The sequence below is a fragment of the Glycine max genome, chromosome 15, assembly GCF_000004515.6.
Source record: "Glycine max cultivar Williams 82 chromosome 15, Glycine_max_v4.0, whole genome shotgun sequence".
In the NCBI taxonomy this organism is placed as follows: domain Eukaryota; kingdom Viridiplantae; phylum Streptophyta; class Magnoliopsida; order Fabales; family Fabaceae; genus Glycine; species Glycine max.
The window spans coordinates 7,450,217-7,552,268 of NC_038251.2; the positions used below are offsets into that span (position 1 = coordinate 7,450,217).

The 102,052-nt window shown below is 32.2% G+C and overlaps 12 protein-coding genes, 1 long non-coding RNA gene and 2 pseudogenes across 33 annotated transcripts; 8 read left to right on the plus strand and 7 right to left on the minus strand.

Annotated features, from left to right (window-relative positions):
* Positions 1–1,832: 1,832 nt before the first annotated feature.
* Positions 1,833–5,906, minus strand: LOC100813508 (GTP-binding protein OBGC, chloroplastic-like; annotated as a pseudogene).
* LOC102663105 (transcription termination factor 1, mitochondrial) lies at positions 5,905–7,050 on the plus strand. The gene has a single exon (XM_006597468.2). It carries the CDS (start codon positions 5,905–5,907, stop codon positions 7,048–7,050), a length of 1,146 nt encoding a protein of 381 aa, XP_006597531.1.
* Positions 7,051–7,741: 691 nt separating this feature from the next.
* LOC106796299 (heat shock 70 kDa protein 4-like) lies at positions 7,742–9,865 on the minus strand (annotated as a pseudogene).
* A 3,917-nt stretch (positions 9,866–13,782) lies between these two features.
* LOC100808673 (anaphase-promoting complex subunit 7) lies at positions 13,783–21,183 on the plus strand. Its single transcript, XM_003546041.4, has 18 exons — positions 13,783–13,985; positions 14,104–14,172; positions 14,302–14,352; positions 14,529–14,663; positions 14,748–14,810; positions 15,112–15,227; positions 15,894–15,978; positions 16,615–16,674; positions 17,746–17,791; positions 18,134–18,207; positions 18,745–18,795; positions 18,929–19,129; positions 19,216–19,260; positions 19,382–19,475; positions 19,626–19,771; positions 19,851–20,080; positions 20,175–20,235; positions 20,472–21,183. The coding sequence occupies exons 1-18, from the start codon at positions 13,917–13,919 to the stop codon at positions 20,556–20,558; spliced, it is 1,683 nt and encodes a 560-aa protein (XP_003546089.1). The 5' UTR covers positions 13,783–13,916; the 3' UTR covers positions 20,559–21,183.
* Positions 21,184–22,082: 899 nt separating this feature from the next.
* LOC100809210 (acyl-CoA-binding domain-containing protein 4) lies at positions 22,083–29,509 on the minus strand. 4 transcript variants are annotated; one of them, XM_041009959.1, is made up of 16 exons: positions 28,862–29,509; positions 28,419–28,488; positions 28,169–28,321; positions 27,974–28,051; positions 27,720–27,824; positions 27,350–27,416; positions 27,201–27,262; positions 26,409–26,548; positions 26,100–26,226; positions 25,889–26,003; positions 25,304–25,392; positions 24,559–24,642; positions 24,130–24,480; positions 23,002–23,529; positions 22,862–22,921; positions 22,083–22,445 (listed from the first exon to the last, which is right to left on the minus strand). In XM_041009959.1, the coding sequence occupies exons 1-16, from the start codon at positions 28,897–28,899 to the stop codon at positions 22,365–22,367; spliced, it is 2,148 nt and encodes a 715-aa protein (XP_040865893.1). In that variant the 5' UTR covers positions 28,900–29,509; the 3' UTR covers positions 22,083–22,364. The 4 variants fall into 4 exon arrangements, 3 of the variants coding, with proteins under 3 accessions (XP_040865893.1, XP_014623795.1, XP_040865894.1); XM_014768309.3 differs by having other exon boundaries at positions 28,407–28,488; positions 28,862–29,430; XM_041009960.1 differs by having other exon boundaries at positions 28,419–28,485; positions 28,862–29,429.
* Positions 29,510–31,385: 1,876 nt separating this feature from the next.
* On the plus strand, positions 31,386–33,409 carry LOC102663638 (uncharacterized). Its single transcript, XR_418313.4, has 2 exons — positions 31,386–31,906; positions 32,730–33,409. It is a non-coding gene; the product is annotated as an uncharacterized lncRNA (long non-coding RNA).
* A 1,061-nt stretch (positions 33,410–34,470) lies between these two features.
* Positions 34,471–37,820, minus strand: LOC102663723 (uncharacterized). Of its 11 annotated transcripts, none has more exons than XR_005888797.1 (4): positions 37,523–37,820; positions 36,360–36,515; positions 35,097–35,980; positions 34,471–34,998 (listed from the first exon to the last, which is right to left on the minus strand). XR_005888797.1 is itself a non-coding variant. In XM_014768236.3 (4 exons), the coding sequence occupies exons 2-4, from the start codon at positions 35,985–35,987 to the stop codon at positions 34,670–34,672; spliced, it is 354 nt and encodes a 117-aa protein (XP_014623722.1). In that variant the 5' UTR covers positions 35,988–36,515; positions 37,523–37,820; the 3' UTR covers positions 34,471–34,669. The 11 variants fall into 11 exon arrangements, 3 of the variants coding, with proteins under 3 accessions (XP_014623722.1, XP_006597535.1, XP_006597534.1); XM_014768236.3 differs by having other exon boundaries at positions 34,471–34,813; positions 34,929–34,998; positions 35,848–36,515; XM_006597472.4 differs by lacking the exon at positions 37,523–37,820 and adding an exon at positions 36,647–37,512 and having other exon boundaries at positions 34,471–34,813; positions 34,929–34,998; positions 35,848–36,515.
* A 1,796-nt stretch (positions 37,821–39,616) lies between these two features.
* LOC100810642 (monothiol glutaredoxin-S2) lies at positions 39,617–40,531 on the plus strand. Its single transcript, XM_003546044.4, has one exon. The coding sequence runs from the start codon at positions 39,915–39,917 to the stop codon at positions 40,221–40,223; it is 309 nt and encodes a 102-aa protein (XP_003546092.1). The 5' UTR covers positions 39,617–39,914; the 3' UTR covers positions 40,224–40,531.
* Positions 40,532–43,681: 3,150 nt separating this feature from the next.
* On the plus strand, positions 43,682–44,745 carry LOC100811183 (monothiol glutaredoxin-S10). The gene has a single exon (XM_003546045.5). It carries the CDS (start codon positions 44,226–44,228, stop codon positions 44,532–44,534), a length of 309 nt encoding a protein of 102 aa, XP_003546093.1. The 5' UTR covers positions 43,682–44,225; the 3' UTR covers positions 44,535–44,745.
* A 14,497-nt stretch (positions 44,746–59,242) lies between these two features.
* LOC100814575 (serine/threonine-protein kinase PBL27) lies at positions 59,243–65,201 on the plus strand. Its single transcript, XM_006597473.4, has 5 exons — positions 59,243–59,823; positions 60,629–60,828; positions 61,044–61,233; positions 63,384–63,775; positions 64,092–65,201. The coding sequence occupies exons 1-5, from the start codon at positions 59,673–59,675 to the stop codon at positions 64,701–64,703; spliced, it is 1,545 nt and encodes a 514-aa protein (XP_006597536.1). The 5' UTR covers positions 59,243–59,672; the 3' UTR covers positions 64,704–65,201.
* A 1,987-nt stretch (positions 65,202–67,188) lies between these two features.
* On the minus strand, positions 67,189–75,052 carry LOC100809750 (ISWI chromatin-remodeling complex ATPase CHR11). The gene is made up of 25 exons (XM_003546042.5): positions 74,699–75,052; positions 74,281–74,409; positions 74,085–74,191; positions 73,615–73,718; positions 72,954–73,051; positions 72,595–72,774; positions 72,278–72,499; positions 71,427–71,561; positions 71,055–71,337; positions 70,884–70,957; positions 70,526–70,746; positions 70,350–70,437; positions 70,161–70,254; positions 69,885–70,073; positions 69,740–69,771; positions 69,536–69,612; positions 69,347–69,436; positions 69,186–69,255; positions 69,017–69,071; positions 68,873–68,931; positions 68,629–68,794; positions 68,082–68,260; positions 67,771–67,986; positions 67,588–67,686; positions 67,189–67,496 (listed from the first exon to the last, which is right to left on the minus strand). The coding sequence occupies exons 1-25, from the start codon at positions 74,930–74,932 to the stop codon at positions 67,479–67,481; spliced, it is 3,219 nt and encodes a 1,072-aa protein (XP_003546090.1). The 5' UTR covers positions 74,933–75,052; the 3' UTR covers positions 67,189–67,478.
* Positions 75,053–79,133: 4,081 nt separating this feature from the next.
* Positions 79,134–83,983, plus strand: LOC100811709 (lipase). 6 transcript variants are annotated; one of them, XM_041009961.1, is made up of 11 exons: positions 79,134–79,291; positions 79,447–79,521; positions 79,687–79,766; positions 80,410–80,486; positions 80,596–80,662; positions 80,747–80,814; positions 81,597–81,669; positions 81,752–81,913; positions 82,409–82,603; positions 83,266–83,378; positions 83,528–83,983. In XM_041009961.1, exons 2-11 carry the CDS (start codon positions 79,452–79,454, stop codon positions 83,748–83,750), a joined length of 1,128 nt encoding a protein of 375 aa, XP_040865895.1. In that variant the 5' UTR covers positions 79,134–79,291; positions 79,447–79,451; the 3' UTR covers positions 83,751–83,983. The 6 variants fall into 6 exon arrangements, with proteins under 6 accessions (XP_040865895.1, XP_040865896.1, XP_003546094.1 ...); XM_041009962.1 differs by having other exon boundaries at positions 80,410–80,475; positions 80,615–80,662; XM_003546046.5 differs by having other exon boundaries at positions 79,135–79,291; positions 80,410–80,475; positions 80,615–80,662; positions 83,290–83,378.
* A 1,984-nt stretch (positions 83,984–85,967) lies between these two features.
* On the minus strand, positions 85,968–87,384 carry LOC102661704 (microfibrillar-associated protein 1). Of its 2 annotated transcripts, none has more exons than XM_014767823.3 (3): positions 86,839–87,384; positions 86,278–86,366; positions 85,968–86,185 (listed from the first exon to the last, which is right to left on the minus strand). In XM_014767823.3, exons 1-3 carry the CDS (start codon positions 87,212–87,214, stop codon positions 86,177–86,179), a joined length of 474 nt encoding a protein of 157 aa, XP_014623309.1. In that variant the 5' UTR covers positions 87,215–87,384; the 3' UTR covers positions 85,968–86,176. The 2 variants fall into 2 exon arrangements, with proteins under 2 accessions (XP_014623309.1, XP_014623308.1); XM_014767822.3 differs by having other exon boundaries at positions 85,968–86,188.
* Positions 87,385–91,050: 3,666 nt separating this feature from the next.
* Positions 91,051–94,822, plus strand: LOC100812246 (E3 ubiquitin-protein ligase MIEL1). Of its 2 annotated transcripts, XM_003546047.5 has the most exons (12): positions 91,051–91,380; positions 91,678–91,765; positions 91,859–91,915; positions 92,029–92,061; positions 92,141–92,218; positions 92,420–92,463; positions 92,561–92,601; positions 93,327–93,409; positions 93,528–93,619; positions 93,695–93,764; positions 93,902–93,943; positions 94,360–94,822. In XM_003546047.5, the coding sequence occupies exons 1-12, from the start codon at positions 91,331–91,333 to the stop codon at positions 94,483–94,485; spliced, it is 804 nt and encodes a 267-aa protein (XP_003546095.1). In that variant the 5' UTR covers positions 91,051–91,330; the 3' UTR covers positions 94,486–94,822. The 2 variants fall into 2 exon arrangements, with proteins under 2 accessions (XP_003546095.1, XP_040865899.1); XM_041009965.1 differs by having other exon boundaries at positions 91,073–91,380; positions 91,678–91,915.
* A 1,819-nt stretch (positions 94,823–96,641) lies between these two features.
* Positions 96,642–100,037, minus strand: LOC100812789 (CASP-like protein 1E1). The gene is made up of 2 exons (XM_003546048.5): positions 99,682–100,037; positions 96,642–97,210 (listed from the first exon to the last, which is right to left on the minus strand). Exons 1-2 carry the CDS (start codon positions 99,945–99,947, stop codon positions 96,868–96,870), a joined length of 609 nt encoding a protein of 202 aa, XP_003546096.2. The 5' UTR covers positions 99,948–100,037; the 3' UTR covers positions 96,642–96,867.
* Between the last annotated feature and the right edge of the window lie 2,015 nt (positions 100,038–102,052).

A 102,052-nucleotide genomic window follows, 5' to 3' on the forward strand; every position in this document is an offset into this window, starting at 1 on the left:
ACAAAGTTGATGCACACTTGACCCGCTTCCTTACCAGTTACCACCTTTCGTAACTCCTTACTTTCACCTCAGTGATCGATCTTTCCAAATATTCTATATTTATAACGGAAAAAAAATTATTCGACATGAGAATGTAAGGATTTTTATGTGCACATATCACTTCCTTAATTGTTGCACTGCCAATCAACAAGAGTTTCATGAGAATGAAGGCAGGGGAGTTAAGATTGAGAAACTGGTCCTTCTCAGTATTTCATTCCAAACTCAACTCGGGAAAAATCACCAACTTAATTTTGGTTCCAATTTTATTGTGATTTACACATCCCTATTTGGAAGTTAAGGTAACATACAACTATAGCTCTTCGGATTTACAAACCACACTAGTCAGGAAAATCAAAACATAGAGTCGGTGTAGACAAGGATAATTATGGGAAGGATGTCGTCTAACTCTGATGCAGGAAAGCAAGGAAGGGGAAGTAGCAGAATGTCTTCACAGTTTTTCCCTACGATCATTAACATCTTTCTTCTTTGTAGAATCAGGATCATATCTCAAGCATATTTATAGTTAACAAGCCAGTAAAACGAGCTACAAACATGTTAATTAAGAGATAAAATAGAACAATCTCAATCCAGTCGCTTATATGATGACTTCACACAAAACTTGAAATTTGATGTTTTCTTTAATTTCATCGAAATATCCAACCAACATAAAAGCAATCTGTCAAGAGTAAGGATGCAATCATATTGATATTAGGCAGGTTACATCCTATACAAAATAATAAATAATACATCATTATACAATTACATGAGTAATCACGTTCTTCTGTTTGCTAGTTGTCTGATTTAAATGTGTATCACAACAACTGCTTCGTACCTGAATTACTCATGAGCAGTTGAAGACCTCAGCTTCAAGTCAAATATAAGAAACTTGAAATTGTAAATACAGCCAGCATCATGCCATCACAGGACAACCATGTAATGGTTTGCATTAACTTTATGTTCTTCGATGCAACTTTTCATGACTTTTATCCTCTTCTATATTAGTATCATGTAATGGTTAGCATTAACTTTATGTTCTTCGATGCAACTTTTCATGACTTTTATCCTCTTCTATATTAGTATCAACGCATTGTGATTGAATTTGCTTCCTACCTGAACAGCTGATCATCAACGAGTAGTAAACATAATTTCAAGATGGGGGTACCCTAATTGATAATCTTGATTTCACAAAATCACAAAAAGCTAAAGTACAAATGTTTGAAAATATTGTCAACTAAACTACTATAACAACGGTGTTGATGATGATATCCAAAATAGACACATAAATAAAAATGAAAGCATGATGATATCCTTATCAGGGAAGGTTAAAGAACCAATGGATAGGTTGTCACCTCTCCATTTGGCTGTCATTGGTGTCCATATGCACAAATAAAAAAAATAAAAAAAATAAAAAAAACTTCGTACCCCATTGCCCGGAGGCTCTTCGCTATGCGAAGGTATGGGGGAGGGATATTGTACGCAGCCTTACCCTTGCATATGCAAAGAGGCTGTTTCCGGATTCGAACCCATGACCAACAAGTCACCAAGGCACAACTTTACCGCTGCACCAGGGCTCGCCCTCGTCCATATGCACAAATGTTCCAGGAAAATATTATATAGGGGAAAGGGAAACCAAACCATGGTAAGAGCCACTATTATATTCAAACTAGATTGTTGCCAAGTTTCATAGGGATAACAAAGAATAAAAGTATAAAACCATTACAAGAACAATGTTCTCCTTACCTATGACATACTTGCAGCATACACGAATCTAGCAACACCAAAATTGAGTGGCATTACTTCCATTCAGCCCATTTAAATGAATCCGTGGACATTTTCTTCATCCTAGATACACCAGAATTGTCAGACGAGTCATGCCATACCTTCTTCATCTGATAAGCAGCAGAATAAATGGTCATTGAGTGCATATTATGGAAATGCAACAAAATATTATAGAAAAGCTTCATGTAGGACTGCATTAGAATATATTGAGAAGATTTTCTCCAGCTGCTAGATGAACCCCAGGTTGTCCTTGATGTCATAGAAGAGTAGGGGTCAATAATGTTCCACATTTAAGAACAACACGTCATTTAAGGAAATTAAAGGACAGCTAAATTTCATTTACTAAACCATATGCTAACATCATTGTTCACTGTGCTAGCAAGGATTGCAGTGAATAGAAATGCTGAAGAGAAACAAAAGACACACCTCTCCAACAATTACTGTGTCCCCTTCCTTTACACCAAGTTTCATGAGAGACTTGTACACACCACAAGCCTCAAGAACACGTTGGAATCTTCTCTCCAAATCAATGTACCCGTTAAAGATCCACAAATCTCAATGAAACTAGACATGAATGGGTAGGGTGTTACAATTTCAAGCATAATGCTTATCCTAATACACATTTTTTCTAACACAGTATCAATTATTAAGGATGGAATTTCAAATCTTAACGTTTTCTCACACTATTCAAAAAAGGTCTTCCATGAAATTTCCTATTATTATTGTAATACTCCCTCCATTCCAAAATAATTTGTCGTCCTAGGTTATTTTACACAGACCAAGAAAAAGCAATAAATAGATGAAAGAGAGTAATAGTTTTACAAAATTAACCTTATATCATCATTAATTCATTTATAGATTTTGTTTCCATCATTAATATTATAAGGGATATAAGTGAAAAAAGGTAATTAATGTTACATTAAAAAACTAAAATGACAATTATTTTGGGACAAATTTTTTTCTCTCATGGCAATTATAATGGGATAGAGGGAGTAGTATTTTTTGTTAGACATCTTCACATTAAAGTTGAAAATCTATGCAAGAAGCTTCATATCAGTGATCATAAATGGCTTTGCAAACAAATACAAAATGAATGCAGGATAATGATGTCAATACTATTTGTTAAATGTGATTTAGAAGTTACGCCTCAATATGTATGTTCAAGATGCAAGAAAAGTAACACATTGGTGGAAAAAAAATATATTAAGGAATTGTACTCCTGGTCACGTTTTTGCTGTTTAACCTACCGCCAATTCATCATCTGTATAAATCTTGCAATCCAGATCCAACTACATGCCAAATATTTGAATCACTGTCATGACAAATCTCAAAATCACTAATGGATGCATTCCGCAGCTTCTTTACTGCAACAGCGACATGGTTCAAGTTTACCATATCTCCTCCATCTGAAACAGGTCAAATTTATCCAAACGCAATAACTTTAATAGAGAAAAAAGAGTATTCAGGTGATGTGACAATAATACATAGAATAAGTTTAAAACATATTATTACCTTCATATTCCACCTTGTCTTGTTACTTTTACGCAAAAGCTCATAAGCAGCACAGATAACTTCATGAGTACCTTCCCTTTTGACAGCACTCATACAAAAAGGTGTGATCCCATGAGATTGCAACTTTTCTTTGAAGGATTTCCAGTTTTCATATGCTTCTGGAAGATCCATTTTGTTAAAAGCAACTACATAAGGCTTCTCAGCAAGTTTAGGATTAAAAAGCTTCAGCTCTAGACAAACTGCATCAAACTCAAGATCTGGCAGCGGTGACGAAACGTCAACAACATGTACCTGAAACCCAATATAGGCTTGATTTAAAGTTTAAACCACAAATATCAGGGTGCGAGAAAGAAGCAGGCAAAAAATATCAAATTAGCTTTACTTTGAAATAGCATGGTTAGATGGTAGCCAAATGTTGACAGGAAAAAAGTAAGATACTGGATAGTAAAAAGATTCTATGAGCTCAGAAAAAGCAAACAAGTTGAAATTTTACTCAATCTAATTTAGACAGAACTGACACGGGCAGAGGTGGGATCAAAAGGTTGAAGTGGCCAAAATAGAGATGGCTTAAGGGTCTCTAAAAGAATTACTTTTTCAGAAAAAAAACCACTGATGTCTCAAATTCATTTTTAGAAGAAAAAAAAGAAAGCAAAGAAAATACTTATAATTTACTCTTCTGAAACCCTAGGAGCAGTGTGGTAAGCTGGTAACTCTAGAATCAAACACAGCTGTATCAGAATTGAGATTTTCAAATGTAGCTATATCTAACTATATAAAGCAGAATAAAGCATCTCCGTTCAAAAGTACCAACCAGGGAAGCACACCTTTCAGTGTGTCGTAGAAACTCATGGCCTAAACCAAAACCTCGATGTGCCCCTTCAAGCAGACCTGGAAGGTCTGCCACTACCATGGTTGAATCATAGTCAAAGGAAACAACACCAAGATTGGGAAGCAGAGTTGTAAAAGGATAATTAGCCACAGCCGGCTTGGCAGCACAAACAACACTCAAAAGTGTACTTTTCCCCGCATTTGGAGCACCAACTATACCAACATCCACAACCAGCTTGAGTTCTAACTCCAACCACCTGATCAAAAGAAACCACCATTCTATGAACTCAAATGATTCCAACAAACTCAAAACAAACTTTTTTTTTCTTTCTTTCAGTATGCAATACACAAATGGTAGTTCTTATGTTACCAAAACAAATTGCATCCTTCATATGTAGACGACTAAGGAACCCTTTTTTGGTCTGAAAAAATGGCTTCTGTTTTCATTTTCAATTACAAAGATGCCAGTCTAACACATTATTTTCATTTCATTTCTTGTTCTCAAAACTTTGTAAGGTAAAAGCATAAAATGAATACAGAAAATACTTTTCTCAAGCCAAACAACCACAAACCAAGCGTGTGAATCAATTGATACAGAATTTATTATAGATCAACTAGTGATCTCAAGTTCGTGACCTGGTATGTAGCTGCATTAATTATTCTAATGGAGACTTTAGTTGACCATAACAATTCTACCATTCTGTAGAGAATATTTGTGGCTTCTATCCAAAATCTAAAAGATCCTAGCTATGTATTGTAGGGTAAAAAGAACTCACATTTCAGGACCCTCTTCGCCATTCTCGGCAATCTTGGGGACCTTATAGTCCCTGACTTGAACGAAGCATTCCCTCTTCCCCCTCTACCGCCTGGCAACAGCAACCCTTTATGTCCCGGATACACCAACAACACATTATTCTTGCCACTCATTCGAACAACCGTTCCAGGGGGCACCTTCACCACCACATCTTCCCCTTTTGCCCCACTCTGCATGCTCCCATGCCCGTGGCCCCCTCTCTCTGCCCGGAAATGCACGCTGTTCCGAAACGGCAGAAGCGAGTTCATCGCCCCGTCGACCTCCACGTACACGTCGCCACCCCTACCTCCGTCGCCCCCCGACGGCCCCCCCACCGCCACGTACTTCTCCCGCCGGAACGCTACCACGCCGTTCCCCTCGTCCCCTGCCTTCACATATATCTTCGCCCGGTCGAAAGACCGCATCACCGCCGGCACAGACTTCTCCTTCACACTCGGAGTCTCTTCCTCGCCTTTGACCACATTCTCGTCTCCCGAAAACTCGTACTCGCCGTCGCTTTCAGGTTCGGTTGGGTCGTTTTCGATTGCGGAGGAAGCGGGTGACCGGTGGCGCCGTTTCGGAGAGCTTGATTTCGGGAGAGGAGAGAGGGGAGGGAGCAGGAGGCGAGTGTAGGTGGTGGATTCGCCACCGGGGACGGGGAGGACTGGTTTCTGAAACTTAGGGTTTGGGATTTTGCTGCTGCGGTTCCCATTGCGACGAGCGAAGGCTGAGATTGAAGATGTAGCAGACTCAACATCTCAAATCAAGTGGAAGTAATACAAAACTCAAAAATATCAATTGGATAAGGCCACGGGGTTACAAACTCAAATTAATTTGATTAGAACTAAGTAAGGAATAGAAAATAAGTGGGAATGCTCTTTGCTCGGAAAACAAATACTTTGATGGACTAAATTTGCATTTTCCTAACTTTGAAACCTATTAAGCGCATTCCCATGTTCGGTCACTATCGCAGGGCATTGCTCTGCTTCAAGCACAACCCAAACTCCATCACTGCAATCTCCACACCCTTCTCTATTCTTCTCCGATCATTCTCCACTTCCTCTTCCGACCATAAACAGCAACACTCATTCACCTTAAACTACCTCCTCAACACCTTCGGCTTCTCCCCAGAAACCGCCTCAAAACTCTCCACCCGAATCCGCCTCGAAACCTCCCACGACCCCGACTCAATCCTCTCCCTCTTCAAATCCCATGGCTTCTCCGACGCCCAAATCCGCCGCATCATCCAAACATACCCTTACTTCCTCTCCTACAACGCCCGCAAAACCATCCTCCCCAAACTCACCTTCCTCCTCTCCAAAGGCGCCTCCACCTCCGACCTCGTTCGCATCGTCACCAAAAACCCTAGAATCCTCCACTTCGATCTCCACAACGCCATCACCCCGCGCTACGACTTCATCAAAAAATTCATGCTTTCCGATGATTCCACCCTCCGCTCCATCAAATCATGCCCCAGCATCATCTTTTCGAACACCCCCCTCCTCAACATTCAATTTCTCCTCCACAACGATGTCCCGGAATCCAAGGTTGTTATGTTGCTTCGCTACTGGGCCTGCTCGCTCGTTGCCAATGCCCCCACGTTTCAGGATGCGGTTCGGGAGGTTATGGAATTGGGCTTCAGGCCCAACAAAACGTTGTTCTTGGTGGCACTTCGTGCTAAGCTTGTGAGGAAATCGTTGTGGGAGAGGAAGGTTGAGGTGTATAGGAAATGGGGCTGGTCTGAGGAGATTCTGCTTTCCACGTTTCTGAGGAACCCCTGGTGTATGCTGGTCTCTGAGAAGAAAATTGAGGCCATGATGGAGTTTTTTATTACTCATTTGGGTTTGGATTCTTTGTGTTTTGCTAAGCATCCCGTGCTTATTGCGTTGAGCTTGGAGAAAAGGGTTGTTCCCAGGGCTTCTGTGTTGCAGTTTCTTTTGGCGAAAGGTTTGCTTAAGGATGTTAATTGGGCGTCCGCGTTTATAGTTACTGATAAGATTTTCTTGCAGAAATTTGTGGTTTCCTATGAGAAGGAAGCCGATCAGCTGTTGAAGCTCTATGAAGAGAAGAGAGATGTTCCTAGAGAAGAGAGATGTTGAAGCTCTCTGAAGCCGATCAGCTGTCAAAGGGAACTTTGTAACTGGAATGGAACCATATGGATTGGTGTGATCATAGAGACTTGTTCATGATCATGACTCTTCTACCATGTTTTGTCAGGATTCCTGACTTTAGTGGTAGACTGGTAGTAGAAGGTTTCTCTCTATCATTAGCTGAAATTATATGGTGAAACTTGAGGTATATTATATCTTGCCTTTTCAGTTACTATTGCTGAAATAATTGGTATTTCAGTTTAAACTTAATAAATTCTGTTACTTGATTCAGTAGAATTCCCTTAATTGTTTAAATCCAGGGTTGTGGAAACCACTATTTTCATTTTACAATTAAAGCTATTTCTGGCTGTGATGCCATCATCAATAGTTTGTTCTCAACCAGTTGATGTATATGCTATACCTATGTCCATCTACGACACGTGCCTTGTGCCATTTATGTGTATATTAGCAAGTGTACAGGGGAATGGAACTAACAAATGGGAAACAATCTAAAGCATACATTTCTATCAACACGAACAACATTTTCCATTTGTATAGTTTTATTCTTTCACATCTGTTTAAGATGAACTTTCTTATCAATATAATTGAGTGCTTGTTTTAAGGAGAAAATAAAAGGAGAAGATAAAGTTCAAAAATAACTAGGCAAAACCAAACACACTGTAACAATCAATCAGAAATATGTTGAATGCTCAAGTCAGCCATAGCAACAATTCAACTTAACTATACTCAATACAAAGTTACCATCAAACTTCAACTATATTTTGTCCTTGATATAGGATAATATCAATAAGTTTTCATTTTTCACATACAAAATGACAGCACCACAAAAAAAATCTCCACCGGGAAGCAACTAACCAATCTTGCTCGCGATGGATTCAAAGAAGCTGGCAAGCTCCTTGTGATGATCCTCAAACACCTCCACTTCATACTGGTATTTACTATCATCTAGCAAATTTGTGGCCTTAGTAATGGCATAATCGATCTTCTCCCTTTCTTTTGAGCAAAGCGAACTAATATCCTTCTTTAAAACATTCCTCATCTTGTAAACATAATAACCCAAAGAATTCATAGCATTGGCCTTCCTAAGAAACTTCTTATCTTCAGCCCTGTACTTCTCAGCTTCTTGAATCAATCTTCCAATTTCTTCAGTTGACAGTCTATCTTTGTCATTGATTATGGTAATCTCATTCTTATTGCCACTAGTTTTCTCCTCGGTGGAAACAGATAGGATACCATTTACATCTATAGCAAAACTTACATCTAAAGGATGACCACGAGGAGAAGGGGGCAAACCAGAAAGAACAAAAGAACCCAACAAATTATTATCATTGGCTCTCGCCCTTTCACCCTCGTAAACACTAAAAGGAACACGTTTTTGGTTATCTAAATTACAGCATACTTGCGTCTTCCTTACAGGAATCCTAGTATTCCTTGGAATCACCACACTCATGACATCTCCCTTGGTCAATATACCAAGTGACAGTGGTGTAACACCCAATAGAACCAAGTCTGGAACATTCTTAATGCCTTCACTCAACATAGCAGCCTGCACAGATGCGCCATAAGGAACAGCCTCGTCAGGGTTGATGCTCTTGCACAAATCCTTTCCATCGAAGAGGTCCTGCAATAGCTCTTGCACTTTGGAAATCCTAGAAGAACCACCAACAAGGACAACATCACGGACACTGCCCTTGCCCATCTTAGAATCAGTAAGACACTTATCTACTGTCTCCATGCATTCTTCAAACAGCTCCATATCGATTTCCTCAAACTTTCCTCGAGTTATTGAAGAGCAAAAGTCAATGCCCTTAAAATAAAGCATCTAACTCAATGTTGGTAGTATTCTTTTGGCCCTCTCACATGAAGTCCTCAACCTCCTTAGTGCTCTTGGGTTCCCACTAATGTCCACTTTGTTCTTCTTTTTGAAGTCGTCTACAAAGTAATTCACCATTCTGTTGTCAAAGTCCGACTTTTTCCGGCAGTAGCCTTAACTTCGTAGACGTCCTTAATCGTGAGGAGAGCAGCGTCTAAAGTACCACCACCAAGGTCAAAAATGAAAATGTTTCGCTCTCCAACACAATTAGTTCTCTTGTTAAGACCATATGCTATATCTGTTGCAGTAGGTTCATTAATTATACTCATAACATTTAGGCCAGCAATAGCACCAGCATCTTTTGTACGGTAACAACAACATTCTTCAGAGGTGTTTCCAAATAAACCTCTGAAATCTCCCGCATCTTTATGAGGCCATAGATGATATTTCCTCAGCACAAATTTGCTTCTCCTGACCCTTGTACTTAACAACAATCATGGGTTTGTCATTGATACCGGCAACAACCTTGAATGACCACAACGTTTTCTCTTTTTGAATAATGGGATCACTGTATTTCCTGCCAATTAATCTCTTTGCATCTGCAAAAGTTATAAGAAATCTGGACATAAAAGTATAGAAAAATCATAAAAAGGAAGGCAGTACTAACTAAATAGAAAAAATACCAAAAACAGTGTTTTCTGGGTTGGTGACAGCTTGATTCTTAGCAGCATCACCAATCAATCTCTGATTGTCTGTGAAAGCAACAAAAGAAGGTGTGGTTTTGTGGCCTTGTTGGTTGTGAATTATTTCTACTCTATTGTGTTGCTCCAGCCACACTCCAACACATGACTACGTTGTACCAAGATCGATTCCTATGACAAATTTCTGATCTTCTTTGGCCATTCTATTTTAAGTGAATGTATAGTTAAATACAGAAAAAGTGAAGCTTGTAAGTATGAAATATAAAAAATACTAGCTGAAATATATACATGTATGCATATTTTATTTTTTGGTTTAACCAAATGTATATGAGGTTTCTTATTTGGCACACAACTAATCTCCTACCGGAGGCTATTTTGAAGTAAAGTAGTACCTTCAGCAGTAACTCCATACTATACATGTATGCATCTTGATTTCGTAAAATGAATGCACATATATCTGCCTAGCCATCGGTAATCATGACTTAATTATTCCCATTAAAAAGGTCTCTTCGTGCACAGTGCATCTGTATCTGCAGGATATGGAAAGTGGAAAACTAGAAAACGGAAAGCCTTTTAGTGATAGTGTGATATACTACTATACGTAAGTTACATTCATTCACCAACAAAAAAAAACGTAAGTTACATGCATTAGTTTTCCTTCTTTAAGGGATAAAGTGATCTTTGAGGTAACGATGGCCCAATCAAATGAGGTAACGATTGAGCTAAAATGCAAATGACACAAATGCAAATAGTAGTAATTGCTTGAGATTTAGGGGATTAGTTTAGCAAGCATAGTGATCATCATTTTATAAAATTAATAATGATATATTGAGGGACTTTTTAAAATCATAAAACGTTTTAAATTCCAACAGAAATGGATAGCAAGTCAATTTCATGCCTTGTGATAGAAAAAGAAAAGTCGTAGTAAATTATATTTTGCTTTGTATATGCTCAAATCACATTTTTTATTTTCTTTTCTTTTAAAAATTTAAAATTTAAAATATACTGTGTAATAGTATGCTACACATTCATCATTTTAGAAAAGTCAAATGAATTATTTGATTTTTTATTATATTTTTTTATTCAATTTGATTATTTATCTTTTAAAAAGTTTAATTTGATTTTTTATCTTATTTTTTGGTTTAATTTAATTCTTTATCTTTTAAAAAAATTAGTTATTTATCTTTTTTTAAAGTTTTATCATTCGATATTTAAGATTGACGTCATTAATCATTTAAGAATGAACTTTTTCAGTTAAAAATGAAGTGGAAAGGAGAGAAAAAATGAACAAAAAAAATTTATTTGTTAACGATGTCAATTTTAAATAGATTAAAAGATAAAAAAAATCAAATAAATCATTTAGTCTTTTAGAAATGAATGAGTTATATTCAAATTTTTTAATATAGATGAACAAATGAATGAGTTATACTTAAATTTTTTAATATAAAAGAACATTTTTAAGGCAGATGAAACTTAGGCCCTTTTCTGAAAACAGTTTATTAACCCTTTTCTGAAAACATTCTTCACATTCACTAAGTACATCTTCATGTCCTGCAGGGAGGATTGGAAATTTTGCAAGAACGCTAGAGTTCCTTTGTACCGTGAAATCTGGTTAGTTATTTTTTATTCTTCAAACTGCATTTCCTGATCTTCCTTTGGTTTTTGAACCTGAATGTATTCATAAAGTCGAGCTCTTAGTCATCCAAACATAAACATGACTGACACATCAATTTAGTCATAAAGATGATAGACATATATCAACTTAATTATAAGTTGCAGCATATATGAGATCAGATTTGTTGACTCATATCAGCTTGCTACAGGCAGAAGGGGAATTGATAAGTAAATTTACATACTGTTCCTTGAGGACTGAATCAAATTTGTATTGTCATGTTCAACTTGTTCCTTAGTTTACATATACGGTGATTGTATATAATCCCCTTATAGATTACTTTTGCTGTCTTCGGAGCACTATACTTCCAGAGAATGTATGGTCGGTTAATCATATGGTCCATATTCCATACTCCATATGGTTAGATAGGAATCATGTTATGATTTATGGCAAGTTCAACACACTTGATGAGGTGATGGACATGGTAAAATTAAGATTGTATCTGGTTGAGATCAAAAGTACCATAATTTCAATTATTCTTTTCTGTGCTGGTGGCACACGTGGAAAGGCGAAGACCTCAAAGAAGTACAAATCCGATTCAAACGTGGCTCTATTTTGCATTTATGGGGACTTCCAAGTCATGCTTGCTTCATGTGTCCTTCACATACATTAGTGTGGTGATTGTGAATATTTTGTCACTCCACGCTAAAGGTGTCAGTGCATGAAAATTAATAACAGAAGTAGAGGTTCAAGTGTTGGTGTGCATTGTCAAAGGCTCAGATCGAATCATATCAAAATGAAAGAGGATTTAGAAATTGTATAAGTATAAGATTATGTAGTTGATGATGACTTAAAAAAATAAATTGATATTATTTATACCGACAAAATGCATTTGTTTTTCGGTAATCCATGGCTTAACTTCATAGTTAAACGTGTTTGATTTGAAATGAAGTAGTTATGAGATGAATGATCTTCTAGAAGTTTCCTGAAACACGTCGATAAAGACAAAGCATACTGAAATTTTTTTTGTTAGTTTGTAGAGTTAGTCATTGAGCTTGGAGGCGGGTAGAGCTGATTTTTGAAGTTTCGGCAAGGACTACTTATGGAAGTTTCTGACCAATAAGAATGTTAAATGAAGTACCATAATATGAGAGTTGTCGAGAAGTCGACAATAAAAAAATGTTAGACAATATGTTATACATATGGTTATTAGGTTTGGATTGAGTTAAATTTTGTAGTTGTTGTGGATGATACTTTAACTTATTTTGTTAGGGATCGATGAAAGTATTTTAGTTAGACATGATGCATTGATCTATAGGAAATGGGATTCCATTCCATTATATAAGCAAAATAATTAAAACAAGTTCAAGTGCACAAACAGCACAATGCTATATCAATCGTTAATTTTTTTTTTACTTTATTTATTTAATTTTTTTAAAGTTTAATGTATTAACTTTTTATAATTTTATGATTTTCTATGTTATATAACTCATTTTTTATTTTAGATAATTCATGACTTATAATTCCAATCCATCCAATAGAATCTTGAGTGAATTTACCAACCTTGTGAGTATCTTAATTAAAAGTTTGTATAAAATGCTATAAATAAGTAAATATGGAAATCACAATGTAAAATACATGTTTTGATTATAATTTATAAACACAAATATTTAAAAAAATTCATGTAAAGTTCATATAAAAGATACAAAAAGTTAGTTATTTTAACTTCAGTCCCTCAAATTAAATATATTGAGAATCAATATTATATCATTTCGGTCATACATGATTGAGTTACGAGTTTCCTCTAATTTCTTTGTAATATCACATTTGCGTCATATGTTAATCATAAATGTTAGGTCATCGCCTGACCCATAATCCAAATGTCACCCAACCTCATCAAGGTAGCAAGAGTCAAATACCTTAATCCAAAACCAAGTCAACGTTACTTTTGTTCAACCACCCACATGCACATCTAAGGATTTTGAGATAACAATTACATTGATTATGAAAAATAATCCCGAGAATATCAATATCACATTAAATACGATCGAAGATATATGATTTAACACTTGACAAAGAGACATATTACACTTTTTTACTTGAATACTTCTAGAATAAATATCCTAAATCCTAATTACAATCTAGCAACTTGAATAATTATTAAAATGTTCTCTTTTTCTCTTTAATTGCAAATTCAAAAACATTCAACAGAAAAAAAAAACAAGTATCAAATTATTGCCTAGAAGTTCTTCATGTAGCATCATTGCATCTTGCAATTAATGTCACTGAAAATTAAAAATTTCAAATTTATATAAGTATTGATTATACAATCTACAATAACTTCTCCATACACTTTATCTTTTTTTACAACATTTTATTTATAGCTGAATATTTATTTTAGAAGTATTGAGGAAAACCGGTACCATAATATTTTGTTAATTTTAAAAAAATCTATTAGTCTCCAAAATTTTAGGGTAACATTAATCAAATCAAATTTCAAACATATTTGAAATAAAAAAATCCCACATTAAAAAGCATATTCTAAATTCCAAATAAATTTTTTGAATATATTGTGCATATATAGAGTGAGAGATACAAATTCCTCATAACGTTGTTACTGTTTGCATTGAATCAAGTTGAAGCCCTTTGAGAAGAGAGAGAAAGAGTATTTCAAAAAGAAGAGCTTAGAGCGCGTTGAAGCGCACACACAAACACAACCCATCCAACCATGGAAGTTCCGAAGGATCAAATCGCCACTCTTCTCGAACATGGCCTATACAACTCCGCTCAGATGCTTGTAACTTTTATTTTGTTCAATCCGCATTTGAAAATTTGATTCCGCACCAAAAATGGTTGCCTTTTGATGTTTTGACTTCTGGGTCGGAGCTCTAATCCGAAGTTTCTGTGTTGAACAGGGTTGTTTTCTTGTTTCTTCACCTGCTGTTAATGCTGAATCTGCCGCACACCTCAAAACTGAGAGCTTGGTCTCTGCAAATTTTCATTCTTTTTTTCTTTCAAATTTTAATTCTATAAATTCCATGTGTTGGAATTTTCCATATTTTAAGAGTTCGTTGAAGTTTTTATCTGGGTTATTTAGTAATTTATTTGTGCAGGTGCTACTTGGTGATTCTTTCTTCCGTGAAAGGGAGTATCGTAGAGCCATTGTAAGTGGCTGTGCTATCTCTTTCTCCCTTTTGCATATGCACTTGGAAACCATTGCTTATTTGTGATTGTATTATTTTAAAGCTTTTTGTGAAATGGGTAATTCAAAAGTTGTATTTTTGGGGGGAGAGGTGAAAACTACCTCTTATTAATTATTATTTATTCTGTTGATGATCAGCACACCTACAAACAAGCTTTGCAATGCTACAAGATGATCCCAAAACAGAACATGACATCTTCTCGGAGTTCATTGTCATCAAACCGGTCTTCGTCACCGAATTCCTGCAATGGATCAGTGATCAATGAGAATGAGGTACACTGGTGTGTGTGTTTCTTTGATTCATGATTGTTGGATTGGATTGACTTGTTGCGCTTTTCTTTTGGATCTCTTTAACAGGTGAAGTTCAAAATTGCATCATGTCACTGTTTTCTGAACGAGAATAAAGCAGCTCTAGTTGAGGTTTGTTTGTTCTCTTCTTTCCTTTCTATAGACCAGACTCATGAGGGTGCATGCTCATTGACGGGTTTTTTAAAATATTTAAAAAATTCCTGTTGGTATAGTTTAAGGTGAAAAAATGCCAATTCTCTATTTATGGAGGGATTAACAATGGAGATAACGAGCCTTAAATGGCTATATTTTATCAGTTATGAATGTGACATTTTTTAATGAGAAACAAAGGTTATGATATTTTGTATTACATTCTTGGGTTGTTTTCAATTTTGTCATTCCTTATGAGTTATGTGTCACTTTCTCATTACAGATGGAAGGCATTCCAAGTAAAGCTAGAAATTTACCGATGAATTTGTTATTAGGGAAGCTATATCGAATTTCTAGACATAGCCGAGCTGCTGTTGCTATTTACAAAGAATGTCTAAGGTTTGTAAATATCTCATACACAAGTTGAACCTATGATATGTCATCAATAGGTTATCTTTGAATGCTTTTATGAATCTATTTTATCAGTTTTAATTTATTTGTTACAACTCCATTGTATATTGACCTTCAGCCTTCAGGCATGATGTCCGCCATAATCCTTATGTCTGAACTGATAGTGTTTGCTCTTCTCAAACACATCTGTAATGTTTGTTCATCCAGTGACATATTTGTTTTTTGTTGTACTAGACATAGTTAGTAAATCTCTAATGCACCTGCCAAAATTGGAGAGGGTGAGAGGGCAAAAAACTTGCTTTCAGATGTCCTGTGCAGCCATGCAGATAACCTCAATTTAAGATTTTTTTTTTTTGTGTGTGTGTGTGTATTGGGGAGGGTGTCAAAGAAAAAGCCACATATATATATGTTTGAGACTTGAAGTTTCTCTCTCTGTTCTTTCATATTCTCTTGAAGCTCATATATCATTTGCATTTTATTATGAAGTTCATTTCCATTGTTTGCTTTCTCTTTGGGCTATATTGATTGTGTTATGGACTTATGCAATTGGCTATTTGCTCTAAGCTTTGCGCATTTGCATCTTTTATATGATTGATATATTATTATTTATTAATTTGCTACTTGAGATGAAATTCTTTGATGTCTTTTTGCCAGACATTGTCCTTTTGTACTTGAGGCTATCACAGCTTTAGCAGAACTTGGATCCACTGCAAAGGACATCATTACATTGATTCCTCAGGTTTGTTGATAACAAGCTGAAAGAAATTTATTTGACTGAAGCTTTCAAGATGATCCTTTGATTTGCAATGGAACACATCTACTGCAAAGGACATTATGCCATTTCTTCCTCTTCTTTGGGGAATTAGGAACTCAGCAACAAAGAATAAACTTTACCCTGTAGGCTGATGTGTTCTATAATGTTGAGAAAGGAAAATGGGGTATTTATAAGACTCAGCCCTCTGGGTTAACAAAAGCACTCTCCTTAGATGGATTTTGATTCCTTTCCTTCTATTAATTAGATCTATTAGGTGAAAAGAAGATGGATCAACTGTTAACCTAAATTTGAGCATGCTTTGGGTCTTATATTTCTTCTATTTCAACTTGTGCTTTAACCTAATTGGAATACTTTATTTATTTCGTGCCTGAAAACCTTTAATAGTATGACGATTCTATGCACGGAGTTACTGGCTGATAATTACTTGATGATCAGGCTCATTAGAATACCTTAACTAGTATTGTGAAATTCCTTCTTTATATAGTTGATTTATTAATAACTCATTACCTTTTATCATGAAATATTTTCAATTTTTTTAAGTTGATCAATTTGCAAAATTTGAGTTTAATTGTGATATATAATTGGTCTGCCTACTTTCAGACCCCGAATAGAAGTGGTAGAGCTTCATTTGATCATACTGATTCAAGTCGTTGGCTTCAAGTAAGTTATACATAGTACTAAAATCCTTGTTTGTCTATGTGTTTTAAAGTACTTGCTACTGTTTATCCCTTTAGAGACTTTTCCTTTTATGTTATGCCTCTATAGATGCATCGTTATTAAACTGCACTGTGTATATGCTACATCAAATCCTTGAGCAGCAACAAAAGATGACAGTTAGTCTAATAATGAATAAATAAAGATTGATATTTACAGACTATTTTGATGGTTTGGTGGTATATCTAGAATATATTGAGCTTGGCTATATTCATATCTCAAAATAACAATTGGTTGCAATGTAAAATCCAGTCATTCCAAATGGATTGTCTTTTTGTGTATATTTATCAATTGTCTTGCTAGATACTGAGTCTTGCTACAAGATGATGTTCTTGGTTTTCTATGCATGATAATGATTTAGGAAGGATCATGCATTTTTAATTGCTATTTTTCTTTTCTTGCTTAATGTTGTTTTTAGTGATGAAACTTTATGAGTGCATACCTAACTTAAGCTTTTGGGAGAGTTGGCTCTTAATATGGTATCAAAGCCTCTATAACCTGGTGATCAATAATTTGATCCTTGTTTACCCCATTTTCTTTGTTAAATTGAATTTCAATCTGCTTGAAGTTTTCAAGTTAAAAGGGCTGCAGCTAACAACTTTAGTTTTCAGGATAGTTGGTTCTGGATGGAGCTGGTAGTTGATTCTGATTTAATTCCCCTTCTATGTTGCCTGGTTCAAAATAATATCTGCTGAGGTGTGAGGATATTAGTTAATATAGTTTACCTATTTTAATAATTAATGTCATCTGTCAATATATTTTTCTGTTGACCTGTAAGATTTAAGCATACACCAAGACTGTCAAGGAAGGGTGTATTCTATATCACATGATTTTATATCCTAAAGAAAATGACCCTAAATATAGGCATGGGAAATTTGGAAAATTAGTTTGTTCCTGATTCTGGTTGAATTTCCTTTTAAATTTGGTGTCATCTGTTACGTTGATTGTGTTTGTATATGGGCAAGCAAACTATTGGAAATTTCAATTACTGATTAATTTTTCCTCTTTTATTTGCAGCGCTATGTTGAAGCTCAATGTTGCATGGCTTCAAATGATTACAAAGGTGAGATATTGTATTTTACATGGAGTCATATTGGTTCCATTCTTGTGTGTTGGATGCTTGGATATAATTCAAATATGTGTTTTGTGGCATAGCCCTTTGACCAATTTCTGATACTCAAAATTTACAAAATGATATATTCTACTGTAAACTGTTATAGTGTTTATGTGGCTGATTTTTCTGCATTAGTTTCTTGTCCTCTTGTTTTGACAAAACTTACACAATATTTTAATGAGAGAAGAGGTTTATTTTTGGATTTTCTTATACTCTGTAGTTTCTACTATCTTCAGTGATGTGTGTTTGACACTGACACATCCAATTTTACTTTATTTCAAATGTTGGCAGGTGGATTGGAACTCTTTGCAGATCTTTTACAGCGTTTCCCTAATAATATACACTTACTACTTGAGATGGCAAAGGTTAGGCTTGCTGCAGTGATTTAGAACTAGTGTTAATATTACCTTCCAACCAGGCTGATTATGCATCTATTTCTAACTTTTCCCTTTGGACTCTCAGGAAAGGTTTGCTTTCTAAAGCTAGTGTTGTAAATTGTAATAGATGTATTTTGTTCCTCTAAAGCAAGTAGTTTCGTTTAGAGAGAAAAGTAAATCATCTCAACCCTTAAAGAAAAAGTTGAGAGTAGATTTTATCAAATCCATTATTTGTTATGCATGTTTAAGTAATATTAACTATTAATTTTTCATTAATGATTGAGATTTCTTTTTCCCACTGAAGGGAGGACATACTTTAGATGAGCCAAATTTGTGTCTGACAATCAATGCTATTCCTAAGAGTTGACTTGATTGCCTGAATTTTTTTTACCAAGTGATGCCCCTGTTAAAGAATTGTGGCATATCCCTACCATGTTAAAGGATTGCAGCATTTCCCTACTTTATATGAAATTTCCTTGAATTGATCACTTGACATCTAAATTCTGTTGTGTATTGTAAATGAAGGTTGAAGCTATTATTGGAAAGAATGAAGAGGCCATTATGAATTTTGAAAAGGTATTACAGAATTATTGCTTATTATGTTAATATTTATTTTAATTTAATTTAATTACTTATCCCTGCTTTCCAACCTGCTTATTTACACGTGCTTATTGAGCTTATAATTATATTGATAATTTGGTGATCACAGGCCCGTTCAATTGATCCATACATCATAACATATATGGATGAGTATGCAATGCTTCTAAAGCTAAAGTCTGATTATCCAAAGCTGAACAAGTTAGTGCATGATTTATTGAATATTGATCCTGCAAGGCCTGAGGTTTTTGTAGCTTTGTCTGTTTTGTGGGAAAGGAAAGATGAGAAAAAAGCATTACAATATGCTGAGCAGGTGCGTATTTTATTTGATGCAGATTGGGCTGAATTACTTTATTTATTATACTATTGCTTACAACTGTCTGATTATTTTGCTATTAGAGTATTCGGATCGATGAGAGGCACATACCAGGGTATATAATGAAGGTAAATAATATAATTTTGCATCATATGGGGCATGGCCCATGCCGCATGGAGGTCTATTTACTCTATATATGTTTGTAGAGGATGATAAATAAGCCTTTTCTGACATGTTGAGTTTATTCAGGGAAATTTATTATTGACGATGAAACGGGCAGAAGCAGCTGTGCCTGCCTTCAGAGCAGCTCAAGAATTGAGACCTGATATTCGCTCATATCAAGGTTTATTTTTTACTTGGAAAAATATATTGCATAAGTTGCATCTCTTTCCTGCAATGATATTCGTGTATTCTGGTGTCAATATCTACTACAAAATGCTGATAGTAGAAATTAAAAAATTTATAGATTTTGACATGAATCTGAATATTTCAGGTTTGGTCCATACATATTTGGCTCTCTCTAAAATCAAAGAGGCTCTGTATGCTTCAAGAGAAGCTATGAAAGCAATGCCTCAGTCGGCAAAGGCTTTAAAATTAGTAGGTGATGTGCATGCCAGTAATTCTAGTGGCAGAGAAAAGGTAACTTGTCAGCTCTTTGAAATTAGTATCTATAGACTACTATTTTACCTTGTTTTCTTATTTGTGAAATATAGTGTAGGCTAAAAAATTCTACGAGTCTGCACTAAGACTGGAACCTGGTTACCTTGGAGCTGCACTAGCTTTGGCTGAGCTCCATGTTATTGAGGGCCGAAATGGAGATGCTGTGTCTCTGCTTGAGCGATATCTTAAAGACTGGGCTGATGATTCGCTTCATGTAAAACTTGCACAAGTTTTTGCAGCCACTAACATGCTGCAGGAGGCTTTGTCACATTATCAGGCTGCATTAAGGTTGATCTCCTACCCTTATTGTTGAGGATATCCGTGTGATGTATGCCTGTGTTCATGATTTTACTATGCCTCTAATATTTTGCTTAAATGGCAGGTTAAACCCCCAGAATGAAGCAGCAAAACGGGGTTTAGAGCGATTAGAGAAGCAAATGAAGGTTTACTTTATTTATTTATTATTTAATATATATTTTCCTAAATAATTCTGATACTTGATTATATCTCTCTCAACTAATCACACACATTATTCACTCTTCATTCCTGCTGGATTATGTTATCTGAAATAGATGCATGGTCTAGTCCAAAATTATAATTTGATTGATGAGTAGTATTAGAGGATATAGCCTTGAAAAGTTGACTGAAGTTAAAATTTGTGATTTTGCATCCTTTGTAGGGAGTGGATCCTGATGCACCTGAAGAAGATGAAGACAATGATGTTGAAGATGCAGACGGAGATCAAGACGAGACTGAACTTCTGTGAGTACCAGTGTCCAGAGCAAGTCTATTGTGATGAAAACAGTAACGTGGGAATAGTTTAATGTTGAGATGGCATTAGAAGTAGGGTTGGTGCTCTACAATCTGGGCTCAGGTTTGGATTAACTACTGCTAGAGTTCACATCAGAAAGCAAAGCATTTAATACTGTTGCATCTGGTGGTCAAACCCTGAGGCTGTATAAAATATGGAATGTATGGATTGGATGGTGAAATTTCCTCTCCAGGTTGGGGTGGATTGGACTTTGGCCAGGTGGTTGTGTTCCTCTTTGTAAGGCCAAAGATGTCTCAGCTGGAAGCTTGTGTTATCTTCATTATAAAAAAATTTGTTCTTGGTTGTAAAAGCTATGATGATGATGAGTCATGTTAAAACTGTAGAGTCGTCTTTCATTCTCTGTAACCCTGTAAAACAACTGCCTATTTAATTTTCTTCACATGTCAAAAGGTGAGATTTCATGTAAGCTTTTCTCTTTATTCTTTATTGGCTAGCCAGGTGAAAGAGTAATATGTTCTACAACTCAAACGAGTGGCAACAAGACAACTTTATCACTGCATATTAAAGAGTTGTTTAATCTCTTTTTCACTTCTAATTTATATACGTGGGTTCCTTTTAATCTCTTAAAGCAACTTTTTTTTTTTGTGTAATCCTTTTTTCTACATTTACAATTCTAGCCGCTTAACGTGAGTGTAACTGTTGCTTATTTTTATGTAATTTGCACTAGAGTTGATCTTAGAGCCAAATTTTATGCTCACCAAATAAAATGTTTGGTGTCATATTGTTGCTATTGAGCATGTGTTTTAACTTGAGTTTTAGTCTTGAGTTTGCAGTTATGTTTAAATATTTAGATAGAAATTTACTAATCAAATTAATTTTATCCAACTTAAGTAGGATTATTTCCTATAGAGAATTCCCAAGATATGTAAAAAATAACTTTTAGGTTTCATATTGATTTACTGTTACATGCAATTTTTATTCAATAATATATTATTGTATTATTAATTTTTTAAAAGTTTTAACATAAAAATATAAAATTTCATTTAGTTAATTCAAAAGAGAATCTGTTCATTAACTATTTCATTTATTTCTTGTCTTTGATAACCACCAATATCGATTAATCATTTTATTTTTTTTCCTAATTATTTTGAGCATCTTTTAAATTTTAAATTAATGAATTGTTAGGGTGAATGCTTAATAATAAGTTAGAAGTATTTACAAATTAAATTGAATTTATTGGAAGAAGTCAAACAATTCAATTCAATAGGTTTTCTCACAAATATTATTGGTGGGGTATTTACAAATTGAACTGAATTCAGTGGAACAAGCCGAACAATCCACATGTAGATAAAGTGATATTTTGAGGTATTGGTTCACATTATTTTTCTTACAATATCATTGGTTTATTACTGTTCAATCTAAATCTAGATAGAGTTATATTTTATTTAATTTCTTACTAGTAACACTTTATTTTACTTAATGTATAATGTTATATTTTTTATGTTAATTTAATATTCATTTTGAGGAAATGTTAATTTATTATTTAATAAACTAATTACATAATGACAATGGTGGAGCCGTGGAGGTCAGTGATTAAAACATATGTACAGATCCAATTTTCTCAGCCAAAGGGCAGTTCCATTAATTGTGCTTCTTTTTCTTTGGAGCTGGTCCATCCAAGTCTTCAACGCCACATTAACTTTCCCTTCCCTTAATAGATTGTGTCCTCATAATATAGGAGTATTGTCTCATCATTTATGCTGAAATTCATAGGCATGACATCATTGGCCTTTCAAAACACTACACTTGAAAAGGTTTCCTGGGAGTAGGGGCTCGTTTTTCCATTGATTGAAGTCTCTGTTTGAGATGAAAAACTTCAACCTATGCACCCAAAAAACATGGCAACATGTAAGAGTAAGAACATTAAAACCATTATCAGTTTATCACATAACGAACGGGACACACAGAGTGGAAACATATTTAAGAATTGAATTGAATGGCACTGAAACTCCAACACAAACAGAACCTCAATTTTAACAAAGTAACTGGACATACAAAATATAAAATTACGAGTTTAATGGTGATGCGCTAAGTTTTACACTGTCATCCAATTACAAATCACTATTGGTATGACTTTTAAGATAATTTTTTAAAAATCAACAAATTTATCATAAATGTTGATTTCATAACAGTATAAAATTATTTTACATTGTCAGTGCATATCTTTATTTCTCTAAAATTATACCTATAATTGGAAAGTCAAAAAATAAAAACTAAAGATTTGTAATCAATCCTACCTGTAATTGGAATGCCCTAGTTCTTTCTGCTGCAAGAACCCCTCTGGTTGAGTGCAATTCCTACTAAAAGTTTTTACTTAAGTCAATGCAGTCTTTATAAAGGTATGCAAGTACTTCCATCAAATGAAAGGTTTATATACCTTTTGAGTATCATCTAAAACAGCCTTGAGGAAAGCCACGTCATGCTCAAGCCTTACATTGTCAGCATGGACCATGTTGGATAGGTTGTTAGCTTCTTCTTGAACTAACTCTGCACTCACCAGCTTCTCTCTCAGTAATTCCATCTCCTTCAGTGTGTCAGCCAATTTTCTCTCCATCTCCTGCCTGCTTTTAAAGGCAGATGCTAAGCTTTTCTCAGAAGCTTCTCTGCTTGCTAATGCAACTGCCAATTGTCCCTCCAGAATGCCAAATTTTCTCATTAGGGAAGCCACTTTAGTTTCATAGTAATGATGGATGTCTGAAGCAGCGGACAGTGATCCTGATTTACTGTTTTCAGGGAATGACACATCATCACTTTCTAGCACGGGGTTTCCAAAACCGAGGTTTTTCTGATTTGAACTTCTAGATACTGACACCTGTTCCTCCATGTTGGTTTTGGCTCCACTTCTGCTCATGTGATTTCGAGGGTCATTTTGATTTGTTTTGTGATCAGCTGCCTGAAGTGAATTCTACATTACAGTATTAGGTTTCATTATATCTTTGTCATAATATTTAGCATCAGGATTGGAATAATAATCACTACTGATATTTAATAAAAGCATATTCTTAACATCATAATAAATGGTTCTGACCTTATTATGAACTACTGCAAATAATATACTTATATGTGATGGTTGGGAAGGGATGATAGATGCCATCAAGTGAAACTAGTGTAGATGGCAACATAAGCAGCTTATTACCACAAATGGTTCTGACTTTGAGGTTGCAATTATGGCCGTCCAAAGAGAATGCAATTAAGGTGTGTCAAGGGTGACCACAACTATGCGGCTTTCCAACTAAAATAATAATAAAATGAATTTTCCCTACATGCAACTGAATGAATTGAAGTACCTAGGACAGTGTCATAGTGGCATGGCCTAACCCAGACATTAAGAGTGGAGACACATTCAGAAAAGAAGCTGATTACATTCTGTGTATGCATGTATAGATATTTAGAGGTTGGGTAGGACTCTATGATATGTATCAAATATTAACCACCATGTGTTAAAACCCCATTAGAAGAGTTTAGTATTAAAGCATACAGTTGATTAATGGGAATTTGTGTTTACCCGAGGGAAAGAACTTTCATCTTCTGAATGCTTGTCAATCCTGACATCTGCATTGCATTCTTCATCATGATCAAATTGCCTGCGAAGGGAGATGTTGGTAGGGAGAGAATTGGAATCTTGTACAAGTAGGGATTCTGAGAGAGATTTTCTTTCAGAACTATGTTCAATTACAGACGCAAGATTTTGTCGAGCAACAGAGTTAATCAAATGTTGCGAAGAATCATTTTTAAGTTGAGAAGCCAATCCAGCAGATAATGAATGTTTTTCAAGAAGTATAGATCTTGGATCTTTGGTAGAAGTTGGTCGTCTTCCCAGGACTGATTCAATTTTTTCTGTTATCAACACTTCCACCTAATACAGTCAAGAAGAAAAAGGTTACAAGTTCCATAAAATTAACTCATACACTAACTTCATGCATTTAAGTCAAACCTGATTTGATGGCTCCTTTTTGGATCCCCCAAATGCAACAAGGAAATCTTTATCCTTGTGTTGCACAAGTGCTACGCTAAAACCCTGCTAACATTACAGATATTATAAACATGCTTTTTAAACACTGCAGAAAGGGTCAAAGGGATGGTCAAGCATACAAACAAAATCTGCTAATGCAGGAGATTTAAGAATTAAGTCAGGAAATGGATAAGTTGTACTCCTAATACCAAATATAACACATCTAGAAATAATTTCGCTAATAGTCAATTTACAGCTTATAGGTTGAATAAAAATCTCATTGAGAAATATAAAAACTAAAGGCAAATGCTAACAATAAGGGCATTGGTTAAGGAGCTAAAAGGAAAAAGCTTTTTATTGGGATATGTTAGCGCTGCCCATGACTTTTTTTGTGCTCCCCTATGATTTCCACAATAAAAACTTTCTTCTTTTAATTCCTAGCTAAAGATTTCATCACCACCATGAAACAAAATTTGAGTTATAAGCTGATAAGCACCAGCCACCCAAGCACTTGGAAAACCCTCCACTAAAAGCTAGCTGTCAAGAGGGGAGAACCAAACCACTTAAGTACTCCACCAAGTCGAATTTAGGCATCCCATTATACCCAAGTCCCTATCATAAGCACAAAAGGCTAAATGGAATACATTAATGCCAATAAATGTGCAGTGAACTAGCAGTATGAAGTAGCAGCAGATGAATGACAGGTAAACATGAACAGAAAGTTCACCTTGTTGGTAGTAATAGAAGATGGAGGTGACGTAATTGCCACAGACCATTCACTTTTTACAACATCATATACCAAAGTCTCCCCATGTCCTGAAAAATACAAGGGAAATTAGAAATTTGAAAAGAAATAGAATAAGAGACAAGTTATATGTGAAACAGGCAGCAAAACTAAATGGCAGAGATCAAATCTCAAATGTTTGTGTTCTTATTACAATATACATTTTTTTTTCTTTATAGTTGGAATTAACCTCCCCTTCAGTAATATGATCTTCTTACTATGTGTGTATTGGTCTCAAGTTACCAAGGAACATTGATTAAATGAAAGTTCAAACCACAAAATACAAGGAGTGCTCACAAAGGCTATACAATCAAAAGCATTTTAGTGATTAACAGACGCAGATGACTGGAATGAAAGGTAAGAGGAATAACTCAAATGCAATATAGTAACCAAGAACTAAATCAGTAAACTTCATGCAAAAATTACTTTTTTTTCTGAAGCTGAAGTGTAAAAGTTTAAGTTCACAAGATATAAATAAATAGTATGCTCTAATATTACGAAAAAAGCTTCCTCCTTTAAAAAGCATACGTTTTTTCTTGCTTCCACCCCCTGTAATATACCATTTAGTGCCACATAAAACACCACAGCAACCAGCTCTTGGTGATGGATGGAAACCATGTATTTTTATTCTTGACCATGCCATCTGAAAGAACATATACTTTCATTAAATTACACAATGAATGAGCATTTAATCTTCATCTTGGAGAAATAAAAAAGTTTCACTGATATGAGAGCTCACTGTTTCAAAGTCAAGTGAATACAAGTCATTCAAGGTCCTAGATTTTGATGCTCCTCCAAATATAAAAAGAATTTTACCATCATAAAGAGCTGCCACATGGTTGAATCTTGGACAAGGTGCTGCTCCCCTGCAAGTGATATAATATTTTAGGAGGTAGTATGGGGTAAAAAAAAAAAAAGAACACAGCATTACATTTCAAAAGCAAGGAAACATTTAAATCAGGTCCTTAAAAACATGCAAGTCAAAACTTTTGTTTTTGAACTTTAAAAACAGAAGTAATCAACCACAACAAAGCGTAAACACAATTACGTGCAGTGGAGAGGAAGCCATGTCAAGGATTTGAGATCAAACATATGTAGATCATTCAGTTTCCTCCTTTTTGCATCTTCTCCTCCAAACAATATTAAAACAGAGTTAGCCATAACAACAGTGTGACCACTGCGAGCAACCTGTAAAGAACAAAGTATTTGGTCAGTACTGCCTAGAAAGATTTCAATAGAAGAAACTAAATTTGATACATTAGTTCAGGTAATGTGTCATATTCTCATTACAGAATTTGTTCCTACTTCCTATATTATTTGAATGCAATTCTTTCAGCTCATGTCTTCCTGACAATTTAAGGTGTAATGATGAATCACACTCTTATCGTGCGAAAAAATGTCAATGTGATCAAGGAAAAAGCTTCCATTACACTAAGGAGTCCTCAATGACAGATTCTAGCACAAACTAATTAACATATTTTAATTGATAAAGAATTATTTCCGTTAAAAGAGAGAAAATACAAGTATGAATGCTGAAACTACATTTCAACTAAACCACATATTCAATATTTACATAAATGAATGTAATAAATACGAAGATGCAATTTTCTAATTATTATATTTATATCTACATGAAACGCTGAACCTAGACATAATAATACATGTTGTAATGATTAACATGATTTATGATATATTAAGTAATATGATTGGGCAAGATATGAAAATTGCAATCCAGTAGCATATGCCCTAATACTTGGATTCCTAATATTATGGAAACAATCCCCAAGATAAACTTTCTATCCCAGAAGAATTTGCAGTTTTATCAAATGAAAATTCATACTGGTATGTCTCCCTTTGCTTCCATGAGTGACCAGCACTCTGTCTCTGTATCAAACGCCCATACTACAAAAACCAGAAAGACAATTAGAACAATTTTGCAGCATGAACAAGGACAAAGCTATTACATATGTGAAGAAGATGAGGGTGAACCAGAAATTTTGTCGCTTGCTGGATCTGTTTTCCCTCCAATGAGGAGTGCCTTTTTCCCCCAAGAAACCTGGTTAAATTATCATCAAACACAAGAAAACTGAGACCAGGGTAAATCATTGTCAAGTATAAAGTTTAAACAAGGTACAATTAAATATGGGAAAGGTGTTAATTATCTTCTGGATGAAAATTTGATTTGTCGTATCATCAAGCAGCTCATTTATAATAGCCATTCAGGTTCATGAACTTTTCATCTTAACAGACATGCTATTTCATGTCTATGATGAGAGCATTATCAAGGTCACTTGGATAGAATACAAATAAACATGTCAGCATGCTGAGCATATGTTGTTAAAACCATAGAGAAAATTACCAAACAATGCCCCTTGCAAGCCGGAATCTTTAGTGGAAGACTGCTTGGTGACAAGTAAAGTTTAGACGATGCCGTGGTCCATGAAAATCTGTCAAAATTTAGCACCTGGACAATAAAAATGAACAGTATAGATCACAGTTTGTATGATGAGCCAATAACCAAATAATTAGTTAGTGTTAATATTGATGCTCATATATAGCAACAATCTCCCTCTCATAAATCTTCCAATTCCAAAACAAGAAATGCTCCCTCACCTGTACGCCGTCTAACAATCCACTTCCAGATTCACCACCAACCACTATCATTTTATTCTGAATGACAGCTGCAGCATGCTATTCACAAAGAGTGATAGTTATGTCTTTTGCCAAAACTGCTCAGTAGTCGTAAAACTTCCACAAAAAGACTCAGGACCAAATAAAAAATATAACAAGAATCAGAAAATTACATACATGGGATCTAGGAGTGGGCTTATTCCCTGCAATTGACAACACCATCCAGTTCTCTGAGCTGCCTGCTGTACAAGTATGCATCTCAGGTGCTGCAGACGAAAGCGGGCAATCAATTTCCTCAGAATGGCCACTTGTCCCTGCAACTCTATCACCCTGAAAGAAGCTTTATCAGTGGCCACACCCATTATTTCAAACTCAATCCCACACAAGGGTCAAGGAATGAAGCTGAAAAACTGACAGTGGAGTTTACATTTCGCTTATGGTGCCTGATGGGACTTCTAGTTCCCTGGGTAGTATCAGAAAGTTGGACCTTCAATCTACTGAGAAAACACAACAACAAAACATTGAAATTGACGCATTTGGAAGTTTATTTACAACTTACTTGAATTTATCTTGCGACATACATACTTATGTAAGCATTTGAGAAATCTTATGATAACTTATGATATGTCCATAATATGAGTTTTTAGCTTATTTCAATAAACTTCACCTTTAAAAAGTAATTTACAACATGAAAAATAATTTAATCTTCAATCATAGAAAAAACTTACAGATAAGCACAAACTTAAGTTCTTAATTAAGCTGTTTATCCAAAAGCACCCTTGAAAAAAAAATTAGTGGTACCTCTTAATTGGGTATACGGAAGAAAAAAAAAGGAAGAAAAAAGCAAGCTTTGAAAGAACAAATCTTCACCTGCCAAGTTTCATGTGCCTACGAGAGAATCCGAACATTTTCTTCTTCAATGCTCAGAGCAGAGCTCCTACAATAAACACTAACACTCCACAATTCCCAAAGGGTGGCTACATTATCCTCAAAGTCAAAGACTTTTCCCTCTAAAGAGTGCAAATCGAGATCGTTCCTTTTCAGTTGCCCAGAAAACAAGTACTACTCAACTTGGAAAACTCAGAGCAGAGTAAACACTCACAGTGGTAGAAGGGAAAATTCAATTGAAAGAAAACAAAAACATTGTCAGTGTGACAAGAAAGCTCGCCAAGTCCAGGGTGTTTGATTCCTAGTAAAGTTGGTGAGAAAGAAAGAGAAGCTCCAAATAGCACCGAATAGATTGAGCTATGTAGAAAATCACAACAACAACATCAAACTGAGTGATGGCATGAGCTGGAAGCGGTGTGAAACAGAGAGTGTGAGAGAGAACATTAACATAAACATTACTAACATACTACATTACAGAGCACAGAGCACAGAGAGAGAGAAGGCGCAAGTTAGCATTAGCAGGGTTAATTTAATTTCTCTCGTCTTCTTTTGTGTGGTCATTGTACTAGGATCATGTGGTCTTGGTTAGTTTCAGAGTTAAGTTACGCCGTGCCGTTAAAAAACGAAATTAAATTAACCCCGCACCAAGAAAATTGTGAATTTAACTTGCACAAAGTTATTCTCTCACATTTTCATTGTAAAATTTATTTTTAATTAAATTAAATATCCTTCAGTTGAGATTGTTTGGCATTCTCCATTTAGTTAAAGAAGTGATGGACATGCTTATTTTGCTTATTCTAATAATAAAAAAAAATGGATCTGCCGGATGATTATTTTAAGGATATTGATTAAGAAAATAAAAATATATATTTATTGCGTAGATCATAGAAAAATATAAAAAAAAATTATGAATAATGTAATTTTGCATATTCGAAATTGGTTAATATTTTTAAAAAAAAAACATAATCTCTTAACAAATGTTTCAAAGACACTTATTACTAAATTTCTAAAAAAACAAAATACTCAACACCAGTATTATTTTATAGTAATAAAAAAGAAATGTACAATAAAGTCCTTAATTAACATGAAACACATTAGTAAAAGAAGGTAAATAATTTATTTGATCATTTTTTTAATTTATTAATTTATTTTTAAAAAAAATTAATTTGATCTTTTATCTTATTTTATTAGTTTAGTGTAGTCTTTTATCTTTTTAAAAAATTTATTTGGTTTATTATTATTTTTTTTCAAATGGATTATTTTTCTTATTTTTTTCCAGTTTAGTCCTTCAATCTAAGATTGATTTCGTTAATAATTTTTGAATGAATTATTTTTGTTCATTTTTTCCTTTTTCCTCCACTTAATTTTTAACAAAAAAAGTTTGTTCTTAGATAATTAACTACATTAATTTTAAATAAATGGAAGAAATAAAATATAAAAAAAATGATATATGACTAAAATAAACTTTTAAAAAAATAAAAGATTAAACTAAAAAAAACATAAAATAAAAGGTTAAATTGAATTTTTTAAAAGATAAAACATCAAACTAAAAAAAAAATAAAGGATCAAATACATCATTTGATCAAAAAGATAAAAATGAATGATAATATATAAACACTCCATAATTTTTTAAAGATCTTACTAACACCTTTCATTTATTTATTTTCTCTCTTCTATCAAATCATTAATCCATTTATACCTAGCTATTTTTTTCATACGGGAGTTTGAACATGGGTTTTGGGTCGGTCGAAATAAGTGAGATGGGGGTAAGGTCCGTTGTGCATTGATGATTTCGTGCATGCATGCATAGGTGTCTCCTCGGGACTTGTGTGAGTGCGAGCCAGAACTAGAACGGGGAAGGAAAAGATCGCATCTATGACACCCCACGTGTCTCTCTTGTAGGTAAGGGTAGTGACCCTAAAGTTAAGGGACTCTCACAAACAATGAAACAATGAAGAATTGCAGAATGCATGTAGTTGATCTATGGACTATGATTACATTTTCTTCTTCTCCACTTCATTTCTGCCGTGGCTCATGCACGTTGTTTTCTCTGTTCAAGCTCAACTACACAAATGTCGTTGTTGTTGGCTGTTAGTGAGGTTTAACTTTTGTGCATGTTCTATGATTGAACCTGTCTCAGAAGTGTTCTTTGTTGTTATTATACTTCTTCCAATAATAACCAATGAGTGATTCTACTTCTTTGCTTCCACCCACGTTAGACGAATTGGTTACTACAAAATAAACTTTAAAGCATTGATTAAAAATTATAAAAAAAAGGGCAACATTTTTATAAGTAATTAGGAGAATAAATAGACATAAATATATTTCTAACAGATTAGCTTTCTATGTAAAAAAAAAAATAGCTTTCAGAGTTGCCCTGGCTCTCAGAAGAAGACAAAATATTAATGCTTGTGGGAATCATACATAGGCATAAGGCAATCTTTCTTTATAATCAATAGGGAATAAAAAAAAGCTAAAAGCTGATGATCTATGATATATAAAAATATACTTTGTGTATGCTCAACAATTTAATGTTCCCTGAGAAATTCTTTTTTCATTTGAGAACTTTTCGTCCTTTCCATTTTTATTGTGGTTTTGGATATTATGCATGTGAGGATTCTTTGTGTCTGGTATCTTAAAAAGCAATAGAGAAAAGAGCAAATTATTAAAGGGTTATCCTTTGGTGTTGACTCAATAGTATTTTCCAAATGACTATATTGCCCTCCTCATTAAAAAAATAATTTTGTTTATCCACTCGCCTTTAGGACTCGTGGTGTATAGGCTTCTACCTTTCCTCCTTTTGTGTTCGTATTTCTTGGTGTCCGTTGAGCGCCTGTCCCTTTCCCCTTTTTGTGTTCGTCTAGGGTTTCTCAAATTTACCAATTTTCGACACCCATTGTGTGATTTGCGCTCGGTGTCCTTGTTTATCTGTTCAGATGTGGTGGGTCGTCTATTTTTTCATTTTCATTGTGCAATCTGTGGAAGAAAGAGATCGTGGTCTGCAATCGCATTGTGTGAATAGTTGTGGTAAGTTTCTTATGTATTTCTTTATGTAGGTCCCATGCGCTTGTTGTTTAAAATGACATATTCGTTGCCATAATACGAAGCAGATTTCATATAATATTTTATATTGGAATGATTACGTGATTGGTAGTCAGTGTGCTTTTTTTTTCTTTCTTTTTTTCTATCGATTGGACTGGTATTGCTTGTAATGGTTGTGAAGCAGGTTGCAGTGTACATTAGCCATACTCATTATTTTGTTATTTTCATCCATGGGTAATAGGTTTGGGTTATTGATTTTAAACATGATGCAAATGAATTTTTGGTACTGTATGTTACTTATATTACTTGTTGGAAGTTTGTGGCGTGTATTTGTTGATGACCAGGACATGAATATGGAATGAGACAATTGGGCCTAACTAGTTGGAAGAAGGGAAATTATTTTGTTGAATGTGCGTGACAGAGGGAAATGTATCATCTCCATTTCCTTGTTCCTCCATTTATTCCATTTTTATTAGCTTTTGGGAAAATAAATGAAATGGAGATGATATGCACTTTATGGGGAGTAACATTTATTTTCTCAAAAGCTTAGTAATGGAAGAAATGGTGAGGATCCAAACCCATGACAGAGATAAAAGAAACGTGATGCCTCTTAATGTGTAATGCAATTGTGGATTTTGTGTGTTGTTGTGGTGTGATGTTACAAGTAGTTGTCAATGTAATTGTGTAGTGTTGCCTCTGTTGTAAGTTGTTTAGTTTATATGTATGAAACATGTATGAATAAATGTGTGATTTTGTATAGTCAGATCTAAAGCCTTTTTTCAATGATTGTTTACCGGTCATTTGAAAGATGGAGAATTCTTCGTCTTCGCAGTCGAGCAAGGTGACAGTGTTAATGAATATCAATGACATCTTGTGTCGTTGTGGTGCACCTTGTCGTATTCACACTTCATGAAATACACAAAAGCCTAGAAGGAAGTTTGTTAGTTGCAGCAAATATGATGGACACACTAAGTATTGTTGCTTTTTTTCCTGGTGTGAATTGGTAGATGAAGTGGAGTAGAAGGAAGAATTGAATGCTTTAGTTGCAGCCCAGTTGGCAGACATTAAGGAATTGCAGGATAAAGTTGAGAAAATGAAGGATGATTTGAATGAAGCTAGTAGGAAGGTTGAATTGGGGAATGAAATGTTAGTGGTTGTGAGGAACAAGAGTGACGAAAATGGTGTTGAATGTAGGAAAATTAGGTTTTTTGTATGCATAATGTTGCTTTTGTTGGTTGCAAGATTGATGTATAGTTCCTGAGGACATGTTATGGTGTATTTTGGTTCTGGTCATGTAGTTGGTACTTATGTTTTGTATCATTGTCTGCTAGGGTTTTTGTCCATGGCTTTGTTTACTTTATTTAAGGACAAAGTTTTAGGAGATTATGATTTTTGTTATTTAATTATTGGGTTTAGTATGTATAACTGTTGGTATTGTGATGTAAAAGACCTTGTTTTGTTCAATTGTGATTAAAATGTTGTTGTGTAGTATTTATGTGTGATTCGCAATTTCAATTGTTTGATATAAGCATCAAGTATGAACGTTAGGGTCGTGGACAAGTATGTTAACTTAGATTTCATATTTAGAGAAATACTAGCTGCAAGCAAGGCTCGACCCATCAGGTGATTTAATCAAAGGCTCACAACCTTAGTGCTAGTAAGTAGTACAAGCATGAGGCAGTTACAAAATTTGACCTTTGTGCTAATGACCGAGAGATGTGTGATTTAATCATATTTTTAGCAGTATTTTTTAGATGTTTGGCTTAATCGTATTCATTAGTGGTGGTACTAATTATTGGCCAAAGAGGTGAATCCAAACCTTATGTAAAAACAGGTTTTCATTATTTTTTGTTTTCAACTTTTTAATTTCACTCTTTCTTATGTAAACTTTATAAAATATGACCAAAGTAAAATAAAAATTAGAGTAGTCCTTTTAAACCAAACAATTTATTAATTATTCATTGCATTGAAGATTACATGATTTCAATTGTTAGACTTTGCACAATTGAAAAAAATACCAGTTGTAGAAAGTGTTTTCTAACAAAAAGGTCCTCATTCTCAGTCTCATTTCATTAACAAAACCACGATAATTCTAAGAGAAAGATGATTAAAAAGGGAAAATTATGAAAGGAATGACATCAAGAAGGAAAGTAAAAACAGAGTAGTTGGGAATGAGGGGGAAAATTGTATAATTTTAGTTCAAACAAATTGATTAAAAGTGTGAGCTATTTTGATTTTAAGCTCTTAATAGGAATGAATGGAGATACATTCAAAAAAAATTTAATGACTAGGATTTTCATGCGTACAAACACGTTGCGTTTAGCTATTTTGATATACTTTTGTATTGGAATTCATTTGTAAGAGAAAGCATCGTTGATTTGAAAAGATAAATGCATAACGAGTAATGCAAAAGAGTCCTAAAACCATCACCTAAATTGAATTCCAAACGTGTCATCATGGTCAGTATTTCATTTATCTGGGAGACAAACAAACAAGGTGATCAGATGAACGGAATTAGCATGCGATCCGTTAATGCAATATAAAGATGGATAACAACCATATACATTACATTATAGTAAACAACAAAATGTTTGGTAGAGTTCGACAAATATAAGTTTGTCAAAATATGAAGGAAATGGGGTATGACCCATAATTGTGCTTGTGTAGTAAGCACACAATTATGGGCCATACCACAACAAAAGAGCAAAGGTTGTTAACACAAAAAAACAACGCTAAGAAAATAGAAACTCAATTCGGCACAACAATCCTTCTTTGTTTATCCTCCAAATGTTTCCTGTTAGCTGTTGCATGCTGAATGATCTTCTCCTTGATGATGTTGTGCGAATCCAACACCAAGTATAGTGTGAATTTCATCCTGTCTTGTTCACCAACCTGCCACATAACAAAATATATTCAGTATTTATATGGGTTGAATGGTTCAAATGGAAAGAAATGACCAATAAAATATTTTTGTTCAAAGGAATTCCAAAAGGAAAAGTGTAGGTGCCTCAATACGGTAATCCTGACCCCATTTGCAGTCCTTCATCCACTTTGCGACCCAAAGATCACAGTCATTTCTATCAACAAAATAAACAAATTTTAGATTACCTCATTGCACTCGTTTTCTTTAAAAAAATATCCATATTATAGAATATAATAGGCAGGAGAATGTTACAATAAAGGGCCTTGTTCTCCAATGTCATCAGGTCTGACTAATTGAAATGCTGAAATTTGTCATCCAGCAGCATTACCTCGAGAAATATACCTTGTGTGAGATGATGGGTTAACTTTGTTGACGGTAGACTGTATCATTTGAAATTCTTAACAGTATTCAAATGCTTACCAATTTCCTCACAAATCTTTCTCTTGCATCTTATTCCTTTGCCTTAGGTTTTGAGTCTAACAATACAAGTTTCTTTTCAATGATATCAACAAGAAGGAACCAATGTTGTTTGTCGTTATTGATTGATAGGTACAAAGATCAATAATGGAAACACAGTTTTATAGTGTAAGTACTTAAACATAGTGTTGTTGGTCAGTTTATAACATTATATTTGAATATATAGTGTAAGTACTTAAACATTTGGTTACGCTACTCCAGAAATGACGAAACTATAAATCTCCCCATATATTATCAAACTTTACTCGTAGCTTTGCTTTACAATTAGTTCGAGTCAGAGGCCTCATTTCCTTTTTCTAATCCACCCTCATGAGATGTTTATTGTCCCTTTAAGCCTTCTTTGTTGCACACAAATTCACGCATTATAATATTTTCTTTCTCATCATGCTTCACTTCATCCTTTCTAATACCAAAACCATGTCATTTTCCATAGGTATAATAAAATTGGTATGCAAAGTCTTCACTTGCAAAAGTCAACAATTTCTTGTCATCGGATGTCAAATCAATAAAACTTTTGTATCCTAACCTTGCAGCATCACCCTCTGTGTCTTCACCTTCAGCGACATCATCCTCATCATTGTCACTTTCACCTTCATTGGCCTTGTTGTAAATAATATCAACTTCAGAGTCCACTTTTGCAAACAACCTTTCCTCAAACTCTGCCATCAATGAATGTAATTGTAAACACAACACATTTCAATGTCTAAAATCATAATTCTAGAACAATTGAATCAAATTGAACAGCAGCCATAACCGTTAAATACATTCAACATGAAAGCTAAACTACTTTTTTTTAACATGCTAACATACACAACATATCAGTTGAGGACACACAACTCAAAAATCAAAATTAACTCTAACCTAACCTACTTTCTAATGACATGTTAACATACACAACATATCAGTTTAGGCCACAAAAAAACACCCCAAAATTACATGGCAATTCCTTAAACTCGAATGCACACTCAACGCAACGCTATTCAAATGAAATCCAAAATTACATGCAATGCATCCGCAACTGTCACACACTACACAAACCTCAACCTCATTGTGCTTCGCACTACATCAATTACGATGTTCGCAACATTCAAGACGGGGGAAAAAGGGTCTGATGAATTCTTTTCAGAAGAAGAAATCCGCTTCAGATGTCACGAGATTGAAGATGGGGGCAAAAAGAGGAAACTCGAATAAAGCCTAATCAAACACACAACGAAGAAAACAAATAAGCCAAAATCGAATAGAAAACGACCATTTTCAACAACCGACGAGTAGATAAAACAATAATGAAGTTATGAGAGCACAAAAGACTTGAGAGAGTGTTCAACCAGAATACAGTTTTCAACATGAGGAAGACAAAATTAATTTTTTAATGGACATAACAGTCTCAAGAGTCACCAACTGATGCCTTCTCTATAGTTGGAGAGCATGTCCAGCTAGCTGAATCTTATTTGTCCACGTGTTAGGGACACAGGTGCACACGTTAAACACAACGAACATCAAAGGATTGCCCATAAGTTATTTATGGTTGTCTTTTCCTTTCCTTCGCTTTCTCTTGAGAAGAAGAATAACATATTTAACTATTGTTCATGATTAAAAGAGTAGCAATTTGTACTTCTCCCAAGACCACCCTATAATTTGTGATGCCAAGATCCCTCCTCATCGCATTACTCAATCTTTTTCTTTTTTTCAGCTTATATATAAAGCTAACATTCTTCACCAATTCGCTCCACCGCAATATATATATTGCTCTCCTCTTTCACCCATATAATTGTATATGTGTGCTCCACATATATACCATAATCATTGACGTTATATATATTTGATGTAGTCATGAAATAATAATGAAATAACTGTTGAGACAGATCAAAATGATGCTCGTGTAGTATCAATTATGGTGGTGTTATAGTACTATTAATTATTTATATAAACACATAATTAAGGCCAACTTACTTTTGTTCGATGCCATAGTTAATTTATATATATATATATATGTGTGTGTGTGTATGCCAACTACGGGGCTTTATTATATTATTATTCAGCATGTGTATTCTATTCACACAACAACGTGGAAATATCATTTATGCTTTAATTATAAGTATGTGAGCATAAGCAAGTTAGGAAGCAATAAAATTAATGAGTTAATTAGGACCATTATTTCTTCAAAGGACTTAAATTATAGATGATGTATAAAATTCATTTACCTTATGCTGAAAGAAGTATGGGTTGTTCTATATATCGCCTGTGATGATATTGGCTAGCTTATGAGCAACGAGATAATATTCAGGAAGAGAAACTTCAGCATGATTAGAAATATTGAATCTCATTAAGGTCAGATATTGGATTTTGTTTTCATATATAGCTAGAAGGTGTTTACTCTCTAATTAATTGTGTTTATTAATTCCTCTCTAGTAGCATATCTAATCTTGTAATCTACCCAGTGCAATTGGACTGAAGTACCTTGTGCACTCCTTTTAAACAAATTGTGTTTTATAAAAATACTCTTGGATAAACATAAACTTGTCATTAGGTGGAATTTGATCGACTTATATGTAATAAAATTAACCAACAGGAAGAATAGCCCTTGACTCTTGAGTTATACGAAGAGCCGGCTGATGGAGAATAAAATGCCTTAAATTTGTAGGTAGGAACCGTGTTTCAGTGTTTGAATTAGCTAGCCAAATTTGTGTGTAAGAAAAAACTTTTCATCATTTTTTAATATTTATTTTTCAAACAATAACTTTTCTATAAAAATAATTCCCAAACATGGTGTTAGTGCGGTGTAGTTGTAGTAGCAAGACGTACGTGATGCCGTGTGAAAGCTACAAGTACAAACACGCACACCAGGGTATATATGAAATTCTCATAGTTTTGGACGTGAAAATTAATTGTTGGCACCATCAAGATTCGTCTAGCCACAACCAAAAACACGGGTCGGAAAGAAAGGAAAGCAACATCACTAGAACACAGCCAACCCAGAATCTTTTCGCCCTAATAAGATAAGTTTAAAAGCTAATTTCTACTAATAATCTAATAATTGGTTCCTTTCCTCACCCCATGGACTCAAATTGCAAACTCTTACTGTATGTTTGGTAGGCTGAGAGAAATAAAAAAGATTGAAATTTAAATTATTATTTTTATTTTGGTAGAATTTCTAATACTCATATTTCCCTTTCTAGAATTGGATGCGAATCTTAATAGCGAGAAAGAGGTCCCAATAGGATAACTTCAACTTTTCTTTCAAGGCAGCAGATGCCTCCAAGATAGATAAGGAAGAAACCTCCAACATATAGCAGATTAAAAAAAATTATAATGGCACAGATAGGACAATTAAACATAGACCCTCTTATATATTTAATCTAGCTATGAATTTAATTAAAATGTATTAAGAATTTAACTAAAATATATTTTTTATATAGATTTAACTAAAATATATTGATGTAGTATAAAAGTATCTTATATTATTATTAAATCGTATTGCCATGTTTCTTATAAGTATCATAAATAGTCATATATGATAATAATATTATTAATTTTTATAATAATTATTTATATTTGTGATCATTTAAATTGGCTAATTTACATGAAAATTATATTTTTAGTCTACTGCTCTAGCAGTAGCTGTTTTATAACTAAGACGTTATACTATTAGTATAATATTTTTTTATCTGTCTATCATTTTATATTTTATCTCAAACTTTTGACTTTTCTCTTCTTGTTGTCTTTTAATTGTAAAATTAATTAATTAATTAATTAATTTTTATCCACAATAAGTATAGATATATTTATATAATCAATTAATTAGAAATAATTGAAAGTAAAAAAAAATTAAATTATTAATATAAAATCAATAAATTTATCATACATAATAATTTATTATTATTTTTCTTTAGACAATAGTATGATAAAGAACTTTTACATTATTATTCCAACACATTTTAATTAAACTCAAATCATCAATTATGCAACCTTATTATCCAAAAATAATTTCTCTTACATATAACACCATTCCTTATTCTCCAATTGTAGGTTGCACATATGCAACTGGGGTTAAAAATAATCAAGAAGGTTGTTTATCAAATTTTTCGCACCAAGAATCATATACTTTATAAGACTAGATGAAGCAAAAGAAACAATTATAAGGGGATAATATATGGACATTTTTTTAAAAAACTTTTTGGGAAACCGTACTAAAGATACGTCTTTGTTTCCGTATGCATGCATAGAATAAAAAGCAAACATGGATCAATCACTTTCAATCAAATGATCAAAGAAAATTAGAAACCGACCCAAATATCTAATGGAACATTCTCCACTTTTCTCCTCCTTTCTCCTCAGCCACTCTATCTATCTTTCCCTTCTTTTCACTGAGTTTGCATAGCAATGCATGTCCATCCATCAAAGCAACCGTACCAAGTCTTCAAACCCCTATATAAGCAAACCCCATTTGGCTCCTACATAATGCACACCACATAGCAAAACCTCAAGTACCTTCTCCTTCACATTCCCTCAGCACTTTCTGTATTCAAAACTTTTGGCATTGTTTCCAATATCCTAACTTGAGACTATATATATAGCAGCATATATATATATATAATGGATAGGGTGACACAGATGGCATCAGAGAGGCCAGTGGTGATATTCAGCAGAAGTTCATGCTGCATGTGCCACACCATCAAAACCCTCTTCAGTGACTTTGGAGTGCATCCAAATGTTCATGAACTTGATGAGATACCAAGAGGGAAGGACATTGAGCAAGCTCTTTCAAGGCTAGGGTGCAGCCCCTCTGTGCCTGCTGTGTTCATTGGTGGTGAGCTTGTTGGTGGAGCCAATGAAGTCATGAGCCTTCACCTTAACCGCTCCTTGATCCCTATGCTTAGGAGAGCAGGAGCTCTTTGGGTTTAATCAATCAATTAATTCACTACTATCAGGCACTAATTAATTAATAAATCTGTTTTGGTTACATATGTATAATTATGGTGAGATATTATTATATATAGTGGCCGGCCGGATCCATTATTATAGGATGCATGTATATTAGTACTCTGAGTTTATGTATGCTACTAATTTGTAATAATAACAAGGCCACTTAACTTTACTGATAAAGGTGTCATTTAATTAGCCCTTTTTTGTATTGAATAAATGTAGCCTTGTGTTTTAGCTAATTGAATGGAATTGCAGATCATATGAATTTTAACATCTTGTTTAATTAAGCATCATGTTAGTAAATTGTGGTTATTAATTATCAGCATTTTCACAAAACTTATAAATTCATCAAAATAAGGCAAAGATAGACCAAAAAGAAAAAAGAAAGGGAGAGGATATATGTTTTCTACAGCAATAATTGATGAACATGGTGTGAACATAAAGAAAATCCTTCCTCCGAGCCCTTTTTAACTTTTTCATATGAAAGAAAGAAATCAACAGAAATTCTCTTTAGTTGGGGCTTGATCCTCAACTGTGGCACTCTTTGTTAAGTGGCACATTGTAAGACAAAAATCCTAGTCCATATGATATGGCATTAAGGCTACAAACGGTGTCTTGTTCTTTCACATAGTCGATGAGGAACAATATGCACAATTACACAGAAAGGAATAAATCTATTGGTACAAGTGAATGCGACATGTCAGTAACATGGTTCCAATATCACATCAAATAGTTATATGCCGAAGTTAGAAAAAAGACAAAACAGAGAAGAACTAATAGAGCATATCATGGAGTTAAAGAGCCTCTTAAGTCTTCAATTAAGGAAAAGTGGTACATTGTACTCTGGATATGGCCATAATGGAGTTGGAACCCCTCCAACACTATCTGTTTCCTGGAATTATATTATTATATAATAAAACGATATGAAAGAATATGTAATCCAGTATTATTCTCGGTGAGAGACAGGTGAAAGTGAAAACCACTAATTAGTGATAAAATTGGCCATGTTAATTCAAGTCATAACCATATTTTACAAATGAATAACCATATCAGTTTTCTGCAATTTTTCTCCTATAGATCTAAATTATTTTAAATTAAAGTGCATTCATCTCAAAAGTCAAGATAGACAAGAATTAATTTTATATTCCAGCTGACTGGTCATAATATAGCCTATGCAAGTGTCACGAGTTTGGATACCCTGATGATGAATGAAATTCGTCAATCATTTAATATAGGGAGAAAAGAACACATTTTTTTAAAATGAAATTCGGCCTAGATAATGCTCCTTTATTATCTTTTGCATGTTGTTACTTCTGTAGAAAAAGTTACAAAAACATCCGGTGTCATATAGGATCGACAGTTGGATACTCAATAGTTAGCAAATGATGCAATAGCATTCCAATATTGTATGATTAGAAAACTAAATCTTATACATGATTATGATAAATAGACTAATATTTACTAAATTATTAGGAAAATAATGACATTTACATATTTATGCAAGATCGAAAGGAGCATTCATAATCTAACTTAAACCTTTGCTCACCTAATTGAATATTGTCACACTACATCATCTGTGGTAGCGTCAATCTTACAGGAAACATCAGTAGCTTTAGTTTTGGGCAATACCATACTGTATCTACTGTTTGAGACTCTATTAGCTAGTTAGCCTAAACCAAGAGTTGACATGCAAAGGTGGGCCTGCTAGCTATTGGACCATGGCAAAGGGCTCTTCTCTACTGCATAAAAGAAACCTGGGTAAAACTTTCTACACTCCCTCTAACTCCCACTATTGTTTCTTGTATTTCTCATTGGATTTGCATTTGGGAATGAACTTTTCATAATGCAATAAGAACAGGAAGCAATGGTAGAAGTGCAAGAAGCAACAGCCAAGAAACCTTAGAACTTCCATGTCACTGTGGTAAGAAAAATGGCAAGCCTAACAAAAAAATAGACCATGCATGCATGGGCTTGGGTCACAAGGACCAGTCCAATTGACTATCCCCAACAGACTATCACTTCCTACACCTCCATAAATTACTACTAGTACCCAAATGTAATGGGATGTCAATAGCAATTTATGAAGGTGTAGGAAGTGTTAGCCTCCCCAACATTACAGAAACCTAATACCCATGTATCTCACGTTAACGAAATTGCAGTAGCTAATGGAGAAGGGGCGTTTGGTGCCAGAGAGAAAATCAAAGGGAGGAACAAATAATGATTGGCATAAAATAGCTCTGACGAGTGCTTGTCTACTTGATCTTAATTGCATATGTACTTATCCCTTAAATTTAATTGATTAACCTAGTTCTTAATATCTTTTTAATTTTACCTATGACCCTATCCTCATTACAACTTATTGGAAAAGACCAGTTGCGCGTATTTGCTGTGCAATATTAATTTTAGAATCATGTCAAGCATATATATGGTATAGGTAGCATGTGATGATGTTTGAGTGTAAACAAAATCTACCATTTGGTGAGTAGTGTGAAACGCTTAATCCCTTGAAAAGTGTGAGGAAGATATAGATTGTTTGTGATAAAGTTAATATCTCTTAACTTGATTTGTTGTAGAGAAAAATCATGATTCTTAAGAATAAACGAATTCATTGGACCTAATGCAACCAATTGTTAAACTAGAAAGGTAACCCTTGAGTTTGATTAAATTGATCATGAGATAGAATAACGTTGATTATAATCCCTCTTTTAATTAAGAGTATTTAATATCATGAATTAAGTCTTATAAAAATGATTAAACCCTACTTTTAATTTAGGTAGTATAAATAAAACGCAAAGGAGTAACTTTTTAAATTAAAACCAAACTCAAAAATTCAAATACCGAGCATACTTCCAAAAAGAATGTAAGTTGTCTTAATTCTTTTCCATAAGTTGATGGAGTTTCTCATTTTGTTTGGTATATAAGATCTAATCACTCCACATATATCCAAATCTCGCATATATATTCACCTCAAGGAAAGCAACTATATCCGTATCTCTCACGTGTCAACCTCCATGCTCATGCGACGTGGTATGTATTCCCCTATCCAACATTAATAAAGATATTCTTAACGTATTCCAAAATTATTATAACTAATTTTTAAAGTATAACAAAATGACGTAACGTAATTTTTATGTTATTAAATTAAAAAGAATATTATAATCAATCAGAACCATCATAGAGTAATAGAACTACAAAAGAAATATTATTATTTTGCTGTTTAAAATCTCTCCGTGTTTATCAAGATTAGTTCTAGTTAAGTAAATTTATTTTTAAAACAGTTTTCCACACGTTTAATTTTTTTTATTCATAAAACTATTAATTATTATTATTTTTAAAATTAAAATCCTTGCCACTTACTTCTAGAAGTGTTGCTATATATATCCAAAATATTTAGTGTCGGAGTATTTTAGAATTTCTCCTAAAGTTGACATTCTTCATGCACCATCAAACCCACGTAATCAATGTTATTTTCATCCACATGAACCACCTCACGCTCCCCCCCTATTCTCCCTCTCTAATTTTCGTGGTCCCATTTTCCATTAGTAGTGTTTGGCTTATTTTCATGGCCATAGTAGATTCTTTGTCACACAAGTAGCTAGCTATATTAGCAACTAACACACCACACAAGTCCCTCTCAAATCAAGGATATTTTGGGCATCAACTCATACAAGAACCTTCAACCCTTTTCATCCCTAGCTAGCACTCCCAGTCGTGACCCTTAGCTTTCATCAATATATATGCCCTCATTCCTCACATGTATAAAATCAACGCAAACGCTTCAGCATTCGGTACGTAACACCACAAAATAATAAACCACCCCCTAACTTCCTCTACTAGTAAACTCCACTCATTTTTTCTTCATCTATTTTCTCTCTTATTTCATACAATTACACACTAACTACTTTAGAAGCTAAACAACCCACCAAGCCATATTATACGTATATTTAAGCAAGTAGATATATATATATACATATTCCAATTATGGAACGCATAACAAAATTGGCATCACAAAAGGCAGTGGTGATCTTCAGCAAGAGCTCATGTGGGATGAGCCATGCAATTAAGAGGCTGTTCTATGAGCAAGGTGTGGGGCCCGCAATCTATGAGCTTGATGAGGACACAAGAGGGAAGGAAATGGAATGGGCTCTGTTGAGACTCGGGTGCAACCCTTCTGTGCCAGCAGTGTTCGTTGGTGGCAAGTTTGTGGGTTCAGCCAACACGGTCATGACCCTTCACCTCAATGGCTCACTCAAGAAGATGCTCAGAGATGCTGGTGCTCTATGGCTTTAGAAACCTCATCATATACCTACGTACATAACGTGATGTCACATTCTAGGGCAATGCAAAAAACAGCTAGCCAAACACGGCCTTAACAGAAAGCTAGTTTATATTTGTTGTATAATAGCCTAGTTTTTTTTTTAATACCGGCGGCTTTTCGAATCTACATTTTACCAGAATAATATCTAGAGAGTGTGCTCCAATATAATCTTGAGTTCTATAACTTTGTGGGTGTCATGTTTCATTAATATATAGTATTTAAAATATATTTGAAACAACTTTATTATAAAATTAAGTTCTATAAAAAAAAAGGAGGTGGCAATAAAAATAACTTAATCGAAAAGTGCATGCAATGTTTTGGAGTGATGAGACATATTGATCAAAATCTCAATTCCTTGGATTTTGTCTGTGTTTCTTTCTTACGTTTAATTTCAGTATGATAGTTAACAATTAAATGCAATGCGTTAATACTTTTCAATATTTTCTTCAGACTGCATGCTACAGACAATATTGCTAATTAATAAATTTTTTAGAATATTTGTAATGCTATTTGGTGAAATATCTTTGTAATTACTCTGTAAATATTTTCTAGACTATGGTATCTCAAGATAAGTTGTCTCCTTAATATACTTTTTTATAGTTTATTTATTTCCTAGATTAGCTCTGCTATTTATGAAAATATTCTTAGTGTACAAGGATCATTGGAATATCTTTATATATATATATATATATATATATATGGCTTTGGCCAAATTCAATAACAGAATCATTCCATCAATAAATGTTGAATCCTGAGATAGCACGTCTTGTGCTTTTTTGGGTAATGTTAATAAAATTTTTGCTATCCAAACAAACAAAACCGTGTTGTGGACTAATACTTTTTGTGGACTAATATAAAACAATATTCGTGAAATGTTGTACTGGTATATATGAACAGAGGGAGAAAATAAAATAGGGTTTAACTGAATTGTATTATGGGAGTTGAGGATTCTGACTTACGTAGAGGATGATGATGAGCATCCATGCATACCTTCAATTTTTAAATTTTGACAAATTTTATGGGGGTGTACGTGTGGCACAAAAATGACATGTATGTATGTTCCAGTCTTTATCATTTCGAAAGAAGGATATATTCCTTGATTGATATACGCATATAAAAGTGGATAAATTTCCCATCGAATAGAAATATTCTTATTGTTGTGTTGTTCCATCATTATGTACACGAACTATCAAGTGTGGCCCTTCAATATGCTTCTCGGATATATATATATATATATATATATATATATATATATATATATATATATATATATATATATATATATATATATATATATTATAATTTTTATATTATCTATAGTTTTAGGAGATTTTAAACTTTTTTTGTATGAATTTTAATTTATTTATCCTTAAATAAATAAATTTTAGAATACTAGAAAAAATATGTTAACTGTTTTATTTTTCAATTTTTATTGATTTATTTATTTGTATTTTTTGTTTCAATGTTTTAGGTAATATAAATAAATGAGATTTTTTTATTCAAAAATAAATGAGAGTTTTAATAGATAAAAAAACAGCCCAAAAGAAAGCTCTTAAACTTGCCATCTAAGATTTTTCTTCTCTCACTTTTTAGGAGCTTTATGCATGAAAACAATTGGATAAGAGAAAAATATAGATGCACTTGTAGAGATATATCTTATTTTCAAAATGGAATGTTTCATTAAAGGTATTGGCATTCTGTTAGAAATTATTATTAGATAGGTTGCAAAACAATATTAACTTAACAGAAGAGAGAAATTATTGATTTCTCAGGGACATCTTATCCTTTTTGCAACAATGATATTGAAAATTCTCATCATATATTTTTCTCTAATTATATAGCAGTAACGTGTCTTCTTCCATATACGAAAGAAATTAATTGTATTTCATATTTTTCAAACTTTTAAAATGTCACATCTCTTCTATCAAAAGTCAAGTATTAATTTCATAACAATTATTCACACATCTAAATTACTAAGTTAATCATTATCCTCCTTTATTTTATTTAAAAAATAATTTAAAGTGTTATTCCTAACAACTAAAAATGCAACAGTTGAATTTTAATAATTTCAATATATATATATAATAACAATCTCAACAATTAATTTAATGAACAATTATAATTAGTTAATTACACTTTATCTTTTAAGTAAATTAGTGCATATCTTCTTTACTTTAAAACAATAAAATCTAATTAATATTATTAATGGAATCCAGAAATGCTTTAACCCATGTAAATATGAGTTATCTACAATACATTAATTGAGAGCAATAATAATAACAAAGTTTTATTAGTAGGTGAGCAAAAGCGATTTTCAAAATGTATTATGATGGATTTCACTGTTAAGTGATTCTGAAATATGAAACAACGTGCATGAATGTCGAATTTAGAATGTAATCTTTTCGTTCACGTGATTATTATCACTTTTTGTTAACCGTAGAAGATCCTGTAAGGGGTACATATTGTTATATTCTTGTTATTCATCACGTTTAAGGAAAGCTTAATTTGTTTGATTGTTTCTATTTTTTGTCATTTTAAATTTTAAGATAGTATTCGTTACTATTTACTCGATTATATTCTTATAAACTCGTCAAAAGATTTGTAACTCATCAATATATATATATATATTCTTATAAAAAGAAAAAAATTAAAAATATGAAATATCAATATAAAAAATAAATTACATGTTAAAAAATGATAAATAAATTGTTAATAACTTTTTTTATGCTATAACCTTGAATATAATTATATATAAAAAGAAATGAAAGAGGTAATTTATCACTACAAATATTAAAATATTAATAAAAAAAATAAAAGATATTTAACTGACTCTTGGTTTTGCCAATTGCCATTATTCTTTTCTCCTGATGACTGCGTAGATTTTAAGTGTAAAACGAATACTAATTGATCCAATGAGTCACATCCTAGTGTGACCAAAAATATTCCGTGAGATTCGTTTTTCCTTTTCACATAAATGGGTAAATTTTTTTAGAAAATTACAGGAATAACTTTTAAAAATATTACGGATGCGGTAAGTCGTATTTTAGAACACGAGAAAGTTAGATTTTTTTATAAAATAAAATAAAATACAACACAACTTCAAGTATAGTTTTTTAAAACTTAATATTTAAAAAAGACTAAAACTGTCCTTATATCTAGGACTTCGTTATTTTTTTAAAAATAAAAATAAAATAATACAAAACTCGTTTATGATAATATAACTTCTATAAAAAAGATATAAAATACTTGAAGTGTTGTTTTAAAACACGACTTTCTTTATATAAATACGTATTTTAAAATACAACTCATTCATAGCTACAATATTTTCAAAATTGATTGATTCCTGTAAAATTAACTCATTTCTGTAAAAGAAAAAAAAACCGTGAAATTCAAAATATTAACTATTTTAAGTAAGTAAAATTTGTACTAATTGAGAAACATCCGAGTGTGACACGGCCCATCATTTTATTTTGCAACAAAAAGAAATAAAAAATGACATTACATTTACATCATGACCTATAATAATAGAATAATAACTTGATAAGGGTTTGAATCATTTGCTAAAATTGACTGATGCCATAATATATGGGAGAAAAATAGACTTATTAATTAGTAATCAAGGAAAGGATTCTTCGAAACCAACTGCAATAAGCTTACGCAGAGGGCTGACTCTGCCTTACGTTGATTGTTACTTTTACCTGAATTAATGCTTTACCTTCTCTTTCAAGTTTCAACCACAATTTTGTTAAAGGGGATGGTGAAAGCCAACAATGGTAGACATGCCAGACCAACTAATATTATTTAGACGTCAAGCGGTTCTTTATGACGATATTTTTTTTAATTAATAAAATTATTTTAGTTTCATTTAATTCCATTGTTTAAACTTTTTAAAGATATATAGAATATAAGAAAATAAGAAAAAGTCATAAGATATTTGACCTATTTTTTTTATCATGAAAGTTTCTTTAGAATTAAAATTATTTAACAATTTTATAATCTTTCATCATAAAAGTCAAAAAATTATTACTTTTGTTTTTTAAAACATTAGTATAGCGAGTAAATTATTTTTTAAATAACTTGGATATATTTTCGTGTTGGACTAACCGTAACAAATAATATTTATATTTGTCTCGCATAAGTCCAAGGAATATTAATGTTTCCAATCGTCTTCAAGTCATGGTGTGGATATTTGGTGTGCATTTTAGTCTAGGTAAAGGAAAAGATATGGTGATCTCCTTTTTTATTTAAAGAGAAAACGTGAAACGTGCTGCTATTATAAATCTAGAGTTAGTATGTGTAAGAGTAGTCATAATTAATTAAGATGAACTATTATAAAACTAGAGTAACTAAGAACGTACGTAAATCCTTTCATATATATTTGGCGTCTTTTTTTTATCTACCAAATACTATTAGTTGTTAGTATTATTTTTATTAGTATTTGTCTATTTGATGTTTCACTTGTGTATCATCTTTAGTCTATTTATTCATTATTCGTTTGAGCCATTATGCCATTATCTTTTGGGCTAATAGGTTGGTTAAGGGATTTTGGTCCCCAAAACAATATTCACAAAAACCTTGTTACCTTGTTCTGATTTTGTTGGGAAAAAAATTTGATCAAGTGTGTTGGTAAAGTTTATTCTTGGAATTAAACGTATGTTATCATATACTTAAAAAAGTCAATCATCTACGAATTGTTTTAAATCTTATTGATATATATATATATATATATATATATATAATGTAATAGTTTTGGATACTTCTTGTACCTTCATTAATATTACTAATTATTATTTGCCGAGAAAAAAACAAAATGAGTTTTATGTATGTTAAGAAAATAGATATGGAATAAAGTTATTGTACTATAGAAGATTTAATATCATAAAAATATGTTTATTATTTTTAAAATAAAAAAGAATTAAGCATACAGATGTTTGATTTGCTAATTGTGTATGAAAAATATTCTTTATGGAGAGACAAAACTTGCTTCAATAATTTTTACATCTTCGGTTATGAGAATATGCAAAGAAAAATAAGAGAGAAATTAAGAAGTGGGTTTGTTATTTTTAACTCAATTTATAAGGATGGTTTATTGTTTTTACATATATTTGATCGTCTAAATTGATTATTATAAATCCATAATGTAATTTATATATTAAAAATATTTATATATTACAAATTTTAATTATATATATATATATGTAAAGAAACATTATGCTAAAATACTATTTATAATAACTCTTGAAGACTTTCAGATAATTTTGCTTTGAATTATAGGCTTTTTAGCTCATTTTATGTAGTTTTTATAGCTAAATTTTTATTTTTATTTTTTTGCCTTTTGTATTTGGTCTCTAAGCCGGATTAAGCTAGCCCTGAAACCTCTCATTAGCACACCGAAAAAGTGAGCCCTTTTTAGGTTTAGGCCCAGAAACAAAATGAGCCTATGCCACTGAAGGCTAAATCCAAGGGCTGGTTCTTGAAAAATATTACCCCTAAGCCCATTATAGATAGTCTTCCTCGAGTCTGGGCTCCATCAAATTAGGGCATATTGAACACCGGCTGTTATTTCATGCAACTCCATGTTGCATCTTGCATTCCTTTTGTAATTCAGAATATAAAATTACATTTCAAATTAAATATAGATTTTAACTTTCGATGGTCAATCCAAAAGATAGAAAATATTCAAGAAATATTGCAAAAAGCAACTTGTAGGTGCAGGAAGCAACTTGTATATTATATTTTTAGTGAAGAAGAAGAAAATATATACAAATTAAAAAGGCTACTATCAATGAATAATTATGATTCATTTTGTATAAAGGTTAATATATATATTCATTTGGGTGAAGAAAGTAATAGGAAAGAAACAACAAAAATAAAAATAAAATACGATGCTTTATATTTTGTCTTTGTAGGATTCGAAGGTGGATCTTTTCATAAGTTCAGCATAAACTATCTTAAAGAGCTTATGATAATAAGCTAAAAATATCTTATGGCCTGTCATAATTCATAACATTTTTCAACTACTCTCACAAATACGAATTAATTCCAAATAAGTTATTTATAAGTTCTTTCAAATTCCTCTAAAAAAAATTCTTTCAAATGCAATCTTATAAATAAATTAAAATTAAAAGCCTGGTCACACCAAATAAGAAAAAATCACAAGTCAATATAATTTTAACTAGTATTTTGGTTTGTTCTTTGTACAATTTTTTTTTATTATATAGACAAAAATTATATTTCACATAAGTTAATCATGTCTGAGTAAGATATAATTATCATGATTTATGAGTGACAAAATTTTTTCTCTAACTATTTAATATAAGTACATATTTTAACATTTTTTTATTATAATTAGTTATCATACAAAATGTAAAAATGTATCCACATCATATAAAACTGTAATGATAACTATTTATATCATAAAAACTGTAAATTATACATGAATTTGAAGAGATACAACGAGATTTTAAAGAAGAAAAATTAATAATGTAGCAGAATCTTTAGAGAGGAAGAATACAATATTTTGATTTTTAGATAATATATATATATATATATATATATATATATATATATATATATATATATATAATTGGGTTTATGATATTATGTTAAGTTTAGTTAAATAATTTAGTTGATATTAAAAACATAAGAAAATATATCATATGTATATTTGTCAAGGGTGTATTCAAAATTTGAATTATATATATATATATATATAAATAAAAGTACGTATTAGATGTGAATGATAATTTTATGTGGAAACAATAATAATTAATCTTAATCGTTAGATTAAAATGAAGGTCAACATTAAAATATTTTAAATTTAAATTAGAATTTTATTTAATAATGAAATCTATTTATCAACTAAAAAATCAAATATTTTAAAGATTTAATCTATGACATCTTAAACTTATCATGATCATTCTCTTTACAATTTTTACAATTGTCATAACCAACCATCAGGCAACCATTGTAATAATGATCAACCATCATTACCAGTATGACCTGTTGTCGTCATTATGGTCACCACCACATTACCAATATTGTAATTGCCACCTTGACTATTATCAACGCTTGCAACATTAGGATTGTCAATTGTGGTGATGATATTGTCATAAATTAAGTATTTAAAATATTTTATTTTTTATTTTATAAAATTTATGATTAAATGAGTTTTAATTTTAATCTAATCGCTGAGATGAATCATTTTTTATTTTCGCATAAAATACATTTTCATATGACATATCATTATATATATATATATATATATATATATATATATATATATATATATATATATTCTAAATTAGTGGAGAACTATAATTAATGCCTGACAATTTTTTTAAAAAATCGAAATAAAATCAACACATTTTCTATTCCGTAGCTGTATTCACCGACGAAAATTTTGACTAAAATTGAAATAGTGCAAATCAATTCGTTGTCTGCTTTTGAGAATAGAAGGCTTCCTTTGAAAAGATATAGATAATCTCAAATTAGATAGTCTTTCCACCGCCAATCTTTGGAAAAGTTCAAGGTCAACCATTCTTGTTTTTCTTTTCTTCTTCGCGGTTTTAGTTTTTCACTTTTTTTTTGTATTGTCCTTTTTATGTCTATATAAACATTTATTAAGACTAATTAACGATTCCCAGTATATATTATACACAGTATTTGATTTAACCTTTTTTTTTTTTTAGTTTTTCATATCAGGGCTCAAGCCAAACATAATTCTAGAAAACTATTAAGAATAAAAAAAAATACGTTTTTAAATGACAAAATATAGAAAGAATAATTCGCAATTAAATTAATTTTATGAGTTTTTAACTCTGTTTTTCCTTTTTCTATTTTTATATTCTAAATCTTAAGATCTATGAATGTACTATCTAATAACTTTTAACTTAAAAGTAACTATTAAGTTGACAAAAATATAAAACAAATTAACAACTTTAATTTTAATTTTAAAAGTTTTTACTTTACTTTGAACATTAAAGTTTTTTTTTCAACCAAAATAATTTGTTCAAACGTTATCGTAGATTAATCTCCGCTAAAAAATTTAACTAGTGACTAATTATTTTTAGTAAAATGTCACCTAATTATATTATTTTTTTTCACACACGAGACTCAAATAGAAAATCTTATTTAAAAGAACTGAATTGATAGTCACTCGAAACAATCACTAGTAGGTAATTCGGATATACTAAATCGAAATGAATATTCTTACCCAAAACGAAAAGGAATCGGACTTGCATTATAAGATATTTAATTTTTTTCCTTTATTAATGGAAAATGAAAGCCCAAAATTGACCCTAAAACGGTAGCCGGAAAACGTGTCGCCATGGTCTTGGGCTTAGTTAAGGTACTGTTTGGTGTGTCTGTTTTATATATTGAGTCGTTCATCTCCATTTCTTCCCCTATGGCTGCTGGGTGAACTTATGAGTTGTGTGAGTTTTAGCTCACGTTTTTTTTATCCCTGTGTTTTGGCCTTTTGCTCTTTATTGTATCTATCATTATCTGTGTTTATTGCGCAACAATTTAGTTGTAGTTAGTCCTATATTTTAATTAAGATGTGCAACTCACTATTTTACTAAACAAAAAGAATATTCTAAGCATATGATGGAATTGATTGCTGTTTAATTCAATAATCTAACACCACAATTGAATGTTGTACACTGAGAAATTCCAAACAAGTTTTATATATTTTTTACAAAAAAGGTGATGTTCAATTATTCATTATGCTATCAAGAGGATTTAATTCATTTAGTTGAACATTGTATTTAAATTATTATAAATTTTTTGATATTTGAGTTTGATTTTTATGCATAAAAAAAATACTCACTATGGTCAACTAAATAATAAAGAAATTTAAGTAATTTGCATGAAAATTTATAATTCAAATTTTATTGTCATCCTTGTACATTGGAAGAAGAAAAAAGCAATGTTCAATTGTCTTCAACTGAATTTGGGTATACAGAACACCTAAAGTTGATCTTATGAAGCACATTGGTGTGTGTTTATTGGAAAAATATTTCAAATTAGCTTGAATCAAACTTGTATGTTTTTATTCAAGTTCAACTAAGATATATTGATGTTATTTTTATTTTTTAATAATATTTACAATCACGGGTCATTGTCGAGTACAGATGCTTCGCTAAACTTGTATCTTCATTATTTGTTTTGATTGAAAATAAAACATGAAGTGCAAACTCGGGGGAAAATGAAGGTTTCTTTTAATAACAAAATATTTCAAAACATTTACTAATTAAGACGAAGGCTAACCCATCAAATTTCAATCTCAATAAAACGATTGAAAGAAAAGTTTGTGCAGGTTTGCTAATTATATATCATCAAAATCAGCATTCCAACTAACTAAAGAGACGTATTATAGCTCCAAGGAAAGTCTTCCATCATAATAATGATAATGATATTTGTTTGGTTGATATGAAATGGCATTGATACGCAACTATCTGATTATGTTGAATTAGAAATACATATGCTTTAGACATTTCACGTGCGGGTGAAGACAATATCAAATTTTGTAAAATACTGTAACATACTATTGAATAATTTTTATAAATGCAATCGTATCAATTCGTTTTATCGTTAAGTTTAAAATTCTTGTAGAATAAATTAAATTTATAAAAACATACACCACTTAAAATTTATTTAATATTTTAATACACCATTTAATTTATTTTAGAGAACAATATATACTTAAAATATAAGTAGATATATATTATTAGATTATAAAATTATGAATGTTTCAATCATCTATAATTTGATATACTTGATTACCAAGATAATATTCTATCTTTTAATGATTTAATTGATAAAATTTACAAATATTTTATATGTATTTATTAAGGCACTATTTTATAAAATTTAACAAAATTGCTTTTTGTACAAAAATGAGAGGAGATGATCTTAACCATTTAAAATTTTAAATAACTAATTAAGACGAACAAAATTAAAAGCATATGAATAATAAATTAAAAAAAGTCACATGAATTTTCTTAAAAAAATAATTATTATTATTTTGATCTTAATAATATATAATAAGATCTAATTATAATTTACTCGTCTCATTCTCGTGTGTGTGTGTTGCGCTCTTGAGTTACAGTTGGGTAAATAATTTTTGTATAACATTTCATTGTTATTTTAAAGTGATTTCGGGAAATTACACGATTGTGGCTAAATAATTAAAGCATTTTAGATATTTTTTTAGTCTCTATAAAATGAGTATTTTTTTTTAATTCTTTGATTTCCATTTCTTAAATATGAAATCATTGTTTATTGTCTCCGACCGTTGTCATTAACACTCGTTAATGGTTTATTCTATAATAAAAAATAATTTCAAAATTTAGAAAGATAAAAAAAATTCAAAGACCAGAATCTAAATTTACTTATTTTATAAAAGGTAAAAATATATTTAAGTCATTAGGTTATACCAAATTAAGCTTCTATTTTGTCATAAAAAAATAATATAATAAATAATTGTTCACATTCATTAGATGTATTATGAAGAAACTGTAACTCTGTCTCGGTGGACAAAACTTATAAGTCATTAAAACATTAACCCACCAGTCAAACCGTATCTATAACGTGGTCAAATCTTAAAAAACAACAAACTTGATTTTCTTAATGCTCACTTCTAGTAGAGTTTTAGTAGTTTGCATGAGATATTATGTTCAAATTTCATTATTGGCATTGTACCAAACTATATAAATTAAGTTATTTTATTTTATAAAACTAAATATTTGTATATAGATATATTTATATCATGCATTTGTGTAAATTAAAATGCTAGTATATATGTATATTGTTTATAGCAAAAGAAGAGTGAAATGAAGTCAGTTGTGTTTGTGAAATTCACAGCTAGCTATTTTAAGTAAACAACTCCGTGATTCACGTGTGGACTCGTAATGCAACCGAATAATTCAATACGCGTAAACAAGATTATAAATAAATGAATAAATAAAAAAGGATTGTTAATAAAACAAAAAAAAAAAAGATATACTACCATGAAAAGAATCATGGGGGCAAACGGCAAACAGAAAGAAAAAAAATTATTAGAACAAATGGAAAAGGTGTGTATAAAAAAAATTATTAGGTGACCCACTCATGGTAACCAAAGGAAAAGGTGTGTATAAAAAAGTAATCCCCAATTCCATTTCTTAATTAATATTATGATTTGTGAGCACAAAATAGCCGTACAGGCACATTCATGCGCAACATGAAACATTTCAAACCTAGACCATGAGACTGGTCAACAACTTAGTGAGGATTTGAAAAAAAAAAAAAAAAAGAGAGCGATGTACCACAACAAAAGTGCAAATTCCTTTGCTTCGAATCAAATTAGCATAAAGAGGGGGAAAATGCATTCAAATAGCTTAATATATAATCCATTCCGCTAAAAAGAAACTTAATATATAATCTGGGCCATAAAAGTAGTCTAGCATTATAGTATCAGTGTTTAACGAAAAATATATTCTTGTCACTAATCATTAACATTAATAAATCTATTCAACTCAATGTGAGTGTAAAAAAATTGTCAAATTTTTCATAGCCAGTAATATTAGTTTTTTTATGACGGTATAATTATATTTTTCTAAAACATGAATATATTTTTTTAAAATTAAAATTCTTGTAATTAAATTGATGAATCGACCTAATTTAGAGTTTGAGACAAATGAGAATTTATTTTTCTATCAATATAACATTAGCATAAAGTATTCATTAATTTTATTAAAAAATAATATATATCGAGAAATTTAGTTTATAATTTTAGTAGAATCTCACCTTAAATCATTTTTTTTATTTACAAGGTTAGAATTAGATGTTATTTAGGTTAATCTCTTGTTGGTAAACAAATGATAGTCTAGTTATCGAGGTAAAAAAAATTGAATTTTGAATGGAGAATTTTCCTATCCTATGTTCCAATGTATTTTGTATGGCGATTTTCAATCCAATAGTTTAGTTTGTTGGAAGTAGGGGTGGGAATAGTCCAGGCCGACCTACCGTGACCTACGACTTGATCTACATAAAATCTGATATGAATTGACATATTTAATTAAAATATTAGACTCAGAGTTTTTTGAAAGCCTATTAAATTAAATAGACCAGGCTTAGACTTATTAAAAAATCTTATAAGCCTGATAGACCGGCCTATATATATATATATATATATATATATATATATATATATATATATATATATATATATATATATTATCTTTTGGGTACCAATATATACTTATATTATTTTTTAAGTACAATTATTTTTTTTTGTTGAAACTAGCAGACTTTGATTACAGATTATTCTTCCATAACTTCCATTCTTAAAATCAAGTAAACTTACAATTTAGGTGTGAGTCATGTGTCATTTTATATTCCTCATTATTTTTATTAGTTTTTCCTATTCCTGTTAACATTTCTTTTTTCTTTAACTTTCTTATTACATGAGCAAAAGAATATTAAAGATGTAATGGGAATAAGACTTTTAAAAAAACTATCAAATTAGGCTAGACGTTTAAAAATGTTAGGCCGAGCTAAAATAAAAGTTTTTGATATACTATAGGTCAGACTCAAGCCTCAAAAATTCATCGTAGGCTAGACTCATGCCTTTTAAAGTTTGGTTTGACTTATTCCTACCCCTAGTTGGGAGAACACATAATCCTATATTCTTCATATTTAATTGGTGTAAAATAGAACTCGATTGATTGGATAAGTCTTTACTCGATTTGGATTCTTTTATTCTTAAGTCTTCATAAATCGGGTCAGTCTAAAACATTTTTATTTGAGAATAATAAATTAGCACATAAATTTTCAATTAAAAAAGTAATAGAATACTTTTATATTTAATTTTGACTTAAATATATTTTTAATATCTATATTTTGGGTATTTTATTTTTCTATGGTATGTTTTAGTGTTGTCATTATATCAACGATCTTTCACACAAACATGTTTCAAATACTTAAATGACAAATAATTTTATGGAGAATAGAAAGTAAAACATCAAAATTATAAAGACTAAAAATGATTAAAATAATTTTATTAAAATTAAAAACAAAATATTCAAATTATAGAAACGGAAAAAAATATTTAAGTCAAATTAAAATAAGAAAATAAATTCTCGTTCACCATCACCATTTTATTATTCCACCATTCATCCTCTCTTTCCACCATCCCAACCACAAAAGTCACTGCACTAAATAAGTGAACTCAAAACCTAATAAACCGCTGGTGGCAAACCGCAACTCATAACTATGAAAATTTTCAATAATTCAATCCACATTTTCGATTTTTAGATTATGATCTAGCTCGAGGGAGTTTAGGTTCAGAATTGGTTTGTCGAAAGTGGTGGCTCTTTTGTTAAGATAGTGGAAGGACAAAATAGATCGTGGAGGGACAAAATGAAAGGATTTACAACGATGGTGGTGAATGATGATTTTAATTTAACATTAATATCTATCTATTTCCTATATGTTGAATATATATTTTTTAGTTCCATAAAATTACTTTGGTCATTTTAGTTCCTAAAACATATTCACATGTGAATGATAGCTTTAACATTTTTTTCACAATAGAAACTGAAAAATACAAAAAAAAAGTTTCAAAAACTAAACTAACCAAAATAATATTTGTAGGCAACCAAAATAATTTTTAATGACTAAAAAATGTTCAAATTATATTTCATGAAATACTAATTTAATTTTTAAGTATATACAGTATTTTTTAATTTTAATTTTATTTATTTATTTTAAGCTTAAATATTTTTAAAATCCTTGATAAATTAATAAATTTTATTGTGGATCTCACTTTTTTTTCTTGTTTGTATTGAATAGTTAATAAACAAAATACATTATTTTTTTATCATTATTATTTTGTTTTAATCCTTTTAATATATTTATCATTTTTATCCCTAAAATATGTAGATTATTTGTTATCAGTCCCATCAAATATTTTTCAAAGTAACTCATAAAAAACCAACAAATACTAAAATAAAAATAGATATATTAGAATTAAAACAAAATAAACAGGACAAAAACAAAAGTTGTGTTTTCATAACACAAACAATTAGGACCTCAAACATATTTGAATTTTTATTTTATTTATTTATTTTCAATTTTAAATTCAAATCAGAAAAATCTGTACAATTTACCAATACTCATCAGTATCGTACAATTTTGCCCTAGTGGGTAGATCAACCATCACCTATTGCCCCCTTTCTTTTCCATCTCTCCTGAATGGGTTCTTAATTCTTCGTGCGAAGAAAATTGCGATTTTATAGTTTTAAACTAAATAACCACAGACAAATTGTTTTACTTTAAATGTATGAATTAACTAAAAAAATATTTATATACTAGTATGCTAAGTTAAAAACTTAATAATAACATAAAAATACAAGAAAAAAAGAAATAAAAGTTGTATGTCGTTGCTGGAGTTGAACATGTGTTAGCAATGCCCATCACACATGGTAAGGGCGGGTCCCATTTCCCGACCGCGATGATGATTATTAAAAACTCACAAATGTACATGTACATGTTTGTAATTATTGAGAGTTGCAGGGTGAAAGTGAAACTTCGTAGCAACTCAATGGCAACATCGTAATAGAGATTGTGTAACGCAATTGTTGAATTCCAATTGTGTTCCCTAATAATTAATTACCACCCCAAATAATAATTCTCCATTTCCAAATTTGAAAATTCCCTTCCCTTACACTTTTTTTTTATTATTATTATTATAGTCTATAGTCTATAGATATATAAATATTTTGCCTTTCTTCTATTTTTATTTATTATTTATTATTCTTCCTTTACCTTGTGTTTGTGTTTCACCACACACCAGTTTCCTCGATTGGTTGATCTGCTTTCTGGGGCATGTTGGTGTCGATGAGGATCATGTTCAGAAGCATCCACAGTGAGTTGTAGAAGCCGAAAGGGAAGAGCTTGATGGTGATTTCTGAGATGGGTCTTCTGTGGGTGTGGGTGTGGGTGTGAGTGTGAGTGTGACTGTGTTGGCAGGCTTTTTTCTGAAGGGGGTTTGCATTTGTTGTCATGAGAGGCATTATTCGTTGGTGGGTTTTGTGAGGGGTGGCTTTGATTTGCTTGGATTTGATATGGGTGGGTGTTTTCCTTGTTTTGGATCATCCAACAAGGAGGGCAGTGGTGGGGTGAGGGTCAAGGAGGTGCCCAACAGAGATTCTTCTTTTAAGGAAGCTGCTGCTTCTGTTGTTCCTCAGTCTCACCACCCCAGCAGGGTTAATTCAGGTCTGCCTCCTAATTTTGGCAACTTTCTTTCTCAAACTTCTCATGCCCTCTTTGATTGGATGATGGCTTCCTTGGCTTGGTTTCAATTGTCCTCAATTCCCCCTTTTCTGTACTTTTTCTTGGTTTTTCTGGCCATGTTTTTCAATCCAAGTTGTTGGCTGCTTTGATCTGGTTCATCTGAGGCTGTGCTTGTACTGGTGCAGCCAGTGAAGTGATTTGATGGGTAGTTGATGTGTTTTAGCTTCTCTTAATTGAATTGTGTTCCTACTAAGGGCTCCTAGTAACATCTTTGGGGATCTGTCCTTGCCTTTGGATATGACAAGTACATCACATTGTTTCATAACGTTTTCCATTTATTTTTTTGACAGTTCTGGGATGCAGGGTCCAATCCAATTGCTGCATTTTCTGTAGATTCTTCAATGTAGTAGTCTTGTAGATAATTTATTGATTTTAACCAAGATGATTTGTGCAGAATGCCCTTATCTAATTAAACATTTAGTTCATTCAGAAGATAGGTACTGAAAATTTTACAATCCGGCCTGGAATTTGTGTTGCCGGACAATTGGAATTGTTAAAACTACTTGAATCACATTCTAACTGACAACGGGGTGTGATATATGATTTAACAATGAAAATCTTGTCATTGAGCAATTTAAACCAACATAGCTCAAGCTGTGTTAAAGTATTACGTGTAATTATGTATCAACGTTGTGATATCACCTTCTGTACATATTTTTGTTCTCTAGTTTATCAGATATGTTTCTCTTTAGCTTTGACTCCTTCTTGTCTTTGATTATCCATTTAGATAAATCAAAATCACGAAGTGGCGCAGATACTAAGAAGGAAACACCAGTTCCAAAGGATGGCCCAACGGCCCATATTGCTGCACAAACATTTACGTTCCGAGAACTTGCAGCTGCTACAAAGAATTTTAGGCCAGAATGTTTATTAGGCGAAGGAGGTTTCGGGCGTGTTTACAAAGGTCGCCTTGAGACCACAGGACAAGTAAGTTGTGGTTGCTGCTATGAAAATTTTGGATTTATCGTATAGTGAAGCTCAGCCTAATGCCTTTCATATGAATAGGATTCATCAACTTTCACTTTGCATTTTTATCTTAGAAAAGTTATTTGTCTGCTGGAAATTTTCCCATTGATTATTGCTCTGTTACTATAACTATGCCTCTTTCGTAATCTTCATTAATGAAATCATTCTCTTCGCAGGTGGTTGCTGTAAAACAGCTTGACCGAAATGGTCTTCAAGGAAATCGAGAGTTTTTGGTGGAAGTTCTTATGCTCAGTCTCTTGCATCATCCAAATCTTGTGAACTTAATTGGCTATTGTGCTGATGGTGATCAGCGGCTGCTTGTTTATGAATTTATGCCATTGGGATCTTTGGAGGATCATTTACACGGTCAGATTGCTTTCTTTTTTAACTGATATCTTTGCTTCTTCAACTATTGTGCTTTCATATTATAAAACTATAAAATATTAAATTTCATGTTATTTCAATCTTTTTAATTTCTTAAATGTCAAAGGAATGCTATAACTTGTAGGATAAAGTGGAGAAGGAAAGTGTAGGATTCATTCTTGAATGGGAAATTTCTTTCATTCTATGGTTAAATTCACTGTTATCAAACAAAAGAACTTATGTGCTTTGGCTGTGTCCTTTCCTTTCTAAATAAAATGGGGGAAACTGTATATGACACGAAAGCAGGGAGAAAACAAATAAGATTGTTATCACGTGGTTCAAACCTCAAAGGGTGAAATGTACCATTACAGAGGCATTAAAAAAAAGAGAAAATGCATCACAATTTTCTATTTCTACAAATCAAATAATATTAGGAGTTAGGAAGTTAGCCAGGAAACTTTTTGTAGTTTGTTAATAGAAGGGTTAGACAGTTAGAGGGGATTTGAGAGGTAACTAAATAGGAGGAGGATGTAAAGGAGAGGCATTCTATCTTGTATCATTGTAGATTGAGCTTTTTCTCTTTGTGAAAGGAGAAATAGTTTGTGAAGGGGGAACCCTTGGAGGAGATTGATCTCTCCTATTTTCTGTTTCCATTCAATTCAATAAAATATTTCTTTCCTTCCCATTAATATTCTTGGTGCCTAACAATTTATCTTCTCCTTCAGCTAGTGAAAGGGTGTTGCGCATTAGGAGATCATATATCTTTGAATAAACATCATAGATTCAAATTAAAATAATAGAACTGTAGGACTGTAGGAGTAATTAGGTTAAGTTGAATTTGGTTTCAATAATGGTAGCAATGAACTTGCTTGATAGAACTTACTTCTGCTGGTGGCATGGGCTGGCAACATTAGATGATATAGGATGCCTATATTCTTCACCGTCAATTTTATTAACCATTCATTCAATCAATCTTCTTTGTAGTAATTAGATTAGTTAAGCCATAAATGTTGTACAATACGTGCTAATTTAATGTCATTTTTTGGCTTGAGTAAGTTCTCAACTGGTTAAGGAGAAAGCTAAAAGATGATTTGGATGTTACAACTCTGGTAAATTAGGGTGCATTTTGAAGATCTTTTTTACAGTTTATTTTGACTTATCTTGAAGCATACGAGCTTGTGCAAGAGTTTGTGAGATCTTATAAGAACAGTTTATCATATGTATATAAGTTGTTTTGAGCTTATTTTAATAAGTATCTAGTATATCTAGTATAGCTTATAAAAACAAGATACAACTTGTATGAAAACAATTTAACCCTATTTCTTCTTTGATTAGAAACAACTTATACGCAAGAGCCCATTTGGAAGAGCTTATTTACAGCTTATTGAAGTGTATTGTATGCCAAAGTTTTTTTATTACACTTTGGTGTAAATAGTTTGATTTTTTATCAGCATAATCTTCATAGTGGGAACTTTATCTGTGAAAATTTGACTTGAAGTAACACTGTTGAGTGATGCTTTTATGGGTTTGTGTGTGTGTGTGTGACTGTGTTGGGGGAGACTCATGAGATCCTCAATAAGCTCTGCCAAAAATGTTCACTACTCATGTTAGTGGCCCTACTACCTAGGAATCAGCAAAGCTAGTATCTGACGATTTAAGATAAGGCCTGCTACAAATCTATTTGACTCCAATGGCGTTGTAGATATGAGCTGTCTTCTAGTAAAATTTGATTACAGATCTGAAATTTTGATGTCACTTATGAGGCTTGGTATTCCATCTATTTCGTTACAGTCTAACAAGTACCAACTGAACTGTATTTTTGCAAATAAAATAAAATAATCTCTTTTGCCTGTATTGCTGTTTAGATGTTGTTACTTGCTTGACATAATGCATATTGGTTTATGTTGCAACTGCAAATATGCTGATTTATATCTGGACTGGCTAGGTGCTAGTGTGCCAAAATTCTGCTAATCTTTTGGAAAGGGTGTATTATCTATAATGAACAGACCCTTCGATAAGTTCTTTAGAAGCTCATTACAATGTTGGTTTACATCACCAATAGACATTGCTTTCAGTTTGTTATTAGAAATTAACCCATATAAGGTTTCAGCCTATACACTGGAGAAATTTCTGACACTGAATCTCTTTTCCAGATCTTCCTCCTGACAAGGAGCCTCTGGACTGGAACACTAGGATGAAAATAGCAGCTGGAGCTGCAAAGGGATTGGAATATTTGCATGACAAGGCAAATCCGCCAGTGATATATAGAGACTTAAAATCATCCAACATCCTCCTTGATGAGGGTTATCATCCCAAGTTATCAGATTTTGGGCTGGCAAAACTTGGTCCAGTCGGCGACAAGACTCATGTATCCACACGAGTAATGGGAACATATGGTTATTGTGCCCCAGAATATGCTATGACTGGTCAACTAACTCTGAAATCTGATGTCTATAGTTTTGGTGTTGTCTTCCTTGAACTCATTACTGGGCGCAAGGCTATTGATAACACCCGTGCACATGGAGAGCATAATCTTGTTGCATGGGTAAGTATCTCTCACTTGATCATCCTTGTGTTATGTCATGTTTGTATAAACTTCTCCATAATTCGAAGAAAATACTCGGCAAATGAAAAAAAAACTTTTCTCATAAGCTAAAATTAACTTATAAGGTTTTTTTCATTTTTCCTTCTTATTTTCTCCTCGGCTTCTCCTATAGGTGCTTATGGAAAATCTTATCCAAACAGAACCTTAGTTCTAGGTTATAAATCATGTGAATTGGTTGGTATGTTAATATTTCTAAATTAACACAACATATTTACAATTATTTGTCTTCATATTCTTGGGACATGGAACTTTGTAGGCACGGCCGCTTTTCAAAGACCGTAGGAAGTTCCCCAAAATGGCTGACCCTCTACTTCAAGGCCGTTACCCGATGCGAGGACTATACCAAGCACTTGCAGTTGCTGCAATGTGTCTGCAGGAACAAGCTGCTACAAGGCCTCTTATTGGGGATGTGGTGACTGCTCTCACATATCTGGCTTCACAGACATATGATCCAAATGCAGCCAATCAATCCAACAGGGTTGGTCCATCAACCCCTAGGAGCAGGGATGACAGAAGGAGCATGGCAGACAGTGTGGACAGCCCCGACCATGGCCGGCTCGGCTCCCCTTCCACCCACAGAAATTCACCCGACTTCAGGAAGAGAGACAGCAGGGATCCAAGCACCGCGACCGAGTTAGGCAGGATTGACACCGGTGGGGGGTCAGGGAGAAAATGGGGATTGGATGATTACGAAAGGCAGGATTCTCAGAGAGACAGCCCTGTAAATACTGCAAGAGCCAGAGAGACTCCGTGGAACCGCGACCTGGACAGAGAGCGTGCGGTTGCAGAAGCGAAAGTGTGGGGCGAGAACTGGAGAGAGAAGAAGAAGGCAAACGCTGTGGGTAGCTTCGATGCTACGAATGACTAAACAGACACGGGGAACACCAAACCAACTTACTATTCATGTATGATCGAGTCAGAGGAGAGAATGTGTTGGTTTTCATGTCTATGCGCGTCTTGAATCCAACTATGACTGTTCTCCCACGTCATTCTGGTAGTTTGTTAGTCATCATCATGTGAAGGAAAACAATACACATTTGAAAAAAAAACAAAAATTGGGGTTTGGGAGGGGGGGGGGGGGGGGGGGGGGTAGTGTGGATTGGGGTATTTAAAATGTAATGATGAAGATGGTGCAGAATGTGAATTCAAGATCCATCCATGTCAATGTACTAACGATTTCTAGGTTCATGTTGCATAGAGCAGCAGCAGCAAAGGCGTCTAATTTTTGGCCCCATAATTGGTTTGTATGATGGGTGGAGCTTGGTGGATGCTGGTGTCATTGCTGTCACATGTGTACTCGTACAGTATCTGTTGTATGTCTGAGTCTATGTTTTCGGCTTATACCAAAAAAAAAAATTATTTTCCACATGGCTCTTCTTTTGTCTTTTGCACATGCAATGAATGAGGATGTATGTCCACATAAGCAGACATGTCACGATGAGAAAAAAGTTTTCTATTGGCTATCTGAATCAAACCTCCAAACTTGTAAACCATTTCATTATTAATTCGTATCCTTATTCATTTATCTAAAGAACTGTTATTAATTTATTTCTTCATGAAAGGGTGTACCAGTTTCGAACAGAATTCTAGGATGTTTTCCCTGTTATCGCAAAGGTGAAGTTGATTTTTTTGCATGCTTTAAAATTACATATGTATATAATTAAAAGACATGCTATAATTAATTATACATTTTTTTAGCATAAAATAATTATCCTAAATATAATAAAAATATTGAATAGTATCAATTCAAATTATTGGATAGTGTTAATGTAGAAAACTAACTAAAAATAAGCCACTTTCAAGATAAATTACATGTTTTATGCATGATATTAATTTCACCTAGACGTACATTTGACAGAAAACAATTCAATTTGATTTTAATACAAGCAAATTCACTTGTAATAGGTGAATGGGATCATTATCAAAATTAGAGATAGCAAAAAATCTAGCACTTGCAGATATTTGTGGGCACTCAGCTCCTTAACAAATGATCAATAAAGGTTTTACTGTTCCAAATACTACTCCAATCTACTGTAGAGGATCTGCATTCTACTTAAATTCCATCATTATATACAAAATAATTTATTTTAATTTATTTAGTAAAAATATATTTCAATTTTTTTTTCATATAAATATGTTTCAAAATTATTTTTTTTAATATAAATGTGTTTTAAAATTTCTTATTTTTAATTTATTTTTTTACTTGTAAAATTTGTTGATACTCACCTAACAGATATCCGTGCAAATATGGACAAGTGATGAGGGACTCCTACCTGTATTTGTCCTGCCTTGCATCCCTACTCAAAATAATTCACTTATGCATACTCATCTACCATTTTTCACTAAGTTTTACTTTATTCTTCTTAAGCAATGGAAGGAAACCGACAAAAGGGAACAAATAATATACAGTAGATGATAAATGAATTACTTAACATAAACTTTACTTTTTTAGTTTGCAATTCAAGAATTGTTACTATGAGAATTACTTTATTTGACCATCTTTAGCTCAAGGATTAGTTTCTTAGTTATGTTTATAGGAATGCCTTATCAAATATTAAAAACTTAAATATGTTTTTAATTTTCATATATTAATGGTTTTTCATTTTTTGTCCATACAAGTTTATTTTTTAATGTAAGTTTATGTTTTTTTAATTTTGGTTTCTATCAGATATTTTGCAAGAATTTGTAAGCATTTACGAGACTAAAATTAAAAAAATAAACTTATATGAACCAAAATTTTTTAAAAAATATTAACGTACAGAAATAAAAAATATACATGTCTATAAGAAATATCATGTTGAAAAATTATCTTCTAATACATAAAAACGATTATATTTCCATCTAAAACGTAAATCTCCCATAATGTAGATATGAAAAATATTGTTGAATGTATTTACACAATGAATGAAGAATCTAGAAAATATTGTATTTATGATACTGAAAAAATGATTTAAAATTATTTTGTAATAAATTAATTTTAATATAATGCATTAGTAAATTAAATGCTTCAGGACTTTCATAGAAATATAAATTAATACCCTCGTCCTTGAAAAATTAATTGTTTTGATAAGTTGATTTCAATCATATTGATGCTTGTTTATCAACTACATTTTCAACAACTTTTTTGGCAGCGAACGAAACCAATTATTTTCGTTCATATATCACTTGTCCCATAATGTCATTGTAATATTCATATCTCTATTTCTCTCTAGAATTTTAATTGTATAATCATATAATTTCATAAAAGTAGAAAACATCATTTTGGCATCAAATTGAAGCTTTCCACTTGCGAATTCAATGGCCAACCGGAATTTCCAAACGTTAGCTTAATGCATGTCTACTTCAAAATAGCATTAAGTTAGAACTACATATATTTCATTGAACTAGTCGTTCAAATCTAAGGATTTGTTTTGTAGATATACATACTTACAATACAACAACCCATTTCTACTTGATATTCTCTAACTAGCCATACAACAGATATTTGGAGCCTACACAAGTTAGAGGTTGTTAGCAAACTAGCACGGCTTTTGGAAGGCAAGCCTGGCCATCAATTGCCAAGTCTGGGCCACATCCAAATCACCAAGGACTTTAAAACCCAACAACCCCTTACTTATCCTACGCAATATAGAGCATATGTTCATTATTTTCTTCTCTTCCCCTGCCACAATAGCATGAACTGCTTTAATAAAAACGCAGCAAGAAACTATGTAATCAACAAGGAATATAACACATTTAGTAAGTGTGCATACCGTGCTTGCATAATCGTCCATGGTTAACTGCTTGCGCTTCTTCAAAGAAGATGGACTCTCTGTCTGTCTTGCCAAAGCACGCTTCGATGGGGTCATGCTCTGAAATATTAGTTAAACTTGAGTATGAGAAAAATTCATATTCAAATTCTATACTATTAACACACAATATGACGAGAAACTAACTTTGGCAAGTTTCTTCTCTTTGCGAGCTTGTCTCTCCCTCTCATCATATTCTTGGTTTTCCTTTTCTACCAGTCGAATGAGGGTGTCACACCTCCTAGCCAGTTCTTGAGTGGTGCGAGATTTGACAAACCAATCAAATCGAAACAAGGGTGATGTTCGAAATGCTGCCTTTAACTCATCCCAGTTCCCATAGCCAAGTTTGTGCACCATGCATATCTGTAAATTTATAGCAATTTTTTTAGAAACCGATAGAAGGATGATGGAGCTAGACCTAGAAAGAAAAAAAAAATTGAAAGACATAAAATTTGTACCATGAATCTGTCACATTCTTCATTGTACAACTTCCCTTTGTTTTGCCCATACTGTATCTTCAACTCTAGCCACGGATTCTTGTAGCGGTCCAACTTCTTTCCAATAGCTTTCATGATCTCATCTTTCCGAGAAATTCTTGCCTCCCCCCTTTCAATGTTTTTAATAATTCTGTCATAATCTGCAGACAATGATTCAAAATGCACAAATTAGGCAGAACCTTGACATTCTAAACAGAAAGTAATTTCCAAAAAAAGTTAATAACAAAGCCTTATCCCACTAGGTGAATATGAACACCTACACACATGCACGATAAAAAGAATCAATACAGAAATGTGCTGCATTTTAACTCAACACAGCACAGAATAAGTCCAAATCAAAATATGAATCACTCAAGTTGCTGGTTAAGCAAAATGATTTTTGCCAAAAGACTACTACAAACTAGCAGATATAAACATTCATTTGGATTTGGCTAAGTATTTTTCTTCCACACTTAAATAATCAACAAAATCCATAGAAGAATTGGCTGTAACTGTAACTGTAACATACCATTTAATTCCTTGTATCTTTCTTTAAAGACCTTTGCATATCTTTCAACTTCCTCCTCGGTTTTTCCTTCCATCTCAGAAGCAATACTTTGTATATCATTTCGGCCATATTTTTCGCAGGCCCTAATGAAAGTATTAAAATCCCTCCGGCTCCATGAAGAAAATCCCTATATTAACCAAATAATAAAAATAAAAAAGGGTCCATGTGAAAGCCTAGTTTGCAAAAAAAGGGGAAAAATGTTTACCTCTTCTAGCAAGCGCTCCTTTTCTTCCAACTCTTCAGCTGTCAATGGATCTCCCACCTCTAAACATTCATTTCATCACAATTAAAATTAACATACATGTAGAAAGGAGGAGTCAAAGTACTAGTCTGGAGAGTACCCACATACCTTCTGGTTCATCAACATCTATTGAATCCTTTATCTGATTCCTCTGGTGTGTTTGCTGCAATTTTATAAAATAATAAGCACCAAACAATATACCAATTTGTTGAGCTAAAGCTAAATCTAAAAAGCTAAAAACATGAACTGTAGCAAATTCTTTTTTGCTTACACCTACCATGAGATAGCGTACTTCCTTTTCATACAGCTCACTCAACCTTTGTGTGTTGAAAAATTGGAAATCATGCCTGGAGGTCAAAGAACAAAAAAATATCAGTAAGTAAATAACGGAGGTACTATGCTAACTGTTAAGAAGAAAAATCAAGTGTAGAAGCTTACAACTGGGGCATCCTAGGAATACGGGGCTCTTTTGGTTTGGTAGGACCACCTTGGCGCATTGTTTGCTTGAAGTATTCAGACTCTGAGTAACTATGAGCAAGAACCCCAGAAAAAGAAAACCATCATCTTGTCATAAAAGCAAAATACCAAATCAATATGGATGCATAAAATGTAAAGGGCAACGCTTACTTGCGCTTCCGCTCCCTTTTGGGTGGTTCAATCCAGTTCTCACTCACAATTTTTTTTATATCAAATCTGCTTTCATCCTTTATTTAAAAAGGGAAATTGATATGCCAATGTCAGTTAAATAGATAACAAGGGAAAGGAGGAGAGTAGGGTTGATACAAAGCAATACAAAAAGTTGCCAAAGATAAAACAATGTGTCATGTTTACCTTCTCATCATCAAAATCATATAACTCGGCAGCTACAAAAAGAAAGCACCAGTATTAGTAACTATAAACTACAGACAGAAGAAAGCATAAAACTTGTAAAGATCATGCCAATATTGTTTTTAAAGCTAGAATTATAGGCACATACTGTCATCCATCTTAAATTTGATGGCATCTTCAGTAAATTTCTTCATCTTGGCATCTAGCTCAGCAGTTGCCTCCTCTCCTTTAGCAATAATTCTATCAATATCTTCATCTGTAATTGTACTATCCTTGGAACTGAAAACCATTTCAGCCCCAAATCTAACCATTTGAAGCAATTCATCTTTATTTACCGCTGCACATAAAAGCCAATGGAACCATATTAGACAATCCACACAACTTTCAGCAAAGAAACAAGAAAAGTTATTCATTGAATTCCTACTCTTCTGCTCAGCCAATCGCCCTTGCTGAATCACCAGAGCATCAAGTGCAAGCTTTTTGTAGGCCCTTTCAATGACTTTCTCTTCTATTGTATACTGTACCATTACAAATTACAATGACGAGATGAGATACTAACACACACAGAGTGAACAATGAATTGGAAATTAAAATAAAGTTTAAAATTGCAAACCTCAGTACAAAATCGGAAAACTTGAACTTCTTTCTTTTGACCAATCCTATGAGCACGATCCTGAGCCTGCAAGTCAACTTGTGGGTTCCTGTTGTAAAAGCACCAACCATCAACAAAATAATTTTGGTACAGATATAAATCAGATGGCTGAGTCCATAACTACTTGAAATACTGACCAGTCACTATCGTACAGAATGACAACATCAGCAGTAGCAAGATTAATACCAAGACCTCCAGCACGAGTTGATAACAAGAAGACAAATTTCTCACTTCCTGGTTTGTTGAAAGCATCAATGGAAGCATCTCGATCATCCCCACCAGTATTTCCATCAATGCGACAATATTGATATCCACGAAACATTAAATAATCTTCGAGTATGTCTAGCAGCCTAGTCATCTGGGGAGAAAAGCCACAAATTAGGTACAGAAGAAAATTCAAAAGGCAGAAATAAATGAGAGCAAACAAAAACAGGTTGCAAAATATAAGGCATTCACAATCATCAGCGACAAGAATCACATTCTGACAGAACTGACCTGTGAAAATATAAGGACCCTAGAATCGCGCTCTTTCAATTTAGGAAGTAACTTATCCAAAAGAACCATTTTACCTGGAAACAATATTTTTACAACATGAAATAATCTCAGATTTTATTCATCAACCTAAAAAGAATGTCCGCAGTATCTCTTAATGTATGTAGAGTTTACCAGCGTTTTCAATAAGATGATCTCCTGTAGTGAAGGGAGGACCAGGTTCAGCACCTTGGAAAAGATATGGATGATTACAACATTTGCGGAGTTGCATAGCTATGTTCAGGAGGCGCTTCCGTTCACCACCAGCGTTTACAACCTCAAGATCCTTCTGAAGTAGGGCTCTATAATACTGTTTCTGCATTTGGGACATGCCTACTTTAAGAATAGTTTCCTTTTTTGGTGGCAATCCTTTCTCAACATCTGACTTCAACCTTCGAAGGAGAAATGGTCGGAGGACCTTGATATACATAGAAAATGAAAATGACAATTATGTGCCAGATTAACATCAAGGACTTCCAACAATCAAAAGAAGGTTCTGTAATTTACCTTGTGTAATTGTTGAACAACCTCCTGTTGATCATTTTCACCAGAGATTTGAAACCATTCATCAAAAGTTTCAGCAGAACTAAAAATTTCGGGCAGAAGAAAGTTGAGAAGAGACCAGAGTTCATGAAGGTTATTCTGTGCCAATAAAAGTGATAATAGACACTAGTAAATATTTGAGGATGCATACAAACAAACAAAAAAAATAATTAAGATTTCAAAACAAGGTAGAAAAGCATATAATTAAGAAATTTAAGCTGCTAGACAGTTGAAAACCAACAACACCAAAGAACAATATTAAGTTTTAACCAAGCTATGAATCATTTATTCAATCTTAATTGACTGTTTAAGAAAAATCTTATCAGAAAAACATAATGCCTAATGCATCACCTCTAATGAAATGTTGCTACATACCACATAGTAAAGGTTCCCCAGAAGAATAGCTAATTATATTTTAATTTTTTTTTTCCTTACTCAAATAGCAATTTCCAAAACTGATGCTATTCACTCCCCTCCAGCACTACTACAACTAAGGAGGATCATAATAGTATGACAAATTTAGAATTTAAACAATGCAGCCAGTGAGTGTATACTCTGTAAGTTAAGTTAACTTACAGAGTATACACTCACATAGCCCAACCCTCCATCACTACTAGCAGTTTCTTTATTTCAAAATTCACTGAGATTAGTATAGAATACAGATGAGATCACACTAATTTCAATTAAATTGAGAAAATTGGCACCACACCACCTCCATGTTTATTAGTATGGACCAATAAATTAAACAAATTAAAGATAAGAAAAAACCATTCTTCAGGTGACTACATCATTATGGATAATACAACAAGTCATACCTGAAGTGGCGTGCCAGTAATAAGGAGACGGTAGTTTGTACTGTAGAGCCTCATTGTTTTGGACAGCAAGGAATTCTCATTCTTGATTCGATGAGCTTCATCAATAATTATGTAGCGCCAACTAAATCGACGCAAAGCAGACTTCTCCTTGATTGCCATTTCAAAACTTGTGACACAAACATCAAACTTCCCGGCAACCAACAATTCATCTCTGATATGTCTCTGTAGCAAGTCAAAACCATTAGGAAAAACAGTTCAAATTAAGCATCAACTGTAACCTTTGCCACAATAATTCAACTCAGTAAAGATGGTCTTACCCTTTCATCGGGGTTGCCAAGAAACTTGATTGCACGAAGAACAGGACAAAAGCGCCGAATCTCATTCATCCAATTTCCAAGAGTAGATTTTGGAGCAACCACCATATGAGGACCTTTGATTCCTCGGAACTCGTGCAAATAACCTAATAAGGATATAGTTTGCAATGTTTTACCAAGCCCCTGCAAATCACATCTATTTGTCATTACTTATCTAAACCAACTTATCAACATCTAAGCCTTACCCCTATTAGTGGGATAACTAAATCACCTCAGTCTATCAAATTACACATGACAAAGCAACTTGCATTTACATGCAGTTAATTCAATTAGACACAACTGCAAGCCCACCAAACACCTACCATTTCATCAGCCAGAATTCCATTTATTCCATTCTCATACAATCGTATGAGCCAGTTTAGTCCAGCCAGCTGGTAATCCCTCATTTTCCCTTGGATACCTGTAATGAATAAAAAACAAGCAATGAGCATTCAAGACACAAGAAAAAAAAATCAAAAATACTATAAATGAATAGATCCACGTATTTGTTAGACAATACAACCCCCCTCCAAAAAAAAATGTTGATTTAAGAGTAATCCATCAGATGTCAACAACAACAAAGAAAGCATCTAGCAGGAAGGGTGCACAAGAAAAAGATTCCATGATGCGTGTCTATAACACATGTAGCCCAATGAGAAATCCAGAAACCAGAATAGAGGGTGTCTACCACCAGAATAACAGAATAAAAGTATAATGTACTGCATATCTTCTCTATAAGTTTATTCAATTAATGCATCCTTATCCAGCATTATGATGTGTATACACATATATAGCCTATAGAAGTCAAACAAAGCATGTTATGTCAAATAAAGCAAATATGCCAGCCCTATAATATATAATACATTGGCATATTGAATACAAAAAGGGAAGAGTTTGTGGTACAACTGCACAATGTGAGATGCTTAAAATAGAGCCTTCAAATCCATGAAAAAAAGCACATGCATAGAAAGAAAGAACACTTACATGATGGTTGTGTCACCAGACGTGTGTTTGCTAGACCATCTTCTTCTCCTTTTAGGTATTCTTCATCTTCTTCTTCCTCGGTGAAATTGGATGCATGGCGACCCCTTAATGCATAAACATAAAATGTTAGGATAAGTTCCTTTATGCAGCAAAAAGTCAGTGTTGTCTCTTTAGTGCTCTTCTGAAATCAGACTCAGAGAACCACCAGTAGCTCTGCTATGATGTTAACATAAAAGACAAATGTATCAATTTTTAGATTAGTTGATGCTAGTTTATCTCTATGATTTCCTTGGCCACCTAGCATATAAGAATTTATATGCACCCTTTTAAAGAACTTTAAACTTTTGAAGGTATAACTTATAATGTCATCTAGACGCCAAATGCAATAAAATTCAGAGCAAGAACAAAGGAAAAAGAGGAGACAAATTGACATGGACATGGGGTAATTCACATAAATTTTAGGAATATACCTTCCCCTTGACTTCTTCTGAGACGAAGATTGATCCCCTTTTGCAAAATGAGCAAACAGCTCAGTCTGCTGCAAGAGATACTTCAGACGCCCCTTCCCTCTATTGTTCTGCATTAGTTGTCGGTTCATTTACTTAGCGATCATATCAATACACTATAATACAAAAAGAAGTTGAATTGTCACAGAACTAAACGTACCATGTCAGCGTCAATGGCCGCATTCTGTACATCCAGTATCTCCTGAATCTTCTGTTTCTTCATTTTCTGCATTTCTTTTAATCTCGCCTTCTCTCGCTTGCTAATTTCGGGATCAACATTATCCCCATCCTATAGTCAAACAACAAACGCTTAGGCTTTAGGTTTCCCCTTAAATTCGCGAGCCAAACAAAAACAAGTTAATTCGCGAGCACGTTGCTTCTCACACTCTCTCTCTTCAGCATACACCGCATTTTCACGGACACACAAGGCAAGTAAACACAACTTCAAATACAGAATAACAGTCTCGAATCTCGATAGCAACTCAAGCATGAGCAAAGAAGCAGTAAAGTATAAACCCTAGAACAAAATCGAGTAACGAAGTACGAACAATATTGTAAGACTGAGAGGAGACTTTGACCTGGTCATCGTCAGCGTCATCGGCGGCTGGATCTTCATCGGAGTCCGGCGGATTGTCGCCGGCGACTTCGTCGTCGTCGTCAGCAGAACTGGCAGGGCGCGCCACCGCCTCGAGCTCCTCCTCGTCTTCCTCTTCGTTGATCTGCTCGTTGACTTGCTCCTCTTCATCGGAGGAACTCGAAGCATTGGAGAGCGCTTCGTCGGAAGATGAGTGTAGCTTGGAAGGTCTCGCCATGGATTTTGAAATCGAACTATTCGAGGGTTTGGTCCAGAGAGAAATTGAAAGAGGATTCTAAGTTTGAGGAAAAAGTAGGTGGTTGCTGTGTTTGTAGCCGTTGGATTAAGCCAGGTTACGACGCCAAATGGAAATGGGGATTTCCCGCCATTGATGTGGAAATGCATTTTGCCGCTCAGGGCCTGTCTTCAATGGACAGCTGTGCCTTAGGCCCAAATTATGAAGCCTGATAAGAAAAAGAGTAGCAAAGGGAGATTTGTTATTATTATTCTCACAATCACAATCATAATTCAAATCCTTTCTTTAGTTTAATTTTTTTTGGTTATTAATTGTACTTTTTATCGCCAAAATTTTATAATGTCTTAAATTTTTTCCCCCAAACTTATTTTTCATGAAATTTGCCTCCTGATTTGCAAAACATCACAAATTTTCCATCCACATAAAAAAATCACCACAATTAAGACATTTTGTGACAATTTTTCCTTTAAACTAACACAATTAAGAAAATATTGTGTCTTTTTTTTCAATTGTGTCAGTTTTTATAAATGGGGGGAAAATTCTAATGTTTTGTAAATTAAGGCACAAAATTCGTAAACATTGTAAAACTTTTGGAATAAAAAGTGCAATAAAACCTATCTTTTATGCAAAAAAATCTTAAACATAAATATATTTCCATTGTTCATAATACACAACAGAGGCATGTATTTGTTTGATTGCAGGGTGGATTTTACAATTCACAATGAAAACGTATTTTTTGTTTTATTTGTTTAAAACATAACAAAACAAAACACATGTTTTTGATGTGTATATGCCACAATGAAAACATGTTTTCATGTGATTAGCAACAATGGGAAAAAACAGGGAAAAGAAGAATATGACTTACCATGAGACAAATGTGCTAAAGCGAGGTGTGGCAGCATGAGTTGTGTTATGCAAAGTTAACGAACACAACTATCAACATTGAAGGATAACGATAGAGGAAAAGAAAGGAGAACGATGTGTGGAAGTGTGTGTAGTGGGATTAAGGTGAGATAAATAAATAGGAAGGGGAAGTTGGCGTGAGAAGATGGAGGGCAAAATAGGAAATTTATTTCTACAAAATAAAATGGGATGTGAACTTTACATATAAAGAAGTGGAAATAACAATATTTGTAGGAAAGTTTCAATTTGGGTCAAGGATAGAAGGGCCCATAATAGCGGGAGTTGCCGAGTTTGACTGTTGACTGATTAAAAAAATAGTAGTGAGATTTCATTCAGTAATGGTATAAATTTTATTACAAACATTTATAATATTTTAAACAAAAAGTATTAAGTAAAAATTAAATGTATTCAATGTCTTCAAATTTTTTAAATTGCTCAATGATTTTTATTTAATAATTAAGAAGATTTTGTAGAATAATTTACAATTATAAATTTAATTATTACACAATAAAGATTATCACCAAGAGTGATTAAAGATACCAATTACCAAACATTCAACATTTGAATTATCAATTTAATAACCAACTCAACTCGATCTTGTCTTTGATTCCATTCAACCTGTCAATCTGAGTCATTTTTTTCAAATCTTAAGTAAAGACTATTTTTTAATTTTATAATTATTAATATGAATTTTACTCTCAGTAACATTTTTTATACACCATAATTTTTTTACATATTCTTGAATATTTATTTTTAAAATTAACTTCACATTCGAAGTTGATATGTATCATGCAAATGAAGTAATCATTGCATCGTATGCAAATATTAGCTTGGATGAAGTTTTGTGATGTTAATTTCAACTCAAGAAATGGCACAAAGCTAGAGAGTTATATGAATTAGCTAGGGTGGAAAACAACATTTGTACCAAGGATGTACCATTTTTTTAAGAATTGTTTTTGGTAAATTTATATCAAATGTTTGTGTGAAACAATGAAAATGTCTTGACAAACATTGTACAACGGTTGAAATATGCATTTTAATATGTAAAGAAAATAAAAATAAAGTCAATTTGTAGGTCATAATTGTGATCACAATAATTATTAATATCATATTGTTATTATTATTAAATCATAATCATCAAGACAATAACAACAATATAATAATTATAAAATTTTTCATAATTATGGTTATTGTTATTAATGTCATTGTAATGTTGTTATTCCTATTTTTGAATTTCACCCCCTTATTATTGTGATTATCATACAATGGCATGTATCATCAAATGAGCTTGAATTATGAAGTAACAAATAATAGTTTAGTTTGAATTTAAAATTGAAAAAATAAAAACCACAAAAAATGGAAACAAAATTATAAAATTAAAAATCAATTTTTTAAAATCCAAAGCTTAAAACTAACAACCAAAATGGACCCAATATAAGTTATATATGCTTATGGCTTGATTCAATCATTATAAATGGGAACAAAAAAAAAGTTTTTGTATTAACAATTGATTGGATTTTTTAAAAAATAAATTCAAAATTTTGAACGATCTCGTCCAATTGCTCGACGGTTTTAATGGCCCAAGGAAATCAAAATATAAATGAATAATATGATTATTTTTTTTAAGTTACCAGAGAGGGACAAGTGAATAATATATTTATATATATATATTAATCATAATTAACATTAATAATTAAGAAATAAAAAATAGTGAGAGTCAAACTAATTCCCACCACCAATTATAAATTTATGTATTCACGAATATACCCCCATGTGTATTATTTAAATTTAAAGTATTTATAATTTGTTTCAAAATATTTTAAAAAACAAAAAGAAGGATAAAATTGCAGCTATTTTTTAAAATAAAAAACGAATTAAGATATTAAGTAAATATAATAAAACATGTTTTAATACAACATCTAATAAAAAATTATTTAAATACCAGATATTAACCGAATATTTTTAAATTTTATCCACTAAAATAAATAAGGAATAGATAGAAAAATCTCTAAGAAATTAAATAATTATCAGAATTATCAAAACAAACTCTATTAATGAATTGTGAGCAACTTATTAAACGTGAATAAACAAAATTATATTATAGAAGTTGAAATATGTTTTTTTCCTTCTAAAATATTTAAATTCAGTTCCTTATAAAATATTTAAATTTTGTTTTTACTATAATTTTTGTGTTTGTATTTCGTCTTGCAAAATTATATTGTGTAAATTTTTTACTTGGAATTAGATTTAGACGAATTAGAACCTATGTAATATTTGTTTTTTTAGAGAAAATTTAACATGCTTATCATCTTTTTTCCTTTTTCCTTCCTCTTTTTCATGTTCTCCTCCAATGAGATTACACCCACTCAATCCTCTCATCAAGACCCCTTTCAGCCCTTTATGTCAAAATTCACTAATACTCTTGTAATATCTTCTTCATCCAAACTATGTTGTTGTCACTACCATCATTCTTAGACCCTCCAAAGAATTGTATAGTTGAGTTTCTTGATTTGATTTTCTCTCACAATTCAAGAGTTCTAAATCATGCTATCTAAATCTAGAGAGGAGGACTTAAGACTACTTCCTATCTCATGAATCTTAGATTTATTATCTCAGGTTTAAATTTGATACTCCAAACCTACCATCTATACTAATAATAAAAGAAATATTTCCATTTGAGGTATACATTTTATTATACCATTTTATCATTTGTTAGTTTTTATTACTTCTCTTGTAATAATTATCTACTATTCTCATGTTTTCTTTTAACTTCTAATAATTTTTTCTTTTTTCTTTTTATTTTTAGTTAAAATAGACAAAGAAGTGCGAAATGCCTCTCTCTCCACTAGTATAATATAATAATATAATTTTATGAGGATGAAAAATACATAAAAACTTTTGTAAAGACTAAAAACAAATTTTGAATATTTTATAAAAAAAATATATATTTTAACCAATAAAAGACAACGATCACAATGAAATGTTTTATTTGATTGAATTATCCTTCAACATCTGAAAGATAAAATAAATTGAGTATTTTATTATTTTAATAATGTTGTTGTTTCAAATTGAAACTTTTCACGAAACTGAATATTCCAAGAAGAAAGAAGAAAATTGAAGAACAAGAGGCTTGAGGGACACACACTCAATAATTCACATCCATATACTTATACCCAATCTCATCCATCCTCGTGGCAATTAAATATTAAATAACAGCTGAGTCAATCAGAGTGTTCCAGTACGGCACGAAATGACTAAATCAACCCCTGCGACGTCGTATTTGCACTGCTTCTTCTTTTCTTCAAATTATTATTGTTACGACTCTTTGACTTCTCCTTCATCTCTTTGGCTGGAGAAAACCCTTTTCGCCGGAAAACCCACCGCAACCTTCGCGGTTCGCGATTCCGCTTCCGGTTCCACCGTGCTCCTCTTACACACGTATTCAACTATTCAATTTTCTCTTTAACGTTTCCGTTTTCTCGGAACACGTTCCCAATTTTTTCCCCCAATTGTGGTTGGTGTTGAAGTGATTGATATTTTTCTTTATAAAAAAATGATTTTTTCTTGCTTTGATTTGTGTACTTCAATTGCAGAGCATATGGGAAAAACTAGTTGGTTGATAATATTGGTTACTTGTTTGTGCCTGCTTGCCTTTTCTGATGGTAGAGGTAAAGCTTGAACTTTTGTGTTAATGTTCTAGGGTTTGCGACATTGTTTGTCTTGTTTCTCTCTGTTATCTTTCAATTCATTGGATTTTGTTTAGTTTTGTCTGCAAATTGGATCATTCACGTTTGCATAACAATAATGAAATGTAATGTCTTTTCCATTTGCAGAACTCAAGGTTAGACATAAAAAGCCTCATTACCAATACAATCATACGCTTGCTACAATATTAGTGGAATATGCTTCTGCGGTGAGTTTTATGGGAATTTTATATGTTCAACCTTTAAGATGTGTAGGCAAATGATTTAGAATTGTTTATGTGTATTATTTGTTTTCTAATCTTATAAATCATGGAATTGAAGGGTTAGCCATGGAATTGAAGGGTTAGTCATGAATTTGAGAGTTGGGATTGTGATGTAATTTTAGAGTTTCAACTCCCTTTCTCTCTGTCTCTAAGCGGTTTAGTATTTTATAACTTTAATGATAAGTCTGATTTATGGGACTTTCATTGTTTATAATAATTCAGAATTCCCAAATACGTATTCGAGACAGCTTTAGGTAGGCCACTTAAAACCATACCCTCTTTCTTTTACTGATAAACAGACTCAATGAATTTATATTTGCTTTGCAGAACTAAACTAATTTAAGAATTGGGGAACTTTCTCTTGTGCCGATCCTGATGGAGAGACTTCCCATCTCTATCAGGCCATGGTCAAAATAAGTCAAAGGGGGGATATATTGAAGTATATCATAATAACTTCAGAATTTAACTAATTTCACTTGCCTGATGCAGTGATTCTGAAGTTTCATTACATCCATTAGCCAATTTGTTTAGGGCACTGGGAATTCTGAATAAATTATATAAGGGACTAAGGTAGGTTTGGTTCTTGCAGGTATACTTGTCAGATTTAACTGAACTTTTTACTTGGACGTGCTCTAGGTGTAATGGCTTGACCAAGGTGCTGAAAATGTGAATATTGATTTTAACTTTACATGTTCACTTACGTCATGAGTCAACTTTGAATTATTTACATTCTGGTGTACTACTAATTTGTCTGTTTAAAATGGTTGGTCTAAAGATCTTTAAAATGGAAACAGGGATTTGAAATGATAGAGTTAGTTGTTGACGTCGAGCATTGCTTACAGGTGGGCGCTCATCATAGAAAAAATTATTCCAAAGTTTTATACTAATATACTTTGTTTTAATATAATTTTCATTACCTATTCTAGGCATTTGTTGGAGTGGCTGATGATCCTTGTGCCATTATCATTGCATTCAGAGGAACAAATGAACACAGGTGGACTTTCTTACCGGATTAAATTTACTTTTTATGGAACTTTGGGCTCACAACTGTATAGGCACCATTAAAATGGATCTACCAGAGTGCAATACCACAATGTTGTATGTGATTCCTAGAACAGGCACTGTTATGCTTTAGAAACAAGAATGGTTTGCTTATGCATGTGAATTTTGTATGATGTTCATATGCTGGTATGCATGCATTGATGGATATGTAATTGTAAGCTAAGCAAATGCATTTAACTTGATTTACTGTGCATGCAATGTATTATTGGCACAATGGTGTCTTGATTATTTAAATCATAGGTGGTTAAGTAATATATTGTTTCCATATTTATGTGCACCAGGCATGTGGGCATGCCTTCTTTTAGACCCTAAATTGATCAGCAACATTCTTTAGTTTTGAAATAGTGCAGATGGCCATCCAGATGTCCTATCATGTTTGATTTGTTTGTACATTATAGATTGTGTCTAAAGCCACATGTGCTCTCATATATTGACATTGAGAAAGTCAGAGCATAATTATCTATATGTGAAAGAAATGCTTGGTCATTGTGCTTCTTAAGAGAACACAAGTTCCCTTCTATTGTTCACCTTTGAGAGTATTAGAGTATATAGCTTGTCTACTAAGAGAACCAATAATTTTCCTATAGAGAAAAAAAAGAGTCCAAAAATATATGTTAATAAGGAAACATTTCAAGTCTGTCAGATGTTTGGCTTACCTACGAGGCAACTTCAGTTATATTCTGAGCTGATTTCTTTGTAACCACTTTTATACAGCTTACAGAATTGGATTGAAGATTTATATTGGAAGCAGCATGATATAAATTATCCAGGCATGGATGATGCAATGGTGTGTAAAAGCTTAGCCTTAGGTTATGCTCAATTTCTCTGTATTGGTGTTAGTTCTGACATATTGTTATCACTGTCTCCAGGTACACCGTGGTTTTTATACCGCATACCACAATACAACAATACGTCCTGCAATTTTAGATGCTGTTGAAAGAGCAAAGAAGTTTTATGGAGATATTGAAATTATAGCAACAGGGCATTCAATGGGAGGGGCAATGGCTTCATTTTGTGGACTTGATTTAACGGTAATTATAGTTTAGCTGTCTTGGCATGACGGGGCATTATACAACAAGGTTTTATGGTCTCAATCTCCCTTCAATTTTTTTTTGCATAAGTATTGTCTATATTTTGCCTGAGGCAGGGACTTTGAATTTCATGTGGAAGTATCATATTTGGAAAGTGTTTTATTTTTTTATTAATGTTAGAAATTTATATAGCTTGTCCTAGGCTTGGGTAAAAGTGGAGTGCTATATTATGCAATCGATGGCTAATATGGAAATTTGTAAAATCATTTATGTTCTGGATCAATGATGTTGCAGCGCACCTTTTGAGGAGAAAATGACAAACTTTCCTAAGATGGCACTAGTTTGGTCACGTGAATAATATCCAAAGTCCAAACTGCAAAATTGTGTTATTATTACTTTTTAAAGACCATTATTTAAGTTCTCATGTAGTCATTTCAAGATTTCTGTATTTTATAGGGACGAAATGGTTACTTATTTGATTTTACATTCTTACAGGTAAATCAAAATGAAAAAAATGTTCAAGTTATGACATTTGGACAACCTCGTGTTGGAAATGCTGCTTTTGCATCTCTCTATACCAAACTAGTTCCAAATACCATCCGAGTCACAAATGACCATGATATTGTACCTCATTTGCCTCCATATTATTATTATTTACCGCAGAAGACATACCACCACTTCCCAAGAGAGGTAGGGCATGGCATAATGAAATGATGAAATTTGTATACTAAACCTGTTATATTGTCTTTAAATTAAAGTCAGCTTGTCTCCTTGTTTGTGGGAATTTATGACTATGTCATCTGCTGTTTGTCCTTTGGTAGCCATTAGATATTTTTGTGAATATTGGAAATATTTTTTGCATATCTTTATTAATATTAATATATTAAATTGCACCTAGTTATAAATGGCCACTCTTCTGTGCGTTTGTAATAACTCTCATCTCCTTCATTGCAGCCATATTTTTCCTACCCATTCAAATTCTGTGTTTACTTGTCACTAAAATCTCCCTCTTCACCATTTCTGATAGTTTTGAAAACATTAGGAATAATGCTTGCATGTTAATTTGTTTGGACAATTATAGTTTGGTGCTTGTGTGTCATTTTGGCGTGACTTAATTTGAGATACCATCTCTCCCCTGTGCCCCCAGCGATGTGAATGTGATAGAGGTTCCCATTTCCAAGCTCTTAAATATATATATTTTGTGCCTTATCTGTCTGCTTGTTTGTTGCTTGGACAACGCAATAACTTTAGTGTTGGTCATTCTGTTGTCATGATCTATGACTCCTTGTTTATTTATTGTGGGGAGTGCAAACCTATGGCACTTGTTTAATTTGTTTTCCCAATTGTTCAAGAACCTAAGAACTTGTGGACTGCAGGTTTGGCTTTATAACATCGGATTAGGTAGTCTTGTGTACAACGTTGAGAAGATTTGTGATGAATCTGGTGAGGATCCGGATTGCAGCAGGTTAGTCTATCTGTTCTGCCATAATGCCGCTAAAAATGTAGACTTCATGAATTTGCCACTGCATGGGTGTGAATAAAATTTAAGAGTTTCCCTTAATTTTGGTGTTACGATCGAATGCTGCTGAAATTTGATTTGGTTATCTAATGCAGGTCGGTGACTGGGAATAGCATTGCTGATCACTTAGTCTATTATGGCGTAGACATGGGATCAGATGAGCCTAGTTCATGCAGAATTGTTATGGATTCTCATGTTCAGAATACTAGCATCAGAGATTCAAGAGGAAACTTAATCTTGTCCAGAGATCCTGCAACCCCCCTCATCAAATTGGGTGGAGAGGGTGACAATCAGGAAAATCCCATTAATGTTGATTGAATTGGCATTAGATATCTCTTGCATGATATGTTCCAGAGGTTTGCTGTGGGGCATTATACTTCAGATTTATTTTTTCTTCACGGTCCATACAGCTGAACAATTTTATTGAATTGGCTAGGGCTGGAAGGAGTTTGTATAGTCTTTGACTCGTGTATATATGTTCATCCTTGTATATATAATTAATAATTCTATATTTTTTACTGCATAAGTAATAATTCTTGATACTTTGTCAATTGTATAATTTCACTTTCAAATTCTACTGAATTCCACTCCTCATTTGGGTGATAATTCTTTTTACCCATTGTCGTATCCAAAGTTTAATTTTACTCAATTTCTCTGTTTCTCCAAAGTGTCTATTAGGCTAATTTTTTTAATTTACATTTTGTTCGGAGATATATTTCCATTATCAACCACTTTAAAATTGTGGATTTATTCGGTGTTGGCAATAATCACAATCATAACATGACATAATTTGTCAAAAACTCTTGTATTAACTAATTTGTAAAAACTCTTGTATTAACTTCACTAAAGTTAATTTTTAACTTTATTTCGTTTCTCTTCTTATTTTTGTCTTTTATAAGTGCTCATGATGAGAAATTTGTCCAAATAGGGCTTAAACTCATTTGGATGTGTTTGTTCATTCAAACGTGTGTATTCTGCCTTAAACGTGAATTTAATGTGATTTTTAGAACAATCAGACCTAAAACTAAACATGCTATAGGAGTGGGGAGAAAGAGAGAAAATGCATGCGAGAGGAGAAAAACTAGTTTTTTTTAGATTAAAATATATTTTTCATCCTTGTGAAATTGATAAAATACTGAATACACATTTGTAAATTTTTTATTAGTTTTTCATTCTCATAAAAATATAATGTGTCATTTTTTTTTATAAGAAATAAGGTTTGATTATATCTGAATCTATGATAATGATTTTTTTTTACATTGATTATACATATAATTGATGTAAAAAATTTATACATATAAGTTTGGATCAAATATCTAAATCTTATTTCAAACAAAAAATGACACATTATAAATTTATGTTGACCAAAACTAATTACAAGTAGGATAAAATCTGAATTGTCATTTTTACAAGGAGAAAAAATATATTTGTTTTTTTTAAACTCTTTCACTTGATAATTTTATAAAAAGTTACTTATTTTTCTTTTATCTTTTTAATAAAATTAAAATACTTATTTTTTTAAAGGATTTTTCATAAAGTGGATTTGACCCATTTTTTATAGACTTTACAATGTTAATCTGAATATACAAATTTTGTCAGGCTGTATACTGGTTTTGGTAGAGTTATCCATCATGAATAACTTATTTGAGGCAATTTTTCTTCTTCTTAGGACTCTTTCCTCCTTTGATTTACCAAAAGAAAAGTCAAATACAGAAGATCCACTTTTCGGATAAAATAGATTCTGCCCATACAGTAGACAAGTAGTAACTTAGTGGCCTATAATTTGTTCAAAATTAAAATGAATCCCGTAAGTCTACATTAAAAACGTGAAAAATGTCCAACCTTCAAAAAGTTTAGTTCGAATTGGCACATAAAATAAAAATGGACAGGGTTAATATTTGTATTTGATAACCAATTTACGTATTCATGTAAGGATTTATTATTATTTTTTTTCTTTTGAGAAATTGAATTTATTCTTTCTTTCTACTAAATTAATCACGTCAATTAAATCAACGATTAAAATAATAAGAGATTTGACGGTACAACATACTTAACGCTGAGGGTTATAGAGCCCTCATCCTCCTTGTCCTTGATGATACTTTTTCGACCTTCATTTCTTTCCATTAATTATTGATAGCATTATAACAAAGAGGTTGCTTGTCCTTCTCTAGAATTTTCAAATTAAGTTTCATTTAATTTGTTGATCTCACGAGTGATGAAAGCTACGATAATTACAATATCATTGTCATCGGTAACTATGCTTCTATGTTAGAGAATATTAAAAAAAAAAACCTTACTGTATTTTTAGGATATTGATTAAGTAGAAAATACTTATTATATAAATATATGATAGTGTAAAAATGATAATAGATAACACAAATTTTCACCTTCCAATAGAAAAATCATGATTAATAAATTAAAATGAGTAAATAATTATTGTGTAAATTATAAGAAAAAATATTTATTAGTTAACATTTGCCTATTTTAAATTAGAATTACCACACTTTAGATTCTCATAAGAAAGAAAAGAATGAATGAAGTACTATAACTGTTCCATTATCTCCAACTTGTTACATTTTGAGAGGACACAGAAAAGGGAAACGAAGTATAATTAAATCCAGGATGAAAGATCAACACAGACCACAAAAGCTATCACATAAAAGTAACCAGAATGATATCTGTATTATCTCCAATTGCCCTTAATCTCCTCTGGTTTTTCACATCTTCGCTGGTTGTTGGATTCTCTATTGTCCCTGCTGCACAACAAACATGTCTCCATAAATTCCTTTCACACAACTAGCACTTGTGACTAATTAATGTGTGAAATTTTGTTAACCCCACATACCTCCTCAGCTTTCATATCCTTTTCTTCACCTTCAGAGGTTGAAGTGTTTGTGTCTTTTATGTCTTCTTCTTTCTTCACACTGACATCCTCTGTACACATATAAAAGCAAATTAAAATTTTAAAAAATGATTCTCTCATAAGTCGTGAAGGAAGAAATTATTACATGACATGCAGTTGAGTTTTATTAGCTTTTTCCTGTAAATCAAAAAACTTGATTACGTGTCACATAAAAATTAGTTATGACTATGGACATATGATGGTTTCAACCACGCAATAATTTCTCCGTAAAGGGGTATGAGATGACACAAGAGAAATAGAAGAAAGAAAACAAGATGTGATGAGTAATGTAAAAGAGGAAATTAGAAAAGAGAGAGAAAGGGAAATTCAGTGTTGAAGGGATGTAAGACAATGTGATGTAAAAGAATAAAAGTTGTTAAAATTTATACTCAATCACTTGTGCTTGAAATTTTTTAAGAAAATTTTATGCAAAAATGACTAAAGGGTTCAAGGGAATTTTAAGTTCCATTTGAAGAAAACTCTAGAGGTTCATTCTTTCCACACCTTTTTCATTTTCTGCTGGCGTTTTCTCTTCTGTAGCATCATCAGTTTCAGCATCATTGATCTTCTGTTCATTCTCCTTCAATGTATTATCTTTCTCAGACTCAGACTTCTCCTCTCCACCCTCATTTTCCTCCTTCTCTTGCACATTTGTTTTCTCATCTTTACCTTTGACATCATTAACCACTACATCAGACTCTTTGACACTTTCACTCTCCTTCTGTTCCACTTGTACCTCTGACCTCACATTGTCAACAATATTGTTGTTTTTTGTGTCTTTGGTTTCTGTCCCATTTTCCTGGCTGCTCACACCGGATTTCTTGCGCTGGAGGACGGTGTTTCCTGAAGCAACATCATGTTTGGACTTCCCACAACCCATGTCTTGGATTAGTTTTCCTAGTTTTTATGTGATCTGATTAAGGTAATAAGGGAAAACACACAGAAACAGAAGGAAACTTGAGATGAAGGTTGGAATGTAACAAGTAATAACTCTCTTTTATATGAAGAGGAGAGACATGGTTTGTGTTGTTAATTGTTATGGTTTAACAATGAAACTTTGGGTTGCATGGGTGTAATTAGGGGTCATGGAACCAACTTTTTATTTATTTATTTCCTGTGCTATAATTGGAACTTTGTTACGGCAATTAGTTGCCTTCATTGATGGAAAAAAGACAATGTAAAGTTGTTGGTTACAACTAGAAACTGCCTTAGCAAACCAACTTTGTTTTCTGTTTTTGGGTTTCCCCCTCCTTTCGAGATTAGCAATATTGAGATTTGGGTTCTAGGTTCACCAAGAAAGAGAAAATACTTTGGCAAAAATCCTTTTTGAAGCGTTTTCAATAAGATTTTGAATTTTTGATTATAAATTATATTGGAATGGAAACTAAGCTAATTCAATAAATGTCAATAAAAAGTTTGTCTGGTTGATCCTAGAGACTAGAGCACATTATTTTTATTTTCAGCAAATAGCTACTTATAAGTATTACAATATTTCTTTTAATATAACCCATATAGGATGGATCGATCCAAGAGCACCTTATTTTTATCTAATCCATCTGGGATTTGGTTTTGGTCTTTCAAAAATAATTTTCAACTATTAACAAAAATATGCATCCTTTATGCCTGAATATGATTTGGGGGTGCAACTGGCAAACTCATGTTTGAGCTAGTTCCAACTCCGAGACCAACATGATTATATCAAGTGGATTTCTTTTTGTGCCTTTTTTTTCTGAGGGCAGCCCTTTCTCACTCTCTCCTTCAACAATACCCTTATATATGTGGTTAATTTTATTGTTTTGGAAATTAAATTTGAAAGTGAGAAAATTATGTATACTTTTGAAAATTAATTTCTAGAAGGGTTCTTACATAGTTTTGAAAGTAGTGTTGAAATTTTATCACTTCCCAAACATAATTTATGGAATGATAACACTAAACAAATGTAAAAAAAGAATAAAAATTGAAATAAAAAAAAAAAAAGAAAGAGATGTGCTTAGAGAAAAAGAGTGTGCAAAATGTAATGGCCTTGTGTCGAATAAGTGATCACTGAAGGTGCAAGAGTATATAATAACGAGCGCATATGATGCTAATTTAATTTCAAGAGGCAAAAAGACTCAGAAAGAAACTATATTAACATCCTTATTTTGCTTAGAAATAAAATAATTTGTTACCTCTACTAGCTCAAGTATAGAAAGTCTTAATATGTTGTCATTTGCCACTTACAAGGTTAACTAAGAATCACAGATAATTGGGATATACTGCATGCAAAATCAGTTTCAATCTTAACACAAATTGCAGTGAATGGAAAACATATTTTTAGCAGTGCAGAGAAACAAACACGGTTACTGCAGAAAACTGGCAAAGTTCAATAATAAAGCTGAATGCGTTGCCTTGCATATATAGTTGCATGCTGAAATCTATAATAAGGAGCCAAATATATACAATTGACTAGTTGGTATAAATAATCGATTATGGTTCACAGATGAGAATCTTTACATTACTAAGCTAATGTGGAAGGAACGTGCTTACATCTATGCATTGAACTTGGGCGAAAACTTGAATTATTTTCATCCATGATCAAGTTCCAATGCAAAATTTATTTGGGTGGAGATGGCTTATTATACAGCATTAGCTCACGTGGAAATCGGTATTATTTGGGTGACATATTTTGTTATGAATAACGAAAGGGTAGGTCCCAGAAAATGTAAAACTATGTGATATAGGAGTGTTTTTATTTTTACTAAAAATAGAAAATAATGATAAATATATGTTTGGTTAGATTTTTGAAAATATTTATAATGAAAATGAAAATAAAAAATAACCCGCAAATGAAAACAGGGATCTCATCTTGGGTAGAATGAAAATGAGATAGCGTAATTTTAAGCAAATTTAAAAATATAAAAAAAAACAAAAAGTCAATGTATCATAAATTTTTAGTATTTTTATTTCCTAAAAATAAAAAATAAAAAAGTCAAATCAAACATATTTTCAGAATTCTAATTTTTTAAAAATGAAAACAGTTTTCAGAAAATAAAAATAGGAAATGAAAACAAAAAATAAAAATGCAAACCAAATACACCCCTAGTTCTTAAAACCAAAAAAATTCAAAATAAATTCTTAAATTTTTTAATTGTTTAATTTAAATTCTTAAATTTAACTACACATTTGTTATCACTTTAAACCCTAAACATATGTTAATATTATAATTTAAATCAAACGATCTTATGAATTTTGGACTAAAGTGATGGGTAGAATATGACTTCTAAACCCTAAACATATGTTAATATTATAATTTAAATCAAACGATCTTATGAATTTTGGACTAAAGTGATGGGCAGAATATGACTTCTTGCTTCCGGGAACTAATGTGACAGTGATATACACTTCGGATCATAATCCGATAACAACAATTCATGTACATAACAGAGTTGCAAAGCAAAAACAAATCACAGGGGACAGAACATTTTCATGAGGATTGGCAAGGAAGGGCCTAGGTTTAGAACTCATTAAAATAGAATTGATTCCATTTCATTTTATTAAACATGTTATTTAATAAGGATAAAAAGATTAATCTATACAATTAAAATCAATACTCAGCAAATCCTAGCAAATAGAGTTAACAAAATAAGGCAGAAATTCATGAAATTTTAAAATCATTGCATTTTTATTTTTTTTACATTAAAACACAAGATTGGGCTATTTTTCAGCATTCCAAATTCTCTCAATAATCTCTCTGAAATCAATATGGTGCTATACATTGTAAATTCACTCAATAAACTCTAGCATTTTAAAAATTTCACAATTCATTTTACCAATTGTAAATCTAACAATTTATCCTAATAGTCCAGCCCAATGATCTTCATTTGAATTACTTCAAAGTTCAAACAATACGTCAATCTTTGAACTCTATTTTACAAAGTTATACCTCACAACTCACAAGAGAATCAGCTTAATTGTTTTTAACATCAATCTGTCAATATATTTGTCAATCGTGTCACAATATTTCTGTACAGAGCACATATAATCTAATATTGTAAATTTGAGTTTCGTAGATCACAGAGACGGACATACCCCCCTACCCAAAAATAAATAAATAAATGAATGACATGATTCATGCGTGTGCCACTTGATCATGGTGCACGAATCTCGAAGCCCAACACCCCGTGGTGTTTTTTCTCTCCCTTAAAAAATTAGAAATGAATAATTGATGAAGATGGCCCTTGAAATTAAAATTGCGGCGTCACGATGATATCGAGATCAAATTATTACTAGTCTATCAAGTAGTTCAGTCCTTTGCTTCTTTCATAAGAATTTTTTAAGAAAAATGTTTTTACAAGTTTTTTTATTTTATTCGTAGTCAAACTATACTTATTCATCTACGTATAAAGATTAGAGATTTATTTATTTATAACTAAAAAAAAGAGATATATTTATTTATAGAATGTTTTTATACTATTTAACAATTTTTTATTTTTTATATTTCTCTTAATTGCAGAAGTTTATTTCTTCAAAAGTACTGCAACTGTCATTGGGTCTAATTCCGGAAATTGATTAAATAAGACCCCCCAAAAAAATAATAGTGCAACTGCTGAGTCAAAATTGTCTTACAAGACGGTTTGTTTTCTTGGTTGGCCTTTTCCAAATCTAAAAATCCCATTGGTAGATCCAACGGTCACATCTCTTTCTGTTAATTATTGTTGAAACTCATTACATCCTCTTGTCTTCTGTCATGCCAATCCTTTCCCACCACACCACCTTATCCTTTTTCTTTCTCTCTCTTACCAAGTGGATACATTCTATTTCTTATCAATTTTGGTTAGTAGCCAAAGATTTTTGATACTATTACATTACATTGCATTAAAATACTACTACATAATAACAACAATGGCTTGCTCCTCCTCCTTCCTCTTTCTTTGTCAATATCAACACCAACAGAATCTTCCCATTTCAGGAAACTCTTCTCTCAGCCTTCCTTCCCGGCCTTTCTTTTCCAAAACTCATGGAAGGTTCTATCCTTGAACGTCTTGATTTTGGGAAGATGGGATACGGGTACCTCATCTTATGTTATTCTTCCATGCCCTTATTCTTTTCATTTTGATTTTTTTTTCGTTCATTGTGTTTTGATTTCGGATCAAAGTTGGATACAGTTCCTTAAGTGTTGTTTGTATTGTTCTCCACTTAGAATTGTTAATTCGCGTAATCCTTTTAATGCAAACCTTTGTTATCAGAATTATCGAGGTGAAATTCCAATTCCGATTGAAAAATAACACAAAAAACACCTAAGGAATTTATTTAAGTTTTGTCCATTGGTTTCTTGTTTTTGATGATGTCAATGGCCTTTTGTAGGTGCAAGCATTATAGAAGAAGATGCAGGATTAGAGCACCATGTTGCAATGAGCTCTACTTTTGCCGCCATTGTCATAACGAGGCAACGGTATTTCTTGTTCTCACCCTTCTGTGTTTCATCTCAAAAAACCTTGTCTTTTTGCTTTTATCTGATGTGGGTGTGTGTTGTTCCCCGCATCAGAGCATGCTGAGCAACCCTTTTGATCGGCACGAACTCATTCGCCAGGACGTTCAACATGTAAGGATAATTTAATGTCCCACTTGATATTCATTTTCCACACTGCCTTGGTTATTGTTGCCTTTATCATGAGATGATGGTAATATGGTTTTTGCATTTTGATGTTGTTTCAGGTTGTTTGTACAGTTTGTGACACAGAGCAGCCAGTGTGTATCTAATATCCATTCCCATTTTGATTAAAAACTATGTTTTCTTTTTTAAATGTTTCATTTGTTTCTTTTGAAGGTTGCTCAAGTTTGCACAAACTGTGGTGTCAGAATGGGAGAATATTTCTGCAGCATCTGCAAATTCTTCGATGATGATGTAAGGGGTCACTGAACGAATCTACAGTATATGATTAAAATTTGCTTCATTAATATACTTATATTACTTTTACTTTGGGTTCTTTATATATCTTGGGGATGGACTTGTTTGAGAGTTGACAGTTGGTGTTTGCTTCTAGCCTGTGATTGTTAATCTTACTGTTTTCTATTTGATACTGAGCATTGGTTACACATTATGCAGACCGGGAAACAACAGTTTCATTGTGATGATTGTGGGATTTGTAGGTGCGTTGTTTGTTCGTTTGAATAAATCCATCCATTATGGCCTTAGTTATCCGAGTTTATGACATGCTACTAATTTTGGTGATGAAATTTGGAACAGAATTGGTGGTCGAGAGAATTATTTCCACTGCAATAAGTGTGGTATGCATTCAACATCTAGCTACCATTGTGTCTCTTTCATTGCTTGAGTATAAAAAAGTGTTTTTTCCTTTTTAAATTAAGTTATGCTGTAAATTGTTACTTTCAAATTGTTAAAAGATTCAATTCTTTCTTACCTTGCTTTTTTTTGAACTTATTACCTCTTTATCTATTTATGTGAAGTGCTGAAATCACATTTGAATTAATTTAATTATAGTAATCAATAGAGTTTGCATGGTAAGTGTATATTCCATGACCTGAAAGAATTAAAAACCATGCTATCAGCCTCTTAGTGACACCAGAAGTTCAGAAGCACTGCTTTGTATTGATTAACTCTGCTGTTTTTTCCTGTAATTGTGGATTTATTTTGATTATAGCTTCCAAATCATTTTTTTTTTGTAGTTGGAATGGAATTATTATTTTTTTTATTACAGTATGCGAGTTTCCTAAACTTATAGCTTTATTTTCGTTTTTGCACAAGTAATTTCTTATTTCATGTGCTTGCTAATGCAATGGAGCTGAAAAAATATTTTTCAAACTCATCTCTTGATCTATGGTATCTGATAATTTTGTGAACAGTATGTTTCATTTGTGCTATAATTTTCTCTGAATTTCTCTAAGATGGATTCTTTTGTTTCCTTTGGAATTTAGAGGCACACCTAATAATCATTCACATCAGTTACTGAATTTTTTGTTCTGTTAACAAATCAATTGCTCAATACTAACAGGGTCTTGCTATTCAACTAGTCTGCGTGATAATCATATGTGTGTGGAGAATTCCATGAGGCATCATTGCCCCATTTGTTATGAGGTGAGTGCATTGTTCCCCTCTTTTCCTGTCTCATGTTTTCAACCAAGCAAGGAATTTCTAGCATTTTGTCGTGAGAAACATGAAAGGATTCTGATATGACTTCATTATATTGGTATAGTACCTTTTTGACTCATTGAAAGACACTGCTGTTATGAAATGTGGTCACACAATGCATAGTGAATGTTACCTAGAGATGCTAAAGCGTGACAAGTGAGTATTAACTATTTACCAATTCTTCGGTCTATGCTTAATTATTGAATTGACTTGTTAATATACATGGATCAGGTATTGTTGTCCCATATGCTCAAAGTCGGTGATGGACATGTCTAGGGCATGGAAGAGAATTGATGAAGAGGTAGTTGGTTAAATTATATAGATGCTTTCACTTGATTCCTTGGTTTTTATATGGTTCAATAATCTGGAAGATTATTTACTGGCAGAAATGATGTAGTACAATTATGATGTCTTACTCATTTATTTTTGCTATATTAGATTGAAGCAACTGTCATGCCTGATGATTATCGGTACAGAAAGGTAGAGTTTTGCTCTTAGAAATGCTTTTGAATGCATTCTACTTCTATTTATCTCCATTTCATGTGCTTTCTGTGAAAACCTGCAAATTAGACTAGAATGTGCTTTTAAATTATGAATGCCCTTCTTGTCCTTTGTGTCCATGGAACAAAGAACACCGTATGGATGAGTTAGACTTTCTAGCAAACCTACTTATCTAAAGTTTGACATGCCATTTTAGGTTAAATTACTCAGTTGATCCTAAACTATTTGGAAAATTTCAAGCAGGTTCCCAAGCTATTTTTTTAAAAATCATTTTAATTTGAGAGTTGAAAATTATCAAATAGTTTAGGGACTAATTTAACTTAAAGCATCTAATTTAATTACACATGTATATATCATGGTTCTATCAGAAGATTTATAAACAACAACCATTGCAGGTTTGGATACTCTGTAATGACTGTAATGACACAACTGAAGTTTACTTCCATGTTCTTGGGCAAAAATGTGGTCACTGCAGTTCATATAATACTCGCGCTATAGCTCCCCCTGTTCTTCCTCAATGACCAGATACTTATGGTTTTGGAGACAAATTTTTCCGGGCAGTAAATTAAAATTATGACTCATTTATTGTAGAGCCTTATTTGATTCATCATCAAGATTAATGATGTACTATGCCCTGAAACTTATCTTGGGTTATTCTTCCTCCACCATTTGGAGTGGGACTGGTGGTTTTGTTATGAGGCACTAATTGGGCTGATATAAACATGGGTATACTGTAATATAGAGAATGTGGTTTAGTCAGCATGAGCTACTAGTAATTGTGTTTACTAGTGATGTATTGATGTTGGAGGATGGATTGGCTTGTCTTTGCCATTATTGAATTTAATCAACACAACTCAATGATTTCTTCCCTGCATAAATCAATCATATGCTATTACCTTTATAGTGATTGATTTGTTATGATTCAACGTACATATTGTGTTATACAATTCCATTTATCTATAATAACAATCTCCTTTTCCCTTGATCACTGCCATAAGTTATTCCACATTATCAAACAGAATAGATTTGGAAAGGGAAATGAATTGGATTAATTTTTTGAATAATTGCAGTTAAAACAATGCTATTTTTGGTGGTTACACTTTTACAATCAAGTGATTACTTGGCATTGCTAAGTTTTGCTGTTTCTGCAATGTTAAATCAAATCAACCTTCTTTTTCTTCATGATACATAGGTTATAAAGACTATGATATGTTGATATTAGTTGAATCTTGGATGCTCCTTTTTCTGTTCTACATGTACTCCGCATATAGAAATCGAATCATTCAAAGCAAGTGCTCAAAATAATTTCAGATACGTGAAAAACAAAGCAGTAGAAGAACTACATATACAATAAATTTAGAATCAAATAATGTGATTTAGATGATTAAAAATACCCCCTTGAATACCAGGGAGGAAGCCAAATCTGAAATTATTTTGAGGTTTGTAGAGACTTTGATAAATTTGATTAGAGAGTATTATTATCATCGAACAAATCTGAACATTTTTTATACGTCGAATTATTAAAAAAAATTATGTTTAAAGTTAGAATTTGTAATTCAAAATGCATCAACCACGTACTAAGATGCAGCATATGTCCGTACCCCAAAAAATAAAATAAATTTACCAAAAAAAAAAAGATGCAGCATATGTTGCACCTCCCTAATAGAAACCAAAATGAACCCGGATCACCTGCTCAAGGTACATTAGGTCTTTGCTTTTTACTAATGGCCAAATCAGTTTTTTAGGATATATAGTCATTTTCGATTTTGGATGTAGAGTGCTGACAAATTCATTCTTGAAAAAATGAAAAATTTAATTTTAGTTTCTAAAAAATGTTCTACGATTCGTTACCGTTAATGAAAAAGTCTACATGTGAGAATGAATTTATGTGTTTTATATGCGAAAATGACTATTTATTCAATATATAATTTAATCTTCATATTTTCTCCTTTTTAATCTCGGCAAGCATAACATTACAATAAAAACTTAACAAAAATATGAAAACAAACATAATAATAACCATAATGTTAATTAATAAGTATAATTTGTTCTAATGTTATGCTTGCAATGATTAAAAAAAGGGAGGAGATGAAGATTAAATTATATTTTGAGTAAATAATCATTTTTGTCCCAAAATGTGTAAAACGTTGACAAATTCATCCTTGTATGTGTCACGTATGTTCTTTCGTTAACAGTAACGAATGAAAGTTAATGGATAAATAGATTTATAATTTTTTCACTTTCGGGATTAACATTTGAATTTTCATCTTTCGGAGACGGATTTGTAACGTTTTATACATCTAGGGACGACGAAAATAATCATTTACCCAATTCTTTATTTTGTTTCTAATATTATTGTTATTCCCTTGTTAGAAAATGCTAGTTTCACGGTTTTTCTTTATGGTTTTTAGTTTGCAATCCTTTTTTCTTCACTAAAAAATGTTTGTCTAACAAAAATAAGAATCTTACTAACAATTATCCTCAAGGAATTTAAAAGAAAAATTATTATTAAAATTCACATAAGAGATACATTGAAAATAACAGTAAACGTGTATTAATATCAATGGAAACTTTTTATTTTTATTCTTTAACCGGTGTTCATGTAATACTAATTAACATTTGCCTTTTAATTATTTTGTTCTTATCAAAATATTTGGTCAAATTCTAACACCATATAGAAAGTTGAATGTCTAGCATACATTCATATGCTATAATCCAAATAAACCCATTACATGTTCCTAAAAAAAGTACAAAGTTTCTCTCACATTACAATGTAGTCAGTCTATTGGGCTTAGGGTGCCACCATAATACTATTAATTCTCACACATAACATATAAAATAAAGTTGTGGATAATTAACCACATTAAATTTATTGATTCAGTGATTAAAGACTCCTAGGCACCTTAAGTTGTCTGTTTAAGTCTCAAAACAGGAGGAACTATCAGCAGCAAGAGGAATGCTATTGATCCAAGCAGTGATATGAAAAGGGAAGCAGCCACTTGGTCACAAAATTTCCCAAACTCATTGCACACTTTGTTCCAATGCACATGTGAGTTTCCTTGCAAGCCAAGGAGACCAACTGCCATGGCGGCTCCGTTGCCGGAGAAGAGCAAAGCTACCATTACTGTGTCCAGCACAGTGATCAATGTCTCCATCGTTCCTTTGCCTTTACGCCTATTTGCAAGAGTGAGCAAGAGAGACAGTATTGCATATGCACATGCTATTGCATTTGCCCCCACATAATAGCTAATCCATGAACGAAAATTTGTGTTAGTTGCATTTGGTATATTTTTGGAGCTTAATTTTAAAATATCTTCAAGTAGAAAGTATCAAATGGAAAATAAATACATGTAATATTATAAAAATGTTGAAAAACAATTCATATTTTTTATTTAAGAATTAGAAGGATCCTTACAAATTAAATAGGATAATAGGCAAGATGATTTAAAATTGAGAAATACTATTAACACATTCTCGAATATTTTATTTTAAACACACTATTTAATATTGACTTGAAATTTAGAAATTACAATTTTTTGTGACTGTTGCTTTATATTTAATTTTTTATATATCAGTGGCTTTTTATTTAATAAACTCTATTCTGAATTATATAGTTTCTAATAAATATTAACCAATAATAAATGATATGTTAAAAGAAGTACTTTATACTTTTGATTAAAATTTGTTGAAAATGATAAAATGATGAGTAAATTCACTGAATAATAAGTGAGGTTCTTAAAATTTTGTATTTTCTAACTACTTTTGATTAATAATAAAAAAATATGTTAATATATATCTTATTGACATTTCTCTTAAAATTATTCATAAATACTTTTATCGGTGTATAGTATGGTTGGGTCAAATATAGGGGAAACGGTGACTATAAATGCTTGCATTAAACCGGGAAGCATGGTTTAGACAGATCTTTCTAGGGTCAATCTTTGAGTTCCATCCACATCTAGTATGGGCGTCTGAAGCACCTAATGAACTTTAATGTGAAATTTTCTCCCATTTATTTTCATTCTAGTGTTTTGTCTTTTGTGCAATAGATAGAGAAAACATTTTTTAGTGATTAATTTTTTTACAAATTTTCATCGGAAAAAACCATCTTGGAGAACAAAATCAAAGGATACAAAATTAGTAAAAATATGTATAATATTCTATAAAATATTTCACACGTACTGAAAAACTATTTCTTATGCAGTAAAAAAACTATTTTTGAATGTATTATTTAATATTAAGGATTTTATTTACCATTTTTTATAAAATTATTTTATCTTAATAGTTTGGTATGGGATAAAAATAAGTTTCGACAATAATAAAATAAATTAATCCAATGTTTTTAACAGTTTGACAACTCATTATATTTAGGTAATTAAATAATGATGATAATGACAATAACATTATAAATAATAATGAAGATAAATTATTATTATTATATTACAATTGTGCTGTAACATTTTGATATATATATATATATATATATATATATATTTTGTTGGTTTAATTAAATATTTAAGTTAGGTAACTTACATATCTAGAGTTAAGTTTTTTTTTTAACTTATTTAAAAGCCTTATTATAAAAAGACTCGATCCACATGCCACATTTATACAATAATTTGTGTAACGTTATTTTTTTTATGTTAATCTCTTTCTCGCACATTATTTATTACATCTCAAATGTTTCTCATTATTTTTTCTCTCTCTCTTAGTTGTGCAAACTATTGTAGTTAAAATGTACGTATAAATTTATTTGTTATGAATTTACATAAATAAATTTTTTAATTAAAAAGTATTAAAATAAATTCTCCAAGGTAAAGTATTTCACTTCAACTTCTTCTATCCCAAACGAAACATTACCTATAAAATTAATTTACAAGACGGCTGAAAATAAGGGGAAATCCTTTAACACATGGACACTGATCAGCTAATAATTTGTGGTGCTTGCTTGTATGATTGATTTTCTAGTTTTCCTATAAATACCAGAACCAATTATTAACGAGGTGGGGCTGGATAAATAATATACTTCATTTTTACTTATAAGACATAATCAACAAAATTTATCCTTTATTATAAGACTTTATTTTATCTTTTTTGTGTATTAATTATTTTTTTTACTAAAATACCCTAAATTATTTCTTTCTTTCTTCTATGGAAATTAATAGGCAAAAGATGAATAAATTTTCAATAAAATTAATAATATATTTGGAAAGATATTATAATTATAGACAACTAAATATTAATTAGTAACTTTCTTAATAAATGTAGATTAGTGAACTATGTATTATAATTAGGGACGGAGGTATTAGATTTTTACCTTTAGAAGCATTGCTTGAGGAATTGACAAAGCTTACACAGTAACTTCCTAAAAAGAAAAAAAAGGATTGACCCTCATATGCTATTTTTGATACTTACATTTTTAAAAAAAGATGAACGATATTTGATCACTTTTTTATTTCAAACAACTCGTTAATATCTCTTGTTTCTTTTTGTCTGTTTTCCTATTCCATCATACCTTATATATACTTCTCGTTAATATCTCTTGTTTCTTTTTGTCTGTTTTCCTATTCCATCATACCATATATATACTTCTGTATCTTTTTCTGCTGTGTCTCTAGGCGTTTACTAGGACATGGGATGTTCATATATATTTTTCTCAAGAAAAAAAAAAAAAACACAGCACATAAAAAGTGAGGTATGAGTATCAGAGAACTTACACAAAGGCAGACAAGTAATGCCACTTAGCTGCAACAGGAACGTACAAAGTTGGCATAGAATCCACAAGCTTGATTGGAACAATGGCAGTTTGCTTATCTGTCCCAATAACTACAGCAGCCACAAGGGTTAGTAAAAAGGCCAAAATCCTTAGAACCAAATCACAAGTTCCCACTATTGATGATGCAGACTTTTCCACCACAAACTCCCTTCCTTTGCCCTCACTCCCTTCCATCACATTAAAACTACCCTTACTCTGACCCTCCATTCTAACAACCAATCCAAGAGCACACAAAAACTCTTATGATTCTGTGATGAAGTGTTTACAAAAAGGTAATGTGTCTTTAAATAGTGTGTTAGCCCAAAATTGGGCGTGTGTGGAATTTAAGTGGGAAAAGGCAAGTTGGCAATATTAGGGGTGTGAAGAATCATTCATTTATCCCCATACTGTTTGTGTGGAATGGCATTTAAGGCGTGGAAAAGTATGCACATATCATATGTGACAGCGGGTCTTTGTTAGAAAGTAAATTAGCATGGAGAGTCAGCAAGCAGAGCAAGAAGTGAATTAGTGCATTTTTTTATTGAAAAAAAAAGTAGTAGAATGCTAAGGTATCCCTAATAGGCAAGTTGTGCGATGAAATGTTAGGACTGTGAGCAGAAATCTATCTAAAAGATTATAAATTCAAACCGCAAACAATTTCATCTAGTCACAACTATTCAACTAATTTTTATGTGTAACGAAATCTCTTTGAAAAGAGTTATCTACCAAGTAAAAAAGTGGTGTAAAAAATTTGGACCCACACCCATAAGAAAGATGAGAATTCATAGTAAATTCTTAACTACTTATATTAATTCGCATTCACCAATAAGTATATGTAACTTGTGCAACTCTAGAGTCTAGACAATTAGACATGATTAATGTCAAATGGGCAATCAATAATATTTCTATGCCCATCTTGCTCCACTGTCTGTTTGCTTGAAGGGATACAATTTCTGTACAGCCCTTCTCAAGAATATCACTTCATTGGAACTGGTTCTCCCATTATAATAAAGGGAAATTCACTTTTCTTCTTGGCCAAGTTAATCGTCCCTGGCTACTCTAAGCAAGCCTGACCCCATCCAACTGCGTTTTGTTTTAAGTTAGGTAGAACCAATTTTAATATGTTAAACATAGTTAGAATTTTTTTTTAACACTATGTGTTCAAATTAATTTTAACACTGGATTTTACATTAAAATATGCACATGAAATAATTGATTTTAAATGTTTACCAAACAGATACTTAATTCATAGTAATTTTTTTAATATTTTATAGGACGAGCTAATATTAAGTTGCTAATTAACTTGCATAATCTTTCCCATGCAAATAACTTGGGTTGTGGCGGGTTAGACAAATTGACCAATTCTTTTTATTCATCATTTTTCTTATTGAAAATGAGTAGATCTATTCAAATTTCATTTAAATCAATTTAATTTTAGGAAATATAAAATTGGTTGGGTGATTAAAAAGAAAAAAAAGCAAAGAAAAGCGATAGATGCAATCTTAATTTCCTGTTAACAAAAAAAAAAAATTAACAATTTAACAATTAATATTTGTCTATTAAAAGAAAAAAAATCAACTTAATTTAATAAAAACTCGGTCAACCCGAACTTATAGAAACTGATATTTGATTCTCTATAATCTATATCAATATGGTAACTAAAAAAAATGATTATTTTTTATACATGATAAACCTCATCATCGTAACCATTGCTAAGTCGTGACTAACCTTGCATCATTTTGCTACAAAAATGTAGGACAAGAGTTGACACGCCATGAGTGTCACTGCAATTCAAAAACCGCTTAAGTTGAATCGTGACTATACATCGGTCACCTTGCATCATCTTGCTATTAAAAATATAAGACAACAGTTGCACATGCCATATGTGTGCGGTGTGAACTCAAATTCATTCAAAAAACAATGCCATGTATGTATTGCACTACCTAAAATTTAAAAAAGTAATAATAATATATAAATAGCCGTATACTTGAGGATGTATATAGCTTTCTTGGTAAAACTGTAAAATATTTTATGTGAATGTGCAGATTTAATTAAACCCGTTTCTTTCCACATTTCCTTCCATGTCTACTTTTTCCAAGACCCACACCTCCTTGTGATTCAACACACACACACATATATGTGCGTGTACTTAAAAAACAAGTTATATTTTCCTATTTCATCAAACTATCGTACGTATATATAGATTGTAAATAACGTAATCATGCTATTCATTTAATTGTTGTGTGCTAGGCTGTTGGATCTTGCCTTTTTTGGTGTCAATTGAAAAACTGAACAACGCAATTCAACAACACACTGCAAATTGCATTATTAAT

Coding starts and splice junctions, on each gene's coding strand:
- LOC100811183 (XM_003546045.5), top strand. CDS start 44,226: ATGGAACGCATAACAAAATTGGCATCACAAAAGGCAGTGGTGATCTTC.
- LOC100809210 (XM_014768309.3), bottom strand. CDS start 28,899: ATGTTCGGATTCTCTCGTAGGCACATGAAACTTGGCAG. Junction 26,004..26,099: donor ATTCACTTGACTTTGAAACA/GTGAGCTCTCAT, acceptor ATGTTCTTTCAG/ATGGCATGGTCAAGAATAAA. Junction 25,393..25,888: donor GGGTGGAAGCAAGAAAAAAC/GTATGCTTTTTA, acceptor TGTATTTTTCAG/GACATGGGGAGACTTTGGTA.
- LOC102663105 (XM_006597468.2), top strand. CDS start 5,905: ATGTTCGGTCACTATCGCAGGGCATTGCTCTGCTTCAAGCACAACCCA.
- LOC100812789 (XM_003546048.5), bottom strand. CDS start 99,947: ATGGAGGGTCAGAGTAAGGGTAGTTTTAATGTGATGGAAGGGAGTGAG. Junction 97,211..99,681: donor CATTACTTGTCTGCCTTTGT/GTAAGTTCTCTG, acceptor TTCATGGATTAG/CTATTATGTGGGGGCAAATG.
- LOC100814575 (XM_006597473.4), top strand. CDS start 59,673: ATGGGTGGGTGTTTTCCTTGTTTTGGATCATCCAACAAGGAGGGCAGT. Junction 59,824..60,628: donor CCCCAGCAGGGTTAATTCAG/GTCTGCCTCCTA, acceptor TTATCCATTTAG/ATAAATCAAAATCACGAAGT. Junction 61,234..63,383: donor TTTGGAGGATCATTTACACG/GTCAGATTGCTT, acceptor TCTCTTTTCCAG/ATCTTCCTCCTGACAAGGAG.
- LOC100808673 (XM_003546041.4), top strand. CDS start 13,917: ATGGAAGTTCCGAAGGATCAAATCGCCACTCTTCTCGAACATGGCCTA. Junction 14,353..14,528: donor GGGAGTATCGTAGAGCCATT/GTAAGTGGCTGT, acceptor GTTGATGATCAG/CACACCTACAAACAAGCTTT. Junction 14,664..14,747: donor CAGTGATCAATGAGAATGAG/GTACACTGGTGT, acceptor TCTCTTTAACAG/GTGAAGTTCAAAATTGCATC.
- LOC100810642 (XM_003546044.4), top strand. CDS start 39,915: ATGGATAGGGTGACACAGATGGCATCAGAGAGGCCAGTGGTGATATTC.
- LOC102663723 (XM_014768236.3), bottom strand. CDS start 35,987: ATGGCAGAGTTTGAGGAAAGGTTGTTTGCAAAAGTGGACTCTGAAGTT. Junction 34,999..35,847: donor ACAGAGGGTGATGCTGCAAG/GTTAGGATACAA, acceptor TTTTGTTGATAG/AAATGACTGTGATCTTTGGG. Junction 34,814..34,928: donor GTCAGGATTACCGTATTGAG/GCACCTACACTT, acceptor GTTATGTGGCAG/GTTGGTGAACAAGACAGGAT.
- LOC100812246 (XM_041009965.1), top strand. CDS start 91,331: ATGGAAGGTTCTATCCTTGAACGTCTTGATTTTGGGAAGATGGGATAC. Junction 92,219..92,419: donor GCAAATTCTTCGATGATGAT/GTAAGGGGTCAC, acceptor CACATTATGCAG/ACCGGGAAACAACAGTTTCA. Junction 92,464..92,560: donor GATGATTGTGGGATTTGTAG/GTGCGTTGTTTG, acceptor AATTTGGAACAG/AATTGGTGGTCGAGAGAATT.
- LOC102661704 (XM_014767822.3), bottom strand. CDS start 87,214: ATGGGTTGTGGGAAGTCCAAACATGATGTTGCTTCAGGAAACACCGTC. Junction 86,367..86,838: donor GCCAGCAGAAAATGAAAAAG/GTGTGGAAAGAA, acceptor ATATGTGTACAG/AGGATGTCAGTGTGAAGAAA.
- LOC100809750 (XM_003546042.5), bottom strand. CDS start 74,932: ATGGCGAGACCTTCCAAGCTACACTCATCTTCCGACGAAGCGCTCTCC. Junction 71,562..72,277: donor TTACTGGCACGCCACTTCAG/GTATGACTTGTT, acceptor TTATTGGCACAG/AATAACCTTCATGAACTCTG. Junction 70,958..71,054: donor TCATCTTATTGAAAACGCTG/GTAAACTCTACA, acceptor TATTGTTTCCAG/GTAAAATGGTTCTTTTGGAT.
- LOC100811709 (XM_041009961.1), top strand. CDS start 79,452: ATGGGAAAAACTAGTTGGTTGATAATATTGGTTACTTGTTTGTGCCTG. Junction 79,767..80,409: donor TAGTGGAATATGCTTCTGCG/GTGAGTTTTATG, acceptor TGGTTCTTGCAG/GTATACTTGTCAGATTTAAC. Junction 82,604..83,265: donor ACCACCACTTCCCAAGAGAG/GTAGGGCATGGC, acceptor CAATTGTTCAAG/AACCTAAGAACTTGTGGACT.